The 101,844-nt window shown below is 38.5% G+C and overlaps 1 protein-coding gene across 10 annotated transcripts; it reads right to left on the reverse strand.

Annotated features, from left to right (window-relative positions):
• Window positions 1-3,207: 3,207 nt before the first annotated feature.
• LOC135323447 (synphilin-1-like) lies at window positions 3,208-86,576 on the reverse strand. Of its 10 annotated transcripts, none has more exons than XM_064501001.1 (13): window positions 85,457-85,697; window positions 52,415-52,473; window positions 50,822-50,924; window positions 45,101-45,173; window positions 35,578-36,440; window positions 33,732-33,911; window positions 30,392-30,505; window positions 24,620-24,745; window positions 20,451-20,620; window positions 13,874-13,966; window positions 10,252-11,314; window positions 8,496-8,566; window positions 3,208-3,780 (listed from the first exon to the last, which is right to left on the reverse strand). In XM_064501001.1, the coding sequence occupies exons 3-13, from the start codon at window positions 50,876-50,878 to the stop codon at window positions 3,696-3,698; spliced, it is 2,895 nt and encodes a 964-aa protein (XP_064357071.1). In that variant the 5' UTR covers window positions 50,879-50,924; window positions 52,415-52,473; window positions 85,457-85,697; the 3' UTR covers window positions 3,208-3,695. The 10 variants fall into 10 exon arrangements, with proteins under 10 accessions (XP_064357071.1, XP_064357069.1, XP_064357070.1 ...); XM_064500999.1 differs by lacking the exon at window positions 52,415-52,473 and adding an exon at window positions 55,135-55,236; XM_064501000.1 differs by lacking the exon at window positions 52,415-52,473 and adding an exon at window positions 83,934-83,974.
• Window positions 86,577-101,844: the final 15,268 nt, after the last annotated feature.

Raw genomic sequence — 101,844 nt, forward strand, 5'->3', positions numbered from 1 at the left:
TGTATTACTGAGGTACCAATGCAGGGCAAAGCATAGTCCAGCATCCTGCCAATGAAATAAAGAGCCATACTCACAATCCTGACACTGTATCCAGATGCTGTCCACCAAAATGACCCTCCCAAATACCTGCAACAAACAAATAAGCCTACCAAGAAATACGATGCTCCTAGAAAATGATTTTTATTCTTCAAGAAAGAATTACCAGAGATTATCTGAAATTAGGAATTCACTAATAAACTCTCGAATACTCTATAAGATAGGCTTTGGTACAGAACCACAGGACATACACACGGAGGTCCGTGGGACAGAGAGTCACAGAGAGATTCTTGAATTTTGGGGGATGAGTGAACATGAACTGGCACTCTTAATAAAACTGATATCCATGAAAATAGTTTTATTAGGGCAAGTTCACAATCGTTCACTAACAAATGACTTCACTGCTTCCTTTTGATCAGAAATTTCCCAGTGGATTGGGAAAAACCCTTTTTGACCAGGACTGTAATCAAAAGGGTTTTGTGTTCTTATAAAAAGCTTTGATCAACCAGTATTTTCTGAAGACATTTGTTGGAAAATCCCTGCTCAGCTCTTCTACCTCTGGGAAATGCTTTTGCTTTGTTGACAGAAGCCTGACTTAGATTCATGCCAAGATGGGTCTGTCTCGAGGATTATACACCAAACAGCAGCAGTTATAGCACCTGGATTCTATAGCTACTAAGGATACAAAAATACAGAGTACACATTTCAGACAGCTGAAGATCACAGAATCAGCATTTCTCTTACAGAAATCACATCAGAGTGCTACCACCTGTAGGCTTTGGGGCCCTAGGTAGGAGACAAACTACGAATTAGGAATAATAAAATCAGTTTACACAATGTGAGTTCATCCTCTCCAGAGATAAAATCCTCTGGCTTTACATTTCACGTTTACATCAAGTTGGCCTTTCTTTGGTGTTAGCCAGAAACTGCTTTTTGCCCTGATGTGCTCAGAAGAGTGGATAAGCATATGAAGGGTATGTGCAGCTCTCCTGAGAACATCCAGGTCTTTCCAGCTGCATTGTATTATCCAATTATCTGGGATGGGAGTCTTTGGTGCTACATTGATTACCTAGCAGATATCTTTCACCACAAATCCTGAGCATCATCTGGCATCCCAATCCCACCTCATTTACTAATATCCCATTCACATAATTTGATTTACCATGTGCTGGAAGAGAATAAATATACTCTGCAGAAATTGCAACCCAGCACAGAGCAGATGACTTTTAAATTCCCACTCTCCAGAACAGGCAATCTCTTTCTTCCAGAATCTGATGATACTTACACCTTAGTCTGTTGCAAATCCTTTCACAGAAGCTCAGTTTTATCCCCTGCTGCAGCTAGCGTTACAGATGGTTGCAGTGGGCTTTACACATATCCAGTCAGTCAAGACCACTGCTTTTACCTTTTTGTCAACTCAGTGTCCTCTACAATTCAAACTGTCCTTCAAAGCCTTTGTCCACTGTCTCACACAAGCCAAAAATTTCAGGTCAGTTATTTCAAGGGTGCAGTTAACAAGCTAGTGAGAGCTGAGGGTTAAGACATTTCAAACATATTGTATACTTGATTTTTTTAATTGACTATGTCCTTCACAAACCCTTATGTAACCCCCACTTCTGCCATTCACAAGGTCATAGTCAACACTTCACATTCTCAAAAACACAAATTACCGATGTGTTTTGAGCCTATTCACCAGACAAAGGACCTCTCTTTCCTCGTGCTCTCTTTCAACACTCTGGCAACTGCAGTACATGTGTCTCTTTTTGCTTTGCATTTAGATTTCTCATGTGCACACAGATGATGGGAGGCCCAGTTAGAGGCACTGCTGTTCCTGGCTGACAGATATTTTTGGAGGTTTTGTTGTTTCTTTAAACAACACAGCTCAGGTCAGCTAGAGTGCTAAGTTTATTACTTCTATCTCAAAAAAACAAAGCATTGCCAAGTGACAGATAAGAACTGTGGCTGCGGACAAAAACTCAGAATTTCATTTCTCTAAGAGCCTGCTTTTGTTGCTTGAATTTTTTTTTCTGATCTCTCAGTTGCCTCCATTTTATTCAGTAGTACTCAGTGTTTATTCAGAATCTGTAAGCAGGGGACCTGGGGCATTCAGTCATCTTGATCCATGGCACCTGCAAGGCCAAACTTGACATCATTCTGAAGAGTGACCCAAAGAAAGACAGTCCTCTCATTTAATTACAGGTATCCAAATGCTAAGTAACTCTTCCAAGTTAGCTACCTAGACTTCCCCTGTAGTCAGTGGGATCGCACCAAAACTTCTGTAAATGAGGTATCTAAAATAAGGGGGATGAATCACATTCAGGAAGTACCTACCTCTCCCCCCTGACTAGAGATGAAGCCCAATGATTAAGATTTACACAGCAAAAGTTAGGCAGGAGAACACAGAAAATTTCATCAAAATCCTCTTGGGGCTCCTTACTATTTACAACTAGTTCTGTAATTGCAGGAATTTAATTTGTATAATTTCAGAATTGTGGTACACTTTATTTGGGATAAAAAATTTCTTTGGCAAAGCTCCTAGGATTTCCCTCTGTTTTATTAGAACAGTTACTGAAATAAATTCTTATGTATTAGGATCTTTCTCACCAAACCACAGCAGTCTTCAAATGGAAACAGATCAGTATTATCAAAATAAATCAAGTATATACATACATATTTGGTACAAATAAATATATCAAGTAAGGAATGCCTAGTAGCCTGCTTTGGGATCTCGTGCTGTATGACAGACCTAACAAATACTGACGGTTACAAGAAACAGTTAATTCAGTATGAGATTAAAGATTCACTTTTTTTCCAAAATGTTCCAAGTGCATTCAGTGAAAGAAGTGCAATGACTTTGAGGGAATCAAACTGGGCCTTAACAGACCACCAGATGAGTTGAAAAGTGCTGAGCACATCGCCAATGTTCAGCAAATAACAGTAAATGGTAATTTAAAATTGCATTTTTGCATTTTTTGATTTCTTCACATTTTAAAGCTGTAAAAGGACCATTAAACATTACAGCAATTCTTGACACAACCGATTTTCTGTACTGAAGTCCTGATAGTGGACATTGCCTCATTATCACCGAAAAGAACATCAAAAAGACCAATAAACCATCTAAAGCTGGAAGGAAGGAAGAGTGAAGTATGAGAAGTACCTGCACTCAGTGTGTCCTATTAACACCGTCTTTATTTCCTTTATACAAAAAATAGAAATAAGAACAGACAAAACATACTTGAAAAAAATCAATGCTTTTGCCTTGGTCTCATTGAGGAGCTGAGCAGGCAGAGTCCTGTCTGACAGTTTTACAGTACATGTCATTGAGAAAGGGAAATAAAGAAATATGACACTATATCCATGCAATAGATGAAGTACAAAATGTGTTCTATGGCCCAACAAACATTTTGGAGCATTGCCTGTGTCATAACAATTTTCAAACCGTTACCCTTGCTCACCCATGCCTTTACACAGTACGGCTTACAAACAAGTTACATATACACATATATCATAAAAAAGTTTTGTATATGGTCTAACTGCTACAAATTAAGGCATCCTAAGAGTTTGCTGTTTTGCTGGTGAGGGGTATGTCTCATATTAGTGTTTTTCAAAAGGATATATCTCAGGCATTTCAAACAAAGTGAGACATCATGAGATGTGGTTTAGAGGAAGAATTCCTGCAGATCTGGTTCTTCAGTACTTTTTTGACTGTAAGACTTCTGACTTTTTCTATTGATGTCATCATGCCTGGAGAGAAAAAGAAGAAAATTACTCATGGTAACACTCACAATATAGAGGGATTTGTCTTGTTTTTGTTTATTCTGTTTTATCCAGTTTGCAAATTTTGAACTTTGAATTAATCTTTCTCTCTGGGCTTATTTCTCTAGGCATGTACTACATACAGTATTTCTCAATACTGTAGATTCTTACTAACTTTTCTTTAGCTACTATTCTGCAATTAAAACTGGAAACCAACGGAAAGACCAGGAGCTTTGCGACTCAAATCATAAATTAGGACATTGTCAAAATGTTCTGGTAATGGACAGAAAGTACAAAAACTCCTAGATCCTTTAGTGAAAAGTACCATAATGATGAAAAGATTCATTACAACTAATGAATTGATTAGTAGGTGCAAACAAGGTGAATGACTGATTTGTAGGCCTTACTTCATGGGTCTGCTTAAGTAGAAGATGGTGGCACAGGCAGTAGGAAAAATAGCAAGAAATAATTCTACTTAAGCTTTTTGAGGCAGGGCCTGTATCTCTTTTAACATTGTAATTTAGGTAAAATCTTAATTCAAATCATTAAGATTTTATTAGATACACAGATAAAGATCCTTTCTGTATAATGTATCTTCATTCCCACACCATGTATATATTTTTTAAAAAAATCTACTCTGTTTGTGACACAAATGTCAGCTTTCCAATTAAAGTAGAAAAAACAAATCCTGATCATCTGTAACATCTAAGTTTCCCCAGGTCCTTTCGTAAGTCCTTGTTCTGATTCCCCAACCTGTTCCCTACTCTTCCCTTCAGGCGAAGGATTTTGGATAAAGCATCCAGGCCACAGCAACTTTCAAAAGAGTTAAATGTCTTATTTTTAGTTATTACTGCTTAACAGCAAAACTCCCACTATACAGTCATGACTAACCAGTTTGTTGTTGCAAAGGACAGATCTTACAGGGAGGTTAAAAACCCACAGCAAAAGGCAAGGGGTATGTCTATAAAAAGCTTGCCCGAAGCTCACATATTTGTGAGCCTGATTCTTGTAAAACAGATTGCTTTAATTTATTCCAGTCTACAATCACCACAAAGAGCTAGATACCCGCAAAAGACTGATACTTAGTATGCTTAAATAGACTTGTGGTTACTACAGGATTTAACAGGAGCTGACCTTCTCAGAGACTGTACTTGCAGATCCAAGTAAGTGGGCATGAGGCACCATTTTATTTTAAAGTCTCCTCCACTCATCTCAATTACTGTGGCCTGCACACCGAAAGTAAGTGCAAAAGACATAGAACTGAGTTTGATGAGGTAGAATTGGTAGAAATGAACTTGAGGAAGAAAAACAGGAGCATTTAAGTTTTTGCTACAATAGCTTTTTGGCACTTCCCATGCATTGCTGTTATCAACAGTAACGTTTAAGTGTTAACTGTGGAGCTCTATTAAAGGATATTTTGTAAGGTTATGACAATTTCATTAACTACTGTGTTAGCTTAGCTTTGCAGCACTGAAATATATTATGGGTGAGTCCCCATAGCTCTATCCATGTAGAAGCTTCACTGGCACTCCACACACCCCACTTGGCAGCCCTGCAGTTGCACCACGATCTTTAAGAGGGTTGTTTCTAGCTACTGCAGATATCTGTAGGTGGCAATGCAGAACAGACATGCCTTTTACAACTGCCCCCTCTGCTTGCTGACCTGAGGGAAATACATTAGTAATATTACTAACTACTAACCAAATTTCTAGTATCTCCTGCTGCCTGTGCCACCAGATAGGTACTCACCATCTCCTTACACAACTGGCACCGATATGCAATCATAAGAGTTCACAACAGAACTACTATCAATTGTCTGGGACAAGGCCTAAATTATTTTTATATTGATTTTATGCTGTATTAGTTTGAATCATTAAAATATTATTAGATATAAAGATCTTTTTTCTAGCACAAAGATTTGGACCAAAGTTGTAATTTATTCAGCACTAGATCTGGCCATGGAAAATCTGTTACACTAGACCCATTTATTATTTTAAATGTCCAGTTTATTATCTGACAGAACCCTGACATGCTGATTGACCCTGAAGTATTAGGCATCTTTAGCTGTTGATAGCTGCAGCTAATACAAGGCTTTGTACTGATAAGGTAAGTTAGTGCTCACTTTAATGAACTGCAGATCTCCAATGATTTAAAGTGTGGGAAAGAACAGTTCACTGTTCTTTCACTTACATGTAAGATGGAAATAACTACAAACATTTGCTTGCAACTGTAATACACAAGAAACCAGCAAATCCTTCCAAAAGGGGAAAAAATATCCCAACCCATCCTCCACAGCTCTTTCTTAGACTCTTACAAAAAATAGGGTGTATCTAATTTTAAAAGGACACTAGAAAATTTAATGTAATTTTCTACTATTAAGCTGCGAACAATTTGAAAAAGTAAACTACAAGACCTTGAGGCAAGGGAGTATTTTGACTGAAAAAATAAAACAAACAAAAGAAATAGAAGCTGAACAAAAAGCAGCTGGAATCTGATGGACAAGAATGTCATTTGATTCCAGGTAGATTTCCTTTAATGCTTTCAGATTTCAGAGCATGCTAATAAAACCCCCTATATAAGAGTTTGAGTTAAAATGGGCTTGGGACTGTGTCCAATAATATAACCCTTCAATATAATCATCTACAAAGGTTTAAAACTGCAAAGACTGCACCATTTTGCTCTTTTCTGAGCAGCTCTGAAATGATAATTACATGGTCTCCCCAGACCATCCAGAGAAAAGTTTAGACTGTGTCCAGGGACTTGTAGTGCACATGATGGCAATGTTCTTCTAATATGAAGTTTCACAGTCTACATGGCAGCATGCAGTGGACAAAGGGCAGCTACCCATTTTGCTTACTCAAAAACCATGAATTAGACTAGAGTATCACAGAAGCTGGCTTGGAAATTTTGAGCACATTCTGGTCTGTGTTCTGACTTCTGAAAAGCACAATACGTTTTCCATTTTTGTATGAATTTCAGAAATCTCATGCTACATAGTGTTGCACACAATTTGCCCACTTTTGTCCTAGGAAGTGGGTATGAAGAGAACCTCTTCAAGCCGCACTTTCACTGTATCCAGCCGCTTGTTTCCTGTTCCCTTCAGATAGCCCCAGACAGTCCTGCTCAACCCCTTTCCCCCTCCCTTCAACAAGAAGGAAGGAACGGGTCAGACACACACTTGCTCTTGAGATGCTTTCCCTGCAACCACCTACACCAGTCCTTTCACTTTGGAGATGGCTGGAAATTTCCCTTAAATTGACTCTTCGATTTTCTCTGCTGCCAGGGGAGCACCATAAAGGGGAGCAGAGTGGGGATGACGTGGTGGCTAAGCTGTGCCTGCCAGGATGGCTAGCACCGCAGGCCCAACCCTTACCCTCATTTTCCCAGCAAGTGACTCTGCAAGCCGCAGCGGGACTTGCAGTATCTCTTATGATGAAAAGAGAGAGGAAACACCATGCTGCCAGGGACTTCTCACACAGGGACATTTATGTGAGGCAACACCCTACTACAAGAAGCGGCTACATCTGTGCGATGGTTCTTACAGATGAGATTAATGATCTGGTATCTCCCCACTGCAGGGATGGAGAGCTGGGCCTTTGACCGGAGACCGCTCACAGATGCTACATGCAACTGCTACAGCACAGGCAGTTTTCTACACTGGAATTTCCCTATATTTTCAGGAGAGAATGAAAGCTCTGGAAACTTTACAGTTCTGTTTCTGGTTTCACATACCCTGTGTCAATCATTTCAGGACAAGATTCCCTTTTGAATTATGAAAAATGTGTTTTTAAATATGGGAAGTTCCTGGCATTAGAAAACAAGTGAGCAAAGAAATCTCTTAGGCATTTAGAAAAGAATAACTTGAAAGTAATTCAAGCTCCTGAACCAGAGAATGATTAATTTTCCGCAGAAGTACCTTCAAATGTGTAATTCTGGTGTGAACAACAACTGTTTTCAAGCTTTATGAAAGGATTTACATCTCAGTTTAACAGAAAAAAACCTGTCATTGCATTAATTCTGGAACTGTTACAGTAGAACAAAAGCAACAGAGAAATATTATAAAATATTTGCTTATAAAACATACATCTTGTCAAGCACTGTTTCTGCCACCATGTCTTTATGGATCTTGAAAGACTGGCATCTATCCACCTGATACTCCTGGTGGAATACATCTAAACTCAGGAGGTTAAACACAGTCAAAGTTATCAGACTTTTTAAAAACAGATTTAACTTCAAAAGTCTGAGGAGAATGTGCAAAAACAGGAGAGCACAGCACTTAAAGAAAAAAAAATTCTGCCCCATGTTCTTTCCTGTACTCTATAGTTAGAGAAGAACCATGGTGTTTTTGCTCTCTTCATGAGAGGAAATCTAATTTCCATTCTCATCTGGTACCTGACTGCCATTCAACAGAGGCTGAATACTCAGTCAAAGTGAGCTAAACTCCCTGGTGGATTTATGACTACGACTACTTTTTATACATGCTTAGAATGAAATCTTGTAGCCAGTTCACTGGTGGCACCAGCAAAAATCAATTATAAATTTCTATTTTCCTAGGAATTTAAATATTCATCTATTCATCTATTTCCCCTCTTGTGTATCAATCAATCAATTCTATTATGTCAGTTATGAATAATTTTAGCAAACATGCAATTAGAGAAAACAAGTGACAGAGATGCTGAACTTCCCCATGCATAAGCACATACCAAGCACAGTTACACAGATGCTCTTCATTCAACGTGCTAGAGGAAAGTCTGGTGTAGCTGAAGTAAGGCCCCTAAGGAATTACAACATACGAATCAGTTGAAAACATGCAATGAGCTTACCACATGCATAACACAGAAGTCTATCAAAACATGCAGTCAAATAGCCACAGGTTTTTTCTTTTCTGAAGTTATAAAATGAAGCTAAATCTGTTACCTCTTCAAGGTATGTGCTGGGGTTCTTTGAGCTGGTATGAAAGTTATTTTTTTCTATAATTTTGATGTTTCACAACAGTAACATGCAAATGTGTCCCTTTCACAGGTAACATGCATTTTACAGTGCAAGTGTCAATACTGTTTAAATTCCTTCACCCAACTCTCCAAATTTCTTAGAGAACTATGAAAGCCATTCATGACCTTACTGCCTATCAGAACATCTTTGAAGACAGATTGTCTTTCTTTCTATCACTAAAAAATACAAATCGCTTTTTCAAATACATTTGCTGTTATGTTATGAAAATACTTCTACGTTAAATTAGCAGTTCATCTGGACAATCCATGTGGTAAACTTTATTAAATGCACTTCCACTTCAGTCTAGTCTATTAGGTCTGCTTTGAAGTGTTACTTTCATTTAACGTTCTGGTATGACACTGTTCTATCCACAGTATCCATTAACATGGAACACTTTCACTATTTGCTAATTTTATCTTTCCACTTTTTCTTTTCCACACTCATTTTGCCTTCTCTATGCCTAAGATTTTCCTGTGCTTTTCTCCCATTACCTCGTCATACTTTTCACAGTACATAATTCACTCTTCCTCCTCCTCTTGGCCTGCTTTATGTTCTTTTTTTTCCATCTTGAAATTATTCTTTCACTTTATGTCTCTCCATCCACCCCTTCCCTCCCACCCTCACTTTCACGGAGGATTAAATGATGTACCACTCCCTCTCACTCCATTCTTTATTCTATCTGCAGACATCCACACTTCTCCTGTTTGCCATACACAAATGCACTGTGCTCACAGTATTTCCTACCTCTGTTTTCATTCAATACCTCTTCCTTTCTCTTAGAAGAGATATTTGTTTGGAATAATTTTTCTCCCTTCTTTGGACAAGAGAGCCAGCTTTCTGACTGGCGCAACCCCTCTTTCTATTGTGATCCCAGAAAGAGCACTCTATTGCCTGAGGTAAGGGGAAGATCTGGGTTCAGACCACCCATACGCTCTGCCAAGAGCAGACTGTGTACTGTGAGGAGCGGGTGGACAAAAGAGATTAGGCGCTGATAGCTTAGGCACCTAGGGGATGGCTGTACTGCCACAGAAGCAGGAAGGACCCCTTCTGCTATTTTTCCTATTTATATTCTGACATTTATTTTTATCCTGTTGCCCTCATTGGTCATGGCTATAGGACAGGGCTAGTCCTTCAGTTATTTACTCCTCAGAAATCCCAAGGATTCAAGTTTGACATTCCCACAGCACCGAACATCCATTCCAGGTGAATCACACCTTTGTGGAGAGCTTTTGATACAGAGCAAATGCACTGTGTGTGCTAGAGTACAGACTGCATACAAGCAATACCTGCCACTCCTTCACAAAGCCTTCCAAAATTAAGACAGTGGACTGGCTTTTTACTGGTCAAATACAGTGGAGTATTTGGGCATATCCTTTTGCTATAGTAAGGTAGGAACAAGCCGCTCTCAAAACTATTACTTAAAAAGAAAAGAGAAGAAAAGGCCCTTCCTCCTTCCAATGCACTCACTGTCTTGTTTCTTCCTTTTGTGGGAGTTGCTGGATTTCCCTTGCTATCTGCTGTCTTCCTTCCTAATGAGGTAAAAGGCAGCGTTGATGAGGTTTTGATCAAGTTTGCTGTCTGACAGTTGTTGTTGTTATTCTGGTTACCACTCAGGGTCTCCATTATGGATCTAAAGGTTCCAAAAGGCCTTTTCAGCTGGTCCCCAGCTGGTTCTCCAGTGCCGGGTGGAGTCCGCAAAAGTGCTTTACCCCGGTCTTTATCCTTTTCCTCATTCAGTTCTGTCTCTGTTAGCTCCACCTGCACCACAGGCTCCTCAAAGGTTACTCTGAGTTTCAAGTTTTGGGAGGTTCTGCGCTTTGAAGATGGAGACTTCAGAGCACTCTTAGGGCTTGTGGCAACCTTTTGAGCAGCGGCACTGTCAGAGCTGGATGGAGAGCTGTCTCCAGAAAATTGGCTCTGAGATACAGTACCAGACTGATACTGGGATTCACTATCTGGATCGCTGCTCTCTGAAGTAGGGGAAGGACTGTGGCCATCCACAGACTTAGAAACTCTGATACCAAAAGGGAAGCGGCGCCCTGCTGCTGAAGTATGTTTCTTAATCATCAGATGCAAACTTTCTGTGCTCTCAACACTTTCCACTATAGGTTGAGGCCTTGGTTTGTCAGTTCTTTTCACAGGAGTGTTCTTATGGTCCTCAGAATTAGCTGAGTCTGTGTCAGACTCACTGAGCGATCTCTGCATAAGTTGCCTCAGTCTGGCTAACTTCAGCTCCCTTTTCTCTGGCAGAATCTTCTTCACGTTCTTGGAGGAAGCATGAGCATCCTGAAATTCCAAAGAAAGCTTTTCCTGCATACAGACATTTTCAGAGATTTCCTTTCCCAACAACTGGCGCAGGATTTTATCTGAGTCCTCATCTTTTATCTTGGCCCGAGTGCGGCTAGAAGTTCCCAGGCTGCCAAGAATCTGAATCCCATCTTGGGTGTTCAATTTACTTTTTGGTAGAGACAATTCATCTGCTTCAGAGGGTTTCCACTGGGGTTTGCCAGAAGCAGGAGATGATGGTGAGCTTAAAGAAAAAAGGGGAAGAGAAAATTTCAATATCACAGCCAAGGCAATGAACACACAAAATGTGAAACTGCCATTTCCAGCATTCATGTCTGTCTCAGCTTATTGTTACTTATCCTTTTCATCGTTACTCACATGGAATTCATTATTCTGATGCTAGAGTGAAGATGACACAGAGAAGGATGTAACCCCGCTTCTATTCCTAATTAGGATTTGAGTCTATTTTTTTTTCCTTTAAACAAAGAATACTCCTTAATACTCCAAAACTTAGATTGGTCATTTCAATACCAAAGATGACTTTCTGAGGATAGTTTTAGAGAAACTACTGTTTCTTATTTCTGTGAGGGCTGGCATGTTTTAAAAGGTGTGTGTGGGCAGGAAAACACAAAGCAAAATGCTCTACTCTTCAAGTCACATCATAATACAAAAGTAGCTTATTCTAAATACAGCAAAAATACTGGCTCTCTGCACAGCAGTGATTTCATAAATCTTAAACTTCATTTGGTATTAATAATAGCCATGTAAGACTACATAAAAAGTCAGGGTCATTCACACTGAAAACCTTTTCAAGTATGAAATACTGAAAGCATGAAAAAAGTGACATGAATTTATTTCAGTACTCTTAGAACAATAAATTAAATTTAGAACTCCAAATGTTACAAAGTAGGGAAACAGCAGTCTCAAGTCTGATTTGTAAAGAATGTGAGTTACAGAGACCATTTCTTTCCCAATGACATATCTGAGAGCTCATGATACTCCACATTCTTATCATAAACCGCTTTTCCTCTGAGCAAGGGTAAAGCGACAAAATTAAGGTTAGTGTGAGCCACTAAATCCATGAATCTCATTTCCTCCCGTTTCCAAGAAAATTCTATTCTGATGAGTCCATAGTTCCAACAGTGTACAAAATTCATATATATTACTAGCCACTTCATCTTCAATCCATTATGAGCTTTTTTTTAATGTGGGAATATATGCAAACTGAAATAATGTCACTAAAGAGTATACATGTATCTAGAAGAGGCACTCCTACTAAAAGGGTTAGATTCTATTATATCTACTGCTGTCTCTTTGGACGATGATCATATCCACGAGTGAGTTCTAGCTTGGAGGAAAAGCAGCAACCAACTATGAAATCAAAGCTAAAATAACACAGTACCATTTTCAGACTAACTCATTTAATTAAAAGGGTGTTGAAACCTACCCTTCTACAGAAATAATGAACAATGAGAGGTCACCTGACCTTATCTGATACTGAAAGTGAAACAGTCCTGGTGCTCACCACTACTCAGAGGTGAAATCATTTGAAAATTTCAGCCAGCAAAAATCACAGAAACCAAATGAGCTGGAAGACAGTGTTTGATCCCACTGTCTCTGCTGAGCTGGCAGACAGGGAAGACAAAGACCATGAGTCTATTAAAAAAAGGACAGAATAACTCTTCCCAGTGTGGTTTTCTACTTTAGCAAGAGTTTGGATTTGCTAGTTAGTTTTCGGCCTTTTCCTAGCCTATGTTCCTCTATATAAATACATCTCCAAACCCAGTGTCTTTATTTGTCATCTATTTCTGTAATGATTTGCATTTGCATGAAGCACTGACAGATCTACTTCAGAAACATGGAGCACTTGTTTCCCACAGAGCATGAGATTTAATAAAAATGGAATAGAAAGCAGTCACTGTTCCTACACATTCACACCTGATGGCCCAAAGCTCAGACCATTGATGCCAGCAGGAGCTTTTGTGCTGGCTTTATTCTTTAACACGTATTTAGCTCCTTATAACTCTGAAACAAGGAAAAACATGGTATATATTTTCTAGATAGAGAAACTGAATTAGAAAATAATGATGAACTGAGTGCTGTTCACATCTGAGTTACTTTTTCCCTTTCAGTGTCTGCTTGAGATTGCTACCCAAGCGAAGTTGTGTGCTTACTTGACTTACATACATCACACTGGAAGTCTATGGCAGAATCAGGAGACTTCAGGCTCCAGTCCTGTGCCTTTACTGGAAGGGTCCCTTTCCTCCTCTTTCAGGTTACTCAGTTTGTGGCTATTTTTGAGACTGGGACTGACAGGATATAAATGAAACATAAAATTTCTGGAGCTTTGACTTTTTATACAAGCTACTACAGGCAAAATTTAATGAGCGTAAGGAGTCTTATTAATCTGAAAGCAGGTTTTGTTGGTAAGTGGCTTTATAAATTACAGCTGGCAGGAACGTATGGTGGATCACCACAAGGTCAAACTTTACAACTTTCCTAGGGGTTTCTATGATTCTCTGCTATTCATCTAATACAAAATATATTCTGTTCCACTGTAAATCTGATTTTTACTCTTCTGGGGAACAGGGACTATTAATTTCATACTCAAAATGTCCAATATTTATACAACTTCATGCACTGTCAAATTCTAGCAGCTCAGCTTCAAGCCCACAAAGTAAAGGAAACACACTTACTTTGACGGAACACATTTAATTTTTAGACAGGTCACAGCTTCTCCTGCTAATAGTTATACCATGAAACTACTCAAATCTAAGATACAGTAGAATTCCAGTCATGTTACCTTGGAGTTATGGGCAGTGATTTGCCCTCTGACCGCTGGGCTTCTAAAAGCTGCTGCAATTGGTTCTGTAATGTCACACGTTCCACTGTCTGCCTGCAAGAAAATATCAGATTGTTTAACCTGTATCTTAAAATTGTCAGCCTTAGTACAGTAAAGGATAAATGATACCACTTGTTCAATTTTGCATGCAAAAGAGAAGCTCCATTCACCTATAAATTAAGTAGAAAATAAAGATAGAGATTTTAAATATTAGCATAAACAAAGGGAGCTAGTTCTCTTGTAAGTTGTCTCTGAATACCTGTGCACATTGTGCAATCACTGTACAACATCATTTGAGAGATACTTACTTACCAGGAATTATTTATTATATACATATATATATTATATACATACAAGGATAAGTGTGGGATCGTAAGCAGCAGTTTGCTGGAACTGAGTGACTCACAAAAAATAATAGCCCAGAAACAAGCATGTCATCTCAGAACCAACTTTGGGCCACTTGGTTCTTGTTCAGCTGAATAAAGGAAGGGGAAAGGGACAGATTAAGAAGTCTCTTCCCACATTTGGTGGATGGCCTTTACTCAGCTGAACAATGGCTCTCAAACCGCTCTCCTTTGCTCACTGCAAATGAGCCCAGAGAGGAGCTTTTGCCCACTGGGTAGGGCTGGTCCACTCTGCTTCAGCCTGCAGGACAGAGCTAAGTATGTCCGTGCTGTATTCCAGCAGAGTAGGAAAAACTGTATCTGCTTGCTGCACAATCTTACCAAAGGTCCTACGTGTGCTCCGCACCCACCTTATGTTTAGTAGTGCTGTATATACTGCATTTATCACTTTCAGTGTGACGCTGTGATCTATGTTCAACAATTTTAGAGAGCAACGTTTAAGAGAAATAATAGTAGGTATACATTGTAACCAGAATCTAGCAGAATATAACCTTATCAAGGATAACATACCTATAAATACAAAAGTTAATTTGAAAGAAGTTCACTCAGTTTAACAAGATTATCTTCTGCAAATCTTCAAGTAGTTCTAGGAAAATAAATAAATAAATCAATTTGCCACAAAAATTCTCCCTTTCCCTGCCCCGTCCAATGTTGACCTTCCATTCTAACATATAAATATCACTTTATCTTGTGGATTACAACAGGTAATGTCTATTCATTTAGCGACATATTTTAAGTTCAAGCACCTCTAAACACTGTACAGATACAAGCATTGGGAAATGACTGGAAAACACAGACTTCCAGCTTTTCACTACTGTGTATATCCTATCTTTCACTTAGAACACAAAAGGCACATTTAGTTTTACTCCCTGTCTTTCTTTCTTTCATGGATAAAGATATGTTATTTTGAGTGAGGCTCTGATTAGAAAAAAAGACCATGTGAAAATGACTTTTTATCTGTTTCTTCCAGTCTCTGCTTCTGTTGCTGTAGAAGTAATATGTTTTCAGTACTTTTAATCTTATTAGACCTGCAGAACTAATACAGTTCTCTGACAGTGAGCTGGATTCTTTCCTAGCTCACATACCATCAGCAGAATAGTTAACTAAGTTCCAAATGCAGAGTCTTTATAGCTGGCAATGTCAATGCCAGAAAGAAGCCAGATGACTTTTTAGGCTATGAGTTGTATTTGCAGGGTTGACAAAAAATAAACATCTTTACTTGTAAAATATCAGAGTGGATCTGAAAAGTACTAAAGAAATAAAAATGGGAACTTGACATACTGCCTTGCCATCACATTTTTGAACACAACCATGCTTTACATAGATCTTTTCTTCCTTTAATTTTCCCCCTTCCTTCCTCTCGCCTACACATTTCCTTACACTATTTTAAAATCACTCCTACCATCTGTCAGCATTGGCTTATATTGCAAATCCCCAGATACTCTCTTTTGAGAGCCAAGGAAATTTTCATTTGAGATTAGATTGTGATACATTTATGTTTTACTTGCCTTTTTTGATTTCCTCCACATCTATTTCTGAATATCTAAATAATAGTGAAGTCTACTAATTATATACAGTGAGAATTAAGGTGAAAGAAAATTCTTCCAGAGAGGTAGATAACAGCTTCTTACACCTTTAAATGTCTAACACTTCTAATGAGTTACTGTCCTCATTCTAGGTAAATATTTTATTATATTAAAAGAATTATTTTCCTCCATTTTCTCAGTTTGACTATTTAGTATATATTTTTTAGCATGGAAACTCACACATCCTTCCAGCACAATCCCTGAAAATACATTTTTTATATATATACACACACGTGTGTGTGTGTGTGTAATGTATATACACACACACTATGTGAATATATAAACACTGTGTTACATATATTTATATATAAAAATATATATAAAATTACATATACATATCTAAGATAACATTGAAAATTAAGGGATTACAAGTTCTTGGAACAGCAATATTGCTAAGTATTAAAAATGGATAGATTCAGTAGGTAAGCAGATCACTGTAGCTTTAAGGGTCAGATTTACTTTATGATATTTAATGTCCAAATTCTGAAGGTCTTACTTAGTTTAGATAATGTTCCTGCTAAGCACTATATAAAGACCTTGGCATGTCTCCTTAGATAACTACAGACCCAAGCTTGCTTCTAACAAAGTCAGGCAGTTCAGCCACTGAATATGAAACACGCTGAGGCACTGGGCACTAATGAAACGTCTTTCCCAGTATTCTGACTTACTGCTTTGTTTGGTTTCAAATAAAACAAACAATGACCATTCTATATAGCTGAAAATAAAACAGCTCATCTAAGTAAATAAGAGATAAACATTGTAAAGTTTATATTGAGTTTCTTATTATACTTCTGTATAGCTCTTATTTCCACACACAAAAACAAACAACATGCATATACCATATTTTACCACTGTAATCATTTTTATTTATTCAGCTATTTTTATAGCTATTCCTATAAAGTTTCAGGAGAATCATGGATTTTGTCTACAGAACATAGAAAAGTGGTGGCAAAAGAGAATATTCAGCCACTTTCCAATCCTCATCTTTTGACTCAAGGTTTGTTTTGACCTTTGCTTTGATAGAGTTTTTGGCTTGATCTTGTATCAAAAAGATCAGGAAGTGGCTGGTTCATTTATTGCCTTGGACATTCAGCTCCAGTCCTTTGGGAATGCAGGGAGGATGGTCTGTGATCAAGTGGCATTGTTAAAGAAGTGCAGAGAAGCATTATTTTATGCCATTGGTTCTGACTGCATCTCTTCAGGCCAGGAAAGCCTAAACAATACATCACTTAATATCATCAGTGATGAAAAGCATGTATTTGTGAAAGCAGGAATTTTCAACTCTGGTCTATAAGGGTTTTCTAGATAATAAATATGCTACTGATGAGATCAGTGAGGGAATAACTAAAATTGTAAGACCTAAAGAGACCTCATGAAGTAAAATGAAAGCCAACATTTTGCACAGGCTCTGAGAAAAACTTGTGTGACTGTCCTGGGTGTCCTCTTTCGTTCAAAAAATCCTACTGAATTGATGAAACCTCTATACTTAGCAAGAGAGGCAAACCAAACCTTTTATTCTAAAGCCAGTAACAGCAGCTTTTGTGGGCTATTTTTCTTTTTACCTAGGAAAGAATTTCTTGGTTCTCCTCCCCTTGTGTGGCAAGGTCTCAGTTCATTCTCTCGTGAAGATTCAATGGAACATTTCTAGCTATCATGTTTTTCCTTTTCTCAAATACCAAGGCTTTTCCCTCTGAATAGAGGCTTAGATCCAACTCAAAAGGTTCTGCTATACTTTTTTGTATCTTTAATCTGAGTAGCTTTGCATCAGTAGTTGCAAGACGTGAAGCCTTCATCAGATTGTAAAATTACTGTTTTGTTTTTGTGCCTTTTTTTCAGGAAGGGCTCCAAAGAGCGTGATAGGCTGGGGTAATTTCTCTCTAGAACTGTTCATGTTGCATTGAAGGCTAGAAGAGCTCATAAAGTGAGTATCAAAGAAGCACTCCCCTCTTTGTTTTGGGGCCTTTGAAGGTAGGTGTTGCTAGCTCCTAGTCTAAGGCAGTTTGTTCTGAAAGCAGTCTTGATGTGGGCTTTCTTTAAGGAAAGCATGCTCAAGCGTGATGCTGTTCCAGTGCAACATCAACGGTTCCCATCTTTCTGTGGGGATGTACAGTGTTACAGGTGGAGGGCCTTATCCCTGGCTGATAAGGAGCCCAGGAAAATGTCTAAAGACAGCTTGCATGCTCAGCCAGTTGAAAACTTTTCTCACGTTTAAAACAGCTGAAGAAATGTTGGGAGGCAGATCAGGGCTTACTGAGCTGTCCTGAACAGTCAAGTAATCTGTCGTGATCCAGCCATAACTTCTCTGCCTCTAGAACAAGATCCATTAACAGCAGCAGAACTAGGCAGAGAAAATACAGCAAAGCCAGCATAACTGCCCAAATTGAAGCCTTTCCAGTGCAATAGCAGTTTAAAGTACCTCAGACTGCAGATTGGTCTTTTGCCTGTTGCCATCTGATGCTTTTGGGATCTTCAGAGGTGCTATGGCCATTCTATCTTCCTACTGTGCTAGAGATAAGGCTCCTTGAGAAACTGCGCCAAGTGCTTCCTTCAGGCCATGAATACATCCTTGGACTTTTAGGTAGCCCCCTCTGATGGGGCTACAAAACAAGCAAGAGCCTTCTTTCACCATTCCCTCTGACTTCTAGGCATAAGCCTCTGAGCACAGCGCACTGCTTCTGTCAGCCTACTTGGGTCCTGAGGCTGGTAGCCAAAACAGCCATGCAGAAGCTGCTCTTTCAAGCAGAAAATAGAATATTTCACTGCCTCAGTAAACTGCAACAGGGTTGCCCAAGAGACTCACAGCCCTTTGTCTTTGTAGGAAAGGAAGAAAAGGCAGCTGCTGCACTTTGCAGAGCTAAATCTGAAGCCTGAAAAAATAGACTGCTGAAGGGAAGCAGATTTAATTCCAGCTGAGACAAGCAAAGGAACCCATCAGGAGCCAAATAAGAATCATTTAAATGACTTCCCATGCTTGTAGCCCAAGAGACAACAGAGGGGGCTTGAAAAGTGTTAATGCTCTTGTCAGGAAAGTCAGAACTAGGCTCTATGTCTATGGGAGTAAACAGCCCACTGCCTAACAGAACAAGTCTTTCTTTTCCATATGAGAGGTAACAGTTAAATCAAATACTGAGAGAGCACTGTATAGAACTGAAACATGGAAAACTCATGGTTGCCATTTCTACTTCTTGTTTTTATTTTTGCTAAGTTATAGGGAATATAAATCTCATTGGATATTGAGATGAGTCAGGTGCTTACGTAGGCTACTTAGGAAATGTCCTACGCTCTGTTTTATTTTTATTTTTATTTTTTTTTACAGTAGCTGATTTGTGTATTTGTGTTTTTTAGCAAATGAACCAACTACAAGATACCTGGTATTTTGAAATGTCAAGTGAACACTGTGCCAGACTAAAATTATCAAAATGTGAAAATTTACAATAATTTTGATTTCACTGTTTCATATTTGTGAGAGTATAAGTGTAAAAGAAGAGTGAAGCTTAGAGAAAAGGCTTCTATGACATAAATGCTTAGAGGTACAAACCAGGCGTACTTCAAATGCAATAAGGTATTCTGTAATGACAAAGGGAGCAGACTGCTACCACATATTGTTTCTGTTGTAATACAATACAAAATATATGCATGTTTATAGCAAAAGTGAGAATAAACGATAAACATTTTTACCCTTATTTTCAAGATATGCAGTCTGCAACTCAAAAAGTTGTTTCAACCACATGCTGCTTGCATAAAATGATATGGTCACCACAAAACATGGGATTTTCAAAAGCTATTTTCATGGTCTGTGGTAGTCAAAAAGCACTTGATCATGTCCTTAAGTCTGAACCAAAAGTTAGGTCAATGCTGACAGTTTCTGAGAGTCTCATCTTATGAGGTAATTGACATGCTCAGTCACAATAACTGCACCCACAGTAAAAGCAAGCAACTGCATATTTAGTGTTTCAACCTACCAGGTTCTTCATAGATGATTTATTAAAAATTGTACTAAAATACTCAAGCCAGCTCCTATGAAGGAAAAATACAACATAGACTATTTCCTGAGCAGCCACCGTGGGCTTTGGGAACCTTCCAAGCTCAAAGAAAACTTCCAACTGCTATTTCCATCATTCCTCCCAACATCAACACCCAATACTGTAGCTAGGAAGAGCCACTCACTGTATATAATACATAAATGCATGCTATGTGAATAGAAAATATGATTAGCAAAGGTGTGATCCCAAGGTATTCAAAGGGAAAAGGGAGAGGATTGCTTACATATATACATATAAAGACAAGGATATTTCACACGTACCCTTTTCCACTCCCATTCCCTGCATCTACATTCACAGCAAACTGCCACCAAGAGAACAGCTGAAAAACTGAACTGCTAAAGAGGCAAAGGGGCAAATGGTTGAGAATGTCAAAGATTCGAGAAATAAGGGAGAAGTATGAACTGTCAAATATTACATATAGGGAGAAGGTACACTGTTGATAAGCTGAAGACAAAGGATAGTATTGTTTTCACAATGATCCCTGTGTTAAGAATAAAACACTTACTCCTTCAGTTGCTTAGTTAGCTTCACAACCTGAGAGGCCAATGACATGCAAGTCTCCACAACCACTAAGTAGCGGGAACACATGGTGTGCCCATGTCGCTCAGCACTTTGTGAGGGTTTCTCTCCCGCGTGGTTTTGCATAGTGACGTTTGCTCCATATTCAACCAATGTCTGCAAAGACACAGAAGGAAAGACTGAGAGCTGTAAACGTAAATCTCTGCTGTGATTTTTGGTCAACAACAAGAACTGCTGGGCCCAGAGCACTCCTGAATAAAATGTTTGGAAACATTGGTCTGAGCTGACCATTTTTAAAAACCAATCACCCTGACAAGTCTGCACGCAGTCAGAACTCCCAACGCATACCACCAAAAAAAAATCTATCACTGAGGTGCAAGGCTAGCACAGCACAGTGTGCTGTTCTTTCAGATGACTATTAAAAGACTGGATTTTTCCTTCCTCTGCCTTCTCTGTTCCACTTTAATTAAGGCATTTTCTGCTTGTTGTGTAGCATAGCATGACTTGTTGTGTAGCATAGCATGACTTGTACCATTCATACTGTGATGGGGACCACCAAATGAAAACAGAGCACTTGCATTTGGGTATCTATTGATTCTCCATTGAGCTACAACAATACACTTTTTCAGGTGAACTTTTATATGTATGTCTGAACACTGTGCTAACTTTGCACATGCTGATGCTGGTACAGGAGATGCAAGCAAGTGCAGTTCACAGGACATCCGTGCTAGATAAGATCAGGGTCTAGGCCAGCACCAACACGTTGCTAGCCAGTTTTTAAAGGGTGGTGCTGAGCTGTAAATGCTTACAAGCTCTGGTGCCTGCTATTCTGGGGATTTCTGCACTGCAGCACTTTGCAACACATCCTAAGAATCTGAATGTAGGAATGCCTTTGCTACAATATTTGCTGACTCCTTTTGTGGTTTAGCTCTCAATTTCCTACCACAGCAGAATCCCTGTGTTTAAAACAATCAGCATACCAGTCTCAATGTCCTGATTCCTCAGCCAAGGGACATTTGGATATGAAAGGTATGGCACATACTTTCCAACAACTCCAGTAGGTCACACAGCCACAACTTCCTTTTTGTAGAAAGAAATCTGTACAATAACTTTTTCCATCTTTTTTGTTTTTGATGTTGAAAGTTTCATTGCTTTGTACTTGCTTGGCTTTCCCCTATTGTCTTTTTAAAAGATACCAAAATATTTGTCAGAGTCCAGACTTTAGGCGAAATAAGAGCTCGCAGTCTGATGTACACTCCTGTGGTATCCACGGTCCTAGTGGAGAACCCCAGCTTACTTCTGGAGAACTGTTCAGGTTGTGAGCATGGCATTTGGGTGACCTCTGGGACTTGAATCCAGAGTGTTGTAAGGGAAAAAGAAGTTCTGCCAGGCTGACCTCAAGAGATGCAATAACTGAAACAAGAATTCAAACCAAACCTTCGCTCTTTCTGGTTTATTTGTAGTCATTACTGTTATACGCTATTTGCTTTACTGTAGTGCCTAGAATAGGACCTAATCGTACTCAGTAACATTCAAACACACACGTTGCTCGTAGCATTTTGGAAAAAACGCTGAACAAAACCACAATGTATCCAGCAACTACAGCATCATTAATATAGACATATACACACGCAGAAGAGGAAGGTGGTGGCTCAGCTCCTGATTGACTTATCCAGGCAGAGCCAGGGAGTTGGTAGTCTGCCTAGTTTAGTGTGGCTTTGTTGACTCAGAATAGCAGGCACAGAGACCAATACATCTTCTGACAGGAGAGAGGAATGGTAGTCTCTCTTGTCTACTGAATCTGTATAGAAAGAAAAACTTCTGAAGAGTCTTGCAGTGCAGCTCATGACAGCAATTTGGGATTAACTTGCTGGTAAAGAAAATCAAGAAGGAGGGAGTTACGACCCTGTAAAAACCAACAGTATTATTTGGAACAAGACAAGAATGTCACTTGTTCACAAGAACAGTGAATGAGAGGGCCGAGGGATCACTGAAAGCCTATGACACTGCATCCTCTGTATTGCTATCTACATTCCCCCTTCTTTATCGCTTCTTGCTTTTTACCAATTGTTCGCTGTGCCTTGTTTTAAACTAGACTGTTAAGTTCACTGGACAGCGGGCTTATTTTGTTTCATAGCACAGAATATAGCTGCACTTAGCACCCTGAAGTATTAGACATACACTAACTGTATATTCTTGCTGTGAATAGATATTTTCATGATTTATTTCCTATGGCTTTGCTTCACCAACACCAAATGCTTTTTGCTGATTTTCAAATTGATCTACAACAAAACAGTTTTACAAATTCCAGGCCATTTATTAAAGTTCATTCTTCACTGGGAAAGCAGAGTTATTCTCTTTTTGATTTAGCTTTATCCATGAGAATAGCCTGCAGACGTCACCACTCTGTTTAAAATAATTTACTCATTTCTCCTTCAAATCCATTGTATATCTTGAAGAGACACTGTAAAAATTAGTAGCCCTAAACACAGATCTACCACAACAGTGCTCTCAACTATTTCTTCCATCCATTTTTTTTTCCAACTGATCATAGCAATTCTCTGGGAAATAATAGTAAAAACACTAGCTTTAGCACAAATGTGCTGATTTGTTTACTATGATTCTCCTAAGAGTTTGTACAGGATTTCCGATATTCCGGACATCTTTAAAAGAAAGACGTCCCATCTGCTGAGAAAATGCAGAGATGGCCACATCCTCCAAACCTATGCAACTGTTTTCTTTTAAGTCTACTCCTTCAGCTCAGTCATAACCCAATTTTTCTTTTTTTTGTTGTGTGAGACTCCCAAACTGCTTTTCATATAGTTAGGTTTTCTCTGTGTCCAGGCATATATATAAATTGCCACAGCAATAAGCAGCTTTGTATCAGTAGATTCAATGTAACAGCACGCATAAATATTTTTAGCTCTCTAAAGAGGTTAGCTAGCTAGACTTGGCTAGATGTATTTCTTTTAAGATCAAACTAAAAAAAATATCCCCTATATTCACTATGCTCTAAGAGTTGCTGTCTATCAGCTCATGTGCGGCAATAAGTTTAACATGTTTATCTGAGCTCTCAGAGTCTCTGTATATATCTGAGGTCTCAGACTCTCAGAATTACTACTGCTTCTTGGGCATGTTTTCTTTCCCCTCTTGACTTAATCCTACCTTGAGTTCTGTTTCTTGGCTTTCTGCCACGTGGTTTTCTACTTTTCTCTGATGACTACTTTGTTTCTCAAGTATCTTTCTGCAACCACCTAAGTTAATTTTATTATTATTTCTTCTCCATACAGTTTTCAATCAAAGTGATGACAACAACAAATACTGAAAAGTGATCCTGTGAGTAATGATTCTAGTGACTCTCATGAACAATGGGTACATCTGTGCTGTAAGATTCAATGCAAAGTAGAGATGCTTGACCTAGCCATCCAGTTCAACTCTGCTGCTTTTTTGGTATGTCTACATTAAACACTGGTACTATATAGAGGCATCCAAACTAGCTTTTTCAGATCCAAATCCCAAAAGCACTGTAGCTATGTTAGTCTTTTCGGCAGGGCAAATTAACCATTTCAGCAGCTCTGTACAACAGAACTATTTTGCTCTCAGTGGTCAAGGGGTTATTCATTGAGAACTATTAGAGATCATCGTCACGCTGTATTGTTTAGTACAGATATATTCAAAGGATAAGGATGGCTTGCTCCAAGTGGAAATCTTTTAACATGGAATAAACCATACCTTAGATTTCCCTTCTCCCTTAAGCTGGAGAGCTGCAACTATTTACAAGAAAAAGCAAGAAAATGTCAGAATAGTAAGAAGATTGATATGAAAGTATGCATATCTACTCTGGCTGCCCTTTCTTAGCATAAAAACATACTCATTGGCTGCTTACGTATGAACAACATAACAATGTTTTCTTCTTGCAATGCAAAGGTTACTTTAGATTTACAACAGCATAACTGAGAATAGAATTCAAAATATAGAGCTTTCTGGTGTTTCAGTCTGAGTTCTACTGAGGTCTAAATTTTTTTCTTCTGGCAAATTTTAAGGTACTAGTTTTTTTTTCCTACCTATAAGATCTTCCATATTTATTGTAAAGGTAGTTAGCATTCAAATTTGACTTGAAATAGATCTCTGATGTAAACGTAGCTAGTACTCTACCTGTATGCATCCTAGATAGCCATGCTGAGCAGCTACATGAACAGCAGTATTACCATCCTGGTCAACTTCATCCAATGAAATCCCTTGTTCTTGCATAAACTGAAGAAGCCACAGAAGGATTTTCTCCTGGAGGAGGGGGAAAGAAAAGTCACAAAAGGTAAGAAATAATGGAAAGTTAAATGTACTATAGGAACACTGGTAGCATCACCTGTTACTAAATCTGTCCCATATTTCCTATTATAAAACCTTGCTTTCGTTCCCTCTTAACTTTGTCAGACTTAGCATAGCATGGGCCTAACTCTGACTGGATCTTTCAAGGAAATAAGCAAAAATACTTCACTCGCTTTAAGAGAAGACGTATTAGGAAAAATGCGTGCACCGTAACACATTCTGACAATTGCACATTGAAAAGCATGAGTGTCTATGTGTTGGAGATGAGACCTGAGGCAAAACAGTTTGTAGGTCAATCTGAAAACCTGCCAAAACTTGGTGAAATTTCATGCACATTTCACCTGCAACAGGTGCATGCACAGAGATCACAGAGCTGAGCGGCTAGATTATTCAAAGCTATTATCATGCCCCAGCTCTGGGCTGTTGTGTAGGAAGAGAAGCAGCAGAACTAAAATCTGGAAATCTGTCTATCTTGCAATCTCAGTGCGTTGCCCAGTGGATGGTGTGTATGTGCCTGCATGTTGAGAGGGATGGGGAGACTTCAACCACAGACTTGCAGGAGGAAGCCTGGGAGCCAAAATGGAAATGAGAGAGAGAGAAAGCAAGCTGGACAAGACATGGTGCAGGAATCTGCAAAATGGAAGAAGCACTAGTAGCTAGGAATGGGAAGAGGGAATTAAACTAGATGAGGATCTGGCAAGAAGCTAGTCAAAGATGGGAAAGGAGACTAGGACTGAAAATCTGAGGAAGAGGAAAATGAATTAAGAGGAAGGAGACCTGAACAGAAGCTGCTCACAGACAAGAATTATGATCAGCCAGAAAGGGAACTGGGAACATACACATACCCACAAGAAGGCAGACTTTACATTTCCTAAGCTTGACTTTGCCATCTTAATTCTTTTTAACATTGCTTTTTGTGCGTGCATGCATGTGTAATATACAATTTATAGGAGTCTTCCTTTATAACAATGGAGAGTTTTTATATTTGCACTAAGCTTATTTTATTTCTTATTTTCCCCAGTAGGTTTCTTCAGAAAACTGTTCTACTCCTTACCCTAGCAAGCTTCCATGCTTCTCTAGATTAAATTTGATTGTGCCCTTCTGAATGCGACACATATTGAAAATCTATAATACTACTGTGCATTACATAAAAATGTGAGCTCCCTTAGATGATAACTGACTGCAGGTGTGCTCCCAGTTTTTGCATCTTAATAAAGAATAAATTACTTTGTATCTCAATTTTTTTTAATCTAAACGTATTTTTTTATCTTCGATTTATATCTTTTTACTATTTTATGCCATTTATATATTTATTTATATCTGTCATGTGCAATACTGACTAGGAGCTCTAGCTCCAAATGGCTTTGTAGATGCTGCTGCTGGCAAACATCAGCACAAACACTTAACCTTAAGCACTTCAGTAGTTTTAGCCATAAGTACATACTCACACACAGGCAAACACCTGTGTGCAAGGCTGAGGCATAGCTAAACAAAACACTGCTGTAACACAGCACCTCTAGGATTTTGAACAGTAATCAAGTAGGAAAGGGAAACAATAAACATGGAGAAAGGAAGCTTTGCCTATGTATCTTGGGCACGAGCCCCTTCTTGTATAAAAAGTGCCACGGAAATTTTAACATCAAGGAAAAGAAGATGGGACCTCAGACTTTTTAAGTGTCCTCCAAATGACTCTGCCCATTCAAACACCTTGATATCTGTTCACTGCTTTAGATGGTTAGTCTCTCTGGAACTTACCTTCTTTGTATTTCCCCTTTAACAGTAGTTCTGGTTCTATTACAGGGTGAAGGGATAGATACTCATACTTCTCCCTTGGCTGAATGCCGAATACAGCTGAGAGCCAGCATGGAGAGATGACTTCAGATCACATAACCCTTTTAAAATACTTCTGAGCAATTTGTAGAGATGTCTGCAGTGTTAGCCAGCAGTGGAGGATTATGCTACTCCTGTGAATTGCTGTTACGTTTCAATAACTAAAAAAAAGTATTTTAGAGAAATTTCTCTGTAGAATTAGAAGACAACTAAAGCTCTGAAATTAAATGATATATTTTTCTTTGGAATATAATAGGGACAAAAATGTTGAGCATGGTTTGTAATTTTATGACCACAGTCAGTATGGAACAAATTATGCCTTCTAGTCATTTATCTTATCAGACATAGAAATCAAGTGCCTGGATGGCTAAATGCAATCATCTGTATTTGGAAGTGTCTGAGCATCAATCGATCACAGGCACAACTTTAGAGGCCCATTAAAATAGTTTGTGTTTCTCTCAAATGACTATGTTTTCCCACAGATGTATCCTTGACATACACTGGGAAAACTACTATTTTCTTTATTTACATATAGGAAAAATGAAAACTTCATATACCAAAGGACTATTTTAGTAACACCTGCATTATGTATGTGGAAGAAAAGTGTTCTTAGATATACTATCATCAACTTAATTTATTCAAACAAAATGAAAGACAGTAAGAAAATTCATTTATAAGATTAAGATAATGGAAAATAATCGTATACTTGTTATGCAACAGGAATTGCTAAATACTGACAAGTTATTCCATATATTTAATAACTTTAAGACCTGCAGTTATCTTATATTGTAACAGTGGTTAACAACCCTCTAGCATGTTCTGGACCTACAAGTCAAACAACCCCAAAGAGAAGATTCTGGTAAAATGTCACAATATGTACTTTCTGTTTTGGGACAGGTTGCAGACTTCAGCTCCCACAGCTGACTTCTGGAGCAGAAAGAACAGTTGACAAAAAGCATTTTTATTATTAACTGGACTATGAATGGAAGGATTAGCATGGTGAAAGCTAATCCTAGCCCCATTACTTGATATTGACTAAATTAGCTCCCTTCCCCAGTATCCTTTCACAGTAAGTATTAGGTTTTCTGAATAGAGAACTATGGGGTGAGTGAAAAGGCCACAAATTATCCCTGCAAAAATGACATTGGATAGGGAAAAGCAAACACCTTGAGGTGCAAAGGAGTGCATTGTTAGGCATTTGTGTGCCTGACTACCACACGCTCCTCCCCATTGCAGCCTCCAGTCCTACACCACCAAGCCACACACAAAACCCTTCCTAAGACCTCAGTCAAGCTGCAGCTCTAGTTCCCCTGAAGCTTTAGGCTCACTGGAGCTTTAGATGTAACAAACGCTCAGCATTCCCCACCCTCTCTCTCCAACCTGCACAGTCCCTGCTACTGCAGCATCTGTGCTGGAAAGAAACCACATCCCTGTGAAGCTCCTAGGACCTACTAAGCGCACCTAGGATTGCAGCACCATCTCCTTTCTATCAGATGGTGCCTGTGCCAGCCATAGCTGGTCCATGATGTGCAATACATCAACAACCTACACCCGACAGGGGATTTCTGTCAACCGTGTTGCCCCTCCATACCTCTCCAAGGTTGCACAACTCCATAATTAAAAAGAGGTAGGAGGTATGCAGACCAGGCTGCAGGCTGGCATTAAGCTCTTCTCCTCACCCATCACATGAACTTATACAGTCCCTCTCTCATGGAACAAAAGCAGATGAGAGAGAGATGAAGAACACAGTACTGTTGAGCTGTATTTGGAGTCTGGCCATGACTGTGGTTTGACCACAATTAACATAGGAACTTTGATATAAGCTCCCTTTTGCTGCCCATACTAAACGATATTTATTGAAGAAGAATATGGCATGCATGCACAGTGCCTTGGGAAACAATGGATGGGTTGACTCCGTTAGAAAATGACTGAACAACAGGTCTTCCTTGTAAAAATAATACTCTTGTAATTCTGCCAAGATCAGTGTTTACATGCATTATCTCTCATGTAAGTACTAGTAAAATAAATTAAACCTTCTAGGAGGGCGCCAACTCTGCATCTGAATTTCTCAACAACTTTTTCTTAATACAGTTGGGTAAGATAGTCTGGCTTCCTTTCAGCCTCAGTATTCTTTCAAGTCTGCAAGACATTTATGGATTACATAAAAAAAGATAATTGACAATACATGTGAACTTTCTTTGACATGTAGTGAACTATGAAGATTTGTCAGCAATTTTTATATCACCTTTTAAAATTTCATGGGTGGCTGATTGTAGCTGGTGTTTCTTAACTGGGGGAGCTTCCTTCCTGCTCTGAACAGAATATAGTTACAGTGTGCCAGATCTGCTCCTGGCAATAGACAGCATAAATCCACTGAAAAAAAAACAGAGCTTCACTGAATTTAGTTTGTGTAAACATCTTTAGAGATGAGGGCAAAATTAGGCTAACTCAAATGAAGACATGAATGTAAGTTCACATTAAGCTTTCTCTTCCAAACTTTCTTCCCAGTCACAAACACTCCTTTCTCAAACCCAGTTCTGACCAGACACCCAGCGGCCTTATATTCAGTGTTAGATTTACTGACCAAACTTGTCACAGAAAGGACAGAATCAATCAGCACCTCCAGCAGGGTTCTAATTTGCACCAGTAATGTGCACAGTAGGTGGGAGGCAGAAAGGGAATAGAGGTCTCTCTGGTCAGTGCGTGAATGAGGGTGTCTGTGCTGCCTCAGAAAGCACCAGGAGAAGGGAGGACTTCCAGCTCTCTAGCCTTCCACACCTCCCTGCTCTCCTTCCCTCTCCCTCCAGTAAATCCATCGCTGGACAGGACTAATGAAAAGCAGAAATATGCCACAATCATTGTATGATATTTAATAGGACAATCTCACTTGCACGGGGGAAAAAAAAGCTAACTTTCTTAAGATGAGTGGCTACATTTTGCTTGTTCTCTCTTTACCAGTAACAGAGAAAAAAATAGCATTGGGTGAGAAAGAGGCCCATCCAAAGAGATTTGAGAACAATAATGGATCACTATTCCTTCCATATGAGATCCTGAAGAAGGTCCTTTGAAGAGGGGTTAGTGCAAGGTCTGTTTAGGAAAAACAGACTTCGCGGGAAGAGAATGTGGTGCGATTAAGTGGTGTATGTTTCCCCAGATGTTAGCAGAGCACTGAAACGCTGAACTTCTGAGGTTTCCCGTCATTAGATTTACAGATAAGTTAGGTGTGGACCAGGATGGGTTTACAACACATTTTTATATGTAATTCTCAATAAAACTGGCTAGAGCTAGACAGATGATGTTCAAGTTTCACCACATTTCACTTCAGTGCCAATATACTGAATTCCTAAACTGTCACAATTTGCCAAAATTTTTTGAGATGATTCTCTCCTGGAAAGGGAATGAGAACTATCCCAGAGTGTCTGATGATTTTCTGATGTGCCCAAGGAGTCCTCTATGGACCAGAATGAGATGATTAAACTTCCTCAATGTTCTTCAATTGACAGATGAGCCTAATATGCCATCTAGTCTTCTCCTCGCCATTACTTAAAGTTTCAAAAAATTGACTTAAGGGAGCAAATACTGAAAAAATAAGCAGATTAAATGGGAAAGGCTCTTGCTTTCTTTGAAGTGTTCTGGACCTTCCTACTTTGAAGTAATTAAAACACCTGCATTTTAATAGCCACAGAATGCTTATTTGGCTATAAAAATGCTTTTAATTGAAACTGTTGTATGAGCATATCAATCTCTGTAAAAAGTGAATGAAAGCCATACCTGACCATAGCAACCTGCATAATGAATAAGGCTTGGGTGATCTTTTGAGCAACTTAATTCTGCAATAGCTTCTGTTTCGCTCACCATCCACCGAACGCACTCCAGCTGACCATTCTAAATAAAGAAAAAAAAATGTAAAGAATTCCACTTGTTTCAGCTCCAGACACATCTACTAAACAGGAAAGGGTTTATCAGAACCACTAATATGTTACAACATTATAGTTTGTTTGAAAGTTTGTTCTTTTACCTGCTTTCACATAATACACTTGTTTATCCTGCTGTCCTGGACCAAATATAGCTTGGCTATTGATATTACCTGTCAGTTTAAACTTGCCCTACATTTTCCATCTTTTCCCTCCTAAAACTACAGTTGTGCATACATATTGGTGCAGAACCTTTGCTGAGTGGCACCACAGGGGACACCAGTTCAAGAGGCAGTGAAACAGTATTAAACACTATCTGCCCCCTACTCTCAGTCATTCAGAAGAAAACACAGTTCTGCTTCCATCATTCATACAGCAAGGCTCAATGATTAAATGAGATCATTTGCTGGATCAGAGTGAACAGGCTCTCTCCCTACATACTAAAGTCTTCACTGTTCAGTAATTAAATGTATGCTCAATTATTATTATGTGTTACTTTTAGTAACTGAACACCTAGTCCTCACGGATTAGGACCTAAACGTGACACTGTATGAACACAAACCAGAAGAGGGTTCTTGCCCTGAACACCTTTTACAGCCTGGGCTCAAGATTCCCAAGCTGTTGTGCACGCTGGTAGTAGCGCGCAAATTACTACAAAGCAGGATGTGGATGCTGCAGAGACAGATGAATATTTCCTTCAGAGCATGCTTGTGGCCCAGTGTAAAGGCAAGAGCTTTTATCAGCTTCTCTTGCTGCTGCAGCGTCCCCTTTCAGCGATAATAGCTGGGTAAACGTCATTTGGCATAACCCCATTCTGGCCTTCTTTTACTTGACTCTTCTATGGTCATTTTCATAAAGGCCATGTTATTCCTTATAGCTAAAACAAACGTTTCAAGTACTTGATAAAGACTTCACATGGGTCAACACAGGAAACATATAAAGCTGTTTGTGTGCATAAAAAGAAAAACGATATCCTGGGAAGGAAAGAAATTTCCATTTCAAGTTTCAGGTTGATTGTTACAAAAATGAGAAAAAGAATGTAACAAATATTAACCCACTTAAAAATGATAGGGGAGAAAGAAAAAATTGGAGTAAAATCTGTTTGATATTTGTCTTATTCCTTGCATATGTACCGTGTGCATAGACACACACACACCACTTTTACTTTACTTACTTTCCTCTGTTTCTCTCAATTTCAAAAATGAAGTAAAACAATGAAAACTACTGTGTTCTTTTAACCACTCTAGAAAAATCCTCATATATCAAATCAGGGTTCAAATACTAGTTAGCACAGATAACTTCATAGATTCATTGTGTTTTCCTTTGCATTGCAACTGAGTAAAACCTTATGGTACTTTTAAAACTAAGGTAATAAATTAATAAAATGAAGTACCTACAAAATAACACAATTTTGCTAATTTACAGAGGATTTTTCCACAGCTGCTTTAAATAAACAAAACGAATAAAACAAACGATCAATATGGCAATATGACTGGCCATAACATATGCTTTATTTTCACTCTCTAGCTCATAACTCAAGCACAGAAAGAGGTCCTGAATTAAACCAGATTGTTGTAATTAATTCATTCCTTACTGGAAAATGTTGCACATCATCAGTAAATCACCTGTTGAAACCCTCTTCCATGGAAATTAATGTTCCTGCATACAAATTTTCTTTCATTCTGATACTCATGATTCTTACAGAACACGGGTACATATCCCATATACTATTACATCACTGCAGTTATAATAGTATAATCTAAGAGCAAGAAGAATAAAGTTGATTCTACCAGGGCCCAAAACATCTTGGAAATAAGGAGCAGGACCTATGAAGTTTATTTATGCCAAATAATTTTAAGGTTATGAGATAGAATTTGACCCAGGACAACTCCGGCCATGCAGGTCATTGTTAGTAACATTTATTCCCGAGCACCATCACATTCAGGGAGAATTCAACTATATTTACACAAATTTCTAGAAATGTTACAGACTCTAAAGGAACCCTTTGCCTATTATTAAAAAAGCCAACCTTTGGGGGGAAAAAGACAAGACCTGTTACTACCTTATAAATACATCATCTACCTAGGTTAAAAAAAAAAAAAAAAGCCACAAGAGAGAAAAGCATTTCCAACTAAAATTGTAGGACAACTTTAGATTGGCAGACCATAGCTCTTCAGATTGAACATGGGCCAGAATATTGAAGCTAAAAGCCTCATTTCATAACAGCAGTTCAGTAGTACAGACCAGCTAGATATCAGTTTAATTTCTCATTCATATGGCCTGTCCCAGGAAAAAAAATACATATACATATATATATATATATCCATCCCTGACTCCTGCCCTAGGACACTATGTCACTGGAATGACTGTCACATCTCGAAGAATAAAAATGGTTTCCCACAGGCTGGAATTCACCAGTCCTCTATCATTTTCTAAAGTCTTTCCAAAAAGAAAATAACGATTAAAATCCCTGAAGAAACAGAAACACTTGTTTCTGTTTCTTGCTGACAGACAGCACTCAACCATTCAATCTTACTTGCTGAAGACCCAGAATTAGTTTGGTTAAAACCTCAGCTTTCTGGTATACCACTGTATTTTACTATAGCACACCAACACTGTACACTTTCCCATTTTCCTACATAATAGGATCTCCTGTAAGTTTGGGCATTAATTTTTGCAGTTTATGACAGGTTGTTCTGTAAGATGTAAATTTTAATTTTGATGCAATTGCTCTGGACTCTCAAGAAGTTTCACCTTCAGATGTGGCACACTGACAAAAACCATTGTTAGAAACAGTCAAAGTGTTATCAGGCTTTGCAAGTACATTCTCACACTTGTCTTTCAAGGTTATATAGTTATTTGTTAAAAACAAAAAACAAGAAACTGTTATATTTTCTAAAGAAACAATTAGGTCTGAATTAAATAAAAGTTCCTTGAAATATAACAAATATTTCTGGAGCCAGTTGACTGATTTAAAAGTGAATGTATATGCACTGACGACAACATATGAAGTGCCAGTGGTCTACAACAGACATTGTATCTTGCATATATTATGTGGTACCAGCCAATGGCAGAGATTGGCTCCAATTTAACAAAACGCTTGAAAAATAACATTCTGTTGGATGTACTACTTACAGCCATCACAGAAAGAGACTAAATCACCTTTATGTCACATCAGAGTAGAGAAACTAAGTCACCTTTATTGCTAACCCAGCTGGAGTTAGTTGTTCAATGTTTCGTTCATTCAAACAGTCTTCTCCCATCAAGGAGGTGAGATGCTGCAGGCATTCTGCATGTCCCTGCGATGCTGCTACATGCAACAGATTGTTGTCATATTCATCATGAATTTTATCCAGATTATCCGCTGCTAAGTGTGGCTGTTAGAAAAGAAATGGTTAAAAATTCATTACATCACTTACAGTTAGGGATAAAAACACACAGAATATCAAGCCTCACTGTCCAAGATATAAGCCAAAGATATTTTCCTATAGGCACATTCTTTTATAACTCTCAAAACCAGGAGCTTTTCACTTCCCCAGCTACTATTAGAGATAGGACAGAGAGGAAGGATGCCAACTGGCTTGATTCACTGTGTAGTTTTTCTCTTCATAATGTAATTGCCATGTAACAGTGCAAGGTCTTGCGTAGCTCTACATCTCCGTACTAGTTTGTTCAACAATGTAACTGCACACACTCACATTTTTGTAATTTCTGTATATTTTGCAGTTGGTTCCTTTTCTTTCTTTTTTGGCATTATAATGATGATTAATTGAACAGAAAACATCCATGACTCCTAAAAAAAAGTTCATATTTTGCACACTGTAAAAGTGGCAACTTGTGCTAAGCACAATCTAAAACAGTTAAAACACAAGACAGAAGACTTTTATTTGGTAGCTTGTTTCCATAGTAAAATTTGTATTATAATATTCTTTTGGAATATTGAACAAAGTACTACACAACCATGACTTAATACCTTATTCCTGCCCAAATCTAATTTTAAGAAAAAACAAGTGGATTGAGAAACTCCAGAAAGGAAATGGAAGAAGGAAGACAGAGTTAAGGAGTAACAGTGATAAGTTCCTAGAGTGGTGTAGACTTGCCAGCATACAACTCATTCAGTCTACTTTACTCAGATGTTTTGGCCTGTTCAGAAAAAATATATATCATCTATCTACCTAGCACAACCTCAGTTTTATTTTTTTTTAATTCCCATTTTTAAATGAATCTTTTTACTGTTTTTTTTTCTTACTTCACACTCTAACATACTCTTCTGCCTCTGTCTAGTCTTTGAATAAGTCTGCCTTTGTCTTTGCTGCTATGTTAATAACATGCCTTTGTGCCTGAGCTAGCTGTTAAACAGAGAAGCTAAACAAAAACCTAACAAAAACAGTTCTTACACATACACTGTGCCTCCAACAGCCCTTCTGACTGTAGATCACATGTTCTGCATCATTGTGCTAACTTGCACCTAGTTACTTTGGAAACCATCGTTGATAACATCTGATCAGAGCACTAGACCTAACTAAAAACTTCATATGGGTCAGAGGCCAAGGAGGCTTTAGAGAGAGCTCCTGCCCGAGAATGCTGTTGCAATATGCCAGCATTAACACTCCTGAATAATAATCAGAATACAACAGAAGCCCCTCTGTTCCCATGGTCAGCCTCTAAATAGCAACTGAGGTAAACCACCAATAACTGAACAAAGTAATCCACAAATGTTGTGAAAAGCAGAACTCAATTAAGATTTAAAAATGATGTTCAAATGATCTCATGTTTTAAAACCCTGCATTTTATATATCAATTTACTGCATGAGCTAGCAATCTTGTCCATATTTACACAAAACGAATACATTGGTTTTGCTACATATTTGATTTAAAGATGAAACCTTGCTGTTTGAAAACCCATTTGCTCAGTTTCTAAGGTGAATACAAGACAAATAGAGCAGCAGTACAAAACAGGCACTTCATCAGCTTTGCTGGCTTTATCAACTACATCACTGAAATCTCTTACTTTACATGGATTATGAAAAAGACAGTACTTACCAGTAATGATATTTGGCCTTCCTTTACAATGTTTAAGATGCTCTTACTTTTTTTCACCTCTTCATTCCTCTCTTCCGGGCCCCCTGTGCTGCTCCAGTTCATGTTCAGTTCCTCAAGCTGCTTGCTTTCTGCCACTGCAGTCTGCAGGTGAAAAGTCCTCAGGTGGCAGTTTGGCATATTCTTCTCAGTTTTGTGAGCCTGAGGATCAACAAATGTCCTGCTGAGGAAGCCCTTGCCCTGGGCTTCAGATTCATGGACAGAGCTACACTTAACTAAAGGCTGGGAAAGCTCCAATTCTTCCGTTAAATGCTTGTGTTGCTCAAGGACAATGGGCTGCGTTTTCCTCAGCTGAGAGCCTTTCACGGGGGACAGAACACAGAACTGTGTCATGCCGGCGGGCAAGTTCTCTGCGTTGCCTGCAGAGCAGCTCTTTCCACTGAGACCGTTCACTGTTGAACATACACTCAAAAGTTTTTTATCAGGAGCCACCTTTGTAAAAGGAACAAGTTGCTGGCTTGACTTAATGTAAGGCACGTCCAAAATTTCATCCATATCCAGGTCATAGTGCTCGAGCTCCCCAAGCAGAACAGCAGGCTCGATGTTTTTACTTTTAAGGCTCTCTCCTTCTCCTGGGCTCTGGTCATCGTTTGGAGGAGCAGACTGAGAGTCGCTGCCTTTCTGGTGTTCCCCCTTCTGGTTCTTTTGGTCATCGCTTTCGTTGTTCTCGGAGCTCTCTGGCTGGTGCTTTAATGGGGAAACCCTCTTCACTGGTCTAAATTTATTGCACATATCTGCAATACCTGTTGGTTTCGGTGCATTTCCGATAAGAGTTGAGACCCCACAGTTCCAGCTGGTGCTAGAAACTAGAGAAACAGAGCGATGGGATTGAGAACTGCTTATTATTACATGATACAGCATCTTTAAAGATACCCCTGGCCAAACACTAGAAACAAGATTTACATAACATGGTGCATTCACATCTAAGCAGATTTAATGACAACTCTATTACAATAGCTAAAGAACTTGACACTGCAGAAAAGAAACTTTCTTAAATAGGAAGAAGGTTTACTTACAAAGTAATTTTTAATCAAGTAATGGACACCAGAAAGATCCTAGTGGCATTTATGCTGGCCTTGCCAGACTATGCTAATTTGCCTTTTGCTATTTTTATCCCATAGAGATACATCAGAAGAGTAGGATGATTTTTTGGGAGGTTAACAACAGGGTTGGTCAGAATTCTTTTTCCTTGAACTTTTTTTAGTGGATTTGTTTTAACAACAGCAACAATTATCCTGTTTTTTTTTTTTTTTTAAATGGCCTGTTTTCTCCGGAAGATGGATTTTCCTTCCAAGAACTGGAAAATCTGTTTTCATCTGAAAATTAAACCTATTTAGTCAGGTATGATGTCTCATTTTCCACTTCTCTGCATCTTGGGCTTCTTAGTCAGACTTTCCATCCCATAATGTACACACACACACGCACAGCTCTGGAACTTCCAGCGCATTATCTTCAGCACACTGCAGGAAATAGAATTCAACTAGGGAATCTGAGTTGTAGAGAAGAAAGGGAGCTCCATGCACCTGAACACTTACTCCTTTTGAACTTTTGCTCATTCACAGTACCAGCTTGTGATATTCACGATCTCCATAATCTGCAGCACACAAGTAAAGAGTTTTCTTTATTTTGTTATTTTCAGTACGGTGACTCCAAAAAAACCACTAAAGCCCTTAATCTCTTTTTCCTTTCCATGGCCCTTTTAATGTATACCAAGAGTTCACACATTCTCAAAGTCAAGAAGACAACTTAAACATAGCAGATTTATTACACATGCTAACTACATATGAGTGGGATCTAATTTGTGGTCAAAAAACACAAATCACCATGAACACCTTCTTAAGGAAACAGATATAGTAAAATATTAATTCTTGAAATGAAGGATTAGCATAGCTTAGTAGTTACAATGATCTGAAAATTACCTTAATACTTGTGAAGGTGCTCAAAAGTATATTTCCCCAGAAAAAATTAAAAATTATAATAATAATCAAAAGGCATGTAACTTAGTGGGCCAATACAAAGAACGCACTGTACTGACTTATTTATGCATTGTATAAGATTCTAGGTTCAAAGGCCCACACTTTTATGTTGGTTTTATTTACATGTGAAATTTTTTCCAAGTGATACAGGGAAATGGATACCATATGTTTCCCAGCTGTTTTGTTCTGACAGGAACTATTAAGCACTCTGTATGGAAATGAATTCTGTCTGAGTTTTATGAAAACACTGCTTTCAACACAGGGGTCTAGACAAAGAAAAAGTCATCAACATTTTGTTTGTCGTCACTTTCTTTAAGCTTACATTTATTCTGTTGCTAGGCTGAACAGGCTTTTTCCACTTTCTAACCTTAATAACACATATTTACATAAACCACTGATGATAAAACTGTAAAATTTGACACTGCAAAGAAGCAATGACCTTTGTTACAAATCTGTCTTCGATCACGGCACAGTCATGTATTTCTCTTTTCTTTCACTACAACTAGAGTGGAGTAAGGCACTGCCATTTCTTTGTTGCTTTTCTTCCCAATATGTTGGTGGAGCAAACTGGAACACCGAGAACAATTAGCAGTATTTTTACAAACTTAGGAACGTATTCTTTACTTAATTAGGATGATGAATTTACAGTGCATTTAATAAAGGATTAGAATATGGCATTTAACCACATAAGCAATAAAGAGTAACGCAAATCAGACTGGTAGACTCAATCCTTCTCTGAGCTATTTTCTGCTCCTTGGGTGCTGGGTCCCTAAACATGAGATTGAGACCATGGGCCACAGTGCACTAGGGCATGGCTGAAAACCTGAATCTTCTCCACTCTGTTTATAAACGTTTGTTCCTGAGGAAACAGAAGCAAGCAGTGCTTATGTCCTCCAAAGCACCAATACGGCAGGGGTTGTTACGCAACTAGCCTTTAATAGCTGCTCCAGCGAAAACGTCTTTTGCTCATCTTTCCACACGTGTGAAGTCAGGCAGGGGCCACTGAAAGTCTGGGTCAAATAAATACTGTTTGATTCCTTTATAAACAACAGCACAGGATGGTCTGTGTTTAAGGCAGGGGACTAGAACCTGGAGCAGCTAACTTGATTCCAATATCCATCAAATAATACTGGTATCATCTTGGATGAACCACATCGCTTCTGTGCACCAGTATCTTGATGATAAAAAGATGATAAAATTTCTTATTTCCAAAGATGTTGTCAAAATTTCGTCCCTAACTTTTATGCACTAATGATGAAAGACTTAGCTAACACTGCCATGGGATCATCCAAGTACAAAGACAGAGGAACAGGAAAAATTGAGGAGACTTTTCACTGACACTAGTAAAGACGTGTAGTGCTGCCTGATGGAGCTGAGGTGGCAAAGCATTTCCTCAACACTAAAGAAAATGGTGTCTGACAAAAACCTGCAAGGGTCAAATTTGCAAAAGCAGTTCTTGACCATATATTGTGCTCTCTGCTCTTAAAGAAGGCAAAATACAAGAAGTGAATAAAGAGGCCTGTAGGTGTATCCATAGGGTGTTTTCTTTCTTTTTTTTTTTTTAATGCATCCTAGAGCTGCATATTTGATTGCAGAAGTGAAAATTTATCTATCTGGAACTTTCTAAAAAAGATCCTTATAACATGTTTTCAGTTGGAAGGATTTACTGACTTCAGAGCATTCTTCAATGATATCTTTGTATCCAGGCAGTGGAGGGGTGTAAGGGAGAGTTTTGTCTCGTACATGAGTGCCTGCGGGTAATTATATGAGTTTTGTCCAGTCATCAAGATTGTCACACACAGATGGAACCTTATCCTTGTGACAGGCAGTTTCTGTGATGCTTACAGTCTAAATGCTCAAATGTTAGATTATCTTTAAATTGTCCTGAGTATAAAGGAATATAACAAAGGACTCAACTTTTACTCATTTCAATAGGAAACGTGTAACTGAAATTCTTTTCTGATGTGCAAGAGGTCACCTCCCTGGCAAAAGGGTGCAGTAACATCCTTTTATTGCTGATGGTTTCATGAAGTTTACAACACTTGTGACACAAACAGAAGGTGGCAAAAAATGTATATCATACATCAGTATCATGATGAGATGAACTGAAGATACTAAAAAGTGGTACTGAAAAGATGCTGCAATGCAAGATCTTCATGGATCCACCCAACAAGGCATCAGAAACTACTCCCAGTCACTGAGCACTGACTGTGGTTCTGAGGCAATGGTCAAACTTCTAACTGTGCGTTTCTGTCACCACCAGCAGAGACTCATTTAGGTTTAAGCTCTGACCAATACTCTGTAGTCGTGACTGCTGCTGCTCAACAACTAGGCCATACAACTGGCAGTGGTGCAGACAGGCAGCACAACAGATACAAAGATTCGCTACTGAAAGATGAATGGATTTAAATGACTTTCCTTTAACTGAAACACTTCTTTGCTCAAAAATTTCCATCACTGTGGGGTTTACTCCACTTTCCATCATCATTAAAGAAGCATGGACTTAGTATTGACAACTGCCGGTGTCTATAAAATATTTTTTTAAATACAGTAATTCGCCATAGATTCATTTGAGGCCCTGTAGTAACTATATGCATAGTTTTACAAGTTGAGTTTTATTGTCCTTTAAAAGAAATGCCTGACCTTCTTCCTTGTGATAAGACTTCAGTAGAGTCTCTTCAATCAATTAAGTCTTGTACTCATTCCAGATCCGTTTAGAGCACTGTAACTCTGACCGTGTTTACAGACACCAAGGTGTTGTCTGCACTAGGGAAGTTTTCAGAAAATTCCTCACACTTTTAAACACTGATTTATCTCCAACAATGGCAGCAGTACTGGAATTCCAAGAGATGGAGGAAGGGATGTCCTTTACACGTCAATAAGATAATGAAAACCAGTTCTGACTATCTTTTTATTTACCATTTAATTAATATCACTGAAATATTTAACAATTTTAACTGAAGGTGGCACTGTTTTACAGTTTTAATATATTAATAACTTCCAAGAGTACTTCTGGTTATTTTAATGCAAGTTCTACAGCATGAGAATCTGAATTAAAGAGTGACCCTGAACAGAGAGAAACAGAGTGGGTTTGTTCCCTTTTACAAGTGAAATTTGAAGCCGTTATAAAGAAGAAAGAAAGGGTTAAAAAATTACAGCAATGGGGATAAATAATAATTCAAACTGCACCTTTTCCAGGTGATCCATACATTAATACAAGCCTCAGCAAATGAATCATTTTTCTTAGCTTCGCCTGAGGAAGAACACTGTAAAAGCTGTCATTTCCCAAGTAGTGAATGTAAAAGAGGGAAAGAAATCTTCAAAATGGACAAATTGAGGTCTCCCAATTCCAAACTGGGGTTACCCTTCTTCAGACTCATCTGGGGATATAAATGGATACTAACAAGGGAAGTTCTAATGAAAAATCAGAAGAGCTCGTCATGGCACATAATGTGTAAAATGGAAAGAGCAAGGATATGAAAACAAGTCAGGAAAAGAGTCTGTATAGCTATCACAAGTTTCAATGCATATTCATGATTCTAATTTCTGTTTTTTCTGAGAAAATCCCTGAGTCTTCTACAGGCTTTTCAAAGTCTGGAATTACCCAATCAATTTTGTATTGTTTCAGACATATTTACCTGGGACATATTTGGAACACAACTCAGAAATTAATGCTATATAAATAATGCTGACTCCAAATCAAAGCTTTGCTTTATTTTAAGTTATAGTTAAAAAACTACCAAGAGCATGGGACAGGAATTGTGTGCAACCTGAAACAATGGATAATATATAAGTACCATATTCACTGATTAATTTCCCCAAATAGGAAAGCAACTTTCTGAATATTTCTGTGAACCACAATTAATTTGGCAATTAATAAAGCAGTGCAGCAGCAGGATACCTTCTGGAGACCAAAGGTGAACTTTATCAACATGTGAATAAAGATTTCAAGTAGAATATTGTCCTCATTCGAGGCATACATTTAAATGACAACCAAAAGTCATCCTAACTGACAGAATATACCTTAACGCAATGATACGGTTCAGTGAAGCTTGTTGAACACAGATGTCCCAAACCATTTGTTCAAGTGCCCTTAGAAAATCTACCCAGAAAAGCAAGCAACCAATTTCATGCTTAATAAGAAAGGCATAAAGGACTGATTTCTGTTTCAATTCATCATTCTGTGTTAGACAATACTGGAAATCAACAGATAGGCTGGCTAGCCATTTCATTTCAGAAAAATGAGGTAGCTAGATCCATATTTAATCCACATTTATGCTTGCCCTTAATCACACATTATGGTCCATGTAAAATGGATAAGCCAGAATTTGCCCTACACCTTTTCTCCTACCCTGTAAATCTTGCACCTGGTAACCTGGGGGTAGTGAGACATATACTTTGATCTCAAGAATCCCTTGGAATTTTCCTGAGTCAGAATTTCTATATCCAAGGAAGATCACAGAGAAGACAGTGCTGAGATTGTATTAACAGCATGAGTTTCATGCAAATCTTGTGAAGAAGCGAGGAAGGAAATACAGCACTCTCCTGTGCTGGCACAGATTCTCAGACAGAAGAGGGATATGAAGGGAAGTCATCTCTCAGACTTTCTAACCTCTTCTTGTCCAAAAGAACAAGTAATTTGACCAAAAATTACAGGCAGAAAGAAATGGGATGGAAAAAGTGTTGAAAAGCCTATGTGAAATCCATGAGAAAACACACTGACTGGTAAGCACTGGTATGTTCGCCTAGGATTAAAGGCGCTTAGAGCAATCTGAAAACAATGTAACCTAACATTTTCCTATGTTACTAACATATTATTCAACATGTAGGTGAAATGGAGAAAGCAAATGGGATGTCAAGGCTATTTACTAAACTTGACTGTGAACAAATGAATAATAAGGACTCCGTGTTATCTGTAAGATAACTAAAAAATTTAATTCCACAAAGAGCAGCTGTCTGGTTTAAATCAGTTCAAACAATCTAGTGAATACGGTTGTCTACGTATTTATAAATATATTTAAATATAAAGTTAAAACTTTTCTCTATACTTCTGACTTAATTGTTTTAGTGAACTAAATATTCTTTGGAGACAAAGTTCTCTGAGATCATTATTTTTTAGGCTATTAGGATCTCAACTTATGCAGTCCTACTAGTAACTTGTGCTTAACTTTTAGTTCATCTATAAAATAATCCTCAGACAGTTCTACTTCCACATTCTTCTTTATTTTAAAGAAAAATACAACCTCTAAAAAGCAGGAGAGGGCATGAACTAGAGGGCTGGACCAGTTTGTGGTAAAACCTCTGAGTTACTCTACATGTAATCATTGAAATTGTCAACGTAATATAAATATACAATTGCCATGCATACTAAGGATTTATGATAAATTTTATCTTGATCAAAACCAGCATAGAGCAACAATAACTTTGGGAATGTATTTGATTCTTTTAATGGTCCATGATATGCATCATTTTGACTGCATCAAAATCAACTGTGAAAAAACAGAAGATAGGGACCTTATACAGTGTTGATTAATGCAACTTGACTGATATTTCAGTGAAGTCTCAGCAGGGATGTAAAGCAATACCTTCCTGTTCAACAGTGTGTATGTTCAGTGATAAGCAGAGTGAAAAAAAATACATTTTAGTATTATTTTCAATTCACTAAAATGGGTAAGTGATAAACAGAATGAAAAAAAACAGATTTAAGTACTATTTTCAGTTCCAAGAGCTAAAAACTCCTTTTTTGATTCAAGAATTTTAAACAAAGCTCTGAAATAAGTTTCACTGGCAGACTCCCTGGTGCTACTGCTGTCTTCCAGCAGAGCCTGTAGTTACTTCTCTCAACTGCTCTTCAAAGCAACAGATGAATGCGGATGTAATTAAAATCATCACTGGAAAATGTCTGACTGCAGAGGGGATCATGAAACAATTGAGCAATTGACAATAAGCTGTCAATGTCCAAAGGTCTTTCGGAAGAGCTCACAACCAATGCTCCATCCTTGCTCTTGGCTTGCATTTTAATTTAAGGACAACCTCTGTATTTTAAATAAACACTTCTTGAAAACAGAGCAGACTTAGTTAAGTTGCGACTCTGGCTAAGCAGTCTTCATGAAGACCAACCAGTAAAAAATGGCTTAGTGGCTATTCTCGCCCTCGTTCTCCGGTTCACCTTGCTCTTGGAGCAACTGAGTGAATCCGTAGCTTTATCTCTTTCTGTATAATCTACAGCCCACAAGCACATAATCAGCTGTTCATTCTGACAGGCAGAGAAAGCAAGTGAGGAAGAGAGAGCAAGAGAGCATGAGAGAGAAAGAGTGCGAACAAGAGCAAGGGCACACAAAGAAAGAGAGCAAGGGGAGAGAGGAAAAAAAAAAAAAAGAAAGAAAAAAAAGGGGTCTTCTCCCTTTCCACTTCTTCTCTGCCTCTCCGCTTGCAGCAGGTATCACTACGTAAGCAATCGCTGCCCACCCCTGTGCAGGCAGTAACATTCAGAGTATACATGTTAAGGAAAGCTTCACTTCCCTTTATTCCCCAGGGCAGTGGCATAGGGCTGTGATGACTTAGCCTTTCATGATTCTGGCAGAAGTAGTAGCTCTTAGAAAGTTTCAGCTTAGTTACAAACCTTGGTAATTTACAACTCTGTGAAAGGAAATACAGAAATAAAAGTTGCCAAAGTACAGCACAGTTCTTAAAGCCTTCTATCTTCCCACGAATTTCAGGTCTCAGGTTTCTGTTATAAATGTCTTAGATTCAACAACATTGACGAAGCGCAATTAAAGCATCAAATGAAAGCACAATAAACTTTTCATAGCTCAACAAAAAAGTGTCCCTCTCACCGATTCTTTTTGGTCCATCAGGAAGAGAAAAACAAAAGAGGATTAATCTGATTTACAGAGTGAAAAACAACACTGAATGCACTTTTTGTCGGGGGGGGGGGGGGGAGGGGGGAAAGGTCTCCAGCTGCTTCTCATCTATATGCCATGATTCTTCATTTAGTTTACACTATTAAACTCAAAAACTCTGCTTTAATCTTAACTATTACAGTATGCCTTAGAGTAGATTCTAACATGTAGCATCCTTGATAGAGTTTCAGACTCTGGCAAAACATCATCCCTCAAATTAGTCGTGGCCATATGGGTAGTAAATGTATCCAACATTTTTTCATTGGCGCCTACATTATTACGTCTTGTCACCAATGGTTTCTCGGGTTTTCAAGTAAATTGTTGCATATACTGCGGTTTGGAGCTGCTGAGATGAAGCCCCACATTTATCTGTATAAAGCCAAATCCTTTTTTGGAACTTTTTTCCCTCTAATGAACTAACATCTGTTGAAAAAGAAAAGAAAAAAAGAAAAGTCATGTTTCCAGAAAGCTGCACAAAAACGAAAGAAAACAAAACAAGAAAACACTGCCAAGAAGCAATTGTTGCCAAGTTGAACATGGTTAAGAGCAGCCTAGAAAATAATGGGTGGACAGAAGTGGGCATCGTACCTGATCTGTCTTCATTTTGTGAATCACACCGTCTACATAATTCTGGGATGGTCTTGAGAGAAGTTATGGAATACTGAAAGAAAGGCAAAAATGTATATGAAATAATGCATTTACAAAGGTAAAAACTAAGACTTTTCAAGTGATTCTTAATGTTGTGGTCATAGCCTAGACTTACCAAGCTGAGGGTACTTCTGTCAGTCTGATGTTATTCACAAGCAGCACAAAAGAAATCAGGAGGCATTGGTCTATACAACCAACCGTGTCCTACCTCAAAGGATATCGAACAGATTTTTGAAGCTACGGCAAAGCACCCTCCCACCTCAAAGTTCTCTTTACTGTAGATTACCAATGATCAAGTCACAAATATCCTTTACATATCCATTCTCTCCATGGGATTCACAGAAATATCAAAGGTGGGAATGTTTACTGTCTAGGCTAGACAGTAAACATCAAGGGTCTCATTTTACCCATCTGGACCTCCATTACAGCATTTTTTTGCACAATACTTCATGCATAACAGACTTGGATTTCAAGCCTTTACATGTATGTAAAAGTAATGCAGAATGTTTTCACCTTAGAGCACTGATTTCAGAGTGTGCTGCATGTACATACACATATCAGGCCACAAGCTCCTTTCTCTAACTTAGGCTTTCTTAAACCAAATATGCATTACTACTTTGATGTGACAGATATACTTGATATTGATCAGTATGTTATTCTCTGAATTCAACCTTAAAAAGGGAAAGAACAAGGATGGCATATGCTTATACATACTAAACAGCAGTTTTCCCCCTGATAACTTGCGGAATAAACTGAATAAGGCACACAAACCAATGCTATAAAACTACGAATTCTGACATACAGAAATTAAATTACTTAATACCAAATCTTCCTTAATCTAATGTTCAAGTCGTATAGAAATCTTCACTTAAACAAATGAAAATCATGATGTGTGTGAAAAATCAATGGCTTTGAACATATGAAAGTATTAAAATCAGTATTTTGGAAACAGAAGCAGAAAAAAGCATTTAGGATTAGCACAACTGAAAATTTTTAAAGAATATATGAACACCATATGGTTTCAAAGAAGCAGGTATTTTTAGCTGGTGTGCTATTGACCAGTGAAGCAAAACAACTATACCTAAAAACACCATCTTTCCATGCAAAAAAGATATGGTCATACATTGTCCTGGCTTTTTGTTGACAGTTCATCATTCGAAGTTTAATTTGCTTCTAACAAATGTCTGGCAATCTACTTTAAAATAATATAACAAACTTCATCTGACCAATTGCTGAAGTAATTCACTTCTCTGATGCAAGCGAGTTTAAGTAAGACTGTTACTCAATGGATCGTAGTTACTTTATTCAGCCTCAAAAACTTCCAATGCCTTTTTTTCTCTTGACAGCCTGAATCAGAGAGGTATTGAGAAAACTCAGCTATGACAGTAAGAATCTCTCATAAGCATTCCCAGGATCTAACACTGAATTTATTAATTAAAATGCATAGCAGCACTCCACAGAACTACCCAGCATCTCCAATCCCCATTAAACATGGGGCTGAATATGAGGCGCTGACGACTGCTCTAAGATCTGACAGTCTAAGGCAACAAACAGCAGAAGGGAGACAGGGAGAAAGATGCTACTAAATACAAATTAATACAAGTTAAACACACACATGCACAAGCACCATGTGCTTTGCTTCACTGTAGTTATTGTTTAATAAAGATTGAGCTGTTAAGCTACACATCTTGCTGTTTCAGCACAACGATTCACAAGGCAATGCTGAACTGGTCTAGCAAGATTCTTAAGAGAATCCAAGGAACATGTCTCCAAGGAATATGGTAGCTTCATAAGACCAGCTGGTGCAGTTTAAACTATTATACAGTCTGTAATTCAATTAGAATCAAGCCTTTTGTACTCCATTGCTATGTGTTTTGTCAGGCACCCTCAAAAGTGAGAGCCATTTTTCGTTCTGTCTTTTTCCTATACTTCCCTGGAAGAACAAATTTTCTTTCTGCTTCAACATTGCATTAAAATGTATACAATTACCAGCCCCACCACCAAAAAAAAATCTGTTTAATAAAGTTATAAATTTGATTATGCATTTTAATCATACTGATTTGATTTCATTAACAGATTTCCTCCTCCTCACCTCTGCCCTCAAAAAGACTTTTGTACATTTACATTTCTGCCATCTGTATTTTGTGGTCAAGACAGAGGCTTTCAGTTGAAACACTATAAAGATGCCAGGAAGCAACTGAAATAGCTCTTTAAAATGGACCTTTCCCAACCATAAGCACGATCCGTTGCCAGTTCTTCCCTCTGTAATTACTTTCTCTCATACTCTATCTCCAGTTCTGAACTATCAGTAATGATTGTTAGCCCTTCTTCAGGCCAAAATTTCAAGTTCGCTAGGAGTATCACAAAGTGACAGCAAAAGAGGTGGAAATCACCACCTTTCCCTGGTACACTGTTCTGGTCTCACTGCCATTAAAATAGCATTTTAATCTAATTATTTTCCACTTTTCAGTCAATAATCTTAAATTATTTTTACATACCAAATTAAGCCTCATTTCTCCTAAGTGATATTTATTCTCTTTAGCCCCATTAGAGAAAGAGCAAACACGTCAACAAAGAATTGAGGGCCATGCCCCAAGGCATAAGTGATAGTGTGACAGAAAAGCACATCAGATTGCTTCATTAGTCAACGCATACTCTGCTTTCCGCTATTTTATAAAAATATTTTGTGGTGGACGGTGGAATTCAGTAACATTCTTACAAAACATTCTTACACGGCTAATGCTTGTAATAGCATTTTGACTGTTGCTTGGGGTTATTTGTTTTTGTCATCAGTGGTGGTGGGTTCTTTTGCTTTTAAAACTTGTCTCCAACCTAACATAGCGAATTTCAGCAAACCCCTTGGGAACTTTATAAGGTGGAAGAACAGTAATAACAGCAATCAGGAGACAAGGGATAGTAACAAGTATTTGATGCAAATGCAGATAATCCTGGGGTTTTTTTTCAACAGACACTATCATTTCAGGGGAGAATTGAACCTTTCTCCTCAAACAAAACATTGCTAGTCATGTAAACTGGGCTACAGAATTTGAGTAAATAAAAATGTCAACCTTTTAAATTTAACCTGGTTCTCAGATTTTAGCACACTGAACGCATTTAACACAACATAACACATGATAAAGAAAACATCAATCTCTAACAAGGCCATTCTATGCAGCACCGCTCGTGTGCAAAATGCACTTGTATCCAAGAAATACCAGAAACTTTTAAGTTAGGTCTGGTTCTGCACTGCCACCACAGAGCCAGTCTTTCATTCACACAGAGCTATTTGAATAATCACAGCAATAACCTACGAACTCAGCCCCAAATAGTTTACAAATATCTAGCACTAGAAGCCCTTGTTATAGGTCATTTGGTGTTACTTCTGTAAACCAAGAAATATAATAGTTTTCACTTGGATAATATGCCCATGCAATAAAGATCCTGCACTTTAGCAAAAGGATTAGGAAACCTTCAAGTAACTATACCACCACTATACAACTTACGCGCAGGGATAATTTTATGTGCAAAATCAAAGTAGTGATGGGAAAAAGGAGAAAATTTAAAATATACTTTTAGTTTTAAAGTGTTTGACATTTAATGCAGCTTACAGGTCCCATTTTTTGTATTTCTTCCTTTGTGTGAATAGTTACTGACTCATGAAGAAATTAACAAAAATTAAGTTTGGCTGCTTAATGTCATTGTGAACAGAATATTATTTTTGTGCAACGTAAGCAAGAGTCCCATAAACCTATTCTGTCTAAGCTACACTCAAATCAGCTGCATCAGATTCATCTGCAATGGCACCATCTGAGTTTGCAAAATAAGCATCTTATTTTGAGAAATGCAGAGTTTCATTTACTTATGTACAAATGCAATATTAATCAAAATCAAACCAAAAACATTTAAGTCTCTATTTGCCTTTTAAAACAGATCCTGGTCTATCTTCTATAATTATTACATTCTGGTCCTTTTGGCTTAAATGGTCTACAAGGATCAGGGCTACGATAGTGGCTTTCTAATGCATGTACTTTTTACAGGTACATCATTATAGCAGTTTTCTTGCCACCATTATTTTTAGTCAGTACTTTTTTGCAATGGATTAGAACCAGAGGAGTATCAAGAACAATTTAAATTGCTAACACCAATGCTGAGCAGCTTTTCTTTCCATGGCTGCCTAGTGATAAAATGTGGAGGCCAGGTATCTGTATATTATATACATTAAGAGATGAGTACAGTACTAGAATAACCAGGAATTCCGTTTTTATGTTGTTTCTGGCAACAAATCTTTGTTTCCCTACCTGTTAAAGGTGGAGAGTAAAACTGCTACCTCTATAAGTTGTGCTAGTTTTTAATTCGAGGTTCAGCATCACATCAGAGAACAGCCTGTTAAAAGGCAGTCTGAGTCGTTCAGCAGAAAAGTGAGTAACCTAACCCACCAGTATGCAGCAACAGTCACAATGGGAGAGACATGGAGAGGTTACATCTAATATGTTTTAGAGTTTTACAAAATTGAGTATAGAAACAGATACCAAGACATGATCTACCATATAACAGCAATAAAAAGAAAGTTGCCCAGAATAAGGTATCCTATCAGGATTGGCTCATTGGCTTGTAATATCTCAGGTATTTGCCCTCTTCCACTTTCATAAAGATTCAGTGTTACAATAAATAAAAGTGAAATCCTCTCCAAAAGGAATCCATCTGCAAACAAAGCATCTGGAATGTTTTAAAATGAATCAGGAGTCCCAAATGCTAAAGGGAAAACACGGCGTTTTCCTTAAAAAAATATATATATATTATATTATATATTTATACGTATATAAAGAACACGGGGGGAGATAGGGGCATACTGTCTTTGACAGTAAATGAGACCTGAAGATTGAATTAATAAATTCTGATAATGGTGGATTTAATTTATATATTCAAGTCGCTGGTTAACCAGACATTCAAGATATTAGCTCTGCTACAAATAAAGCAGAAACACTGGCAGAAGTTTTACTAAGAATAAGGGAATATACTGTATCAGTGCTTCCTATAAGAAACACTAACTACTAACTTAGAAGAGCAGTATTTTTGCTTACAATTACAGTTGCTTGATGTTACACTAGGATCAGTGCTGTCTCTGAATCCCTGAAAGTCCTTCTGCCTCTTGCTGCACTCAACAATGTCACAAGTAGCTACATCACACCTATTTAGAAAACCTTGCTGGACTTGAAGATGTCTGCTAGTGAAAAGGGCTGAGTAGCAAATCATATGAAGGGGGAGCAATTCTGAGGTGAGAGATGCTGGAAGTTTTTTACTTTGGGAACTCTTTACAATTAAAAAACAGACAAACTACCATTTTGGTGATTAATGCTTTAGTGAGCGTGTAACTCATTCAAGACAATAGAGTACATAAGCAATCCAGAAATAATACTGATTTATTAATTCGATTTGCAAGTAACTTTTACTAACTGAGGTAGAGGGCTCGAGTTCTTCCAAGGTCACTAGAGACTTCCCTGACAAGATAAATTATTTTTATTCTGCATTCAAATTATTTACACTTTTCATATACATGAGGTAAAAAGAAATCTGGCTTCTAGTAAGTGTTGTTTGTTGTGTCATGACCAAGATACCTAAGATTATCTCAACCTGAGTAAATAAAATAAGACTTGGACTTACCGATATATCATCACTAAAATCTATTTCATCCAAGTCAAGGTATTCAGGGGCTTCCATTATTCTTCTATGGACATTTTGGGTGAGTCAGAACAGTAGCAAAGACCTAAATAAGAAAAGAGAAAAGGATTATCTACTAAAGAGTCGAAAACGCACAGAAATGTTTTAACAGAATTACTAGAATATTAAAAGCATTTAATTTACATAGCAAAGTCTTTCATAACTTTATCTTAAAAGCCAAACATAGTTTGTCTCCTATAACCTGCATACCTGAAGAAGCCATTCCAATTATTAGGGGAGGATAACTATGTAGTAATTAAACTGGCAGTCATAAAGCCTTGATCCTGCATCACTCAGTCCTCCCAGAGTTCAATACGGGTGTAAACATCTAAGCTATTGAGGTCCCTCATCTCTCACTGGCTTGCAACTATAGACGTACTAATGATGTACCTTCTCCTAAGGATGCTATTACTTTACCAGCCTGAATGCAGCAATTTGTGTTACCAAAGTTTGTGTTACTACCGTTCAGGAAGGCAGAGAACAGAGAAGCATGCTGTCCACAGGAAGTAAAATCCTATCACAACCTTATGTCCACTTCTCCATGCAAGCGATGCAGAACATCTTTGAGTGGGAAGAAGACAGTACTTTACAGATGGATGATTTCTCTCTCCTCAGTCTGCAACTGCACCTCCCCAAAAACAATAAGCAAGGATAAAGCAGAAGTATATCTATGTGCACTGTTCTCAGGACTCTTCATCACTTCCTCACAGCAAAGGAAAAAAAAGATAAAATTCTACATGGGAACAAAGCAAGAAATTTGCCTGGAAAATTCAATACAGAGTTCTGAATAAATCAGAGCTTAAACAATTCAGAAGATCAAGGACAATAAAACATTCATAACTTTCTTAATCCTAACCAAGACAAAGGCATGCATTATCACTAAAGACAAGTAGAAAAGAAGTGAAAGCCAAAAAGGAAGCTATTTTAAAGTTAGCCGATAAAGAAAGGTGATAATGCATTTTTAAATGATGTGAAAAGTATTAAGTGTTATTATGGAAGCAAATTAATTCTTCTAGTACTGTACATAACAAAAGGAAATGGCTGAAGGAAAAAAAAACAGTCCCACTTTATTCATATGACAACTGGCAAGAAATATGTTTATGAATAATGAAAATTTAGCTGTGCAGGTCTAAACAAAATCATTGTATGAATCACTAATATGTGGTTAAGAATGCCCTAACATAAGAGTTTTGAAGAAAATACTTTTCTGCAGGTGTTATATTCATTGGCAGACAAAACCTCAATCATTAATCTCCTTCATACCATCCCTCCAACCACAAAGCTGGTCTTAAGACAGCTGTGCTTGAAATGCTATTAAAAGAAGAATTGAGAAGCACGCTCTCTGCTGCAAAACTGCAAAAGCGGGAAAAGCAAATTTTTGTTTCTCATCAAATTACTGAAGTTAAAGGATTGTTCAGTATCATTTTCTCTTTAAATGAAAAAAACGTTTTCTTTAATGCATTAGGATATTTCCCCTCCTTGCAATATAAGGAATAGCTGGGGAGAAAGGCAGCGCATAAAAACAACCTCACCTACCTATTTTTGGCTCTCACTGTGGTTGTTAGGATTGAGTGAAGCAGAGAGAAGGGAGATGGCTACAAGAAGGAAAAAAGAGCAGTGTAAAGCCTTCACTCCAACTTTATATGAGAAAACAGAAGTGGCTATAATGTGAACCTAATTAGAAACTGTTCATTTTGAACAATCTCCAAATCCTAAGTTTATTCTTAGAGGAGACCACTAAAATCAAGACAAAATCCTCGCAGTGAAAGGGATCAGCTGTTGTGCTTTATGAACAAAAACATAAAATTTCTGTATATTTTAAACTTTCTGCTTTAACATGCCATATTTGGGTGACATTATCACTTACCTGTGGTAAAATATTCTGTCACCTATACCATCACAAAACTAACAACCAAGTTGCTTTTGCAAGCACAAGACCCAGGGGAAAAAAAGTCCTGCTTTGTTTGTATCTATATGTGTATCTACTCTGTGTTTATCATACAAAACCTCTCCTCCATTGTCAACCATTTGATAGTGAGCAATGTAAGAGCTGAAACAGATTCTGCAGACCTACTAAATCTTTTTTACACTGCAGATGAGCAGATTAGGGCAAGGGAATGGGGTGACAATTAGTATGGCACAAGAGTGCAAGGACATGCATAATGGTATTTGCAGAGCACACTACACACTTCCCTAACACCTAGCCAAGTTTATGTTCCAGAGAGCAGTGAGAAATAGGAAATGAGAGTTTGATATGTTGAGTGATGGCCTTGCAAGCTGCTTGAAGTGGAAAGCAAAGGCAGGATCTTTGAACAGAGGCTGACCCAAGGACACAGAAGGTAGTATATACAAGAGTAACTAGGTCGGAGCAACAGGGAGAAAAAAGAATGCACAGCAGGCTACTTTAATCCCCTGGGGGTAATTATATCACCATTAAAGTAACCAACGGGCTTCTAGAGAACTTGTGCAAGGAAAATTTCTGAAATCTCAACTATGATCACTGTCATTACCAATACAAAATTTCAGTATCAACAGAAGTGACAGAGTTGTGGAATGGTTTGAAGAAGAATATTTTTCAGAAGTTGCTTGTCCATTGGTTAAAAAAAATAGGTAATTACATAAGTTAGTACAATCAAATAATAACTGCACTTACAATGAACTGAAGCTTAAAAATGAACTGAATTTATACCCTTCTGTCCAGAAGTACCTAGAAACATCAGTCCTTTGAAAAAGAATGATCCCAGTAACAACTGTGATGAGAGAAGGAACCTCATTCTCATTTTAGGGATGTGATCTTCTGCATTAGAGCAAGAGGTTCAGAGATCCATAATTTCAGATACCACTCATTTTAAGTAATATTTAAGATTGGTCATTTTAGATTTCTGTATGCCTCCTACTGTAAGAATGGAGATGATTTGCACCAGACAGTATTTTGTGGGAGAATGGCTTTAAGTTCACTTCCACACCACTGTCTCATCCTTCAAAAAGTGAAGATACAGTGTTATTCAATGCACTAAAACATACTGAGTCATGGACTCTTTGCAAAAAGCAAGCACGTTTGTCAAAACAGGCTCCCACAATAAGCAGTTTGGGCAGTTCTCATTTTTTAATGTCACTGCCATCCCCCTTGGCGGGGGGGGGGGGGGATATTCTTAGGATTATGCTCTTCAAGGGGGGGTTCTATAGCTCAATCTTGCTAAGTGTCCTCCATAGATGTAAAGACTAACTGCCACTTTATCACTGTGGCTGTTGATACAAGCTCAAACTAAGTCAGTTTCAGAAGTAAAACAAACCTCAACCGCGTATGTGCTGTCTTGCACAAATGACAGGACTTCAGAATCTACCCCGTATCACCCACAAGGTGGTACATATATGAAGTTAAGAATGAGAATCAAAACGCCAAAGTTTAAAAGACATCTATGGACCATATCACATACAAATAGCTTAAAAAACCAACCAGAGCAGCTTCACTGAATTTGAGTTTTTAACTTGGAATTTTAACTGGAATTTAACTGGAAAGGAAGCATAGCTTTAATAACAGAAAAGAAGTGGCTGTTCCTGGTTGCCACACATTTCAAGATTTCTGAAGAAAAAGATTTCATCCTTTCCAATCTAATTTTTAGTTCCAAATCAAAAGTTGAAAATACACTTTCTTTTGTATACCCCCTAATATGTCTCAACTTTAAAATGAGCTAATCATTGACTTTTATTACCCAAATAAACAAAAACACAATAAATACCCTTTCTAAAGGTACAGAAACAGCTACTGTGGTCAAAAGCTGTTTCACACTTTAACCGATTCTGATTGCACGTGCTTAGTCAGCAATGTCCACCAGTTTAAACATTCATTCTTCTTTAAAACTTCAGGAAGTGGCATAGCCTAGTTCATTTCCTTTGCTAATTTAAATATAATAAATTAAAGGTTCAACCTAAGTTTGCCATATTTCAAAAGGGCCAGCAGTAAATACACAAAAGATTTGCTACTGTCCTCTCCCTTTGATGGTGAAAGTGAACAGAACTGTCTCTCGTTTTCCTACTGCTTGGCTAGAAGTCAGGAACTGGCAAAATAGTCATCAGTAGCGGAATGACAGCAATTAAAGTATGGCAGAAGGAGGAAATGCTCTATAGAACTTTTACCTTCTGCAACAATTTTCCCACTGAATATTTCCCCCCTCGCTGTTAAATTTGCATTCTTTTCCATTGGTTGGTTGGTGCTACTGAGTATGCGAGAAGCCACAGAAGCAAAAAAATTGCACCTCCATCAGTGGCTGACTGCAGGACTGCATTTCACCTGGAGAGGCACAAAATTCATCATGACAGTCCTGCAACACTGCCTCCGCCCAAATGGTATCTTCTGTCTGCTGAAAATATAAAGACCACGTGAAACACAGAAAGGCCAAAACTCAAGAAAAAACTGGTAACCAACACAAACACATTTTCCCTATGGAAAACTTCTCTTTCTGAAGACGGTCTTCAGTTATGTGTAAAGAAAGGGTAAAAGACTCATGCATTCTGCTCCCTAAAATAAGCTTTTCAGTCTTTTCTTGATGTGGTGAAACTGGACAACACCTCAGAGAACCAATACTATGACCAAATAAGATTTCCCATGACTATACTTGGAGTCTTATTCAGGAGGTGCACCTCTTGATGCCATTTAACATAGTAAAACTACGCTATATATAATGCAAACCATATGGCAAGGATAGTACTCAGAGCTGTGATTATTGAGAGCTTTGCAATGGCTGAATCCAGCATATCACCAGAGGTATAAACAAACTGAACAGCATTCACAAGCAGATCATAAGCAAACTGGTCAAATTCCAGATAAAATTAATTGGAATTAAACTTGCAACTGCTAGCAATGGATGACAAGAGGTGAACAACCTACTTCTAAGATCCACATCAGAGCAATAGAGATTATTTTCTCTAAAATGCTAGCAGAAACTTCTGATATTTTACTAAGCAAAGCTGGATGTTAAATATTCTGTAAAATTTTCATCCAAGACAACCCAAGTTTCCTGTCTGACAATTCAGCCTGCAGAGAGAGATGCACACACACGTATATTTATACAGGTAAAAGAAATCCCACCTGCTCATAGAACTCAAAGCTGAAAAGAGAAAACCCCATAATACTTCACCCATATGTATTCAAGAAAAAGTGTTTTTATTGTTTCACGACACATTTCCATTAGGAAATCATGAAGAAATCATCCAACTGAAAATTAACACACAGAAATGTGGTAATAGCAGCATTGGTATAATAATATCTTGCATATGTGGTATTGTAACAGATACTAAACAATGATTAGATTGTAAAACAAAGCAAAACAAAAGAAATTACCTTTCTCCTTTTCAAACATGAGCTCTGTTTTCCCAAAACATAGCATTTCCTCTGCTATCATTCTTCCCAGCTAAAACTGATTTCTCTGAACTGAAATTTTGTTATTGACAAATATAAAACACAATTAAGTGAGTGGGGGGAAAAAAGAGCAAAGTAATTCACTGTAAAAGGGAAAAGAAAGCAACAATGTAATAGGTAGAGGGCACAGATCAGCATTTCTGCAAAGTAAAAGTCCAGCGTAAACTGACGGTGTGCACTACCCACAGGTGAAATATTTTTCACAGGGTTCTTTTAGAAGCTAGATCGAGCCTCCAATGTGGCTCAAGACAGCCTCACGAGCAGTCGCGCCAGGAAACCCAAGGGGCTGCTGTGAGGCAGTGCGAGCATGAAGACAACGCAACGCGGGACCAGCGGCAATGCTTTAAACCATTCTTGCATTGTGAAGCCTATGGCCATGGTTTTAGCCATGCTCACGTACTTAAGGCAGCAGAAAGGCCGTAGAGATGAGCATCTGCTCTTTGTTGATTAACTTGAGTGAATGAAAACAGTGGTACGGCAGGCAGAAAGCAAATAAGCACCAGGTTCAGTTTCTTGTTCTGTTCGCTCAGTGCAAAGCCGTGGAGTAAAAAAGTGTAACTGGATTGTAGTGACCTATTTGTAACAAAGATGCAGGGAATCTGGTAACTTCAGAAAAGAATCTGAACCAACATCTCAGCCAAGAAGAGTCTCAGTGCTGCACAGGAAGGACTAAATCCACAGAGGTACACAAGGGAAATATTTATGGAGCATCCCCCTTCTTTCCCCCCCAAAATAACTAGTGACTGGTAATTGACAATGCATCATTTTAATTATTTATGGATACATAAACAATATTAACAAGCAAAAGATCAATTCAATTAAATGCATACTCTGTTGTCACTCTAAAAAGATGCTGCTAAATGCCAGGTAGTATGTTATTTTCTGCATCCCAAAACTACTATACCAAAATATTTGGGGATTTACTTAAACTTTCAATCAAATATAAAGTAAATCAGATGTAAATACTTTAATAGTGGTTGTCAAAAGTCTAGGTTTCTTTAAGCACACATGTGCAACAGTTGAATATTCAAGCTCTAAGCTTTAAATCCCAGAACGCCATGATGGTAGCTTTTAATTACGGGATAACATTACATTTTACAATTATAGGTCTGAGATTAAAAAAAAAAAAGAAAAGAAAAACACACACACCAACATATTGCCTTTTTTTGAGCATCAGAAGCTACAGTAGCTCAGTATGAACAAACTTCACAGGCAGAAAGGAAAGGCTTTATATCTTCAATTTCAGTATACAGTATGAAGAAGTATCAAGCAATGCTTGAAACCTGGGAAGTGTCTGAGTTTTAATTCCATGACTTACATCAAGAAATATTAAGAGCATAAAACCAAGCTTGTTCAGTTTCAAACAAATACAACAGTGCAATTTTTCATTACGTTAAATCTATTTAGCACACAGTGAAAAGTTCAGCACCTAGTTAAAATCCACAGCTCAGGAAGGCATATTTTCTGTCAGCAGCTGGAAATAGCTGGGACTTTGAATTCAATTCCTCCATTCCTCCTCACTCCCCACTGTTATAGTGGAGTTCTACCAAAAATGTATTTGGCCCTGTAACCCTAATTTGCTACGCAGTGTAAGGAAAGCACTCTAATACATTCAGGACCACTACCATATTTAGGAAACAGTGGAGATGCACTACTGATGTAAGCAAGAGAGCTTGGGCAGCGGGTCCCAACAAAGCTAGTCTGGGCAAAGAGCACTTCCTTTCCAGCTGTCATACACTGCCTTACTGCTTCTCATGCTGCCTGGTGCTCATCTGTGCGCTGTCTCATACTAACAACTGTAAGCTCTTTGGGACAGGGATCATACAATCACTCTATGCTTGTCTGGCTTTTCACAGAGTCTGTGTCCTTGTCTATGAACAGAACTTCATGTTACAAGAGCAACCCGATCAAACAATAAACGTGATGCAAATATGCTGCAATAGTCTTTGGAAAAAGTCATATTGGAAGCTTTGCAGAAGATCCACGTGACAACTGAAAAAATCTTTATTCACCAAATACAGATGGTAGCTCTAGAGGCCATAAATGCAGAGCATAAGGAGACAGCGCCAAAAGCATAGAAAGCTTGCAACTCCATCTTTATGTCACGTGCATGAACAATAATTTTTCTACAATAAATACAGGTGCTCTTTCAAAACCCTAGCTTCTCATTCATATTTACATTCTCTTTATTAACTCCAAGGGGGAAATTACTTGGGTTTAATCAATACATATTCAAACAGATGACTTGAGACTGTGAAGTGAGACACTGCAGCTCAAACTGAGGTTCACTGACTATTGAAGCATTCCCTTTCAGCTTCATGCATTCAAATAAAATGACAACCTGACATACTGTGACACTATTTTGACACTAATAAGTCATACGAGGGTTTGTGATACTCTAATGCAGTCTGCAGTGCACTGTTCAACCAATTTTGTTACCTTCTAGGGCTTCCAGAGCCTTTTTTCTAATTATGGGAAATAACATTGTTTCTATTACTTGTCCCACTCAATGTCTGGATTTTCTCTCACTGACTGAGCACCTCTTTTGTACTAGTTTGTTTTATTTACTTTTCTTCCTTTTATGTAAGCCAAGAAAAATATATCATGCAAAGGAAATTATCTGCCCAGTCAACTTTCAAATATAAAAAAATAAAGGGAGGAGGCTCAATGGGAGAGGGGAGATATTTTAAAGAGCAAAGATGAATTTGAAATAACAATTCATTGTAAGAAAAAGTGAAGTTAACAGTGAGACTGAAAAATGATGTGATTTATTTCAGTGAAGGAATGAATTCTGAGACTGGGATTACCTTATCCCTTATCACGTTTATTCAGAAGTTTCCCCGAGTTCAAAAGTTCGCAGCAGCAATTTATAGTAGTATGCTACTTCCGAGCAAGTCAAAGTAAAAGCACTGCTTTTAGTCAGCATGCAAGTACTACACAAGTTACACTGACAGGACAGGAATAGGGAATGCAGCAAAGCACAATGTTGTTCCAACAACCAAAAGATTTTTAAAAATTAACTGCAAAAAAACCCCTGCATTATGGGCATACAGAAACAATCCATCCACAGCCCTGGAAAGACACAAATACCAAGCCCAGCTCTCTTCCTAATGAAGTCAATGCACATTCAACATTGGTTTTAGATGAGAACAAATGTAATTGTTTCCGGCTGAACAGAGACAGACCTCTCCCAGCCATCTACCTAGACCTCAAGATTGCAGATTTATCCAACCTTGACCATAAAACAACTTGGGTTCAGACTCCATGGAGTCTTAAGAGACATTATTTAAAGAAGTCACGTGGAGGTAGGAAATACTGTGTGGTTCACCTGTTCTATCTTCTACCCTTATGAATTGCACAGAAGAGTCACCACAAATTGAGTTAACATCAAGTATTTTTAACAATTACAGTGACTGATGACATGCAGTCTGAAAGTAATCCATATGTCAAGAGACACAGAGCGAGGATAAAGTATGCTCAGAGTCAGTTCCTCATGCTTTTTTAGCACCCTGAATAGTACTCCACATAACTTACTTATTCCAAAAGCAAAGTATAACTCAGAGGATGACATCTGAGCTCCACTAAAGTACATGAAAGCTTTGCCATTAATCCCTGTGTGGCTAAGACTTTACCCACCTTGAGGCAAGGAGTATCTGGTTGTTAGGAGGTACTTTCCTACAGTCTCCTCTACTTGCTTTTCTAAATATTGTCCCATTTAGTGCTCTCATGAACAAGCATTACTTCTAGTATTAAAAGAGCCTAAATTCATTTCTTCACTCCCAAAAGAAAACAAGCTAACAAAAAGAAGTCAGTGTTCAAGGCTACTGAGTGGCATGCCTAGCTGAAAAGTGGCTTGCACTGTAATGCAGCTGTGAAGACATCTGATAAGCTGAGAATGTCTCCGAATTTCTCCTAGTAAGTGCCATCCTTTCCACCCCACAGTTTTGTAGTTCCTTTGAGATTCAAATAAAGAAAATTGGACTCAAAGCATTAAGTCAGAATGCATGCGCTTGAGCATTTTGGAAGGGGGCCTAGAAAAATAAACTTGTTTGTTTTAATTAGCCTTGAAGAAGAAACCTTTGGAGTTGGAAATGAGTATTTGTTATCTTAAAACTGTAGCAGCATATGTGATTCAAGGACTGTACAAAAGTTAAGGCACTGTCCTCGTATTCTCAATGAAACTATCAAAATAAATAAGAGGTCAGTGATCTGTTTAAAGACTGACCTTCGATTTGCTGTTTTGATTAATTTATGTTTGTATTCCCTTTGAACTACTACAAGGCTATTCACTGATAATACAAAATACCCTACACTCATGCAATAATATGCTCACTTCATCATACTCTACCCTGTAAGGCAACTTTTTCAGACAGGATGATTTTCAGGTCAACTGCAGAAGCAGAAAATATCTATAAGCTTTTCCAGTCAGCTAATTCTTTCTGTAGTCTTCAAGACCGCGTCTGTCCTAGACATTCCCTGCACACGTGGAAGGGAACATACGACTGCTGCCTTTGACCCAATCTCAAGCTAAACTGTAAGGAAGGGTGATTTACTTCAGCTTCTAACAATCTGAACTTTTGCATGAGATCTGGAACATGGTCTGTCACTGCCACTCACCCACCTGCCAGCCAGGCCAGTGGGAACAGCAGTGCTTTCACAGGGGTATTAAGCACAGCGATAACAGCTCCTGCTGAGCACACCGCAGCAGCATCCTTTCCTCTCCTCTCTGACATGTCATCCTATTACCTGCACACAGGGGCCACAGAGTAACTTTAAGCAATAATTTCTATATGCTCATTCCTTATTGAATAATTTTCCACCTAAAAAGTCAACTTCCTCTGAGGGAAGATAAAATGAAATAATGCACTGTCCATTTGTCTCAGCAATCTTTTGTTAAAGCACACCAAACTAGCCAAATGCAGAAAATATCCTGTAGTTTTACATAACTTACTTCCATTTCTACTTTCATTCTACATACTAAGCTGCTGACTACTACTTCCTGCCAAAGGCTTATCCTATTTGGGCAGGGTGGCTGTTCGCGTCATTTGTTTAAGAAAGGCTCTTTAAATGGTAGTGAACTTCTGCTTCTTCCTTTAAACCGTTTTATGATTATATATCTAACATAATTAATGATGTTAATGATTATATATTATTTAATGATTACAGATAATTTACATAATGATATATTTAATATCAATGGTAATATATACTACATAACAATTATTATACATTTAATTGCCATCTTAAATTAAGACTTGTTCCCAAAATTAATTTGTTCAGCCTTCCCTCTAAAAATTCTGTGACGGTGTGACACTATGACGACAAAGTGATTCTACTCAATATGTAGTGTACTAGTTTTCAAATTCCTGCTACAGGAGAAATACTAAGTCTCCTTTAAAATTATCTACTTGCAAATTTTAAATTAAGTCATCTGGAGGTATACAAAATATTAAAAAAAAAAAAAAGGCTACTCAACGTATGATGTTCTTACCATTCAGGTATGAAAGGGCCACTTTTTCTTTACAAAAAGTCAGTATCCTTCCCATGAAAATATGCTCTTCCCATACGAAAGGTTGTAGTGCTTTCAAAAAGAAGGATGAATGAGTGGAACTGCACTTACAAACAGAAATTTTAACCCTGAACCTTGATTCATTGAAATATTTTTTCAGTCAACAAAAGTACATTTTCAGAAAAGCAGTGCTTTCTCAAAATGAAGAAGTGTGTGTGTGTGGAGGGGAGGGGAAATCAGGAAAGACATTTCTAATAGCTTTATATACCCTAAGAAATAACCCATGGACTGAACAACATTTTCCCCCAAAATATCACAGAATCACAGAATTGTTCAGGTTGGAAAGGACCTCTGGAAATCATCTAGGCCAAATCCCCTGCACAAAGCAGAGTCAAAGTAGTAAATAAGTTTAAAATATTTTAAAGGTATAAACATCAAGGAAGAAGAGTCATTAATTACGATGGAAGATGATGAAAAGTTAGCATTTTTTCTCTAAGAACAAAAAAAATATATACATTGGGAAAACATCTTATGGGTGACATCTACTGAGATTGTGAAACAAACCACTAAAGGAATAACGGAAAGCTCACCTTTTGACACATTCCAAATGAGAGCAGGAAACGTACCTGAAAATACTATGTAGTGTACAGACTAGTACTGGTGGGTGTCTGTTAACCATTACTGCTTTCTCCAAGATCTTATTTTTTAGTATTTTGCTAGCTTATAAATTCATGTAACTCTGAAAAAAAAGTTTACGTTTCAAACACTTACTGGATTTCATACCACTAGTAATGTAGAATATCCAATACTGACAACTGAACTCAGGGCAGAGATGATCACTGATTTCTCATTTTGTATACATTTTTACAGATTGGCATGACTTCAATACTTTTTCATTTTAGTGTCCTTCTTTAAAAATTACAGTATTTTTTAACAGAGAAAAGAACAAAAAGAGACAATATTGCTTAAAGCTTTTCAGGCTTTGTAGAAACTGAAATATATATTAAAGTAATTGTTTGCATAACCATTAAATAAACAAGCTGCAATTACGACGCACTTCTCATTTCATTATGCTGCTCATTATGACCAAGATATCCTGTTTGTTTCGCCTGTTCAAAAAGAAAAAAAAACAACACTATTCATGAAAGCTACTTTTTACAGTGTTTCAAAAGGAAGCTGGTGCTGGTAAACACATGTTCTTATGGGAAATTGCCATAATCCTGACTATATCCTAGCAGGCTCAGAAAATATTTCTCACAAAGTCTCTCCTATAAAATCTAGAACATATGTACAGCAGACTATGTTTCACGTCCTTTTAAGGAACTTGCTAGATTAATGAAGAGAACACGGCTCTTACGTTTCCCCTGAAACGTCTGCCTTTTCCTACAGGTATTCTGCAATATTTGTTTTCTCCCCTATTTGCATGACTTCTCCACTTTCATAAGGCTGTGAAAGAGCCCCTCAAAGCTCACCTCCAGACCCCCCCCCACCCCCCCCACTGACAGTACCTTAATGTAGGCTCCTAATGCAGTATAACCACCACCCAATCCATTGATAAATGCATTTCATTACATTTGTGTCATTAAGCTCCTACCATGCCTTCCAGGACAATTACCTGAGAATCAATAAAGTTGTTATTTTTTATGTGGTTGCTAAGAGGTTTTGAAATTGATCTTACAGGTTTTTTTTTATTACTATTGACTGATACGTCAAAAAGAACACAAACAGATCAACACAGCTCCTTTACTAATTGTCATTCAGCTAAATATCTATAAGCTATTAGGGACATATAAAAGTCACAAATTTATAAATAGGGAATACTCATTGGCAGAAATTTTAAAAATTTCTGCCACTTGAACAATATAGATCACTTGTTGCAATCTAAAATGGACAGCATGATTCCCTCAGTTCCTAGATACTTTTTCTTCACTACTTCTTTTCTGAGTTTTCATCCTCTAGCATCAAACAAGACAATTCAGTTAAAAAAGAAAATGAGATCATGAGACATAGGAGCATTCTGAATGCAACCAAAGAAAAACAAATATGCAAGAACTATCTCGAACTTTTATTCTAAGTATGCAGTCCTTGAACATACCAGATCAGTATCATCTACTGCAATTATGTATTTATACCAAAACCAGAATGAGTAACAGTCGGAAATCTTCTAGGACTATTGTACATGTTGCCTCTGACAGAACATATCAACTCTTCTCCTAACTGCTTTTTCCAAAACTGTACTCCACAGGGATAAACAGGCACACTTCGTAGTCTTCCACTCACTGGAGCAATACTAGCTTTTACTATTTGTGTAAGTTTACATCCTGTGATTAAAAGACAATAAAGATAAGGAAATACCAAGAATTTACTATACTTGTACAAAGCAGATGTAGAACTCTTCCATTCTGACTTAGTAATATTTTATTCTCATTTACACTCATTTACACTGTATAGGTGGAAAGAGAGGCAGAATATGCAGTAGCTACAGAAGAGGGGGAAGAAAAAAATCAGACCTTTAATGAACATACAGAAATTTATAACTGAGGCCCTCAATGTTGAGACACCACATTAGCTTTTATGCCAGTGTGCTTTCCTCTACCACATGCAAACACATTGCAATAGTATTTTGAACTCTTTGGATGCTTGTTGGCCACAACGACTTGCTACTACACTTCAAAATTAGACCACAGATGTCCTACTGCTAAATTTTAAATCTATCTCTTGGGTTTGACTCCACACTATAAATTATTAAAACAAACAGTCAGAAAAACTTTTCATTCCCACTTCTGTTACTTTCCACCCAGGACTGTATTCTCCAGACAACTATTCAGACTTCTCTGTTCCATTACATGCGACTCCCTCAAAGCCCAAGATTTTAAGTGCTCTGCCTAAAGGAATCCAGCTACTTCAGTGGGTGTCACTGTTAATTAAGGACACATGGAAAGGAAACGAAGGAGCCAAAAAGCGACCTTACTGTCTGGAAAAATCACCAAAATGGAGGGACAAGGGTGACAACAGTAGGAAAAATCAGAGAAGAATAACAGGAAATGTTTGCAGCTGAAAGGAACAGTCAAGTGCCTCTTGTTCAAGCATATGAAGAAGCTGAATGGCACAAAAATCAGTCTACAAGGGAGGGAAAAAAATGGGGTATTGGTTTCAAAGTTTTGAAGGTGACTGGTAAAGAAAAAAATATTAATAAGGATGAGCCTTTCAAAATTGTAAAAGATGCATTCTATTTTCTTTTTATATATTCTACTCAAACTTCACTGAATAAGGAATAAGTCATACTCATAAAGGTATCAAACAAAATAGTGAGCTAAAGAGTGAGAACATCAGTTTTATAATAGGGAAGCACTGACATGGCTTAGTGAAAAAACAGAAAAGGACAACAGAGATATAATTACGAAGTGACGAATTTGTAAGACTAAGTGTTCTTCATCTTATCAGTTGCCTAATTTTCCCTCTACATCTACTACATTTCAGCTCAATGCAACAAGAAAGTGTGCGAAAAACAGATGGCTCTGATCTCTGGCAAGTGTTAGCTTAATTTAAATTCTAGTTCCTACCTAGCCTCTGGCCTTCACAGGCAAAATTATGCAACCATATCACACAGGAGGAGCTCTGAAAGGGAATGTGATTTCAGTTATGCAAACTATATTCCTGAGTTGCTTATCATACAGAAAGCTCTCATCACTGAGCTATCGTCTTCATTTCCAGTTCCCCCAACTCCTCCACCTCCACTGAGATAGCCTGCACTGCACTTTTGAACTCTTCTGCAGTAATGACTATTGGGCCTACCAGGAACAGCTGTTATGTTTAGTACAATCTGCTGACAGCAATTATTGAAAGCATGTAACATCCAAATACCACAATTTCCATTTTTTTCCACTAAAAATTACGAGTAACATTTCTACTTCTAGTCCTAGGAGGGCATAAAAGAATAAAATGAGAAACTGTGAATACATCTATCTACTGAGGAAAAAAAAGTCTGAGAACATTTGGCAGACAGCAGCTTAACTTCACAAGCAAATATTTAGTTATCTGCAACTGACAAGTAAGCAGAAACACTGATTGGTTAGATTTAGTTTAAAATCTGGGCACATAATTAAGCATTAACGTTATAATGTTTAGTTTTTAAGTAAACAATATTGTCATAGAAAAGTTTGTGTTTGTGGATAGTAGCACTATATAATTTCTAGTTTTATTAACATAATTTTCTGCATCTATAAAACACATCATCTGTCTTGGCATGTGACCAAGATACAAGTGTAGTCGCTTTACTGGAAATAAATGCAGTTGGCTAGGCAATGTTATAAGACAGTTATTCAAGTTTTCCAACAAAGGAATATTTCTGTTACTACCTATTTTTCCCCATACATGTACACTGAAACAAGCAACAACACTCCAGGTAGGATCTGTCCCACTTCCAGCAGGAGATGACAGCTTTAATACTATTCAGAACAAATCAGTGACAGTTGCAGCTGTTTAAGAGATTATTCCTTTTAAACCAGCCCCAACTTCTTCCATTCACTTGCTGAAGGCAAAGGGGGTATAACATCTGGTAAGCAGGGAGGAACAACGATTTCTTGGCTTGTATATCCTGCTACACAGAAGAAAAGGTTGCCAATCCATGAATTTGCACTATGGAACACTGCAAAACAGTTGGGAACCTTATCTGGTCCAGGACAGTCATATGGAGTTTCAATTCTACAGATGATTCACTGATCTTTATCATAGTTGTACAGTCTGGAAGAGAACTCGGGATTGCAATGTCAATTCAGCACTTAACTGCTACTCACAAATATGATCTTAGGTTGCTTATCATCTAGCAAATCTGTCTTCCAGTAAGTACACTCTTGCTAGTCAAAAGTCTGTTGTAGTTCTTATGAACACACTTAGGAGATGAGAGATGGGGCCTTACAATTCACGAAGACCCCTGGCTGGGCAAAGAAAAGAGTGCTTAGTCTGCAGCTCTCAGTCTCCTAATTGGCTATTCAAGCTCACATAAAATGTTCATGCCCTTTTTGTCACCACCATCAGTTCTTTCTTGTGAATAGTGGCAATATCATAGAGGTTTTTTTCTATGTCAACTACACTACACATCTTGGACTGAATAGGTTGCTATTCAGACATACATTTTGCCAGGTTTGTTTTAAAGCAGTTCATGTTGGATTTAGAGAAGTAGAGTAACACAAGCAAAATAATTCTGAATCTGCCCAAGATTCTGGACCCAACACAATTTCTATCTCTACCAGCCAATTTCTGGATGTTCTGACGGTTTATGAAGAATTTTAGTCACTTGCAACAGTGGCTGTTCACATGCTCAGGGATCCGGCACAGGCGCAGATGAGAAACTGATGAGTAACATCCTCTGTGGATTTGCAGAAAAGCACAGGGAAGCAAAGCAAGTGCAGCCCCAAAAGACCCAGATCACACAGACGTGAGGCAAATGCAACCTAACAGTGGGATTCACAATGATATACATGAAGCACTACTACACTTTTACTGCCACGTAATCAACACCCTGCTCTTAACTGAGTCATAACTCAGTTGGGAACAGAAGGCAAAACACCAGAAACAGGAGGCTCTTTATCTTTGAGGAACCACGCTATACAAAAGCGGACGAACTGTGGGGAAAGACAATCTTTTTAGTACCTCTGCACTAGGCATGACCTATTTTTCCCCTGTAAAACCTGGAACTGAGTAGGAATTGCAAGCCACATGCAAGTTTTCCTCCTTTTGCCTGGTGGGAGCAGTCCCTTGATGGGAGAACTGAAGGCTGTTCTGCGAAGTCAGCTCTCCTGAACTCCTCCGGGGAACTGGCTAGAGCTCAACATTGCATCCTTCCTGCCCATACACTTGGGCTTTTTGTCTACAGCAGCCAGTCACTACAGGAGGGAGCGTGCAAGCTGGGGTCTTTTGCTCATGTGGACTTGGAAGCTGGGTGGGTATAAAACTGATCTACAAGATGAGCTAGAAAGTACTACCAGGTGCAACAGTTTGAACACAGTGCAAGTACTCTATCATTGAACTGATACAGAAATGTACACCTTAATAAGCAAAAACAAGGTACTATGGGAACCCTGGCCATAAATTCACTCCACTGCATTTCAGGCAACTAGGAAGTCTACATGAGGAAGCTAATCACAGTAGGTTTGTTCTACAGTAAGTGTAAGAAGGCAGGCATCCATAGATAATTCAGATTCTGGGTGAGGTAGACTGTTTGCTCATCGTTTCCACCTATTTGTAGTTACCCATGATAGAGGAACCCTACATGTGTTCTAACTTAGGCATCTCAGTTAAGTGGGATGAATCTGGACATCATTGCAAAACATGGATTTGTCCTTTCAGACTGCATACCATCTAGTTCATGCCAATTCAGTACCACAAAAATAATAATAAAGAAGCTGTTACATTTAACCTAACAAGAGCAAATTAGTATCTATGAAGACAATAAAACATAATTGTTTCCTATAATGCAATTTTCTTTTGCATTTAACACAAAGATCCTCTTGTGAAATCACACTAGAGATGACCTTTTTTCAAAATAGGTGGTTTATCAGTTGACAACAAGATTTTAACAAGGTTTCCAGATAGATAAAGAAACTTCAGTGAAACTGGCTGGTCAGGTGTTCTACGTCCAACTTCAGATGGAGTTCTGATGTGAAACTACTTACTTCATGACCAGACTGTTATAGTTTCATATTTAATACAACATTTAAAAAAGCAGTTTGTTTCATATGCATCTCAGGTCAGTATTTGAGCACAGAAGTTACAATTCAGAGATTATATCAATTCCACTAAAGCAACTACTTGACTCTAGATTCACACAAAGAAACCCCATTACTACTAAGGGGCTTATGGGAGAGTTTCCGTAAGAGATCAGGCACATCTGTAGAACCATAAATGTTAAAAGACAATAATGTGTCCTCCTAATTGATAGATTCAAATGCTAACAGAGTCGATCACCAAAATACTTACTAAATCACATTCTCTTCTGTACGATGACTCGACTTTCCATTCGCCTGAAAGTTACTTAAGACTTGTGCAAAATCTCTAAAAATATAGCAGACCATTTAAGCAGTTATCTCCATGCTGAAGAAACTGGATCTAATTAAGATCCATGTGTGTTTTTTAGACTCAGCTGGCAGGCTCACTATGACAGAAAAGAGTGTTGTGTGTTTGTGTATATAAGGAAAACAGGAATGTACGTAACAAGCAATTCTACTGAATACCATGCACTACCTTATATGCTACAGAGCCTAAACTTCAGATTTACACTGAACAGCTAAAGAGGACTGGCTGCTAAAGTAGCTGAGATTCACTTACTGGACTGAAGAACAGTGCTGTCAAGTCAGTAAATCTTAAAAACTGAACTCGGGGCAGAGAATTGAGACCCTAAAAGTCCTGACATGTGTGCACTTCCCAATTCAGAGCTTTGAAAAGCTACCTCTGAGTCTAGAAGAGAGTAGGCGCTGATTATCCTTGTATTTTTGCCAAGGAATGAAGTAGCAGTTCTGGCATTAGCTGCACTGGCTCCAAATCACCATCTCTCTCAGCCAGGACTGGGTACTTCATATTCCACAGGGTGTGAGTGAGGGATGCAATAAAAAAGATGACTATCTTTTTATTAACATACACTAAATTTAGTTTTCAGAGCTAGAAAGGGAATGACTTTCTTCTCTCTGTGGAATTATGGTGAAGTAAATACAATATTGGCTATTTTTTCAGTTTTTCAGTTTTATGGAAGCCATTTCCCTCAAAGCAGATTATGTATTATGCTACCATCTGGGAGCCCCATGTCTAGGAAAGATTATGATTTGCAAATTTTTCTAGAAGCTTTTGTAAATGCTGTAATTTTTCAAGCATCCTGTTCGGTTTAAACCACTCCATTTAGGGAAAAAAGATTTTTTTGTCTGTTGATGCTGGTGAAACTTGCATTTTTCACACTGCAGTTGCAAATCTAGAACACACTTAGGGGACATTACATTACACTATACCTGTAGTTAAAGCACAGTTTTCACTTTCTTTCCCATCACAGCAATCAATCTTTGTATGTTTTTAAACTTAAAAAGGAAGAAAAAGAATACTTGTTCTTGGATCCCAGCTTTCTGTTTCAGGAGCCAAAATCACAGCAATGGGTTGATACTGCAATCCTTTCTTATGCAAGTTCTTGTAAGATTGAATTTATGATTAATCACACTGCACCGTCCCAATAAAGTAAGCTGAAATTGCAAGATCTCAACAATGTGTAAAGAACAGCTCTGTTTAGAAGGTCTATGGGAGTTTTTTGGTTTTGGGTTTTTTTTACTCTTTACTTAAAGTGGTGAAAATATGTGAAGGATATGAGATCAATGAATGAACTAAAACTAAACAAAACAATTGAACCAAGGAAAGGAATAATTAGATTTCCTATCAAGCTATGAATAGAAATAAATTAGACTAGAAGCACAATCTGGATCAATCAGTAATCAAACAGAACATGCGTAACAGTGGGATCTCTGCCATTAATGTATTTTGGAGCAATAAACGTACAAAGTCTCTTGTTTAAATTGGACAGCTAGTAACTAGTCCATTGTACCTCCTATATGCTATGAAAATATTTTCTTAAACAGAGCTACCCAAAGAAGTCTTCAAGTACATTTGTTTTGAATATCAGTAATTTAATTACAACACTAAACCTAGGTTAGAATAATATATTCACATACAGATCACAGGATTGTGTATGACAAAAAATTGAGCAGAAACATCACAAGTTAACAAATCTGTACTTCAGTCATTTTAGAAATGTGAACTCTGACCTGAAAATCTTGCTTAGCAAAGTAAGCTTAAAAGATACCCATCTTTTTTCTCTACTTCCTACAGAATTTTAAGGGGGGGGGGGGGGGGGGGGACAAAAAACACTTCACTGCAAAGTGCAAGTCCCTGGAGAAAACACACATAGAATGACATTTCTGATCACTAGAAGACAACCACTGCAAACTAAATTTCTGGCTTTACAAATGAACACACAGCAGCTGACCTAACAAAATCAAATTGAGTGTTGATATTTTTTACAACTACCTCTTGTATCAGTAAGACAAATTTTATTTCATGTCACCTATCTGGTCTACTTTAAATATCAATAACGATGCAGGAAATTCATAAATGTGAATCCTCAGGAGGCTTACACGCATCACTGAGAAGAGTAAAATGAATGGTTACACATCTGCAGCCTGAACTTTGAGATGAATACAGGCAAATTGTGAATGCGCATTTTTCAAATGACTGCACCCATCATGTTCCACTGACTCATGTTTATTGGCAGAAATGAATAATACATTTTAATACAGTATAGAGGTTCAACAATCACAAATACAGACAATATATATGGATACGTATCCATCTTCTGTGCATACATAATACTAAAGCTATAGGTTGTCATCTGTTTTTAATACTAAAACACCAAATAATTTATAATGTAGAACTGTTAAATATATATAGAACACTGCATCAATCATGTATAAATACTAGTGCTGTCCAACAGTTCTGTAAATCCTCCATTAAACTTCGATTTGAGACTGAACCAAAGACTTACACGGATCAAGTCATGGTTGCTTGGACCACTGAAAGAGAGACATAAAATGCTGTGCTATTTCATGTCAAGATTATTTGCAGTTCACTTTATTATTTCAAAGAATACTAGTGACTGAAATACAGTGCACTCCACATTAAAGCCAATGCTTATTCCTTTTCCTTAATTCAGGAGGCAAAGTACTAAATGACAATTGGGAGATCAGCTTACAATGCTCCTAAATTATTTGACACAGTCTGTATCCTGCTAATGTAAGCAAAGAAACAAGAGAGCCTTGTGCAGCTATTTAATTACACTGTCAAGTAAAAGGAAATTAACTATTTGAATACCAACAAAGTCTTGCTCCACAAATACACATTTCCCATCCAGTATTCCAAAGTGATTCCATTATAAACCATTAGTCACAACAACAATCACTACTTGTCCTGTATGGAAAATGTACAGAAAAACAAAAATTCAACCATTTTATCCTGAATGCTGCTGAAAGGGCATAGCCCAGGCACGACCTAAAAACACTCCACAATTACCTAAAACTTTACCAAAGTAAGGAAAGGTCACTTGAGAAAGTGTGTGTGAGTGTACACTCTATGCTTATATTTACCAGAGCAAGAATTCAGAAACATGAGTTCTCAGGAGAATTAAACATAACACTGAGAAAATTATTGGTTACGTATCATTTCAAATCAACCTGAGAAGAAACTGATACATACGGACATGCATGTTATTTTGCTTTAGCCACAATTTACTCCAGGTACAATTTGAAAAGAACTGTGCCATAAAAGTTTTCACAACTTCTAAAGTTTTTTGGCAAAGGTAATGAATATTTCAACATCTGTAGCACTGCTACAAGTTCATGAACTACAGAAATAAAAAAAAAGATGCCTCCTTTTGGTAGCCTAGTTCTTGTGCAAAAATCCAAAAATAATACACCCTAGTAATGGCATCCACAAGGAACCAGATACTTGGCCCCAAAACAAGACAGAGCAGCAAAGAGCTTACTGCAACTACCGCTACTAATGCAAGCTCCAGCACTTTTGCTAGGGTGAAATCAAGCATAGCAGAGCTCAGTCTTTCCAAACCGTGCGCTGGTTTGGGAGGAGGTGGGGAATTCTGTGTCAAGGTCTCTAATAAAGCAGATGTGACTCACTGCACTCTCATTTTAAATCAGAGACTGAGGTCTCTCGCTTTTCCACCGAATCAATGACAGCATCATGGAGGCAGTGATCCTTCAGAAGAGTCATCTACTTACAGTAAAACCAGTTCAATTAATTCACAGCATTTGACACAGCGCTGGTTTGCGAATACAGTGCTCAAGCCCTTGCTTTGGTCTGCCTCTTTAATGCCATGCAACGCTCTTATTAACCTTATCTCCTACGCTGGCCCTGATCAGAGAAAAAAGAGGAATTAATTTAGTCAGTATACCACCCCCATAAATCTTCCTAAGCTTCTTGTTTCATTGAAGAACATGTTTCATTTATAACTTTTGTTTCAACAGACTAAATAATCTGAGATATCTTAGCATGCAAAATATACTGAGCAAATAGCATGTTAGGTCATGTTTTGTTTTCTGATTTTTAAAATCACAAAAAGGCATCTTTCAGACACTTCCCTGCCTCTTTCTTTTTCTCATTTAAATTCCTCAACCCAAATTCAATAATCATCCATTAGAATTTCAACACCTTGTAATTCCACAGTGGTTTGTGCAATTACTTTTAGAAATATCCTGGGAAAGAACTAATGCCAAATGGCATTCGCTTAAGTTTATAACATTCAAATGCTGTATTAAAAGTTATTAATTTAGAACTTGCCTCATTTACATTTGCTTGCCAAAACATATATCCTGCATTTAGTCCCATGATGACTTTTTGCTTCATGTTAGCTTTAATTACAAATTCAAGGGAAAAGTCTTATGCAACTAACACTCCCTGCAAGGGTCACAGTATGTCAGGTGCACCCACCGCTTGTGTAAAATCTTACATTTCCCTGCTCACACGTGAAAGGACTATTTCTCTGCAACATGACCAGGGTCAAACCATTTTCCTATTCTCTCCTCAATATTTTATTACCAAGTCTTCACCCTGCCCTTTTTTTTTTTTTTTTTTTTTTTTTTTAAACTTTTGGATTATCCAGTCTACTGCCCCACCATTTGCACATCAAAATTTGCTAGATGGTTCAATGGATGAATTCTAACAAGCAAAGTATAAAGGGATGCAAATTGAAATACTCGAAGTTTCATCTTGAAACTTCTCAACAATGTAAAGCAAGCTGTACTTATACTCAGGATCTGGGGCACTGGTGAGTAACCAGCCATAGATTTTTATCCAGAGTGAGTTAGCCTCAGGCAAGGCACATTATGAAGAACATATGTCTAAGTATATTGTGGCCATGGGCCAAAAAAACATAACTTGAACTTAAAAGTTCTTTCATAAAAGCTCACTTTCCTTGTCATGCAGACCAGCCCACTTTCATTTAAGAACAATTAATGAATTACATAAATGTGGTTGTATACATGTTTATTACAGGTATGTACTTTTAAAACCAATTAATACTATTAAGAAGCACTTAAACAATTTTATTGCAAATTAAATTATTCACTTTCTTTCATAATTTGTCCTGGCAAATGACCATTAACATCTATGCAAATATTTTTATTTTGATAACTATTTTGATAAATTTTGATAAATTTAAAATGAAGAAAGGACACACAAGTGACCATTTTTCATATCTGGCTGTATAGACAAAGCCTATGATGTTTTTTGCTGTAATTCTTTAAACAGTGTAAACTATGGTAAATTTAAACATTGTCAAAAATAAAGATAGCAAGAACTTTCTATTTCAGTTGAAGTTTGGTGGAAATTGGAAAACTTAGTGACAAACAGTCAAATTATTCTTGATTTACACCCGTGACACTGAGATCAGAACGTGGACTTGTGAAATTGTCATCTTTTTAATTACAGAAATCAGAAGTAGACTGCAACTGAACTTCTGCACCTACACAATACATACTATACCACGCAGAGCACTGCTATGTTGATACCAATACTATTTGTTTTAAACAATATAAGCAGCAGACATACTCACTAGTAGCACTTAGTGGTACAGATGTTAATGCTTTAACCAAAGGATGGGATGAGACTGATGGTAGAAATACTAACTATAAAAGCAGTAATTTTATTTTAAGCTGTGATTTTGCAAAGTCTTGTCTTAGAGATTGCTAAAACATTTTACAAATATTAAATTACATTTCTGAAACTCTGTTAAAGAAATAAATGTCACTACATCAAAACCACAAAGTTATAAGATTTATGAATAAGGGACATCCCTTTGTTCATCCCTTTGTCCTTTTGATACAGAATCTGATTGCATGAATGCATTTTAGTGTTTTACAAAAGGATCCCTGCCTCATGCAGGGCATAATCGATACTACTTAGAAAATTAGATTGTTATTTCATGTTTTTGTGTTTTTTTTTCCTCCCCCCATCTCACATTTAGCTAGCTTGTATTATTTATTTTAGTGTATGTAAGCCGTACACTGAATGGAAGATCATTTATTTCCTCACTGTTTTTTTTCAAGGATGCTCATCTGTATTGTCTGGGTGTCTCACAACCATTCATTAATTCATTCATAAACTCCATTACAAGATGAGAAAGTATTATTATCCCCATTTAGAAAATGGAAACAGAGACATAGGAATTTGCATGAAGCCACCAAATGACACAGTAGAAGCGCAAGGATTAGAAACAGCATATGAGCCTACCTGCATATCTGTCACTATCTCCAGACCCTATCAATTACTGCCAGGAGTGCAAGTCAGCTCTCCCCGACTTCAGTGGCAGTTATGAGTGTTCCTTTCTTCTATGTATCAGATTAGGTACCCCCAAATGTGAAAGCATACAGTTTTTGTAGCTACCTGCCACACAATGGTTTGGGTTGCTTGCCTAGTATCATACAAGAATACCACCACAGAGGCAGAGATATTAGCTGGTCAACGTTGCCTTGCCTGTATTAATGACAATGTCATTTTTTCTCTCCTCAGTGTTGCTTACTCTGTTATCTATGCACCTTCTAACACTATTTGCGGATGAGTCAAGGACATCTGCTAAACATCCCTGACCACAAACCAACCTGCCAGAAAGGGAAGACAGCATAAAGTTGCATGGTAAACTATACCTCTCCCATTTTTTTAAATTTAAGAGTACCTAACCTCACAACCGTCATGACAATCTTTTAATGCACGTACGTTATTGCTGATGGTAGCTGTTTTTCTTCAGCAGTTTGATCGGCAACAAGACACAGCAAGTTCTCCACTTCCAGCACATAACCAGCTTTCAGTCTAGAGCGGAGTCCTGCAGGAGGGCTCCCGTAGCATCACACAGGCCCACAGAGGAAACTGAAGTGGAAGTAATCTCTGCAAGCCTAAGTCTGAAAACCACGGATATTAATTACTGGCTCACAAGCTGGATATGGGACAGTTTTCAAAAGAAGTTTCCCATAGAATCTATATGCAAAAAAGGTGGAAAATAACATTACAGACTTCAAAACATTTTACCAGCTATCTGATTCAAACTATGAAGGTGCTGGAGCTGTTTAAGAAAGAGCTGTCTTTTTTATGATGAAACGCATTAGGCACTGTTAGAGCTCCACATTTTAAAAGAATGTTGCTATTAAAATACCTGCTACCCCAGCTTTCTAATAGCTTTTATCTTTATTTTATAGGTGGATAAATGAAAAAGTTAGATAATTTATTCAAGATCACCTGGTGCAAGAATCTGGCTTTGTAGCTATGTACTTGCATTCTTGTGCTGTATCCAATGTACCAAGGCTGCTCTCTTTCCTCAGGAGGGTGTCAAGTTCAGAAATAAGAAATATTTTTTAAAGAACAGTTTAAGGAAAGATGAGGGAATACTTTATTTATTTCAGTTCATTTATCTAGAGACAAAATATTTTCTTGGCAGATAAGTAAGCTGCAACATTCCACCAGGCTGAAAAGCTCAGCTTCACCTTCTTCTACAAGATGTCTTATGTCACAGAAACATATGCCTTGTTATAGTCTATTTTGTATTTTTCTTTGTTTGAAAATAATCGCATTTATGTGATGTATTTTTGTGGCATGAAAGCAAAATTCATGCAAATGCATGAATTCATCTTTCTATGCCCTAACTTCATTTTCTAAGCCATTTTTCTGCCTTTTCTTTGTTAAATAACATGAAAATTGCACAGTAAAAGAATTTCATACTCAACAGATTTTTTCAGACTATAATCTTAGATATAGATTAGCTTTGCTTTTTTTTTTCCTTTTTTTTTTTTAAATGAGGAAGGGAAGGTGTATTTCCAAATTAAAAAAAAATACTAAAAGCTGATGGGGAAGTGTACTTGCTGTGGTCAAACGTAGCTGTTGCAACACAATACCTTAATCATAAGCATACTTCACAGACAGGACTGTGGAATAAATTAATAATTAATCTGACTGACAAAGCAAAACTAACCCTTATTACATCCATTACCAAACACACAAACAAACAAGAAATATCAAGGAAAGCTCTCAGCACAGAAATGTAGAAAAAATACACGATAACGTCTCTTAAAAATAAATACAAGTCCTTTAATACAGTTGAGCTGTGCTTTATATATATAAACACACAAGTAGCCACATTACTACTCTTTCTGATATTTTTAACATAATTTTGCAAAATTTTTCACATAATTGTGCTCTAAATTCAAACACCATTGTAAAGTGCTAGCTTTATAACATTGCTCAGTCAACTTGTACTCTTACCTGGATTTTAGCTCTTGCAAAAATCTGTGGCCAGGGTTTGGAGGTTCTGTAAGGCAGAGCTAAATAATCACACTGGGAATAGTGATCATAACATGAATTTTGCAGTGGGAAACAGAAAACTCTCCTACACTCTGGCACTCTTTCTACAATTCTGTACAAAGGGGGATGACAAATTCCAGCATTAACAACTAAGCTCACTGGAAAAGAAAACTAGATTGTCTCAGTGCAAAGAACAAGCAGTGCACCCCCAGGCACAGATCCTCTACAAAAAACACAGTAGAGGAGCAGTGGACTGGTAGTCATGAATTGATTTCAGCACGTGTAGGAATCTCCCTGTTAGTGCTAATCTAGATAGCATGGTTAAAAATAGCAGTGAAGACGGATGAAAGCAGACTTCAGCATGGCTTAACAATCTGTCCAGCAGGCTTGGACAGCCTCTTCTTAAGTCTAGGTTGGCACGTCTTCACATCACTTATAGATTAAAGCTAGCATAGATCTGGCCACATGTGCTGCAGTCGCACCTCTCAGCTGCAGTGTACACATCCAGAGAATAGTACTACTGTAGCTATAGTCATCTAAAAACTGTATTTGCAAATAGAAAAGCTTTGGAACATACATGTAAAGGATATGGGGGACCTGATGAGGAACATATGCTTGAGAGAGTGTCCATTTTAGCAAACTGTATCAGCTAGGCTAATTCCTCTCCCTACACAACTTGGTTCCCTTGTACTCCTGGAGGACACAATACCAAGCGTTGGCCTTTTCTGTGGGGATTCACACAGCCAGGCCAGCTTAACGTGAATGTGCAAGTACAGTGACTCACCCAGCTTTACTGTATAAGAGACACTGTTACACTCCGCTGGCAGCTGGAGGCGACTGTGTTAAAGGAAGTGTAAATGGCACTCATTCATCTTCATGAGGCACTAATGCTGTATGTCTAAATCCTAATCTAAGCAGGCACATTAGTTATCTACTGTTTCAAGACCAGTTATTTCAGAAGAAAATCAAGATATCAATAACATCTTCATTCACTACTGTTGTTAATAGGGGCAGAACTTACTGTGATGCAGAGACCCAGCAGTTGATGATAAGTCCTTTAAGTTCAGGACTTCACCTCCAAATTTATCAAATTTAGATCAGCTTGAAAGTGAGAAGACAAGAACCAAAGTCCCTCACAGCTATGAGAACCATTTCTTGCATATCCTTGCCTCCCCACTTCCCCTCCCTCACCTTCTCCAACACAAACATCATACCCAGCTGTTGTTCTCCTACTCATTCATCAGTTATGCAATTATAAATCAGCAGTACAAAAGTGTTCAGCACATGGCACGTTTGGGAGCAGTGCACAACACCAAAGTATCGCATAAGGAACAAACAGCAACAACACTGAACTTACTTGCTTATGTAGGAGGGCACCAACAAATAGATAGAAGCCAGAGGCCCCTCAACCACGGTTTATCAGAGTTTGTCCAGCAAGTGACAAAAAGGATGTATGCTCATTCTTAAACTGAGTGCGTACCAAGTGATTTGCTCAAAGATTGTATGCATTTTGCTAAATCATGACCAGAGCACAAGTTCAGAAGGAATGTAGTTCTTCAGCATGTTTAGCTGCCATAAGAGGAGAATATAAAAATACACAAGCTAGTTTTAACTCGAACAATTAAAATTCTGGTAGCAATCTATCCATAGCAACCAGGATTACATATAGGCTAATTTACCAGGGGAAGAAGCAGGCTAGTGAAATACATGAAGTTCTGGGAGCAGGGATAAGAACCCCGTGTTTCTTTCTCTCTGCAAAAAGCCTAAGTGCATGCACAGTCATGCTCTGCTTAGGTGTTCAGACCTGGGCACCTCAGCACATGGTCACAGCCCAGACTCAGGAAGTCCAGACTCAGGAAACGCAATTCGAGGCATTCCATCCAAGACCTGATTCACCAAGTGCTTTAACAGGGAGTGCAGAGAGGGAAAAAAAGTAGCATCATTATCATTTACCAAAAATACAATGTGATACGCCAAGACAAATGAAAATTAACCAACATAAATGAATTAAATTACATGCATAGCCTGCAAACTTTAACTTTTGAAACTGCACCATCCACTCTATAACAGTATATCACAAACTTACTTCTTTTTTAACTTGTGGCTAACCAGTTTGCCAGTGTTTTTTTTCCCAAGATCTGGACTGTTCAATCATAACATCTATTACTGTTATCATAATTTGATTTAAAAGGCAGTTCTCCTTTTCCTAAGGATAACTCAGTACACTATACACAGATAACTATAAGCATGCATATGGAAAAACACAAACAAACTAAGCCTCCTGAAAATTATGCCATCAAATTGCTTTGAGCAAATATTGCATCAAGATGTTGTAGAATGTTTCACATTCACATGGGCAGTGAATAGCTGAGGCCTTCTTTTCCTAACCTGCTGCTTGTTTTGTGGGTACACTGCCTTTCTTTATTCACACCTACCACCAGAACACCCATTAATTGAAACATGAACAATGTCAGCGAAAGGGTCCAGGCAACCACAATTGTACAGATACAGAGTGAAAAGCATTGGTGGAGTTCATTACAGTACTTACTCACAGTTGCTTATATTTAGCCACTATAAAATTCCCTTACCTCTAATTTAAAATCTTGTTTAGATTAATAAAAAGCAAATAATTAATGATGTAAGTATATCTCCATTTCCTGGTGATTCCATTTTGTAACTCGAGATAAGTTTCTGCCCATGTCCTAGCAACAAGCACAAATTTTATACTTCATCCAGTGCACAAAATATAAGTTTCCAAAATGATACTATTCTAATATTCGACATAATTAAAGCACACACCTTAAGACTATCTGAATGTGCAAGAGGAGAAAAAAATATCAATTGAGTATAGTTAGTCTAAGCACAATAGAAGTGTGGGTCAAAGAATATATGGGGTCTGCTCACCTTGCTAGCACTCTTTTGCTTTGAGTGCCCTATGTTTCCAAGTCTTGTTTTCCTTTTTAAAAATGTAAAACAGTAAAAAAGGAAAAAAAGTTTATAGACAACATTTACATATATTGTAATAAATCTCTCACCATGCTGGCAACTTCAATATTGAAAAACTTGAGCCAATTCAAAAGTAATTCTTAGGCTTTTCATAAGTTGACTACTATGACTGCAACTGGAACTCCCACTGTAGCATACTAAAGGCAGAATATTCACAAAAATCTATTATAGAACAAGTTATATTTCAGTACAAGAGAACATGAGATGGGTACGTGTATGTACAAATACGCCAGCAGTTATATTTTTTTAGTCTGGTTTGCTTAATGTATTTCCCCATTACTTAAGAAAAATGCCAGCCATTATGGCTAGATTCTGCAAAAGAATTACATGGGTGAATAACCCGTGGAGCAACATAACTACAACACATAATCTTGTGTATAGTGCTGTCATGCACACGTGAGAAAGCTATGCAGCACAGCCTAATTTCTACTCACAGATGTAAACAAGTTTGTTAAAATGCAGGAGCTGAAGGGAAGTGTTAAGTTCCTGATGGTAATTTCATTTTAAAGGGTAAATTCCAGATGGATAGAAAAACAGTAATACAGATTGGGGGCAGGGGGGTGCGTGCATGCATGTGTGCACGCGCGTGCCCATGTGTGTGTGCGCGCACACACATGGGAAGAAGGGGGAGTTATCCACTAGGAGAGGCCATGTAATACATTGTATTGCGTTTAAAAGATAAGTGAGACAATGCCTTTTTCTCCAGTGCAAACAAAGAAAAAAATAATGCCAGCATTTTGACTGCAAACAAGAACTGGGGAGGAAACGGAACAGCAAAGGAAATGCTTAGAGCAACATTACAAACCAAATGTTACATTTCAGCCAGAAAAACAAACACACTTTCAAGTGTTATTCAATTATTCTTTACAAACTGAATGCAATCAAATTCATACTCCAAATAAACTTCTCTAAATACTTCTTAAAATACAAGAAAATATGCCTAATGAAGGATTATCCCAGCTACCAAACTATGAAAGCTAAATTGTACTTTTCTTCTCTCTGGTAACTGTAAAATCTTCATACTTGTGAAGCACTCGCAACTTTATCTTAGAAGATGAAATTACACTTACACCTTAGACAAGTAAGCAGCTGGTGATATTTCTACTACAATAACTGATAGATTGTTTTTCTCCCTCAGTTAAAAACTCTCTTGGGACTTTAAATCAATAAGTTATCTGATGCATATGTTCTATTTTCATGTTTCCAATAGTTCCATTGTGCATATAAATCTACTACACAAGCACATTTGCATTTAAAGAGAATTCCCTTGTGTTTATTACGCACCTGCTCCACGTAAGCCTATCTTCTCTGCCTTCTTTGAGAGACAAAATACATCTGCCAGAAAAAGTGCAACCCTAGACACAACCCTCTAAGTCCTCTTGATGATTTTCTAAGAAAACGTGTTTATTTCCTTTAATTTAGTTATGGTCCTCTTTTGACAACAGTTGAAAAGAACAACTACATTCCCTTCCAAAAATCTCATGTTTAAAAAGTTGTTGAGAAGTATATTTTTTCATCTTAACAGTGAAAATATACATTTCAACTGTATAAAAATCACTGTATTTTCCAAGTAATACACAGTAAAGCATTGGCAAACTTGTTCCTTACAAAGATTTTAAACTGAAAAGTATGAAAATTTCTTTATTGTACTTCACATTAACTAACATGGCTGCAAGTGGAAGGAAGAGGAGAGAGGGAAGAACCTGGCATTTTACTTTTAACTGTACCCTGAAATAAATGTATATTTATTCTAATAAAGTTGAAGTCAAAATGGTAAGTTCCCCCCTCACTTTTTCTCCTTACTCCTGTAACCACGTTAGCAATTCATGCCTTGTTCCTGGAGCTTCAAGAGGGGAACGAGGGACAGACAGTGGTGGAAAGAGAGCTCTACTTGCACATCCCATTGGGTCAGCTGAAGCGTTTAAGAACAGGGTAACAGGAGAAAATATGCTGCGTCCCACAGAGACCACTGGAACTAATCCTCTTCATGCCAGTGACACGCAAAATACCAATATCCATATCACCATTCCAGCTACGCACAATGCCAAATGATGCCACGATTGCATGTATCAATATTTCTGTGCTATTCTCAGTATGACTCTTGCGCTGTTCTCTGTGACAGCTGTGCGCCCCACACAGGGCTGCTTCTGGCCCAGTGCTCCCACGACTTCCTAGTATCTCTTCAGCGCCAACGCAGTGCTACCTGCACATCTCCATCTCAGAGGACAGAAACTAGAATGATTGCAGCAGGGCTGTCATGCCTTCCCCTTCCTGTTTCAGATCAGCAAAGTGTTCAAGCAGGGCACAGCTGCTGAGGATGGGGATACAAGAGGCCTCGGAAGTCCTGGAAGACGACTGTGTGAGAATGAGAGCCATACCAGTGCGAGTAGTATCATACCGCAGGTACATGGAGGAAGAGGTGATCCCAACATACCAGAGCCACCTTGTGCTAGAGTTCACCATGGGGACAGGTTTCAGCTCCCAGAAAGACCAGACAATTGGGAAGCAGAAGGGCAGTAAGAGAGACTTCACAGTTCTCTGAAACTCTGCTGATGCTTTGTCAAAAATGATTACATAATATGAAGATATTTGGTGACAAGGTGATACTACTGTGGGTTTCAGAATCATGAAAAAAATAAATAGAAAAAAAAATCACTTATTCCCCACACTCAAAGGAGGGACTGCATTTTCAAACACACCACTCAGTCACCTTGTCCAACTGGTCTATCTTTTTACATGTGGCTTTCTGCAAACTTAGAAACAGTCTCAAAAGAAATCAAGTCATACTTACTTACTATGTCATTTTCTCTCATCACAGAAAAAATTTTGGTAAGTTTCTGTTTAATACAAAATTTACTACCTACTACGTGATCTACTTATCTGAAAGACTGCCTATCTCCTTATTCTAAAAATGCCACTTAAAATAGCGTAGCCCACTCACTCGAGCAGGGAGTTCCTAACAGGCCAGCTCTTCAGAGCCTCCTCACATTAGGAGATCACTCTCCACCGCTCGCTTCCTCTGAAGTGGTTCTATTTTATCCGTCTTTTGGCCAAGCTACAAGCCACATTTGCTTTCTGCAGCACATTGAATCAAGGACACAGATTAGAAGTCATGAAGATCTGAAAGATGACTGAACTGCTGGGTTATGACGTAGTTAATGACTGGGTGAAAAAGAACAGCCTGTTTGCATAGGTCAGTTTTTGACATGCGAAAATATGCAGAAATGAAATATACCACAACTTATGAAGAGTGCTGAAAATGATTCCTTTCTACACTAGGCATGGGTGCTATGCCTCTGTGCTAACTGGAAGGGATGTGTAAAGGAAAAAATATCATATAATATTGGAAGCATAACTACAGCGGTGAGACTGGACTTTTTTTTGGACAATAAGTTAGCTCAAACTCTAATTTTCTTATTCACATAAGAAGGAGTTTAGACACATTCAGAAAGACTTTTTAAGGGATACCTCAACCCTGCTCTTAGAATCAGATTTTCAGTTCAGATGCAAAAACTTCAAAGCATGGCCCCAGATACAGCACACACAGGCATCCTCACACTCTTAGCAGTGTTAAAGAAGAAAATTGGGTAGCATACCATGTTACCAGGCAGCCCCATGAGCTATTTGCAGGGAATCTTTGGCTGAAGGAGCTCACGTTCATGGGTGGGAGTAAGGTGATGGATCGTATTATTTATGGCTCCTTAGGAGTACATACAGTACGCATACTCACTGACCTTGCTTAGGGCAGGATCCCATGAAAGTCTGCAACAGTACACTGTACAATGACAAATACATGCACATAATTGAACATAATTACTGGTTGCAGGATCACAGCTATTTGCACAAGACAGAAAATCCTTTTATTTTCCAATGCTATGATTGTATCCCTCTCTTCAGTTTTTTAAATATCACGAATGGGTCCAACAATCCTGTTATTTGCTTCAGAAAATTTTTTAACTTTTCTGGTTATTTTTTGGATTATTTAGGTATACAATGAGGCCATGCTTCCAAGATTGTCTATGCAATCCTAAGGACTAGGAGGGGTTGGGGTTTTTTTCTTTTTTTTCTTTCGAGAAGCAGTTGTGACCGATTAATCTGTCTCTTAAAGCTGTGGCTTTAAGCCAAACATCGAGAAATCCCATGAGGTGATAACACTGACAATGAAGCCGGAGACTATTTGGTAACTAATCTGTATTCAGTACAATCAGGTCCTGATCCTGAAGCTTTTCTTCATATAAAATGCATTTGCTCACATAAAAAGCTCTCACTGGTATCAGTATGAAAAAGAGGTTTGATCTCTAGTGTTGCAAAAACACACTCCTGGACTGACCAAAGTGTAACCAAAAATGCAGTTTTTCTAACAGGTAACTTAGTATTTGCTTCCATTAACATTTCCCTGCAGTTATAAACCGGCAAATTCGACTCAACTCTCTTTCAAATTTCAGTATGCGCTAGTGAAACGCATACGGTGCTTAAGGCTATTGCCCCACAAGGGACGTCTGGCTCTGAACAGTACAGAAATAAATTCGCATTGGCTTCAGATTTCAGAGAAGCTGCACTAGAACGACTTTTACAGTGGCACTTCGGAGAACTGACATCATGCGTATACTTCGCCCTAATAAAATCCCCCACGCTCAGCCCTGATTTCACGGGGAAAGCACTTCCCCGGGGCCGGCGGCAGCGCCCCCCGGCAGGAGAAGGGGCTCGCTCCCCCCGCCGCCGCCGCAGCAGCCGCGCTCGCCCCTGCCCCACGGGAACGGCCCTGACAGGAGAAGCCGCCCACCGCGCCGGGCACCAACGGTCACCGCGGCCGGCACCCCCGCGCCCCAGCTCCGCGCCCCCCGCCGGGGGGGACGGGGCCCGCGGCAGCAACAAAGCCGCGGGCAGCTGCCGGGGGTCCCGGCGCGCCCCCCGCCCGCCCCGCTGCGGCGCGCTGGGCGCCGTCCTCCCCCTTCACCTCACCCCTCCGCGCCGCGCCGCTCGCCTCCCCTCGGACGCGGCCGTTTCACGGCAGCCGCTGGGTGATGGAAACGGCGAAGGACCCAGGTGCCGCCTCTCGGCTGCCTCCCGCCGCCGCCGCCGCTCCCCTCCGGTGCGAGGCTCCCGCAGCGCCCCGCTCCCCTCTCCGCTCCCGCGGGCGGGGAGTGCCGCCCCTCGCCCGCCCCTCCCTCAGCCCCTGCCCCTTCCACCGGCGAGCGGCCCCGCCGCAAACTTGGCGGAGGCCGCCTGCCCGGGGCCGCCGCGGAGCGGGACTCACCGCGTCCCCGCCGGCCTAGCGCTCCGCGGGGCAGGAGGCGCCGCTCGCTCCTCCGGCGGCGGCGGGGGGGCAGGACGCCGGCGGGGGGGCGCGGCACGGCTCCGTGAGGCGGCCGCCGGCTGCTTCGCTGCCTGCGTCACAATAACGCCGCGGCCATTCCGCGCTCCGGGATCTCGGGGCGCTGGGGAGGGCGCGGGGGGCGCCACCACGTGACCAGCGCGCGAGGCGCAGCCGTTGGGGCGCGCCGGGGGGGGGGGGCGGGCGCGCGCGCGCTCCCCCCACCCTCCCACCTCCGCGGTGCTGAGGCGGCCCGCGGCCCCCGCCCCCCTCCCTGGGCCGCCCCCTCGCGCCGTGCTCGGGGCGCCCCCCCGTCCCCCGCACTAAGGGCTGCCCCGAGGGGGCCCTGGGGGCCCCGCAGCCGCCTTCGCCTGCTCGGGGGCCGCACGCCACACTCGTGCCGCGCTCGGGGCTGTCGAGGAAGCGGCGCTCTCCTCCTTTAAGAAAGGCGCTTAACAAAACGTGCTAAAAGCAGTAGGTGTATCCTCCTGCGCCGCAGTTTGTTGGCAACATCCCACGCGATTTTTATACGTGTGTGAAAAGCCACCCCAAACATGCGAAAATACTGTGCCGTTGTATAAAACATCAAGCACATGGCACCGTGCTGCACTAAAAATACCTGAAAACATCGAGTTCGACTCTTTCACATCTGTTTAAAATAAAACCTTGCCTTTCTGGTCTACTACAAAACCTGGAAAGCGCACGGCTCTGCTCGCCGCGGGCGCATCTCCGCCAAACCCGGCCCACCTGCCCCTGGGGGAGCCGAGCCCCGCCGAGGGCGAGCGCGGCCCCTGCAGCCCGCTGCCCCGCGCCGCCGGCGATCCTGCCCCCAGAGCCCCAGGTGCTCCCCAAACGCGAGCGCTGCGGGGGGGGGAGGGGGGGGGGTGTTCACCTGAGCAACGTCCTGCCACGGCGGCATCTGACGGGAGCGGGAGCACAGCGGGAAAGCGAGCCTTTGGCTGTGCTGGAGGTTCTTTCACACGCGTTTCTCCTCGTTTTCGTCATTTACTGTTAGCCTTTCTGTGCCGTGTTTTCACAGCATTAACAGGGATTTTCTTCGCGTCGTGTTCTTATGCACATTTTCCATCCTGCCTCTTAGATGTTCCCTTTTTATACCTTTCCTTCTCTTTTCCTCCTCCCCCCTTTTTGTGTGCTTTTACATTTCAAAAGATAAATCAGAACCTCTTGTCTTTTCTCTGATAAGCAAATATTGCAAAAACCCCAAAGTGCGCAGTAAATTAAAGCGAATTTATGCTAGTTTGGCATTACGGAGAACTATTGTCCACAGAACAAACACAGCACACGCAGCAGTACTGCGAGTAAGCCCACATCAGTCAGCTCCTAAAACTATTCTGGATGAATATGTCCGGAAACAGGGAAAACACTTTAGTGTCTAACTCACTGTGTCTCTGTCCTTCCTACAGGGATTTGTAATGAAAGCAACTAATCATAGCATGGCTATTGGGCATAAAAAAGCAATCACTAACTCCCACTTCCACTTAATCCTGAGATACAGTCATCAGACAGTAACAACCCCGAGACACTTTTCATCTGAACCCAGAGACTTGGAGATGAAAGGCAACATAGTACTCCGTGATATTTCCCTCGAGCTATCTAGGCACTGCAACTCCATGTATTTTCAGATATTTTTCAGCTCATTTGATACACTTGCCCAAAGATGGAAATGCTGTTATATTTCTTTCTTCTGCATTTTTAAGATGTGTAAAAAGGAAACTTGAATGTGGGTTACAGTGAATCTAACCTTCTACACCAGGCAAGCGTACAGGAAACAACGCTATCTTAACCACCATAAAAATGGTCTATGTTGATTGAGGCTGAGGAGGTTAAAGGTTTATTTTGGAAGTCTTTTGCTTTTATGAAAGGGTATATTGGACACTGCATGTTTCACACTTGCACATATATGGAGATTAAGTAACCGTTTGGGGTATTTGTAATGCATTTGATTAGGTGGTTTTCTAAAGGAATGTCGGTCAGCTGTGTGCGATTAAACGGTTTGATAGGAATGCAGGTCAACTCCAGAACACAACGTCACATAGGAGTATGGCCTGCTTGAAGAACAGCATTGATGAAAAACCAAAACCAGAAAAACCTTATTTTAATTTAGAGGCTATAAATACCATCCATATGCAAATACAGCCTGTTAGATAAAAGCCTGCCAAGTGTCTTTGTATGTGTTATATATGATAGTATCTCAATTAGAGCTGATACCCCTGTTTATATTTCCACTTCTGAACTCGTTGCTGGAAATTTTGTTTGACTAAGAAGTGCTGATTAGGCTATATGCCTGTACAAAAAGTAAATTATGATATACAAGTTCAATTCTTTTTAAAATTTCAGGATGTACTTTACTGCCAATTACGTGGCACCAACATTATTTTTGTCTAAAAGAAAATTACTGGACATTACCTCTGTTTTTACCATGTGCACAAATAGATACAAAATTTTGTTGAAATATAAGCGTCTTCTCATCTGTAACCTTATTCGCAAAGGAGAAAGACAGCTTGAAAATGTGTTGCACGTTGTTTTTCTAGAAAGTTTCTCCAGGATCATTTCACATTTTTTGAACCTCAGTATTCCTACCCGATGAAATTGAGGCTGGTATTTGCATAACTATAAAGCTTGTGGTTGGATGCATGGAGGAAAAGCCAGATCCTTTGCAGACAAGCAACACCCTGGAGAACTGAATTCTGTGGCCCTTGTCAAGTGCCAATGGAATTCGGTAGCAATCACAGCAATCCTTCCACTGATGTTAAGGAAACCAGAGAAAACCGTTCATTAGTTTTGAAAGTCCTATGAGAGGTGACCTTGAAGCAGATTTTACAGCAAGTGCTATGCTGCTTGAGAAGACTGCCCATGAAGGCATGAGCATATTTTGGTTAAGGCGTGAAGCCCATATAGATATGGCCTACAAGAGCTTTGCTATTCTTGTGCAGGACCAACTCCAGTTCCTCTACATTTGTTCCTGGAAATGCGCAGCAATCCTGAGGTGGGAAAGGTGAGGAGGAATGAAAAGGAGGCAGCTGGACCTTGGAGAGATGATCCCAGTATGGTGCAGTACATGGCCATTTTTCTTCAGTGCAGCTTGATTACAGCAAGGTTGGGAATCAGTGCTCTGTTGTATACATAAACAGCTGCTAAAGCCCTAGGGATTTTCAAGTACTTCATATAGAAAGGCAGCCTGTGCACTTCCAGATGGTGACCTAGGATTGCTGGGTTGTTATATCCTTACTAAAGAATATCACCTATGGCACCATTTTAAGTGAAAAGTAGCAGCTACCGTGTATCTGCTGAAAATACAAAAGAGCAAAATTTTAACTTGGTCATATGATGATCTACAATGACTCATGGTCATTTAGAGCAGTCATTGTGGCATTTAAATGTTCTCTTTAAGTAAGGTCCCATCCAGCTTAGAGGCTCAGTAAGAATAGCTGAATACCATTCTGAAAGCATTACACAATTTATGTACTCATTTCAAAACAGTGAGCCCAAAGCAGGTGCATTGTTCCTACCTTCACCTTCAGTTTCTGAGCGGAGATAAATGGGACACAGATCCAAGTTAACCTTATTTTAAATTTCCAGAAATAATTCTCAGGTTTTCCCACCTTCAGTTTTTTCATACAATATATCAAATATTGTACTCAGTTTGGAAAGACATTTCCATTCTGAAAAGCACGTAAACATACAGCAAATATATGTATAGACATCGTTCTGTTTGATTAAGAGAACAAAGAAAATGTCATAAGCTACTAGAAGTACTGACTGGCTGTTGTTTAGCTTATATTACAACAGTCTCATTTCATGAATCTGATGGTAGACTTATTTTTCAGCACGTAATTAATTGCTACATCTGAAGGAACCATGAAACTATGTATCTGAGACTGCAATAAAAATGAATTATTTTTCTGCTGTGTTTTTGTACTATTTTTCATGTTGTTCATAATGTCTGAACCTGATCTGTTAGCCCACACTGAGGCAATCTGCTGTCAATAAATTTCACAGAGCAAGAAGCTGCCTTGAAAAGAAGGTAGGGTGGATCCCCATTCATAAGGAGAAATGGGATTAAGAAAACTTGAATAATTAATTTGAAAGCATCTCTTAATGCATACGGCTTTGCTTCTGGGATTGCACGTGAAGGTATTTTCTGCAATCTTAAGAGGTCATTTACTTGGCAACTAGCATGAGGGAAGAAATCTCAAACCTGGGTTTTATTAAATACTTACTGATTTGATATATTCTGTTGTGTGAATCATACAGAGAATTTCACAACATGAGAGCCAAGCTCCTGCTCACACATTTAGCAGAACTGTGCAGAAAAACTGAACATAATACATATGGTTGAAAAGCTAGCACATGGCATTACTGGATCAAAAGGTCAGAAAGAATCATCATAATCAGGTACTTTAGCTTCTGGCATAAAAGCCCATAATTCCTGTCTGAACTACAGAATATTTTTCAGAAAGTGATCTAATCCTGATCACTACACTCCTAACTACATTGTCGTAATGGATAATCAGCTTCACTGCTAAATTATGTATGCTTGGTCCAATTTCTCGCTTGGCTCTTTGAGTCGAAACTCTGACACTGACTTTAGTTACACCTTTGCCTACCGTAAAAACAAAACTCTGTTCTCAGGAATTTTCTTACCATTCATACATTTCCAGTATATTTTCAAGCCACATTTCAAAAGCTTTTTGGATAGAGAAGTAAAGTATTCATTTGAACTTCCTGAGACTGACAAGCCCACGATTTTGAATTTGTGAATATTTGAATTCACAGATTTTCATTTGGAAAATAAATCATGACAAATTGGAAAAAGTTTTAAGTGTGGTCCTCAAAACAAATTACAGACAGTAATAGATCTCCTTTCTTCCAGCTGATATTCCTCCACTGGCTATACAAAGATCACCTGTGGATACAGCCACACAGATAGGTTTCCACAAGATAAACTGACTGGACCCTGAATTAACAGATTATATCCTCTACTCCATAACTGCCCTGGTGCAGCTTCTTCTCTCTCCAGTCGTAAACTCAGATTGCTTACTACGGGAATGCTCTCTCACCAAGGGGCAGGTGGGCTTTCATTTACCAGAAGACACACACAGAAGCAGATCTTGCAAAGCAGCTGAATCCCATGAGTTCCTATATTAGTTTATGGCATCTAACTAGCTCGTGGGAATTCCTTCACTTGGCAACTATGTTATACTGGGAATACATGCGCAGGTTGTTGTGAAGTTTTACACTCTGCTTTCCTCCCATCCTGTATGTATGACCTGCATTCTTTGATATGACCTCATTAGAGAAGAGAAACAAGGGGAAAAAAAGGAGGAGCTGTTTCTTTATTTGACTAGAATATAAACATGTTGTACGGTACAATTTAGAGGCAAGATAAGAAGTCAAAAGCCTTGGAGTTTAAGTTCAATGTCGGTTTACACATATCCTTTTCAATTCAGTAGGGCTGTGAATGAGTCATCAGAGGAAATCCTGACTGTGCAACACATTTAATTGGATTAAAACCAAACAATGTGTTTGACTTGGGCCTTAAGCAAAAGCTGCACCATCATAAACTTATTTTAAGAGCTAGAAGTGAATTCTAATCACAGTAATCCTACAAATTAATGTGAAATTTTACAAACTATAATCAATAATAAGCCACTGCTAATTAAACTATCTTGAGGATGCCCCAGGTAATAACATGATTCTAAGAATTTTTAAATCCATGCTTACTGTTAATCACTTGACAGAAGGCTCTATGTCATGAATTAGGTCAAAGCAAGACATTTCAAACAATCTTTAAGTAATTGCTCAAATAACGATACGAGAAACAATCTGGAGAAATCCCTGGAAGACAACTGACTGTGTAATACAGGCCAAGAAGAAAGGCAAAGGAAGACTTCTAGACTATTTCATAGTGAATCTCTACACAAGAGAGGAGGACTATTTATTATTAAAACGGTAGGATGAAAAAGCTTCAGCTTTAGCAGTCAACCTGGTACTTCACTGCTGAAATCAAAAGTTCTGCAAACAGTCTTGGGGAAGTAGGTTGGGGGCCACAGAAACAAGATGAAGAATTTTCAAATGGTGGGACATTTCTGGTGGCTCTTTTCTCTTTCCTAGGCCAGCTGGATCTCGGACAACACACACACACACACACACACACACACACACACATGCACGCACATGCACCTATCTATCTATATGAAAGGAACCTGTCACACTGATAGATAAAAGTAGCCCCTGAAAATCAATTCTTGGCAGTAAACATCAATTCTTTATCGCTCTTAATTCTCTGTGAATCACCTAGAAGACTGAAGGATTCTTTGTTGAGTTAGCTCAAGGAAGACACTTCAAGCAGTAGTCTGCATTGCTTCTTATAGAAGTAAGGGTGCTAATAGTGCCCATACTATACAGTTACAAGTCACTCTCATCATGATCCCTTCTTAAACAATCTCTCCAAGCGTTCGTGTCCAGGTCAAAGATAATATGTAGGTAAAAATAACAGACTTTGAAAAATGGGATGGTAGCAGATGGACATGGCAGCTGTACAGAAGTAGAACAGAGGCATTCACAGATGAGCATCAGCCAAGAGACTATGGGCGCGTTCACTAGAGATGCTGCTTTGTCCCAGGAAACAGCCAGTTCACCTGTAGCATCATAGAAAAGGCAGTCTCACTTCTGTGGTCACTTGTTGAGGGTTTTCACCTTCCTCAACTTTTAACACTATGAAGATGCTTCTGAACATAATCAGAACTCTTGTTAAGAGAAAAAAACTAATTCCAATTCACATGAGCTTATTCAGCACACCTATGTTCACCAGAGCTTACTAAAACACCTACCTGCCTGAACTTCCATATGATAAGATCTGAAATAGCAATATGAACAAAGAAAAGCACAGGAGAATCATGTTTTCATTTACCATAATTAACCCAGCAAATTACAGATTTTTAAGTCAGGACTGGTACACATTCCTAGCGGATAAAGTGAATTATTTTGTGAATCTTCAAACTGACTTAACCTAAGTTGACTATTTGATGGCTGTCTATAGAAAGCCTGTCTTTCTTCTCATTGTATAGAGGCACTTAAAAACAACATCTTTTCAGAGAGTATTTTCTTTTGGCTTTGTTGTATTTTGCTGTTGTTTTCCTTCTCTGCTTTAATTATTTATCTGTTCGCCATCTCTGATATCTAGTTCACAGCTACTTAAAGTGTTTGTGAACTAAAGAAGAAATAATTTAGACTCTTTTCCCTACAACTCTGCCATTGCTGCTGAATAATATGTAAGCTTATTTGTTTGCAATAACTCATTTGTAAAAAATCACAACTCTAAAATCTTATTGGATTGTGGTACTCTTTGTAATTATACTTGACAAGCAGATAAAGATTGGGGGCAAAATAGACCAAAATCTAATTAAGAAACAACATGTTGTATTCCATAAAGAAGAAAGCATATTTTCAAAGCAAAAGCTCAGTTTACGTCTAAACTTACTCCCTCTAAACTCAGAATAGCAATTCTCCTGACATGGTCAATGATACAGAATTTAATTTCTCCCTTTCCCAACACAGTAACATGCAATTATGAACCAGCAACAACATGATCTGGTAATTATCATTTGAAGTCATCATTTAGTTGTTCCAATATCAAATAGGGTTTCTGCCAAAGAAAACTTTGTTAGTTATTCAAATAGCATTGCATTAAGCATTCAAAAGACTTTGAAAACTCAAAACAGCAGACATGTCCCAGGAGATTCACAGCACATACTGTCAATCCACCCTCTGTCCCATGATCATCAGTGTGATTTATAAAAATAAAACCAGAAAAAAAACCAATATGGGCCAAATAACAGCTGTTCTAAATTGGCATAGCTTTTTGCAGTCAAAGAAGAATGATGCTGGTTTACACCAGTGGAGATTCTATCTCTGATGGTTCATTTTCTTCTTTCCAATATGTCTATAAGGATCATAGTAGTAGCCAATGATAATACATCTTATGCAGTGTTCATATTTTCTTTCTTTATCCTCTTATCCTTGCGTACTACATTAGAGTTATTTTTCTGTCTCCTGCAAATGCATTTCCTTTTCTCCTCCTCTTTCTTTTGTGTCTTTTCCCTTGAGCTATTATTGTTATTTGAACTGGCAAAGGAGTAAGTTCCAAATTTTTCTCCGGAAGAAAACAGATCAATGTGTTTGAATCTCTCTTAGCAGAGTGTTCCACACCCATGGGCCACCATGGAAGTACCAGCCTCTGCTCTTAGTGACAGCTCCATTGTTCTAGATCGCCGTCGTGGTGGTGGTGTGTCAGAGGAATGAGGGGAACTCCAGAATACTTAGGCTGTTGGGAGACATGGACGTACATTTTCTCTCCTTTGTCTAGTTTCTTTGCCATTCTAGAGCAATGCAAAGGAGCTTGGAACTTGTCAGCTGGCAGGTCAGAATTTGCCCGACCTCCAAGGAAGCCTTACGTTAATGCCTGGCTGGTGTCTTGCATACAGTTTCTCCTCCCAGTGCAGGAACTGGAAGCTGCCTAACCAGACTGTGCCTGTGCTGTGGATGCACTAACCTAACAGATGGCTCCTCAGGAGCTGCTAGCAGCTGGTGTAGTTTAGAAATGCCTTTTGGTCGCTTTAAACTGTTTGGGAGCTGGCTTTGGACCAACACCAGGATCAGGCTATTCAGCCCTCCTCCCCACATAACCCTTTATGTGATTGCCAAGTCAAAATTGAATGCCTCAGCAAATCTGAATCAAGAATTTGGAGTTTAACCCAGAAACCTATTGGATCAGATGCTGTATCTGTGCTATCAGAGTTTGTTAGGTTCCTGTTTTACTGAGATAGGCTGTCACATCCTTCACCCTTTGCAAAATTATTCTAGGCCAGATATGGTACAGTGCAATAATGAAGAATGGAAGCTCACAGACTCATTGATCATCCTAGCCAAATCTCCATCTGCCAGAACAGGCTGTCTCCTGGCCAGCCACAACGATCAGGGTACTCTGCCAGCTATTGCTATTATGATATCTAGTAATAGTAAAGCATGAAAAGGCCAAGTCTGAAGTCATCCTAAGGTCACTTTTATCATTTAAGGATGATATCAGCAAAAGCAAAATAAACAACAGTTCAAACATTGTAGACCATGGAGATAATAATGAATTAAAAAAGAAAAGATTTGTGAATTTTTAGAATAAAATAGACAAAACTAAGAGAAATCTGTATCCTGACACTGGTAAGTGCCAGAACCCTGCATCTCCTTTTGATGCCACCCCGTTTAGGGAAGGCAATGGAATTTGCAGCCTCAGCATCTGACAAGGTTAAACACCATGAGTTCACAAAGCTTTTGCAAATCCATGTTGGAACATGAAGGCAGGCAGAAACCTGAGGGCAGAAAAATAAGGACCAATGAATAGAGAGAAATAGGAAGTACTGATAGCAAAGATACGGACAGAAGAGGGATTTTACAGGGCATGGAGTGTAAGAGGGTGAAAATTTGATTATGACGTGTAAGAAGGTGGGGAAGACAGTCAGCAGATCCAGAGAGAAGGCAGGTCAGAGCAGTGTTAACTCTTGGTGAAATACCTTAAAGGAATTTCAGTCACATGGACTAATTACAAAAGGTATTGTTCTTTTGTCAGGACAACAGAAAGTAGTGCCCAAACGGATACCCAAGTGACATTTATAAGGTAAAGAAATTCATGTATTATTTCCATGTGTCTTTTTACAGATCCAATTTTGTTCCCAATGTCAAGTCATTGTTAATCATCTATTCTAATGTTGCATAGAAATAGCACGTGTCCCTGGACTGCTGGGATGGCTTTTCAATGCCTTATTGAATTTAAGGAAATAATAAAACATTCCAAGCAGTTGGACATTAAATAATTCTGACCCATCACCAAGATGCATATCTCAGCCATTGTTCTTTGCCTCTCCAAGTGTTCTTTCAGCCAGCTGCTATTTTGCATCAAATATCCTTGACCCAACGTATGTCTTCCATTTGCTCTATTTGCTCCTTTTTTTTCAGTTCATGTCATTCGTTCATATGTAACACTAACCAAGGATAAACAAGAACCTAAACAAGAGTAGCATCAGCAAAAAATCAAAAACAACCTCACCCAACCCAAAATCCTGTATCTAACTACATAGATAATTCTTGTCTAAATGAAATAAGAAATTTACTTGCCACATCTTATTTCTCTGGGGTGGATGTGATCTATTTATCACCCCTCCTCTCCTTCCTCTTTCTTTAGTTCTTTTTATTTCAATATCTCAGCTGTGGAAACTTGCATTTCCATACTTTCGTTCCATAGCTATCCTTCATTTCCCACATGGTCAGCATGATGATGATATGGGAAATAACGTCAAAGTGTGTATTCTGCTCCAAGCTGAATCTCTGCTTCATTCTAATTGCACAGAGGCTTTAAGACAACTGTACTAGAGTGTTCGGTGAATATGATGCAGTGGAGTGAATTTAATTTTTTTCCTGCTATTTCAACTATTACATCAACAACAGACAGGGCAAATTCCTCATATTTTTCAACATATATGTCTATTGGGCAGCATTGTCCATTGTTATTATTTCTTTCTGAATTACAGCCAAACTAAATTTCCAATAAGTGGTCAGTAATATAGAAATTATTATACATATTGTGAACTTCCTGATACACTGAAACACTATCCCATAAGATAAGTGGATGGGGATTTAGGGTCAGTTATGGTTGCCTACCCAAATCTTAATATTTTTAAAACTTCAAGAAAAGAGTAAGCATACAAAAGTTTTTTTGAGTTCTCTTTATCCACAGTTAGTGAATTTAATTCACTGTTTCTGAATGCTTAAAGGTGATGGAAGAGTTTGACTGCAATGAAGAACACAGGTTCTTCATTTCTGTTTGTTGTGAATGAGACACATAATAACATAATTCCATCTTTAATAAGGTATGGAGCAATCCTACCTCTCAAGGAGTAACTACTATTAATTTTATGTTCTTAATTGTTGTTTGCTTTGTTGTTTTAATACAGCTGTTCAGAGCGAACTACTTACTGTCACTTCATATGTGGATAGTGGTGAAAAGAAGTGGGTCAGCTAAGCTGAAATAATCCTTTTCAGTGAGACTCTTCTCTCTTTTTTAAAGGATGTACAGGGCTCAAAGTGGGCTTGTGAAAGTCTTGCAAACTCCCATGCAGAGTGAAATTCTGGCTTTATTGAAAAGAAGGCAGAATTTCCACTGGCTTCACTAAGGTCAGGATCTTACTTTCAAAGATGCCACATTTCCATATTGCAGGAGTCAACTCATTTGACACTTATCCTGTGTTTGCCCTTTGCATCTCCTTAGAGGCAGACTCTTAAAGGTCAGATCTGGCTTCTGAGGGAGCCAGAGAGTGCAACACTGCTAATATAGGAAGTCTTTTATTTGATGTAATTCTATACTTCCATAATGAAACTGTTCTCATTGTTTAAAATAACAAGATACATTCAGGTTTGTAGGAGTGGAGTTAGATTGCAGGTCAGTTCTGAAGTATCAGATCTCTCAGTTCTGCTAGACAAACAGTTTTAAAAACAATGTTTTATTTCACAGTGGAATTTAAGCCTAGACTCTTTTATTTGTTTTTTTAGTTTCAGGCAAGCCGTTGTATGGTAACACAAAAACAGAGATAGTTGATGGAAATAGACACTACTTTATTCCACGAAGCTGTCATTCTTAAAACCATGGAGTAAGTTCATCACCATTCTATTTTTTCTTTCACATGCCTTTGATGTGATTGCCCATTTTCAGTGTACATAACACAGCCTACAATCTCACAGAACAGCAGCTATAAATATCTATGTGCCTTGTTTAGTCAAAACAGATTGTTTAAAGCACATATATTTGTGCAGCTTAGGAGAGGTAGAAGAAGAGTGGGTGTTGTTCAAAGAGAGTGTTGAAGAAATGCTGACAGACTTTTAACTTCAGAGGTATTAAGGAGCACTGCCATGGTAATAGTATAAGCTGTGCTAACAGAGTCTATAATAGGATCAAGTTGGATAAACCTTTCTCCTTACGCATGAAAGAACACCTTTATAAGTCAGTGTTTTTCTCAGTTGTAATCCTGGAAGTCCAATTCATGAAAAGTTTATTATATGAGATTTTCACTCAAGGAGACTAGCACAGTCTGAAAAATAGGGCTGGAGGAAGATTTATCAGTTCATGTTAAAAAATGAATACAACCTTCTTTCTTAAAAAAGAAAATTTTGTGGCAAATACAGGTCAACAACATCATACCAGCCTGCTATTTTGGTGCGGTAAATTATGCACGTACATAAGAAAAGCAAACTCAAGCACTTGTACTCTAGGATAAGTGGAAAATTTTGAAGACCCTAACGGTTCCGTGCATTGCATAAGTTGTTATTGGGGGTGGTGAGAAAGGGAAAGAAGAACAGACCCCCCCCCAAACAAATATTATGATACCACTGATTGTATTGAATTGTTGAAAGCACAGCAGAATTTACATACTTCCTGGCCAACTATAACAACAACAACAAAATGGCGTGCCCCTGGCAAACAAAAAATACACTGATGGAAAGTTCACCTGCCCCTCATGATCACCACAGCACGAATGAAAAGCCTGTGCTGAAAATGCCCAGTAACACTATCCAAAAAGTCACTCATATCTTTCACTATATTCTCCCATGAAATTTCATTCAAAGTGAGATCCACGAAGTACACAGTTGCAACGAGGTTATTAGCATAGAGAAGAAGGGCTCTCTATTAAGTGGGCAATGCAGAAGACTAAAGGGATAACCAACCACAGTAAGCAGGACACAGGCAAAACAGGCAGGAAAATGAAGGAAAAGATACCAAATAAGAAATGCATTACAGAAGAGCCCAGAGCAAAGTTAGATAGTATGGGGGTAAAAATATTCACAGTGCTATTTGTGTACTACTCTTTGCTACCTGAGCTAATTCTAGATGGAGCCATGGAAATTTCATGGGTAAATATATTTGCTATTCCTGTCACCTGCTTTTTCCTCACACCTGTAGCTGGAATGAGTATGGCTTTTCCATATTTCAGAACCTAAACTCTTTGTTTCTAGAGATCTTTGACAACTTTTCTTTGTAACCCTGTTACTTTCTCATTTACTACTGGAAATTTAATATGATCTATTTTTTTTCTTTAAAGATTGTCATCTTATATGCTTTATATCCATACAACAAAGGTGAGGAAGATTGCCTTTCCTCTGCTACTGGCAGAACAATTTACATTATTTATTTATAACAAACAATCTATCCTTCAAAATTAGCTCTCTTTTGTTGGTGTGAATTTCCCATTAAAAAACCTTTGTGAATATACTTATTGTTGAGGCAATACCTAATGTCAAATGACTTGTAGGAAGATATTACAGCTAAGAGCTTACCTGTAAACTGATCACTGTGAAGATGGCTGTAGCATTTGGCAGGCACAGTCTGATATTTGATTTATGTAATCAGTCCATTCAGTTTTGTGGTATCATCTTTGTTTTCAGGTGTTGTGTGACTGTGTCTTTAAGTGAGATGAAGCTGAGATAAGATACCAGAAAGAATACAACATGCTTTTCCTTGGCTTTTTTTCCACAAGATACTATATTCTGTCCAATTATGTGGATACAAGAATCAAAAGCACTTTCCTCCTTCTCAACTGAGAGAAACAGAAAGCTATGAACCACTGAGAGCAAATTTAAAAAACTGTATAGAAAAATGTAAATTAACTTTTATCACATTCATGGAAATAGTCCAAATTACCTGATCTAGAGTAAGGATTTCTCAATAGCTGACAAGTCTAAAAAAGTCTTCATGTTGACCTCCAGAAGTCTCTTCCAACCCTATTTATTCTCTGTAAGCCCTCTGCAATATTCAAATGGCTGCTGTCTGTTTTTTCTTATTCCTGGGAAAGCCTATAATGGAATAGTTGCGATTTCTTAAGGCTAAAACCCCCAAGTTAATGGCAAAATTAGGATTAAAATTCAGAGTTTGATTCTGAGAGCATGTCTGTATGAGAGGCTTCAAGGAGACAATACTTGCTCTGCTTACTCTGGATAGCTGAAGCTATGTAGTGCTTTGGCATGGCAGTGGGCCTGAGAGAGTATGTTTGCCTTTCAGCAAAATTCTCAGCAGGCCCTACTGAATTACTTACAGCACTTGACTACTACCACAAAAATCGCTTCCAAATTGGAACAGACCCATCTCCATCAAGCTTGGGGCACCGGCAGAGGAGTCTGCACCTGTGAAAGAAGACACACTTCTAGCTTCCTTTCTGACAGGCAGTACAACCATCTTCCATTTCCAGCTGCTACTTTTAGAATACCAGGTCATGACATTTTAACCCTGTAGTTAACAATAATTAAAGCACACTTTCAAAAATTGCAGATTATGCAATTTTAATAATTTTTAAAATCATAATACTTGGTAAAAATGAATTCTTATCTTGTACTTAAAGAAAAAGAGAAAGTATTTTTAAAAAGTCTGAGTTTGTATTAATGACATTTTGTGAATTTTGAGGACCATGATGATGAAAGTGGTGAAAAAACACAACAGCAACTGATCCAGCCAGTGCTCACCTATTCCCAAAATAGTTATCCTGAAACCATCTCTTTCATTATTTGGGACTGACATTGAGAATTCCAGTTTAGCTCTTGAATCTGAAATTCTTAAATGATGCTCTCTGGCCACTGGGCTGCCTTGTCAGCTTAATTTTATGCCATTGCTATACTATTTAATGGACTAATCTCAAAGATTCAAAGATTTCGAATATGTCATTACTACATCTGTGGTTAGAAGCAGAAGTTTCTCCATGGTTATATCTGACTTTATACAAAACCAGCAATGCTTGGTTTGGTTTTGCATGTTCACTGTTGAATTTGAACTTGGTCAAATTAAGCTGTCGAATTAACTTGGTCAACATATGGAATGAAAATAACATTTTATAAATTCTTTCAAGAAAGGATGGTTGGCCAGCCCCTCTCACTCCTTTGTTCTTTGTACAGCTCAGTTAAGTTAAGTAGAAAAGTGATCCCATTTATATAACAACAACAGTCTAGTGTAAAATTATCAGTGCAAGCTGCCCTTTTTCCATCAAATTTTCATGAGTTTTACATGAACCTTATTCTATAAGAAGCCCAAATAGACCTCACTTCCTAATGTTCAATATACTACTCAAAAGTTTAATTACATAATAAAATTAATTGACTTGGGAATCTTCTAATGCAATAACAATAGCAAAAAAGGAAAAAAAAGTCACCAGTTCATTCACAGAAGGCGGAATTTCCAGTTTTACTCCCAAAGCCCTATTTTGAAGGCTGGTCCTCTGGCCAGAGATAAGGGATAGATTTCTGTCTCCCATGAGCGGCTGAGCAAGTACATAAAATGGATTGTTAAACCAGAGGCCTCCATTCCCCATGGGCTAGTCTCTTTTCACATGGCAGAGAGAAAGGAATCAGTGTCTGCACTTCTCCAGTTCCCGCAAAGGTGGCAGGGCTTTCTACCAAGAGAGAATGTGCTTGGCAAGAGAGTGTCTATAAGCTATTTCTGAGCTTTCTAGGGTCACCTTGTTCACCTCCTGTGTTGTTTGCTGACACTACTGTTATAAACTGGGAAATGCTGGCCAGTAGGAGTATCATATAAAAAACAACTGACTAATAATCAGCCTGGATTAGACAGAGCCAAGGATGCTTTGGTACCATGGATTCAGAAGAAAAGAAAATGTTTAGATCCAGACTGGATCCAGAAACAGCATGCTTTGTTAGCATTCCTAAGGGAAGGGGAGGTGCATTGCCTGCTTTTGTACAACCTAAATTCAATCTCTAAGAAGGAATGAAATAGTCAGCACTTCAGGAGCTTACCAAATAAATTACTAGTGCAATGTCTAGTTGTAATTATAGGTCAATTCCTAATACTGTTGTAAACCACACATTCCAGGGCTTTGCAAGCACTTAAAAGCATATTTTACTCTCTTTGGATAAAAGAAGCTGCCATTGGCAACAATAAAAGAAATGCAGACTAAGTCCCTTAGTTCTTACTATGAAATGATGCTTTTCTCTACTTTAAAATAAACAATTCCCCCAGCACACAAGCTGTGTGCACTCACATACCACCCATAGTAAGCTGTTTCTTGTGACAGTTTCAGCTACATTATGGAAAAATTCAGTGACATACTGTATCACAGCACCACACTGACAGCACTCTCATGGTATCATGTCTGGAGAGCCTGATAATAATATCAGAGGCAATGTCTCATAAAATGCACTCGCTGTAATGGCTCCACAGACATATCAGATCCAAAGAAGCTGCAGGCAGGATATGGTGTCAGTAGCAG

The sequence above is a fragment of the Dromaius novaehollandiae genome, chromosome W (genome assembly GCF_036370855.1).
Source record: "Dromaius novaehollandiae isolate bDroNov1 chromosome W, bDroNov1.hap1, whole genome shotgun sequence".
NCBI lineage: Eukaryota > Metazoa > Chordata > Aves > Casuariiformes > Dromaiidae > Dromaius > Dromaius novaehollandiae.

What these genes read in the sequence shown, in the direction of transcription:
- LOC135323447 (XM_064501003.1), bottom strand. Translation starts at nt 50,878, where the DNA reads ATGGAAGCCCCTGAATACCTTGACTTGGATGAAATAGATTTTAGTGAT. An exon ending in AAGGCCAAATATCATTACTG is followed by an intron (nt 33,912 to 35,577) that starts GTAAGTACTGTC and finishes CTTTTCTAACAG; the next exon opens with CCACACTTAGCAGCGGATAA. An exon ending in CTAACTAAGCAACTGAAGGA is followed by an intron (nt 13,967 to 20,450) that starts GTAAGTGTTTTA and finishes ATTTTCTTGCAG; the next exon opens with GCAGACAGTGGAACGTGTGA.